Source organism: Chrysemys picta, chromosome 2 (assembly GCF_011386835.1).
Source record: "Chrysemys picta bellii isolate R12L10 chromosome 2, ASM1138683v2, whole genome shotgun sequence".
In the NCBI taxonomy this organism is placed as follows: Eukaryota; Metazoa; Chordata; order Testudines; family Emydidae; genus Chrysemys; species Chrysemys picta.
Window position 1 is genome coordinate 15,764,153 of NC_088792.1, and position 107,719 is coordinate 15,871,871.

The window sequence follows — 107,719 nt, forward strand, 5'->3', positions numbered from 1 at the left end:
TCAATATAGTTCTCAGACTCAGCACCATATATATTTTGCACTATTTTGCTAGTGGAAGGAGATGGAAAAATATTCAAATAATATGGAAGTATTTACAGTGAAAGTTTTTGCAATACAGACAGGGAGGAGAATCCACTACATGAAGAGAAGAGGTTGTAAAACAGATTTTGCCTTTGTATTTCCTATCTGCTTTGTTCAGATTCAGTGCAAACAATGTTTTTTTGTCAAAGATACTCTTATTTCTGCAGCAATAGAATAAAATTGTAAAGGAATACTCAGCTAGGAGCCTCCCCCATTCTTTGCTTACTCGAGTTACAGCCTTTCCCATGAGATCTTATAAAATCACATTAGTTACTTTCACATCTAAACAAACACATACTCCTCCTTCATTCCCTCCCTTCCCTCCATATACACACCCCACATACAAATAACACTGTCTCTGGAGTAAGAGCCTAGCCAGGGTGGAGAGAAATTGCTTAAGGGGGAGATACAGATGGTGATACATGGAGGAGAATTTTCTAACCCTTGGGAGATAACGGGCCTGAAACTTGTTTCTCTTTGAATTAATGAAATGAATTCTGGAGCCTTTCTTTAGAAGGAGTGGGAAAAAATGTAAGTTTTATGTACTTAATGAATTCTTTTTCTTCTTGGGAATAGGAATATTGTTGGGAACTTTTACTTGCTTCAGTGACGTATTACCTGCTTAAAAGACATTCAAGAAGCTAAGCAAACCCTTTCGTCTAGGTGAGTGGTTTGAACAGAACATTAAAATTGGGCAGGAGTTAAAGAAAATGTGAATGTTTATTTCTCTGAGAAGTGAAATGGAGTTTCTCTCACTCCAATTTTAGTATATTCTATCCCTATGATTTCAGATAGGGTCAAATAACATTTAAAAGACAGAGTATATGGTTCAGTAAAATTTGATCTGCTTTGATGTTGAGATGCCAGAGATAAGATTGTTTAGTTATAATTTTTTTCTTCAAAACCAAAAAGTCCCCTAGAATCTGGAATTATTTCAATAAAGTAAAGTTTAATACCTCATTATTTTATCAGAAAGTGAAAATGTTTATTTTATTTAAGAACACCACATGCTGACTGTGATTAACCTTTATATTCTGAAAACAAGAAAACAATAGATCTCCTTTTAAAGTGTTTTTTTTTAATCAGAGGCTTAATCAGGTCTCTGTTTTGTATCTGAAACCAAAATAATTCAGTAGGAAACTTGGAAGATGATATTTGGTGATCATGGTTTTATCAAGACCAGGGCAATGACTCCAATGAGAGAGAGTTGGTGGGAAAATAAATTAAAGAATGATGTAGCCAGTGGAAAAGTGTCTGAGATTAAATATTTGATGGGCATTTGGCTGGGGGAAATGAAGATAAACTTTTTAAAGACACCTAAATGGCAGTCAGAGGTCTGTTTGTTTTGACCAGTTAGGACGGTGAAAGGTCCTAAAGATTGCATTTGGGGTAAATCTCTGGAAAGATGGTATAAAATGAAATAGAAGCCATACAGAGACTTTGTCAACCCTCACAAGTAAACCTGTAGATGTACCCAGCTCTGAGCGTTTTTGAAGCTCAGTCCATGGTCCTGGTATGTATTCCAGTAGCTTGTTTTGTAGGTTTAAGTGTTTAGTACTGTTGAATTTTCTTTTGAAATTGTAGGATTTGAACAGAAACTATTTTATGAGTTAAAATGCTTATTTTTTTTTATCTTGGCTTCTTGCTAGGATAAACAGGGCAGGTGAAGATGCAGATTATGGCAAACTGGGAACTTTTATTGTCTAGATAGCCTTTTCAGATTACTTTAATGCAAAATGGGACCTTCAGAGCTGCATTCTGTGCATATGAGGGTACGTTTACACTACCCGCAGGATCGGCAGGTAGCGATCGCTCTATCGGAGATCAGTTTATCACGTGTAGTAGACGCGATAAATCGATCCCCGATTGCTCTCCCGTCGACTGCTGAACTCCAGCTCAGCGAGAGGCAGAAACAAAGTAGACGGGGGAGCGGCGGCCGTCGATCCCGCGCCGCGAGAACCTGAAGTAAGTGATTCTAAGTTGATCTAAGATACGTTGACTTCAGCTATGCTATTCTTGTAGCTGAAGTTGCGTATCTTAGATCGATCCCCTCCTCCCCCCATGTAGACCAGGCCTGAATTTTAGCTTCTTTCTGTGAATAAATACTTTTAGGCTAGAATTTGATACAAGTTGTGATTTTTTTTTTTTAGATTTGGAGGTCAAAATTTTCAGCCTTTGGATGATTTTCAATAATCCTTTGATAAGTGTCGAAAGTTAATGCTAAGATTATTTATTTGAGACCAAGGCATTGAACTCCTATATGCTTAAAATTTTCTCATGTTTTATTGAGGTTTTTACTTTTTACATTTATCCTAAGAAATGTATGAATCATTTTTAGAAATAACAATTAAGATTTTGTTGGCAGTGAGAAAAATGTTTTCCTTTAAGTTATACATAAAGTTTGTTACTCCTAAACATTGTACTCTGGGTGTGAACTCCTTTTCTATGTAGGAAGAGACCATCTGCAAGCAACTTTCTGCATTTCAAAAGTGACAAATTTGTGGTATTTTCAGTATGTATCTTATTAAAAAAAAACTCATCTTAAATTTTTGTTTCAGTGGGATTTTTATCCAGTTTTATTAGTTTTAACCAAAACTTCTAAATAGACAGTAGAAATATAACCAGCTTCTAATTTACAATGTTGCTAATTTTTGGGCTAGAAACATACATACATTCATATTTATCTTAGTTATAATTTTAAATACACTATTCTGTCTAAATATACTGCTTATAAATTGAATCAGAATTTTTAGGAAAAATCTTAGGAGCAGTTTGTGATTTTCTAATTAAGCTAGAAAGATGGTTACATTTTAGCTTGATAATATTTATCCTATTTTGTTCAGACTGAAACAAAATTAAAGTAAATAAATGCATATGCAAATTTACTGCATCCCTAAGGTTTCTGGTCATTTGCCAGTGTGGCCTTTAATATTGCAAAGATTGCTCCTCACTGTCTTCTGCAATTTATGATTTTAACCACTTTGTCTAGTCCAAAGGATTTGTGTATCCTTAAACAATGAAAAATAATAATTGTGTGATTAAATAATTGAGAGTGCCAGAGACTGAAGTCCTGTCCTCATTAAAATTACAGCATAGGCATTGAGGCATTGGAGGTTTAAGCATCCTCATACCAACCTGCCAGTGTTCTTGAAACCCGTCTCAAAGGGAGCACAGCTAGTAGCAAGAGTGTAATTTGCTTCCATACACATTTAGTCCTTAGTCTCTCTGCTAAGACCATCAACAGTGGTCCCAGTTGTGATGGTGTCTTTGTGATTTAGGCAGCAGTCCACTTGGAATTGGACTCAGACCACCAATGAATTTCAAATAAGGCACTGAACAACCATCAGGTGGTAATAACTTTTAGTCACTCCTAACCAGGACTGTATTAAAACTGCTTTGCTAGATCCAAAATGTTCCAAATACTATTCCCAACCCTCTTACTCATCCAGTGCCTTCAATGGAATATTCTTTGAACCACTGTGGTGTCACTTCAAGTGGTTATATCTGAAAGATTCTGAACATCCAAGGAGTGCTTGGCAGAGCTCAGCTCGGAAGGGGGATCATAGAATCCTAGAATATCAGGGTTGGAAGGGACCTCAGGAGTCCAAGGGACCTCAGGAGACCTCATCTAGTCCAACCCCATGCTCAAACTAAATCCCCAACAAAATCATCCCAACCAGGGCTTTGTCAAACCTGTCCTTAAAAACATCTAAGGAAGGAGATTCCACCACCTCCCTAGGTAACCCATTCCAGTGCTTCACCACCCTCCTAGTGAAAAAGTTTTTCCTAATATCCAACCTAAACCTCCCCCACTGCAACTTGAGACCATTACTCCTTGTTCTGTCATCTGCTACCTCTGAGAACAGTCTAGATCCATCCTCTTTGGAAACTTCTTTCAGGTAGTTGAAAGCAGCTATCAAATCCCCCCTCATTCTTCTCTTCTGCAGACTAAATAACCCCAGTTCCCTCAGCCTCTCCTCATAAGTCATGTGCTCCAGTCCCCTAATAATTTTTGTTGCCCTCCACTGGACTCTTTCCAATTATTCCACATCCTTCTTGTAGTGTGGGGTCCAAAACTGGACACACTACTCCAGATGAGGCCTCACCAGTGTCGAATAGAGGGGAATTATCACGTCCCTCAATCTGCTGACAATGCCCCTACTTATACAGCCCAAAATGCTGTTAACCTTCTTGGCAACAAGGACACACTGTTGACTCATATCCAGCTTCTCATCCACTGTAACCCGTAGGTCCTTTTCTGCAGAATTGCTGCCTAGCCATTCGGTCCCTAGTCTGTAGCAGTGCATGGGATTCTTCCATCCTAAGTGCAGGACTCTGCACTTGTCCTTGTTGAACCTCATCAGATTTCTTTTGGCCCAATCCTCTAATTATCATGATGGTGATGGGATGGTGATGCAAAGGTGGCTTTAAACCACCTTTTCACTTTCCTGATATTAAGCCAATATGCAATGGGTACCTCCCTTTGCACAGAGTAGCATCAGGGCTAAGGACAGTGAGAAATTTTTCACACATAAAAAAGCACACTAGTGTAAATCCAGAGTAAATCCATAGAGAATACAATAGAGTTACACTGGATTTATACTTTAGTACAAATAAGATCAGAAGCAAGCTTCTTGTAAACTGCTACAAATAGGCAAAATGAGGTGAGTATGATATTTTCAACTCTTAGTTTCTTTGTTTTTTCATCTTACTTTATACCTTTCAAATTATTATAAAATGTTTTTGCATTCAACTTTCATTTTTTAAGAAACGGGAGTACAAAATATGTCTTCTTAAAATTCACCAATATCATAATGTCTGTTTGATATGTTCATTTAAAATGATCAGAGTTCATGGAATATAACAACACATTTGATAAAACAAAAGGCCTGATCTGCAGCAGCTTTGAACTGTTCTACCAGCCCCAATGCTGTCTTACCCAGGTCCAAAAAAATTCCTGTCAGATGGCTTAGACCTACCATAGTGACTCTCCTGAAGCTAGAGCAAAGGGCATGACTAGGGTGATCCCCAGCTATCCTGGCTGCTAGAATGGCCCCTTGGGGCCTAGGCAGCCAATGCAACTTAGAGCAGCCACCTTTGCAGTTGGTTTTCTCCATGGGCTGGATAAAATCAATATGTCTAGGAGAAAACAAGAGTGAAATCCTGGTCCCATTGAAGTCAGTGATAAAACTAAAATGGACTTCAGTGGGGCTAGGATTTTCACTTCAAATCTTTAAACAACATTTAATTCCAGTTACTTACAATATAACATATGAACGTATTATACAAAAGTCCTTAACTGATCAGAAGAAAAGTTGAAAAGGGTCAGGAGAAAATTACCCAAGAATTAAGAAATGTAATTTACTAGTGGCAAAATTGGTCACTAACACTAATTATCTACCCTGTCCCTCTCCCTCACCCTGGAATCAGCCTAATGGGTCTCAAACCACAGTTCTGACCTCTGTTAAATGGATGTACTTCCACTGATTCAATGGCAGACAGAATTCAGACCATAGTCACTACAAGAAAAAGAGAGAGAAAATCTCTTCTACAATAATTTAGTTTATACATCAGAAGTAACATCCCTGAAAAAGAAAAATTGGGAGGAAAACACCTTTACTGTAATAGTTTAAGTACACATTTGGGTAATCATTTGATAGGTAATAATTTACAAAAAGTATATCAAAAAGCTAAAATCTCAGCTCATCAATCATATATTTGGTTGTTTGTTCATTATTTTGACTCTTGATCTCAGCTTGAGCGTTCAGGACTTGAAACTGTCTCCAACAAGAAAACTCTTCATTTTAAATACCCCCAAAGTATTCCATGAAAGGCCATAATATTTTCTATGTGCGGTTGTTGCCTCCATAACATCGGGTGGGGGGAATCTCTTAATGGCCTTGGATTAACAATTTAATCCACTGATGGTCAAATTGCTAAATCTAGCCTTGATCCAATACAAATTCAAAAATAACCACAAGTACACTTTTTAGGTAACATAAATGACTTCATGGGATACTATTGAAGATTTCTGAATAAAGAAGGAACATTTTTTTTTAATCCTATATGTTATATAACGATAAACTTTAATTAGCAAAAGTTTAGGTACTTCACAACTCTCTGTGGTTGAAGTGTATTTTAGAAATACTTCTGTTCCCATTTAAGTCAATGGGAATTTTGCCATTGACATCTGTGACAGCAGGATCAAGCCTTTATTTCCTGTGTAACACCTAACCATTGTCCACTGGTCAAGACATTTGCACAAATATTTGGACCAGAAAATACACTCTGGCTCTGAATCCCAGCTCTGGCCAAGGAGTGCTTGGTAAAGTCACCATCAGAAGGGATTCTAGAGTGACTTGTGTACCCTGCCGCCAAATTTGGGCCAGCCAGGCTCCACCCCAGTTCCTGCCTATATATTAGAGTAACTTTGGCACTGGCTACTAATAATCCTCAGGAGAGGATGACATTGCTAAATCTAGCCTTGATTGGATACAAATGCAAAAATAATCACGAGTGCACCTTTTAGGTAACATAAATGACTTCATGGGATATTATTGAAGAGTTTTGAATAAACAAGGAACATTTCATTTAAATTTGAAGAAATTTTATATTTTGAAGGATTTTTTTTGATGCAGGAGAAGAGAGAAATCTGTAACAAAGTCTTCAACAAAACAACATGAATGGTGAGGTCAGGGGAGGAAGCGTTTTAAATGATTATTTTAATATCTTGAGTTTTTGAGGCTGGTAGACTTCTACGGAAGCATTTTTGCTGATGAGCACCCGTGTAACATTTGGCAGATAGCACAGCAAAGCAATTATTGTATTCCCTCTGTGCACTGCACAGAAATGGTATCATTTCATCCATCATTCACAGCTCTCATTATCAATACCACAACATCTGAATGATTCCAAACAACAAAAAACAAATATTTGTTTGGACTTTAATACATTAGAGCAGGTTTCATTTTAATTGCACTACAATATTTTGAGCTGCACTGATTTCAAAATCACATATATGTAATATAAAGTTGCAAAGAATGAAATATTGCAAAGATATAGTGGCCCTGATTCAGGAAAGCACAGAAGGACATGTTTTCCAGAATAGGGATGTATTGAAGCATGTACTCAAGTGTTTTCCTAAACTGGGGTCAAAAGCACAAAACACATCCCTTTCTACTAGTAAAAAGCTATATCAACTACCAAACAAATTTTACTTCCCAGAATTCATTATTTTTGCCTTTTTTTGTTTTGTTTTTTGTTTTGTTTTGTTTTTGGTATTGTGACTCACTCTGAGCAGTCTCCTCTTCCTAGCCTGGTGTTACAGGCTCCAGTTTTAGAGCACAACTCAGTCAAAATTCAAAGACATTGAAAAGAAGAAATGGGAAGTTAAGAATGACCATGAGCATTATTCTGCATTCCGCCCTCCTAGCCTCTGAAGTTTCTTCACCAAAGCAATCTGGCAACACCATGAGGAGTGTCTTGGTGAATATTGCCACCTTACACTTAATAACAGTAAGGCAAGTGGCAAGTCTTGACTACTTCTCATTTTGCTACAATATGTTTTGTCATGTCTTCTGAGTAAAAGCTCTTTTTAATTGTTCCCATATTCCTGTGAGCCAGAATGCAAGCCTACAGCAAGGGTTAAGAAAAGTAATAAGCAGGTAAGAAAACTACCTTTCTCCCTCATTAACATGTTGACCAGTCTGGAGATACAGTAAACTGTAGGAGTACAAAACTCCCTTCTGTCCATTTCATACATTTCATATGACTTGAATCACATTCCTCCAAATATTTCTATACTTCTCTGAGCTTAAAATATGTGCAGTCATTGTGGGTAAAATTTTTGAAAGCACCTAAGTCCCATTTTCAGATATAATTTAGATATTTAGGAGCCCAAGAATAATTTAAAGTCAATGGCAATTAGGTTCCTAGGTGCCTAAGTCCCTTTAAAAACCCGGGAATTAGGCTCCTAAATCACTTAGGTACTGTCAAAAAAATTCCTTCTGTGTATAGTAGATCGATTGATTCTTTGCTCACATAACCTAATTAAGCAAAAAGCCATAAAATATGTGTATAAGCAGAGGCTGGATGAGCTCTCCCCTGACGTCTAGTGGTGAGCTGTGGAAAAAGACTTCAGAAGCTGATCTGGCTTGCATGGACACACCCACCCTGCCTAGGTGCTCAACATGATGGGACTGCTTGCCCAAATGATCACTTATGGCTGGTGCTGGATTCCCAGTCTCCTTGTTATTGGGGCAGGAATAATAAAGGGTTGTTATCCTTCTTGTGTGAACCGAGGGCAGCAGAACTGTACCTGGCATACCCCAATGGAGGGACTCACTCTCAACATAGCAGCACTTGCTAGGCAGGGGACATGGGTTCCAAAACCTAATGGGTTGAGAGAGGGTGGGGACAGGTACTTGTACTTGGTGGTGTGGGCCCTGTTTAAGGGTCCTAGACACCATTTGACCCTTCCTCTCTCCATGGTATAAGAAAAGAGTTAATATAGACTCAATTGAGAGTCTTGTTACACGCTGCAGAGCTGAAATCACTGATACCTAGGCCTAAGTATTAGCCCAACTTTGGGACAGTGTCTCTATTGCAAGAGACTGCCCAATGTGCACCAGCAGTGAGGTTCCCCCACTAACAGCTGAAATCACTGAGAGCTGAGTTAAGAGTGTGTGTGTGTGTGGGGGGGGGAGCTGATGACATCGTGGTGAGTGAGCAGCTGGTGGAGAGGTGCAGCAAGTGGCTAGCAAGACGGCTGGTGGAGAGGTGTGGCAAGGGGCTAGCAGGGTGGCTGGCAGAGAGGCATGGCAAGTGGCTTGCAGGGCAGCTGGCGGAGAGGTGTGGCAAGCGGCTAGCAGGGCGGCTGGTGGAGAGGGCCAGAGGTGTGCCCGAGCAGTGCAGTGTGTAGGGTGCTTCCTTACCCCCCCACCCCCCGCCTTCCATACAGGGTGGGGGGTAAACTCTGTGGATGAACCTCTGAACTCTGGGACTGAACTGGCCAAGGACAGCAACTATGAGTGAGATACAGAGAAGAGATGGGCACATTAAAGGGACTTTTGGGTTGCTTGACTTAAGACCCTGAGGGGAAAAGGATGCCCCAACTTACTTGGGGGTGGGTCTTTTGCTCATGGTTTGTATTTATGAACCCTAGTTGTGGTGTTTTCCCAAATTAATGCTTAAACTCATAAACTCATAAATTGTTTGCCTTATGTAACACTGATAGAGAGAGATGCACAGCTGTTTGCCCCTCCCCCCAGGTATTAATACTTACTCTGGGTTAATTAATAAGTAAAAACTGATTTTATTAAATAAAAAAGTAGGATTTAAGTGGTTTCAAGTAATAACAGACAGAACAAAGTAAATTAACAAACAAAATAAAATAAAACATGCAAGTCTAAGTCTAATACAGTAAGAAAACTAAATGCAGGTATAAATCACCCTCAAAGATGTTCCATTAAGCTTCTTTGACAGACTAGCCTCCTTCTAGTCTGGGTCTAGCAATCACTCACATCCCTGTAGTTACTGTCCTTTGTTCCAGTTTCTTTCAGGCATCCTTTGGGGTGGAGAGGCTCTCTTGAGAAAGCTGAGGGCAACGTGGAGGGGTTTCCCCAGGGGCTTATATACTCTCGCTCTCTTGTGGGTGGAAACCTCTTCCCCTCTCCTATGCAGGATCCAGCTCCAAGATGGAGTTTTGGAGTCACATGGGCAAGTCCCATGGCCATGCATGACTCAGTTTCTTACAGGCTGGTGCCACATTCCCTGGAAAGCTGAGATGTGGATTGGCATCTCTCGAAGTTGATTGTCAGCTTAAGTGTTTCTTGATTGGGCACTTACTGAGAGTAGGCTTTTCTCAAGAAGCTGACCAAATGCTTCACTGAGGCTACTTAAAATCAAACAGGTACATAACCAATATTCATAACTTCTAATACAAAAATGATACATGCATACAAATAGGATGAGTATATCCAGTAGATCATAATCTTTGCAGAGATATGTTACATGGCATATCTAGCATAAAACATATTCCAGTTATGTCATATTTACACTCATAAGCATATTTCTATAAAGCATTATGGGGTGCAATGTTACAGCCATGTCTGGAGATTAGCTGCCCTCATGTCTGATATGCCCCCTTCTTCCCACTGCTCAGACTGCATCCCTTCTCATTCTCTGGACATACAGTGTTCCCTTTTTGTGATTCAGCTGTTCCTTCTTCATGTCTTGGCCCTCTGGCCAGATCATTATGTTTTCCCCTTCCTTTGGTGACAAAATCCCACAGGATAAACCATCCCAGGCAGTCTTCATGTCGACTGCCCTAACTGTGCCACTTTCCCAGTCGCTGGGAGGGTAACCTAGGCCAACCCCCTACTCTGGTTTCCAGCCCAGGGATCCTCTAATCATTGGCCCAGGTCCGCAATGTCCCACTTCGCTGCTGTTCGCTTGAATCTTTTCCTACACCCTCTCTCAGGCTTCCACCCCACCACCTTCTGGGTAAACGCTTTCTTCAGGGCTTGGATCCCTGGGGTTTCTACTCTCCTCCAGTAGGTTTCCTCCTTTCTCTATCTAATGCCTAGAGAGTGACTGCAGCCTTGCTCACTGTAGCCCTTTTTTGCTGTCATCTTCCTGGCTTTATACTAGCCCCTCCTGTTCCTTTTCAGCTGGGCTCCATTTTCAATCAGGGGTTACTTAGGCCACCTAATTCCCCTCAGATGTAGCCCATCTACTTAATTGGCTCTTCTCATCCTCATTAACACTTTCCAGTCTAATGTGGTGTGAACACCCCATCACATTCCCCTTTTTGAAGTTAAATGCTACTGTGATGGGGTTCTTTGGTATTTTTCTTCCTACAAGGATGTTAAATTAAATTACATTATGGTCACGATGACCAAATGGTTCAGCTATATTCACCTCTTGGACCTGATTCTGTGCGCCACTTAGGACTAAATCAAGAATTGCCTCTCCCCTTGAGGGTTCCAGGACTAGCTGCTCCAAGAAGCAGCCATCCAGCAGGGCTCCTATTCTTGGCCAGCAGCTTAAGATGCTTTTACGTTTTTGCTTTGTATGCCCCTTTTACAGGAGATGGAGATAGAACACTGGTAGCAACTGGTTCCATGGCAGTTGGAGTTTGGCAGTTGGGTTCCAACACTTAGTTCATAGAATGGTGGACCCCTGCTGTCCATCCATTTGGGGGCAAGGGGGAATCTTATTGATTGGAGGGAGGCGACAGCAAGGGGGAACTTCCAGGCTTCAAGGAAGGAATCTGTTATCTCCTTTTTCAAGAAAGCAAATTTGCTACTCTTTGATGGAATTAATGAAGAGAAAGAAACAAATGTGGCAGGGCACCTCCTCCATCTTGCTGGGCTTAGCACTTCCTCCTCTTGCAATGGGAGGGGGGTGCTGGAGTAAATCACCCCGACTTCGCAGAGTGTTTGTTTTCTCATGCCGGATTTATCTAGCTATATTTTCAAGGTCCAAGGAGTACTCTTCTATCAAACAAAAGAAACAAATTCACAACACAAAATAAAAGGGATATCTTTTCCTACCCCCCACTTTGGGGGAGGATGCTGTCTTGTTATTGGCTCTGGTGTGCCAGTCTGTCCCCTAAACAGGGAGGAGAGCAGCCTCTCACTCTGGAGAAGCCTATCTCCCTCTGCCATTAACCTGCAGCAGCTTGCGTCCCCTCCTCTTTCACCAGAAGAGGGGTTTGTAAAGGTCTCGGGCAGCCCTTAATTGGTCTCCAGAAACCCCCGATTGACCCGAGATAAACTCTTGTTAGTTTACATGGAAAAAGGCTAAAATATCTGACATCCACCACTCTCTTACAGCTGTCCAGCCTGACTTTGTCACATAAGACATCTCATTTAATAAGTAATGCATGTTCTGGTCTGTTGTGGTTGTTTTGTTTTGTTTGCCTAGGAGATTGACAGCTACCAAAGCAGGTGCAGTTATAAGACAACTGCAAAGCTAACTGTGGTTGGTTGTATTTGCCAGGTTTTTGGTAGTCACTTACGTTGATACCTCTTGTTAGCTGTTTTCACTACTAGGGATACAATCTGTAACAGGAGGAAAAGGATGAAAAGATGGCTGACTTCTCACTACCATGTTCTAACAATTTCTGCAAGTTCACGCGTGAATCCTTGGCTGCTATTGAGAAGCGAATCGCTGCCAAGAAGGAATGCGTAGGTCAGAAGCCTGAAGAGAAACCTCGGCCCCAGCTTGACTTGAAGGCTTTCCAGAAACTGCCTGCTCTCTATGGAAATCCCCCTCAGGAGCTCATTGGGGAACCACTGGAGGATCTTGACCCTTACTACAGTGACCACAAGGTTAGAGCCATCCAAAAAGTTTGTTGTTTTAAACTTTGCTTTATTAAGATGTGCAGAGAAGAAATGCTTATGCTGAGGGCTATGATTTTTATGCCTCCTTGACCAGTTATTAGTAAAGAGCCTTTTCTGGTTTCGGGGTCAGAAAGCTAAATTTGGCAGTGCTTCCATTGAATGATTATATTAAGACAGCTGTATTAAATCAGGTTATAATAAAATAGGTACCTAACATACTTGGAGTACTAAGTGATAATGTAATAAAACCTTAACTGTACAATCTACTAATCAAACAGAATGAAATTAATCAGCACGAGGCATATGCACCACTTACTTTCTGCTTAAGCTATCCAAATAGGGCTCAAGTGGGACTTTGGTGGTGTATGTTAGCCCTCTCCACAAAGATGAATTTCACCCACACTGAATATAACATTGGACACAATATAAAAATCTGTTACTACATGATGACAGAAAACAGAGTTATTGGTTTATCTAAAGTATCTTCCAGCCTACTAGACCTATGTGTAGGCTGATCAAAGACACTACATTACATGTAGCCTCTCTCTAAAGGCTGCTGACAGTCAGAATCACTTAATACAGTCTATTTCCTATGTTACAAATTTTAATAAGGAAATACAGAATATATATATATATATATATATATATATATATATATTTACAGAACCACCAGTTCTTCAACAATGTTTTCTATAGAATATATTTTAGTCTTTAAAATATACCTGAGATTCTGAGACTTGAACCCATGTCTCCCACACTCTGATTCAAGCCCTATTCCCCAGGCTAATGGGATGGGTTTTTCCAAGTCTTTCCTGTTGCAGTTGTTACATCTTGTATAAATAATTCAATATTCATTGGCACAGGGACTTAAACCCAGGTCTCCCATATGCCCAGGTGAGTTCCAAAACAACTGAGCAATAGAGTCGCTCTCTCTCTGGTCCAAAGAATATATAATTATTTATTCAAAGTGGAAGAGCTCCAACTAGAGAAATTGAGAAAGGGAAGAAGAAGGACTGACTGTATATCCCAGTTGTTAGGACACTCCCCTTTTCCAGTTTTTAGCGGAAATTCCAGGGTCCCTGGTTTTTCAGAAATTCTACCCTGGACCTGAGAAACCTTCCCAGTTAAAATGTCAGCATTTTGTGGGAAAAGTTTCAGGTCTGACAAATCAGTATTTTTTGATGAAAAACTTTTATTGAAAAATTCTGGACTAGTTGTAATGTCGATATTAGTGAATTCTGAGAAAGTGGTTCAGTAAATAAAGGCCCTGATCCTGCAAATGCTTACAGATGTATGTAAATTGACTCTCACATGAGTTGTCCCATTTACGTTAATGGGAATACTGACATGAGTAAAATGACTTCTTTGCAAATTCTTTTTGAGATCAGGGCTAAAGAAGGAAGTTTCCTACTGAGAACTTCCAACTGATTAATTAATAGCCTAAATTTTCCTTGGGAAAAAAAGGACATGTAATGTGTTCTCCATAGTACACAATATTTCTTATTGATTCATTGAAAATTGTGTGGTATAAATATATAATAAATCAAAAGGAATAGACCAGAATTACCAAAAAAAAGTCTTTCCGTTTAAACAAAGTGCAAGTCCAGACATCAAACTTTTACCTATAATCTGCAGCTCTGGCCACAAATACAAACCATTAACATCCTCAATTCAATTTCTGTAAAAGTTTAATATATTTCATATTATCTCTCATGTTTTGTTTTCTTTAAAGACATTTATGGTACTGAACAAAGGAAAAACAATCTTCCGATTTACTGCCACACATGCCTTGTGTATACTTAGCCCTTTTCATCCGATCAGAAGAGCAGTGATTAAAATTTTGGTACACAAATATCCTTTCAGTTGGCTTTACTCATTCTATTTTTTAATAATAATACAAGATAATGGGTGTCATACTGTGCTTATTATATTTTGGACCATATGCTAGCTCTAGCCTTTTTATAAAACAATAATACATGTGCTCCGGATAGCTCACGGATAATTTTGAATGATTTTAGAAATGACTATTATTAGTATATGAAACTGGAAAGTACAGGGATAGATCTGTACAGAGGAAGGATGGCCTTGGAAACCAGGTAACCGAGGGCCCAATTCTGATCTCACTACACCTGTGTAAGTTGGGAGTAATGTCATTAAAGTCAATGTGCTTGGTTCACTAGAGTGTTTCATCAGTTTTACACTGTGAAGTTACACTGGAGTACCACAGTGATACTTAGACCCAAGAGAGGGCATGATCCTGCCACTGTACGGATCTCAGAGTGCCACCAATCACATGGAGCCCTGCAAAGGTGTTATGAGCACCCTGAGGTGAAGTACGTTCTGTAATCCAAAGTCCATCTTAGTAGCAGGGGACAGGCTCTGATGGAGAGGTGCTGCATATGGCTCTGCAACAGTACAGGGAGGGAGATTTTTGTCTAGGATCACCTCTCCACCATGCTGAAGTGTGGTCGCATGGGCTGGCAAGCCTAGTTCAGACATGCCCCTTCTCCAGCAGGGCTGTCCATGTTCAGGCCCATGGTGCTTTTGGTGCAGCTGTTGGGTCTCTGGAGGTCCCTGTCTGAAAGGATGGCTCCTAAACTTGCAACTGGTAGGCATAGAGGAATTTGAGGAGGGAAGATCTTCTGCATGCAACCCTGCTTCCTGAATTGCATGTCCACAGGGAGTGTGGAGTCCCACCTCTTCTGCCCTCTGCACACTCCTCCAGAGCTGGGTGCACATGGATCACATCTGTGATGTGGTGACTGTATCTGCTTAGCTTTCTGCGCCAGTTGCAAGAGGGGATCTGCACCAGTGATGCCACTGAGCTGTGCTCAGTGCTTTTGTAGATCCTGTGTATGTGGGAGTGCAAACCACTGGCACCGCTTTCAGGCTTACACCCATAGTTACTATACTATAAAATCAGTGTCAGTGATATCAGGATCAGTTCCCTGGATTATGTTCCTGGCTCTTTCTTTGTGATCTTGGATGAGTGACTTAACCGCTCTGTTTCTTCATCTGTAAAAAGGGCATAATGCAATACATGCCTCAGAGTTTCATGAGGAAGTCATTGTTATTACCTTTACTTTTATTGCATTAGTGCCCAAGGGCACCAGCCAGATGCAGTACAGACACATACAAAGTCCTGGTTCCTGCCCTAGAGAGCTTATAATACAATTTAAGATGGAGACTCCACAAAATGAGCATAACAAATTATATGAGAGAAGAGGAAGGGTAGAAGGAGAGTAGTGCCAAGCAGTGATATATTTTCCACACGTATCTTTTTGAACAAATGGTTTTTGTGTGAGGCAGGATGGTCTTGTGGCTAAGGCACTGACCTGGGACATTGACATCTGGATTCAATTCCCACCTGTCACAACTATCTGTGTCACCCTGGGCAAGTCATTTTGGCCCAGTTCCACAAAGTTACTTAGGCTCCTAACTTCCATTGAAATCTAAATACCTTTGTGGATCTGGGGTCTTTATCTCTTTGCACTTCAGTTTCTCATTTGTAAAATGAGGATAAAAATACATCCCTTTCCCCACTCATTGTCATTCTTTTCTATTTAGACACGGAGCCCTTTGAGGCAGGATCTGTTTTTTATTAAGTTTTACATGCAATGCCTAGTGCAACGAAGTCCCAATCTTTGTTGCTTAGATGCGACTGTATTATAAATAATGTTAATAATAGTGTATTATGAAGTGACATTAATTAAAATGAATAACATCAAAATAAAATTAAGCATGTCATAGAATTTGAATAAAATATTAAATCCACAACTGTTAAAACACTTTGTGTATTAGTGATATTTTCTGAGTATACAATAATGTTCTTTACCTTAACTCCTGTTACTTACATGGTTCACTATGTTTATTATGTGCACTATTTTAACCAATTGTGTCTTCATGGCTATATTTGATTCTCCTCGGAAGCCTAAGTCACCTGCAGCTCCTGAATGGAACATCTATGTTGAGTAAGTATTTCTGTAGGAATTTATTTTTCCTAATTCTCTAGTTCTAATCAATTAGCCTAATCTTGTAGTCCTCTCACAAGGTAATGTCATAGAATCATAGAATATCAGGGTTGGAAAGGGCCTCAGGAGGTCATCTAGTCCAATCCCCAGACAGATTTTTACCTCAGTTCCCTAAATGCCCCCCTCAAGGATCGAACTCACAACCCCGGCAAATGCTCAAACCACTGAGCTATCCCTCCACCCCATATTGGAGTCAGTAGGATTTTTGCTTCGGTTAGAACTTCAGGATTATTACTTTGTGGAAATAGGGCCATCATCTATTTTCATTTGCTCCATTGTAAATCCAGAGTAACTCATTGGAGAGCAGGATCTGAGCCATGAAAGAGAAAAAAAAGTGCTAAATTTCTTTTATTGTTTATCTTTCTTCCACCTTTCATTGCTCTAAGCCCTGAAGTCCTTCCTCAGTTTTTACTCATTGCTTATCCAGACAAGTCTCCCACCAATGTCAATATTGAATAAGGATTTTAAAATGTGATCCTTTGTCTTTTTAATTTTCTTTCAGTGATGTTGAGTTGTGCACTATTTGCTCTAGTAAAATATTCTGTCAGATGCTTTTTGCTTGTGGGAACTCTGTCTTCTACATTGCCAGTTCTTGCAATGTTATCACTTTCACTAAATATCACAATATTTAGTATTTGTCTTAAAGCCCTAGCTCCTGGAGTCATGTTAAAACCTGAAAATCTCAGATTTAAAAAAAAAGGTACAATTCTAGCCCTCCTAGTTGTAGAGGAAAACTTGAAAATGTGAACCCTAATGGCCTCAACAACAGAAGGCAAAGAAAAAGAACCCCAAATGTATTATTTCTAAAATGTCATTATTTTTAGGCCAATCGTGTGACTTTTTCAGGCCTCACTCATGAGTTTTGAACACTTGCTGCTGGCAATCCTGTAATGAACTCTATGTAGCTGGCTCCCTGCACCTGCACAAATCCCATTAACATCACTGCATCTCCTCTTCTTTTGGAGCACATTGCAGGATCAGCATCTAAATTAACAACTTTCAGTCTATCAGCTCATCCACTTTGCTAACTGTAATATCTGAATAAAACTGTGTCATGATTTTAATATACATCTCCATTTGTAATGGTGCGCTGCCCTAAGTTTCTATGTAAGGGAGTCAGAATTTAGACAGAATATTATATGCTGTGAGAATTGAAAATCTGTTTGAATGAACTCAGACAGTATTTTCAGAATATTTTTTCTCAGTGTAAAGGGCAACATTGCTGTTAAATAATTTCTGAACATATTTTCTGAGTATCAGATGCTTTTAGAATTCCCGCAGGAGACCTCGGTCTTGCTGAAGTGACAAGTGCACTCAGAAAAGCCAGCAGAGCATTTACTGACAATTTCCATTTAAAACAATGCTGCCTTTAAAATGAAGATCCCGTAAGTTTGTATTTCTGTAGGTTTTTCAATGTTCTTTAAAGAAATGGCTCCCAGATTCACAAACTGATCAACATACAGCTATTTTGGCACATTGCCAGGTGACGATATGAATTATCTTCAAAAATTTTAAAACTCGCCTGTGATTTTGGATACCTCAAATTTAGAGTGCCCAATCTGAGACACCTTAAAATTTTAGCAAAGAAAATTGTCAGAGGCAAGTGAATATGCTGCAGACACAGATGTTGGTAACTGCATCCAGACTGCTGTCAGCTAATATCTCAAATTGCCTATGAGTTAGATCCTGATCCAACACCCGTAGAAATCGATGGAGCCTCTCCATTATCTTCAACGGGGCCATTGGACTAGCTCCTGGGGGCTCTAAGGCAGCTCACAGAGTGAGTACGCTGAATGTGCCTCTTCCACTAATTGCTAATGTTCTCGCATTTCTTGGACACTTTACTCCCCAGGTACACTTTCACTGGCATTTACACTTTTGAAGTATTGATAAAAATATTGGCAAGAGGATTCTGTCTGAATGAATTCACTTTCCTTCGAGATCCATGGAATTGGTTGGATTCCAGTGTCATTGCTATGGCGTAAGTAAGGGTGTATATGTATATTAAGGGTTATCATGCAGCTAAAGTATTTTTGCTTGTTTTGATTTTTTCTCTAACTTTTCACTGAAGTGTCTAAATTGTTGTACTTTGCACCCAAGATACAAAATCATTTTTAAGGAGCAATAACTGTATTTGGAAAAGCTATCTAGTGCTCCTGTATCCCCTTCATTGTAGGGTGTAGAGGATAGCAACAGTATGCCAGTCCCTCAAAAGAGGATAAAAGGGACTGCATAGAGAGCAAAGACAGCAATAAGATATACTGTATTCCATTACATAGAAACCAGCAGCCCCTTTATTTGAAATAGGAAAAGGATCTGACCTGACAGGCAGTGAGATTTAATATCTGTAGTGTCATGAAGTGTGTGTGCGTGCATGCATGTGTATGAAGGCACTTTGGCGACGTACGTACAGACACCATTGTAGTCAGTGAATCAATCTGGGATTTCGTCACCAGAAACACAAGTTGAGCTTGAACTACTGAAATTAGAAAGCTATTACAGTGGCAGCCACAAGAGGGAAATAAAATCAAACCCATTAAGCCACTGTATTATAGACTCTTCCTATTATTACACAAGCATGTCAAGAATATTTGCAATCCGCAGCTCAGGACTCATAGGGGATGTCCATTTTTATGTTAGTTTCCTTTCAAATATAAATACCAACAAGAGGCAGAACCTATTAGTCCAGGTTTTATTTGATTACTCCAAACATTCCAGAGTGTTGTGAGTTCCAAAGGCACTGGGTCTTTTAGTTCCTTCTGTCTTGGTTTCTTCTTATCACAGTAAGGCAATAAACAGGCAATACTATCATCCATAGCGATTCCAATTATTTCATTGTAGTAGATGGTATGGAGTACACTCCATACCAACAGTGGCTGGAGCTACTCCCTACAGAGTTCCTCTGAGCTGTCTGCATACACAGCTTCTCACTCACTGTGCTCCCAGTGACAGCACACTGACTGCAGCCCAGTCAACAAAGAGGAGACGAGGAACTTCCTATCACACACACAAATACAGCCATGGACTGTAGAGTTCGATTATATCCATAGGTCCCTTTTTGTTACTAGTTCACTTGGCACTATTGGCTATTGTTCTAAGGGAAAGAATATCAAAATGATACTTTAAGGGAAAAGAGAAATGTGGAGTTACACATGCCAATGTTAGTGTGTGTAAGTGAAGCTTTGCTGTGGTCTTCCCCATCTTTGCTCCAAACAAACCAGATTGTGTATAAAATAAACTAGGAGAAACATTCTGAGTCACCTCATTAATATCTCTGCCTGTGAAGTCATGACTCACTCAAAGTCTCAAGCTTGACCTCCTGCTTCGCCAAAAGAACTGTGCGTGTGTGTGTGTGTGTGTGTGTGTGTGTGTGTGTATGCGTGCGTGTGGAGGGTGGGGAGGAAGGGGTAATATCAGATAGAGCTGAGAAGCAGAGAAGAGCAAAGACTGTAGTTGATAGCTATTGAGGACTTTGTGTTATGGGAGGATGTTAGGCGTCTTTTGTGGAATGGGGCTATTTGGGGGGAGAACGGATTGCTTTGCATTATGGGAATATGGGACACAGTTCTAAAGGAGAGATTTAATTCATTTTGTTTTAGGGAGGAAAATAGATGGATTTTTTTTTAGGAGCTAGGCCTGTGATGCAGGGGAATTAATAGCTTTATTGTGGGTCTAGGGAGGAGGCATACTTTGAAGTTTTACTTGAGGATCTGGTCAAAAAGAAATTATTCTCTTCTTCCTCTGCTTTAAATACATAATTTTGAATAATTTCTGTGTTATTTTAGTTTAAATTTAAAAGTGTATTGTAGGAAGTTGGCAACATGCGTAATCAAGCACTGCCATGTAAATAGACTCTATTTGAAGTAACCAAGAAATAGATTTATAATACTTAGGATGAGCCCTTGACATGTGGTTTGTTAATGCACAAGATATTATATATATACTCAGAAAGGTTAGCAGTTAGGAAAAGGCATATAAAATAGTTGCTTTGTTCATTCAATAGCATATTGTGTCATGTCTTGATTTTACAGATATGTATCGATATTTAGTAGTCTACGCAGTGTTTCAGTCCTTCGCACATTCAGGGTTCTGAGAGCTTTAAAAACCATTTCAATAGTCCCAGGTAAGAAGCCCAGATCTTTGAATATTTTCTGCCAACTACAAGTGATTTTCTCCTCCAACTTTATTATTGGTTGTTTTTTTGCAGGTCTTCTGTTTTTTTTTATCTGTATAACTTTCAGCTGTTACAGATACCACTGAATTTGTGGACATGGATGGTGTCTCAGGATTGTTGACCCAGTCAGAATGATTTAAGCATTGGAAATAATTTGCCATCTAATTTATTTTGTTTATTTATGTCTGAGGATTTTGTTTGATCTTTATAATGTCTATTACACAGAAAGCCCTTCTAATTGTTCTTGTTTATCATTTTTTTTGACTGTGCAATGTCAATACCTCAACAGACTTGTGCTTTATAATTATTTATTATTATTGGGTCAGATCCTATTCAGTTTTTACTTATTCCTTAATCAGGAAAGTCAATTAGGTATTGCCTGATTAAGGAAGGGCTGTATAAAACTTGAATAAGGTCAATGAATCTGGTCCATTGGTCTCTGTCTGGTCCGTCTGTATTATTTTCTGTATGTCTCTAGTGTTCACAGGTCCTCCCTAGGTAGCATCACTGTAAATTTTATTAGCATGATGCTTATTCCCCTTTCTAGATTATGAAAGACAGACTATCCTGATCCTTGCATGGAGGAGGGTGCAATACGTGGGGGAAGAACATAAGAAGTCTTCTGCCCTCCATACAGCCTGCTTTCCCCGCAAAAGTGCTAGGGATAAATGTGTGTACATTTCTCATGTTGATCACTTCTAGCTCATCTGGACTATGCTCGTATTGCAAAGATGCATGTAACACTGGCCCAGTAAATATGAAACGGTGGCTGCTATATCTTGTTTTAAATCTCAAAAAGAATGGTATACCGTATGTGTATCAGTTTCTCAGTCCATACACTGTTGAATTTCATCTCTCTAGGACTGAAGGTCATTGTAGGTGCACTGATCCAGTCTGTTAAGAAACTTACTGATGTGATGATCCTGACCCTTTTCTGCTTGAGTGTCTTTGCCCTCGTAGGCCTCCAGCTCTTTAAGGGCAATTTGAGACATAAGTGTGTCAGGCGTTTTAACTACACCAATGGAACTATTACTTCAGATGATAAGACATGGGACTCCTTTGACTTGTTTACTAAAGATTCAGGTAAACTGCCCTCTTATTTCTTTTTAAAATTGTAGTATTTTATATATATATATATATAGAGAGAGAGAGAGAGAGAGACTCCTGCACTGCAAATGATATTGAAAATACCAATGAACTGCTACCACAACACATTAGTCATCAAAATGCCAGAGTGGTTTGCAAATGTCCTGGGATAATTTCTGCTCTTGGTGATACAATTCTGTCCCTCTCTCTCTTCCCCCTCTCCCCCCTCATCAAAAGTATTGGAAATAGTGTTCCCAAAGTTTCCGATAATATTCATCTATGTTTCCCAGTATGATACCATAGTAACTGAAATGCACATTAGCTCATTCTCTGATGTAATTCCCAGAAGTTCTGCCCTGTACAGTGTGCTGAACAGTTATAACTGTACAGAAAACTGTATGTTTAAGTAGGCTACATATTTATGTGTTTTGATGTGGCCTGTGAACACTTTTATTAAAGATTCAGCTAAATTGCTTGATTTTTTTCCTTGAAATACGTTCTATATCTCTTTATTCCATATGTATGTCATGACCACAGTTAGTGCTGAAAGTATGGATGAGAACAGAGGTATGTGAAAACACACCAAAGCATTCTCAGAGGACAGGCACTAGTTAGATGCACCAAGGGAAGAAAGAGCTTTATGCAGAAGAAATATCTCAAAATACACCAGAGGAACCACACCAGAAAAAGTATTTGCATGTGTGACGGGTTGCCACCTGGAGCTGGGATACCACTGAGCCCTCTGACCCACCAGCCTGGGCTCCCTCACACTGTGCTGCTGTGACAAGCTGCAGAGCCCTCCAAGGTTGCACTTTCACCAGCATTCACACAGGTAGGGACACACCCAACTGCAGTTACATGCAGGCTTTCTAACCACCAGCCTCCCAGCCTAGGATCCCAGAGGAGTACCATCCTGCCCTGGTCAAATCTGGCTAGTATATGGGTTTAATACCCAGTCCACCTCCCCCTCAATGTGAAGAAGACCATACACACTTGTGGTGACCAAGCTGAGATTTTCCCCTGACACTTTAGTCAAACACACACTGGTTTGGATTAAAACATAAAATAAGTTTATGAACTACAAAAGGATCGATTTTAAGTGATTATAAGTGATAGCAAAGAGATCAACGCAGATTACCTAGTAAATAAACAAAACTGCTAACTTAGCTTAACATAGGATATGAATTAGCAAATTCTCACCCTGAGTGATAAATAAACAAGCTGGCAGATTCTTAATGTACAAACTGTCTTTGCTTTGCAACTTGGGTTTCCCAGGTTTTCATACACAGGCTAGAAATACCTTTAGCCTGGGACCATCACTTCCCCCAGTTCAGTCTTTGTTCCTCAGGTGTTTCCAGGTGTGTTGTTTTAGGGAGAGGTGAGGTACCATCATGATGTCATTTCCCTCTTTTATATCTTCTTCCCACTTGCTGGAAAGCTCTTTTGCTGTGACCTGGGTCAAACAGTTCCCATTGTGTAGTGCTAGCTCTGAGAGGTTTCTATTGTACACAGTTCCTGGGGTAAGCCTTGTACTTGTGTGCTTTTCCTCAATGAGCCATTAACATTGTTTTGCCTTTTTACTGTTGTACCTGAAAGGCTGCTTGTGTGTATTTTCAACCTCACATCATTTTTCAGTAACACATACATAGCCAAACTTCATAACTTCACATAGGATGATAGCACATACAATCCAAGGAGATATTAATGTCTAGCACAGGGGTGGGCAAACTTTTTGGCCTGAGGGCCACATCTGGGTGGGGAAATTGCATGCAGTGCCATGAATGTAGGGCTGAGGAAGGGGGTTGGGGTGTGGGAGGGAGTGCGGGGTGTGGGAGGGGGTGTGGTGTGCAGGAAGGGGCTCAGGGCAATGCCTCAGATGGTGTCACATGATCCTCAACCAATAGAGGAAATTTATGAGGAGGAGAAACATCCTCAGACTGAAGATTTACAAGTGCCTATAGCTATTTAATCCTCATCTTCAGACGAGGCAGTGATTTCCTCTACATTGTCTCATCCAGATGACTGTAAGAGCTTCCAAGAACTGCTAAAGCAGATAGCAGAGTTCCTCCAGAGTCCATTAGTGGAGATGCAGGAGTCCCCACAGAAACTGCTAAACATTCTCCATGCCATAATGCCACGGTGTGTGACACTCCCCATTAATGATGGTTTATTGGGCCATGTAAAAATATTTGGCAAACACCTGTGATAATCACCCTACATCCTACCCTGGATCTATGAGTAAGCAATCATTTTGACAGGTTGGTCAGGATTTGCACCACCACCATTCTGATAGATCTAGACCCTTTTCCCCCTCTATTTGGAAACCATCTACACTTCTTCCAGGAGCCATGGGTCTCTATAACAACAGACTGCTAAGTACTGGAGATTGTCTCAGTACGTTACTCCATACGATTCCATTGTACACCTACCCCTCACCCCCTTTCCCCATCTCTTTTCAGGAATCTCTCTCATGAAAGCAGAGAGAGAGTTTGGGAGTTATCAAGAGTACACTATATATATATATATAGAGAGAGAGAGAGAGGGAACAACTCAAAGACAGAAAAATTACTTACCTACACAGTAACTGGAATTCTTCAAGATGTGTTGTCCATATATATGTATTTCAGGACCTGCCCTTGTTCCCAACTACTACAGAGTCCTATTATGTATGGATTCTACAGTGGCAAGGGAACTGAGTGGCAGTTGGGCATGCACCATGTTTTTATGCCCTTGGTATGGAAGCATAAGGACATTTAAGGTACATGCAGGGACACAATGGACACTGCTCACTAAAATACTCTAATCTCTAGTGCATGGGGTGCAACGAGTGGAATGAACAGCACATCTTAAAGAACTCCAGCTACTCTACACATGAGTAACTTTTTTAAATCGTCAAATGCCTATTTTACCTGTGTGTGTGTGTGTATTACAATTCATATTAATCTAGCGGGTTGATGTTAAAAAGTATTCTTGATTTACTATGCTTCCATTTTTATTGTAGAAAATGTTCTCAAGAAGGACACCACTGATAGCTTGTTGTGTGGCAATGGCTCAGATGCTGGGTAACTGCAATCTACAATCTTTCTTGATTCTTTTCTTTCTTTGCTTCATATTCTTTGGCTTAACTCAGTCCACCAGTGATTAATGTGAAAAACAGATTTCATGTTCCTAACAACAACAGTAATGGGAACAAGGATATATACAAATAATAAGACAATTTAATGAAGGATAGGGGATAAAGCTCAAACCTGTGGTTTCCTTACTCAGGTCTAAATTATTTCCAGGCCTCCTGGCAGATGTTCTTGCAATTACTTTGACTTTCTTCTCAGGAATGCATTTAATACACATTTCCATTTAGTGAATTATATTTTAAAAGAATGATATGTGGAGAAGGAAGTAGGATTAACTTCAGTGTTTCTAATAAGAATGGGTGCATCATTTCAGAGAGAAAAAAATCTAATCCAAACTTTTCCCCTCCCCAGTGATGTAGGAAGAGAAGATTGAGAAAAAGGCTGGGGAGTTTCAGATGGGGATGGGCTTGTGGAGCCAAAGCTCTGCCTACTCCCTGCCTGCTTTCAAGGCCTGAGTGTGGCAGGGGGAAAGTACCAAGCATGTAACCCTAGCTTTCTTTTCTACCCAGTGCCCTGTCCCTGCAGTTGAGATACAGGGAGGCTGTGTGGGAGAGTTTCGGGAGGGAGGGTCTTAATTCCCCTTATGTTTTTGTGTGGCTGAGTAAGCCTGGGCCACAATCTGGCAAGTGCTCTGCTCTGCACAAGGTACAGAAAAGTCAGCCTCTGCCTTGAAGGTCTTATAATTCACAATCTAAAAATCATCTTAGCTCACAGTGCCAAAAATAGATCATAGAATCATAGAATATCAGGGTTGGAAGGGACCTCAGGAGGTCATCTAGTCCAAGTGCCAAAAATAGATCATAGAATCATAAAATATCAGGGATGGAAGGGACCTCAGGAGTTCATCTAGTCCAACCCTCTGCTCAAAGCAGGACCAATTCCCAACTAAATCATCCCAGCCAGGGCTTTGTCACGCCTGATCTTAAAAACCTCTAAGGAAGGAGATTCCACCACCTCCCTAGATGTAGAGATCAATCTTCTAAACAGTTACTCTTGTACCCATATTCCCTGTGATTTCAGTCAGACTATGTGTTAAGACAAGATACACTGGAAGACTCAGAGGAAATGTTAACTTAGAATAAGAAATATTATATAGAATACACAAACAGATATATACATATATATCATTAAAAATGCAATTGTGTGCATCTGTTTTTGTATTACTGTCTCTACCCTTCCACTCTATGTCCCTCTTCCCCACCAAACTATCACAGAGGTGTGGAGGACATTTGAATAGCATGGGATACTGTTTGCAGGTCTCACAAAAGAAGTGAGTCCCTATATTTGAGTTTCAATATAGTTGAATATATTCTAAACTTACACATGAATTGAAGCTGCTTCCCTTTAAATTTGCACATTTGAAGCTTTCATCACTTTTCTGTTCTCATCTGTAGCTCCTGTCCAGATAAATATATATGTCTCAAAGTTGGGGAAAATCCTGATTTTGGCTACACAAGTTTTGATACATTTGGCTGGGCCTTTCTTTCCTTGTTCCGCCTGATGACACAGGATTACTGGGAGCGTCTCTATCAACAGGTATCAAATGTACTTATTTCAAATACAGTAACTCCTCATTTAAAGTCGTTCTGGTTAACGTTGTTTCGTTGTTACATTGCTGATCAATTAGCATGCTCATTTAAAGTTGAGCAATGCTCCCTTATAACGTTTGGCAGCCACCTGCTTTGTCCACGGCTTGCAGAAAGAGCAGCCTATTGGAGCTAGCTGGTGGGGACTTGGAACCAGGGTGGACCGGCAGCCCCCCTATCAGCTCCCTGCTCCCCTAAATTCCCTGTGCGGCAGCAGCCCAGCAGACTATCAATTGCTGGGCAGTTCAGCTGCCCTGCCCCCCACTGCTGTGTGCTGTTCCTGCCCTCTGCTTTGGAGCTGCTCCCAGGAGCCTCCTGCTTGCTGTGCAGAGGTGGGGGGAAGAGGGGTGCTAATGTCAGGGTGTCCCCCTCCCCTCCTGCTTCTGTACCTTAGCTCCACAGAGCAGGAGGCTCGCAGGAGCTGCACACGGCAGGGGTAGGGGGTGGCAGCTGAACTGCCCATCATTTAGCAGTAAGGCATTCCCTGGGAAATATCCCACCCTCTTCCACCCTCTGACTTCACCACCTTAACCAAGCTTCACAGTCATCATAGCTGTGTACAGTATTAAATTGTTTATTTAAAACATATACTGTGTGTGTGTATATGTATGTGTATATACACACACACACACACACACACACAAAATACAGTCTTTTGTCTGGCAGAAAAAATGTCCATGGAATCTAACCCTCCTTTTACATTAATTCTTATGGGGAAATTGGATTAATTTAACATTGTTTAGCTTAAAGTAGCATTTTTCAGGAACATAACTACAATGTTAAGCGAGGAGTTACTGTACTAAGTAAAGCAGTAACCTAACTGGCTAAATGTATAAATTATTTAAAATTTAAAGAGAGAAAAAGAAGTTCTCCTTCAAATGATTGTGCACATATACATGCCACTGTAGGTGTGTGTGCGCCCAGTGCCCTCAAGTCAGAGACTTTTGTCAGTACTACCATTAGGTGGCACATAAACCCCTGCTCCCCTCATGCTGTCAGGTAGGGCATAAAGGGCATGACCGATGCGTCTCTCTCAGTTCCTTTTAACTGCCCATGGTGACAGTTGGAGCTCCCCATTGCTCTGCTTCAGTTAACCAGCTTTCTGAGTCTTTGTATATATAGTTAGTTAGTGTCTTAATAGTTTAATAGTTTAGTTAGTTAGTCATTGTAGTTTTACAAGTTCCTGGGAGATTTATTATAAAAATCCCCCAGAACTTAAACAGTGTGCAAAGTGTAGGGCTGTTTTTCCTGTCATGGATAGGCACGCCAGTTGTCTGATCTGTTTAGGTGAGGGACATATGAATGACAAATGGCTCCATTTGTAAGTCCTTCCCCACCAGGTCTAAAAAAAACAAAGAGTAGTTTGAAGATTCACCTCATGAAGGAGGTAATGCAGCGTGCATCTGAACTGGGCCCTGACCATGAAACAGTGGATTTTGATTAAACCTGAAGTACCCCTCCAGCCATTTCTCACCTAAGCACAAGTTGGACGAGAAACCTCATGCTTTGTCTTCTTTATCAGACTGGAAGCATTCCAGACTCTGACTCTGTCAAAAACTCTTCTAAGTCCTCTGATACATTTTCTTGACCATACAAATCTAAGCGTTCCCCAATAGTGTCTGAGGAGGCACCCTTGACTCTGGTTCTGATATGGCTGCCAAAACTGGTGTTTTCACCTGTGCTGGATCCTTCTTCCTCTCCTTCATTAGTTTAGTCTGTTTCAGCACCATCCTTGGTTTTTCCTTACCTGACACCCCTTTGGTGCAGCTGAATCCTCAGCTTGCACCATCAATGCAACAGGTGCTGTCAATGCACTCTGTGGCTATCTCAGCTCTGCCAACTCCCTTGATGCCCTCTGTAGTCATGCCAGCTCTGTTTATGCTCTCACTGATTATACTGCTCTACAGCCAAAATGCTTCTGAAATAAATGTAGTCAAACTTTACTAATTCTGGGTCACTGAGAACGAAAATGATGCTTAAAATTGTTGATTGGCTCTAGTTTTCAAGATATGCTATTGGGTCAGTATATACGACCCTTGACTTGGGAATGGCGGAGGATAAGTGAGTTATAAAGGGAAGGGATCTCAATTTAAACCAGAAATGACTAAAATACATCTTTGACTGGATCTATGAATAAATCTATGACTGGGTTTGGACAGTACTTGCTTTTTAGGCAAAACAATGAATGATGCAATCTGGAGCTGGTATTGTGTCATACATGATATGAATTGCATCATGTTATTCCTAGAAGTCATGGATGATGCAATCATAACGAAGCTTAAATCACTCTGCTGAACAAATTGCCCTATATCAGCTCTAGAAATCATACAGTGTCATGCTCTCTTATTTGTCAGTGTTTGATTTTGCAAAGGGACACATTTCTGTTTCGCCAAAGGGAGCAGAGATGCCTCATACTTGTGTGAACAGTGCAGATCATTTCTGCTATGTTTGTGGTGAAGTGACTTTTGCATCACAAAAGCGCAGTATAACCACTATGGTTAAGAAAGCCTATCACCTTTATTTTGGCTGCAAAATTGGAGATCAGGACAAGAGGTGGGCCCCACACATATGCTGCAACACTCGTGCAACAAATCTTCGCCAATGGTTGAACAGGAAAAGGAAATCTATGCCTTTTGCAGTGCCAATGATTTGGAGAGAGCCAACAGATCATACCAGCAATTGTTACTTCTGCATGGTGCCTCCAGTTGGGAAAGGTGTGTCAAAGAAGAAAAAGTGGACTGTGCATTATCCAAACATTCCATCAGCTATATGCCCAGTACCCCACGGAGAAGGACTGCCGGTTCCTGATGCACCAGAATCATTCTCACTTGAGTCAGACGAGGAAGAGGAAGAGGATGAAACTTCTGGTCCTGAACCATCAATGTCACAGGACCCACATTTTCTCCCATCTTCCTCCTCTGAACCACACCTCATAACACAAGGTGAACTGAATGACCTTGTCAGGGATTTGGAACTACCCAAGAGTAAGGCAGAACTGTTGGGCTCCAGACTACAACAGTGGAAACTCCTGGCAGATGATGTTAGGGTTTCCATGTTCCGTGACCATCAAAAGGATCTTGTCCCATTCTTCTTCATGGAAAGTGATCTTGTAGCCTGCAACAACATCGATGGTGTGATGGCAGCCCTCAACATCGTTCACGATCCAGATGAGTGGACACTGTTCATTGATTCATCGAAGACGAATCTTAATGCTGTTTTACTGCATAATGGCAATGTTTTGCCATCAATTCCAGTTGGTCATGCAGTCCATATGAAGGAAACCTATGACAACATGAAACAACTTTTGAGGTGCATAAACTATGACCAACATCAGTGGCAGCTTTGTGGCGATTTGAAGATTGTTGCTCTCTTGCTTGGTCTGCAGACTAGATACACAAAGTACTGCTGTTTTCTCTGCGAATGGGATAGTCGTGCAAGAGATTCCCACTACATCAAGAAAGATTGGCCACTCCGACAGTCATTGGAGCCTGGGAGGAAAAGTGTTCAGCATCCACCACTTGTTGAATCAAGGAAGATTTTGTTACCACCCTTACACATCAAGCTGGGTTTGATGAAGAACTTTGTCAAGGCCATTGACAAAACACAAGCAGCTTTCAAGTACCTCCGTGGAAAATTTCCAAGGTTAAGTGAAGCTAAGATAAAGGAAGGTGTCTTTGTTGGTCCTCAGATTCATGAACTTCTTCGAGATGATGCATTTGACCATGCACTGCATGGCAAGGAAAAGACGGCATGGAAAGCCTTCCAGTTAGTGGCAATAAATTTTCTCGGAAACAACAAGGCAGACAACTACAGGTTGTTGGTGGCAAACCTCCTCAAGGCATACAAAAACCTTGGTTGCAACATGTCAATAAAGATACATTTTTTGCACTCTCATCTAGATTTTTTTCCACCGAACTGCGGAGCAGTGAGCGACGAGCACGGCGAGCGATTTCACCAGGACATTGCAACAATGGAGAAACGCTATCAGGGCAAATGGAGCCCATCAATGCTTGCAGACTATTGCTGGACAGTGACAAGAGATGCTCCATTTAATGAATACAAGAGACAAGCCAAGAAGCGCCGAGTAGACACTGAATAGGACTAAACTATGTACATAATAGTTTTTTGCCTTTTGTTTCATAATACATTTTATTTATATAACCCTTTTGCTAATTTTTAAAGTGTTACATAAACAAGACAGGTGAAATATTATCATGTAAAGCAACCATAAAGACATGAAAAGACCTAGGTTTACAATTTATGATTAAAACTCTACTATCTACACAATATACATAGACATAAAATGTAAAAACTTAAATATCTTGGAAACAGTAGCCAATCAGTTTTTTTAATTGCCATATTTGAATTCAGCATATCAAAATACATAATAAATAGTACATTTTATTTCTGAAGCAGACGACTTCTCAAAAATTGTAGACCAGTGTTATGCCAGCCCCAGCCATGCATCCAGCACTACTGATGCATTCTGCAGCTATGCTGGCTCCACTGACAATGATGATGCACGTGGCACTGTTGATGCACTCTGTGGATTTACTGGCACCACCAGCGCTGACAAGTTTATCTGCCTCTTGCTGCCCCAACCATTGTCTGCTTTTGAACCTCATCTGTCTCCAATACCCTGATGGGAACTGCTCCTCCCTATCCTGAGGATGTTTTATGTTTCTTCTTTGGGCTCTGAGAGAGAGGACTCTGTTTCTTCCTCCAGATCTTTTAGATTACCCTAGGTCTTCAAATACCAGACCAAAAAACTAGGGTTGGATTCCCTACAGAGGAGTTTCAGCTTGGGGTCCCTCACCATAGATGTCTCAGGCCATGCCTTTTCCTTCTTGGCCTTTGGATGCCCCAAAAGATTCTCGACCCCCATCTCATGCACCTTCTAGGAGAAAGTCTCCTCCTTCTGTAGTGCAGGAATCTTCTTCTATGGAGGAGGGGGAATAATTGGAGGGGTCACCAGATGTTCCTCCTCACATTTCTTCATGTTTTCCAGATGAAGCGGTAACTCTGGAGTCAACTTCTCTCTCCGCACGATCCAGAAGATTTCAGTGTTTTTCAGGACCTCATGAGGAGCATGGGTACCTCTGTAGAGGTCCAGGTGGAGATTGTGCAGATTCTCCTGCACACTCTCCTGGACAATTTATAGACTCCTGGTGTAGGAAGGGTCACCCTTTCTATCAGCAACATCTACTAAACCCAGAGAAGACTCTTTGGCAGACTCCAGTCTATATACCTCCTTTGGCTAAGAGAGTAGACAGAAGAGATCAATTTGCTCAACAAGATTTTGATTATTTCTTCACCCACACATCTCCTTATTCCTTGGTGGTCGCAACTGTTAATGAATGATTTTGCCAATCCCAATCTAAGGCCACTCCCATGGATAAGAAATGAAAGAGACTTGAGCTATATGGTTGTAAGGCGTATTCCACTGCCATGCTTCAAATGAGAGTTGCCAATTATCTCACTCTTTTATCTAAATATAATTTGGTTAACTGATAAATTGCTGGAGGAATATAGGGAACAATTTCTAGCCTTAGTTTCCAATGGTCAATATACATCTCAGACATCTCTTCATGCAGCAGTAGATGCTGCTGACACCACCTTGTTTTCTGTGGCAACTGCTGTCTCTATGAAATATTCTTCCTGGCTGTAGTCTTCCAGTATTCCAAAAGAGGTGCAAATTACAACTGACAATTTACACTTTGAGAACTCTAAATTGTGTTCCGCCAAAACAAATGCTGCTACAAGCACATTGAAAGACTCTCATGCAACACTTTGATCATTAGGAGTCTACATTCTGGTTACTAAAAGGAAACAATTTAAACCACAACCCTGTTCTAGGCCTTCTTTCCATCAGCGGCCTCCATATGCCTCTAAGAGAAGGACAAGATTTTTCTCAAAGACACTAGCCATCTTCAACTGTGGTGGATCCTTCTCACTAGATGACTGCATCCTTGAAGCAATCGTTTTGATCCTTCCCTTGAAAAGAGTGCACTAATGATATTGCCTCCTTTCAGATAATGCCTATCCCTCTTTTACTGTGCTTGATTACCTTTGACAAATGGGTACTCAGCACAGTAAAGGAGGAATCTGTCATCCAATTTACATCTTTCCCTTTTCCCAACCCACCTTCCCCATCCATTTTTGAGGACTCCTCTCACAAGACCATGTTACTTCAAGAGCTGTGGTCCCTTCTAGAATTGGGAGTGATAGATGAAATTCATTACCAGCACAGAGGAAAAGGCTTCTATTCCCAGTACTTCCTGGTCCTCGAGAAATCTGGTGGTCTCCGTTCCATTCTAGACCTAACAAACCTTAACTATTTCATCCAAAAGATCAGATTCAGGATGGTTACCCTCACTTCTATTATCCTTTCCTTGGAGATTGGTGTTACCCTTGATTTACGAGACACATACTTTCATATTGTGATACATCCTTGTCACAGGAAGAATCTTCAATTTGTGGTAAGCACCAACCACTACCAGTATGCAGTACTTCTCTTCAGTCTCTCATCAGCCCCGAGGATCTTTCCCAAATGCATGTCAGTGATAGCAGCCCATCTCCATCATACAGGCATTTAATATTCCTCTATCTGGATGACTGTCTAGTCTGGGCAGCATTAAGTGCTCAGGTCCAAAATGACACCCTAGTCATCAAACATTCTCTCATCTGGGCCTGAAATTAAATTTGGACAAATCTCAATTAAAACTGACTCAATGACTGACTTTCATAGGAGCAGATCTCGATGCCAGAACAGCCATTATCAGATTGTGGGTTCTAGGTGGTCAGGCCTCGTTGTTGGAGGAGTGCCCAAGAAGAAGTACCAGGGGTCAAACTTGGATGGACAGCCAGGAACAGGCTGAGGGCAGTGCTAAAACTGAAGTCTGGGGAAAGGCTTGGGGTCAGAACCAGGGCCAGAGTCCATAGAAAAGCCAAATCAGGATCATAATCAGAGTTTGAAAACAGGCTAAAGGCTGGAATCAGTCCAAGGGTCTGGGGGTCAGGAGGTGGGTGCATGGCTGAAGCAGGTCAGGAACAGGGCTGGAGTAGGGTCAGAATAGGGCACAGACAAGGTGGGAGTGGGCTGGAACAAGGCTTGGGCAAAACTGGGGCTGGAATAGGGACAAGATCAAGGGTAGTCTGAAAGCCTAGGAAATCTGAAACACAGCAAGGCAGCAGGAAGGTCCCTAGCTGAGTGATGCTATTGGATAGACAAACTTACAGTTTTGGCAGTTGGAGTGCCTGGGCTCATCTGACTTGGACCCTGCCCAAGGATAAGCTGCTGAAGCATGCCTGAGAGATATGTCACTGCAGGCTCTTCTGGAGGGGTGAGTCATAGCTGAGTGACCAGCCCTGGTCCAGCTGTGGGTTTGCCTCACTGCCATGGCTTAACTCCTAAAGGAGAGGCACCACGCTATAGCCTTCCTTTCCTAAAACCTCCAAATTCAATCCAGCAACAGCAGTGTGTGCCTGCCTTCAGCTCCTGGGTCACTTGGCTTTGTGTATGTACATAACTCTAGATGCCAGACATCACCTTTACTGTTTCCAGGCCTGGCTTCATTCAGTATATCACCCTTCCAGGCATCCTCAGGACATGCAGATTTCCATACCTGCTTGAATGTTCTAGTTTCTGGATTGATGGTTGGATCCACAAAATTAGTGCAAAGGAATTCTGTTTCTGGCCCCAGAACCTGGTAACAGATGGGGGAGGCATCTTAGTCAACTTCAGGCACAAGCTCTTTGGTCACCTCAGGAAGTTTCCCTCCACATAAATGTGCTGGAGCTCAGAGCTAGTTGGTGGGCCTGCCAGATATTTATGCCTACCATTCAGAATCAGATGGTACAAATCCTCGCAGACAACATCACTGCCATGTTTTACCTGAACAAGCTGGCCAGGTGCAAGACAGTCTCAACTGGGCCAGGAGGCTATCCTTCGATGGAATTTGTATGTTCATCACAAAGTTTTCCTGAAAGCCTTTCACCTTCCCGCTATGAGAAACATGCTGGCAGATTCCCTTAGAAGGGTTTGCAACTGAGAACATGTCACCTCAAGACAGAGTGCAGATATAAAATGTCTAGACATCATTAATGACCGCTTCTTGGAGCAGTTAGTCCTGGAACTCAGAAAGGGAGAGGCAATTCTTGATTTAGTCTTAAGTCGTGCAAAGGATCTGGTCCAAGAAGTGAATATAGCTGAAACACTCAGTAATAGCAACTATAATGTAAGTATTATTTACCCCTTCACATAACACAAGAAGAGGAGAGATTAAAAAGACTAGGACTGTTAGAAAGAGACTAAGGGTGATATGATGGAGATCTAAAAAAAATCATGAATGGTGTGGAGAAAATGAATAAGGAAGTGTTATATACCCCTTACATAATACAAGAACCAGGGGCCATCCAATGAAATTAATAGGCAGCACGTTTAAAATAAACGTAAGGAAGTACTTCTTCAAACAATGCACACTCAGCCAGTGGAACTTGCTGCCAGTGGATTTTGTGAAGGCCAAAAGTATAACTGGGTTCAAAATAGAATTAGATAAATTCATGGAGAATAGGTTCATCAATGGCTATTAGCCAGGATGGTCAGGGATGCAGCCCCATGCTTTGGGTGTTCTTAAACCTTTGACTGTCAGAAGCTGGGCCTGGATGACAGGGGATGATATCACTCGATAAATTGTCCTGTTCATTCTCTCTGAAGAATCTGACACCAGCCACTGTCAGAAGACAGGATACTGGGCTAGATGGACAATTGGTCTGACCCAGTATGTCCATTCTTATGTTCTTTTGAAAATCTGAATAACAAATGCATAAGATTTTGTTCCAGGGTGGGCTGCAGCCCGGGTTCCATCACAAACGCTTGTCTCCTTTCCTGATCCAGTCACCTAATATATTAATTCCCCCCAGTTCCTATCTCTCTGAGAGGAAGCTGAAATGAGACAAAGCATTATTAATCTGTATTGCACCGGTGTGGCCAAGTCAATATTAGTTCACTGATCTACATCGACTGTTCATCTGATTGCAATATCTTATAACTACTCAAGGATCTTCTGTCCCAGAACTAGGGCAAGTCCCTACATTCAAACCTTGAATTTCTCCACCTTACTGTGTGGATGATCTTTGGTTGAACACTCATGAGAAATTGTGCTTCCAAGAGAGGCCATCTTGGTGAGTGGCACAAAGGAGTCCATGAGAGCCACATATGCATCAAATTGGAAGAGGTTTTTCATTTGGGCTCATTCTCAGAGTTTATCACCCCATCACACATAAGTTACACATGTAGTGGACTATATTCTGCACCTGAAATCATCAGGCCTCTCAAATTGATCTGTGAGAGATCATGTGGCCTCTATTTTGGCATTACCTTCGACAGTACATGGTTTTTTCCAACTTTTCTTACCCTCTTGCATCTTGGTTTTGAAAGGCCTAACCAATCTGATAGCTTTCTTTGATAGGATAACGAGCCTTGTGGATAAGGGTGAAGCGGTGGATGTGGTATACCTAGACTTTAGTAAGGCATTTGATACGGTCTCGCATGATATTCTTATCGATAAACTAGGCAAATACAATTTAGATGGGGCTACTATAAGGTGGGTGCATAACTGGCTGGATAACCGTACTCAGAGAGTTGTTATTAATGGTTCCCAATCCTGCTGGAAAGGCATAACGAGTGGGGTACCGCAGGGGTCTGTTTTGGGACCGGCTCTGTTCAATATCTTCATCAACGACTTAGATATTGGCATAGAAAGTAAGCTTATTAAGTTTGCGGATGATACCAAACTGGGAGGGATTGCAACTACTTTGGAGGACAGGGTCATAATTCAAAATGATCTGGACAAATTGGAGAAATGGTCTGAGTTAAACAGGATGAAGTTTAACAAAGACAAATGCAAAGTGCTCCACTTAGGAAGGAAAAATCAATTTCACACATACAGAATGGGAAAAGACTGTCTTGGTAGGAGTACGGCAGAAAGGGATCTAGGGGTTATAGTGGACCACAAGCTAAATATGAGTCAACAGTGTGATGCTGTTGCAAAAAATGCAAACATGATTCTGGGATGTATTAACAGGTGTGTTGTGAGCAAGACACGAGAAGTCATTCTTCTGCTCTACTCTGCTCTGGTTAGGCCTCAGCTGGAGTATTGTGTCCAGTTCTGGGCGCCGCATTTTAAAAAAGATGTGGAGAAATTGGAAAGGGTCCAAAGAAGAGCAACAAGAATGATTAAAGGTCTTGAGAACATGACCTATGAAGGAAGGCTGAAAGAATTGGGTTTGTTTAGTTTGGAAAAGAGAAGACTGAGAGGGGACATGATAGCAGTTTACAGGTATCTAAAAGGGTGTCATAAGGAGGAGGGAGAGAACTTGTTCACCTTAGCCTCTAAGGATAGAACCAGAAACAATGGGTTTAAACTGCAGCAAGGGAGGTCTAGGTTGGACATTAGGAAAAAGTTCCTAACTGTCAGGGTGGTTAAACACTGGAACAAATTGCCTAGGGAGGTTGTGGAATCTCCGTCTCTGGAGATATTTAAGAGTAGGTTAGATAAATGTCTATCAGGGATGGTCTAGACAGTATTTGGTCCTGCCATGCGGGCAGGGGACTGGACTCGATGACCTCTCGAGGTCCCTTCCAGTCCTATAATCTATGAATCTATGAATCTATGAAACACATACACTCCTGTGCCACCTGCTATATCTGTATGGGATTTAAAGTCATGGGAGCCACTTTTGAGCCTATAGGAATGACAACCTATGTTGTCTATGAAGATGGCATTTTTGGTTGTAATCACTTTCTCAAGGAGGGTTTCAGAACATCAAGCTCTCCTAGCTGAACCGCCTTTCAGTCTTTCATAAGGAAGGTGTCCCTTAGGCCACTTCCTAAGTTTATGCCTAATGTAGTGCCAGCCTTCCATCTGAACCAAACCATTCTGGTGTTTTTCCCAAAACCTCATTTGACTGTGACTGAAGAAGCACTCCATATCTTGGAGGTTTGTAGAGTCCTGGCATTTTACTTGTACCACACTAGACCCTTCAGATCTTCCCCCAGACTCTTTGTGGACTATGCTGAAAGAACTTAGGGTCAATCAGTGTCATCTCAACAAATCCCCCATTAGTTTTCTGACTGTATCAAACTCTGAAGTCCCTCCTCCGTGAGAATAATGACTCACTCCACGACTTCAGCTTTTATGAGCAATTCTGCAATAGCTGATGTATGCAAGGCAGCAACATGCTTGTGCATGCATACCTTCTCTACTCATTACGCCATCACTCAGCCTCCTGTGATGATGCCACATGAAGACGGTGCCATAGTCGCTCTTCAAATGATCCAAAGTCCTGCCGCCTGTAAGGGAACTACTGATGTGTGGCCCATAGTGGAATGTATATGTACACAATCACTCAAAGGAGAAAAAATGGTTACTTACCACTACAGTAGTAGTTGTTCTTTGAGGTGTGTTTGACACACACACATTCCACGAACCTTCCACACTTTTCTTGTGACTTCGGATTTAACTTATGGCAGTACGAAGGAATAGAGAGGGAGGTAGCAGTCTTCCCCTTTTATGCCCTTGCCTGATAGCATGAGGAGAGAGGGGCGCACACACCACCTATTGGTACTGCTGGCAGAAGTCTCCAGCTCTGGCGCACTAGGTGGAATGTGCATGTCTCTGACTCTAGTAGACTATAGTAGAATGTGTATGTGCACAACAAACAACAACAGTTATTGTACAAGTTAGTAACTGTTGATTTTTTTTAATGAAATGATGGGTGCAAGTCACAGAATAAATGACTGTTGTGCACATCAGTATGTTGGGGAAACTACAGCTAATTCACTATACTGAGCTTTCAGTTAAGAATTTTGACAGGGAAATTAAACAGCTCACGAAAAACACTTCATAGATTGATATCTGATGGGTTAATAACTACAAAGCAGAAAATTTTACTAGCCCGGAGGAAAAATTCAAAATATGCGACATACATATCCATAAAAAGGGGGAGCACAAGAGGGATTGGCAATATAATACAGAGCCTTGCACCTCTGAGTCTGACTCACACCTCTTCCTATTTGCTGTTTGGCAAGAGCATAGCCTCTTTGTACTGTGGTGTTTGCCAGACTTCCTGCAAGGGGGCAACATAATGCTTCCACAGCCCTTTAAACTAACCCTAATGCGCTGCAGTCCCAGCAAGTGTAGTGCAGCAGAAAGGGACTGAGATGTCACCATGCACTGCTCCAGTAGCACAATAGAGCCTTCCCCTCAGAGGTGCACCTCCCTTTCTGTTCACTCAAACTAAGCTCTACTGGCCACCATCAGGAAGGTCATTCGTGCTCATTTGAGGTAGTATAGGAAGTAGGAGAGGGAGCGGAGGGCAGGGTTCTATTAAGGTTCTTTCCAAGCATTTTATTCAGGAATATGGATATGTGACCAAGCTTTTAAAAAATATTTTAGAATAATATTTACTACTTTCATATAGTGCTTTACATCTTCACTGTGCTTTTCAATATTAATTAATCTAATTAGACATGAAATGTCATTTCAGACTTCTTACTGTAGTGTGTACTTTGTGCTTACAGACTCTCAGAGCTTCTGGGAAGATCTACATGCTCTTTTTTATGGTGGTCATCTTTCTGGGCTCATTTTATCTGGTCAACTTGATCCTGGCTGTAGTAGCAATGGCATATCAAGAGCAGAACAAAGCTACTATTGCGGAAACTGAGGCAAAGGAAAGGAAGTTTCGGGAAGCCATGGAACTGTTAATAAAAGAACAAGAGGTCCATGAACTGTTCCGTTGTTAAAATTAGGCAATCTCCACCTACAGTATATAATATTGATAATGAAATTTATCAGTCACTCCTTATCTTTGAGTGTGTGTAAACAATGACTCCATGGTCACCCATGAGAAGAGGTGCCAACTACTATCTTATTCAAAGTTATCAGACTGCTGCCTAGAGTAATAGGAATGATTCCTTATTTGTTGGTAAATTGTAGCTGTGAGGAGTCAACAGCAGAACGTAACATTAGTCCATGGTACTGTAAGCAAATTGATATTATTAAGTATGTCTAAAATTCCACCAATCTATAGTTTCCACAGAGACACATGAACATTTTTGTATTCCTCTGCTGTGCTGTTATATGCTTGTGAGTAGGCTGGGTATTGAGAGATACAATAATTTTGTTCTTTGACTGCTTTAGAGTTAGATCCAAAGCCCATTGAAGTAAATGAAAAGACTCTAGTTGACTTTAATGGCTCAAGTGCCTAGAGAGCAGAATTCTTGTATAGAAAAATATCACTGAAAACTTAACACAAATTGTGATTTTCAGTGTTTAAACCCTCATATTGGGAAGTGGATAGATTATGCAGAATCAGGTTAAAAATTGAGTATTTTTACAGTAAGCAAAAATGTAGTGAGTATACAAAAATGGAAGTTGAACCACATGAATAGTCCAGACTGTTATATTTTGTCTCCGATAGGGACTATTACCTGTTTGCACATAAACACGCAGCATGTAACTACTTGTTCAGTATTCTATGTGGAGTGGGAAATCCTTCCTAATTCCTGCTGTGATCAGCTTGCACCAAACGCAAGGAGTGTTGGTATTTTAACCATCTATTTGAAATGATAATTGTTAACAAGAAAGAATTACAGAGCACAGCAATTTTTTCCCTTACGCAGATGCTAATTGTGCAACTATAATATCAGCTATGGTTTTGTTTGTTTAATTTTAGGCATTGTCTGATAAAGGAAATGATACAATGTCACTTTGCTCTTTTGAAATCTCGTCTTTACCCTCAAAAGAAGTCAAAGATAGAAGCAACTTGAGAAAGAAAAATAAGTCCTTAGGGATAGAAGATTATGAGGAAGATCAAAAAATTCCCAAATCACAGTCCAGTGACGATCAACGAAAGTCGGTAATTCATTGTGTAAATTCAAGAATTGCTCAAAAGTACAAATAAAACCCCATTAAGAAACAGTAGGCTGTATTTATAGATAAGCTAACATCCGCTTCTTCAATATTTAAAAAAAAAAATCTCTTTTGGGGTGGGAAGAAAGCATATAATGTTACAATGCAAAAGTTAAACGTTGAGAAAGTTGTGTGTGAAAGAGAAGGTATAATGAAAGTGAAATGTCAGCCTTCATTGCAGAATTTTTTGTAAGAGAAGTAGTTTCATGAACATTTAAAAATATACATAAAAAAAGCATTTCCTGCAGTATTAGGAAATAAAACAAAACTGCATTGGAACTAGAATTCAATTAACATTCCATAAACAGTCTTTTGCAAAAATAAAATCAATATTTAGTGAAATGAAGTTACATGGATTACCAGAGATTCCTGCTTCAGCTGATAGGATTTCAATAACTGTCATTTAAAATCTAAATTAAATCCTTTTTGAGTAACTTTAAAAAAGGGGGACTTATGGATCTTCTATGGTTGATGGGAGAACTCAAAATCTTTATCAATCCCCAGAAATGTATTGCTTGATGTGCCATTTCCCCCTTTTTCCTTTTTTGGGACTTTTAGGCTCTTCTTGGTCTTCCTTATGGTGCCAGTGCAAATCAAATGAAGCACAGGCTCAGCCATGGAAACATGTTCAATTTCCAGATATCTGGCAGAGACATTGGCTCCAAAGCTGATTTTCGTTGTGATGAGATCAGCAGTGCTGGGGAAAATGAAATCCAGCGTGGGTCACTGTTGGTTGCACGGACTGGAAGACTACCGAGTGTGCAAAGTCAAATGAGCCATAGTTCTTACCCTGCTACTCCTAACTGCATGCAGAATGGCAAGTGCAACAGCACAGATGGTTACAATGGCGTGGTTTCATTAATGGGAGGAGGAAGCACCAGGGCATACAGTCTAGAACCACCTGCTCCTGAAGGGTTATTGCTCCCTCCAGTTATGGAAAACCCTAGAATAGGTGATTTGGTAAGAAAAGTGCAATTTTAAAAACATGTACTTCATATTATGTTTTCCTCCAGAAGCATAAGGTTTTCTGTGGTTTCTTTACGTACTTTAACATATTGAACATCCACAAAAACACAGTAGGGCAGGACCTATTGAAGAAAATCTGCTCTCTGCTACGTTATTTTAAATCTGGAGTAACTCCAGTGAAGTTGAGAACAGAATCTGAACCAGTGTGAGCATCGTGGACCGAATTAATCACTTGAATAAGAAGATACAACTTCACTGATGTAAATAGATCTGCATTTGCTTACTCCGGCAGTTAAAGTGGCCACATGAGTTTAACACAGCTCTCATGCTGCTGACAAGTGTTGTTAAAGTGGTCGAAGTATTTCTATTCTAAACTGCCTTTTTCACCTGTTCAGAACTTTTGCAAACTTACTTTTCAGGCACCTGAAATTTTCTAGGTCTGTTCTCTGCCAAGTGGTGAAAAATTTGAGCAAAATGAGTTCAGCCATTTTTGAATATGAAAAATAATTATTGTGATCTTTTTTGAGCAGCTCTTGTGCTGAAATGGTTTGCAATAGAAAGATATAATTTGGCATGAAAATACTCCTTAGTGAAAATAAGTGATCCTTGGTATTCCGATGAAAATTCACTTTTGTTTGGAGAATTTATGATGGTTTGAAAATTGTACTCTGCCTGTAATATAACCATTTTAAATAATCTCTCAGTGCACTAAAGCAAAAAGCTGCACTGTACATGGATGTGTGTTAGATTTTGGATCTTTTTAAAAAGTTTTATGTGGGATTTCAGAAATTTTGGAGAGTGTGTGAAAATTTTCCCAGTGGGGATGAGATGACTAGGCAGGACACAGGGAGAAGCAATACAACAGGCTGAGGAGAGCTGGTGCTGTAAAAAGAAAATCATATGTGCACAATGGGAGATCTGCAACCTGTTGATCCTCCTCTAGGATAAAAGAGTTGAAAAGATAGGGAGTGGGAAAAAAGTGCAAAATTTTAGGATTTATGGGTTGTCATTGCATTTATCTAGCCCTGGTTGAAAGCATACAAACCCATTACATTTGTATATGATTCCAACCCAAATCCATGAAGAGAGGGGAGGAGAGGGAGGTCAGGATAACAAAATTAATAGAATATTATAGCATACACTATCTGCTTGGTCACATGTGTGTAACATGCCAGGTGTTTCATGATGTGCAGAAACACTACAGATAAATTCAGGATAGGAAATTCAGAAGGCTCAATAAAAGAGGAATTGTAGATAGGTAGAATCTCTTTAACCAAACTGAAATTTGTGCAGAAGTCTGGAATGCACATACCCTGGGAACTTGAACGGCCACAAGGGATTAGGGCCTTCTTTTTACATTTCATTCTAAATGGCTGAGGGAGGCCCATTTATTTCACAGCATGTCTTCATTCATATTAATCTCCACAACTACCCATCTGCTTGTTACTTCACTTTGTTTTGTGGTATGTTACTAACCACGTTTACTTCTTTAAGCAGAGCACTTTATGTGATGAGGCGAGCAAGATGTATTTGGCCCCTCGTCTGTCAGTGGATTATTTTAATGAGCCACTTCAAAGACAAAGGGCAGCAAGTGCAATCAGTATCATTACCAGTGTCCTGGAGGGTAAGTCATTTCTCATCATTTTTTTATTCAGACCTAAGCATATGTTGATGTGAAAGATCAGAATGTCATCAAAATGTCAACAGTAAAAAATTTAAAGTTGTTAATAGAGCCTTTGTAGATGCTATAGTTAGGAAATTCCAGAATTAATGTTGCCTATGCAGCCTTAATTTGGCTCCCTTGTGAATATGTGTTATAAAACAGTCTTTAATTACATGATTAGACTTTTTATTCTACAGGACTCTCACCTCATTCAGTGCACAGGATGGACAGTGAATGAGATAGGGGTAGCAGAAGGAGAAAGGTCGTTCTCTCGTGTTTAAGGCACTGGAGCTGGATACAAGAGAGCTGAGTTCTATTCTTGGCTTTGCCATAGTCTGTGATATTGGGAAAGACCATCATAGGCACATGATCAAGGGAACCAAATAAAGATTGCACAGGCAAAATTAATTCTGTCATTTCCAGACTTTTCAGTGCTTGACTTTGCCACCTTAAAATTCTTTTAATTTAGTTTTTATACATAATTATAGATGGATCTGCTAGTGTCACCTATTATTAAGGTTACCTGACACATCTCATTATAAGATTCTGTTCCAGCTGCTTATAACTTTGCCAAACATTAATCTTTTGGGCTGAAATTTTATATGCTGGGTGTCTACCTCAGACTGATCAATTTTGGAAAATTTCAGCTGTAACTTTTTAGCTGTTTCTGAAAAAAAAGGTTAGGGAAAAAACCTTTTGGTTTGCCCATGTTAAAAAATTCTGGTAACCTTTTATTTGAGAAGCTCTCGTTCCCCCCATTCTTTGAATAGAGATTTGAAATTTGGTAGGGGCTATGTAGGCTATATGAAAAAAACAGGTGTGGGGATAAGAAAGGTGGCCTGGAGTTTGGGAGTAATTTCCAACTGACTGGGCTGAGTGTATTTGTAACAATTTTGTACCGATTCTTTGTTAGTTGTCATACTGTAGCATTAGCAAGAGCTTGAAATATAGTGGCTCTCCCCCACTACATGAGGCATTATATTCCCTCCGTTGTTCTGCCAGTCTTTTAAATCACTTTTTGATAGGTTATCGGAAATAGTAAATAAATAACATTAACAAAAGCATTGGGAGAGGTGAAAATTTGAAGCAGTACCTGCAAAGCAACTGTCACGACCTGTCCCTTCCCTGGCATACTTTGTTCAACATCAGCGTCTCTAGGTTGGCCTTTCACCCAGGGGTGCTGGAACAATTTGTATAGTGGGCATGCTGAGAGCCATTCAACCAAACTGTAAACTCTAGTTCCCACACCTATGCTTTTATCCCTCTAATCTCCCTCTTAGACATTTGCCTGTAAATATCAGGTGATCCCTCTATTTCAGGGGACCTGCAGGTCTCTTCAGAATCCCCCAGTTGACTATACCTCCAACTTTTGGTTTTGAAAAACCACTACCCTTTTATTTCACCAGACTAAACATAACAAACATAACAATAACCTTCAAAATTGTCGTGTTTCTTACTCCACCAAGGAAAACCTAATCTTATAGGAGTCTGGCTGTGTGCTTCCTTGCCTGACCACAGTCTAGCTCTATGCCCTCACTGTGATCCTGCTCCTTCTGACCCCAGTAACCAAATGAACATCCTTCAAATTCAATCCCCCCACCCCAAAGTTCCAAATGATGGAACTTCCATCCAGGAGCCAAACCTCTATGTCTCTGTATATACAACAACATATGTGCTTTTTGGTCTTTGTCCCACCTGTAAATAGTGGATAATAATAGCTCCTCATCTTGTGAAAATCAATTGTTTGTGAAGCACTCAGATGCTTTAATAATGCTTTTTAAATATAGATTCATAGATTCATAGATTCTAGGACTGGAAGGGACCTCGAGAGGTCATCGAGTCCAGTCCCCTGCCTGCATGGCAGGACCAAATACTGTCTAGACCATCCCGGATAGACATTTATCTAACCTACTCTTAAATATCTCCAGAGATGGAGATTCCACAACCTCCCTAGGCAATTTATTCCAGTGTTTAACCACCCTGACAGTTAGGAACTTTTTCCTAATATCCAACCTAGACCTCCCTTGCTGCAGTTTAAACCCATTGCTTCTTGCTCTATCCTTAGAGGCTAAGGTGAACAAGTTTTCTCCCTCCTCCTTATGACACCCTTTTCAATACCTGAAAACTGCTATCATGTCCCCTCTCAGTCTTCTCTTTTCCAAACTAAACAAACCCAATTCTTTCAGTCTTCCTTCATAGGTCATGTTCTCAAGACCTTTAATCATTCTTGTTGCTCTTCTCTGGACCCTTTCCAATTTCTCCACATCTTTTTTAAAATGCGGTGCCCAGAACTGGACACAATACTCCAGCTGAGGCCTAACCAGCGCAGAGTAGAGCAGAAGAATGACTTCTCGTATCTTGCTCACAACACACCTGTTAATACATCCGAGAATCATGTTTGCTTTTTTTGCAACAGCATCACACTGTTGACTCATATTTAGCTTGTGGTCCACTATAACCCCTAGATCCCCTTCTGCCGTACTCCTTCCTAGACAGTCTCTTCCCATTCTATATGTGTGAAACTGATTTTTTCTTCCTAAGTGGAGCACTTTGCATTTGTCTTTGTTAAACTTCATCCTATTTAACTCAGACCATTTCTCCAATTTGTCCAGATCATTTTGAATTATGACCCTGTCCTCCAAAGCAGTTGCAATCCCTCCCAGTTTGGTATCATCCGCAAACTTAATAAGCGTACTTTCTATGCCAATATCTAAGTCGTTGATGAAGATATTGAACAGAGCTGGTCCCAAAACAGACCCCTGCGGTACCCCACTCGTTATGCCTTTCCAGCAGGATTGGGAACCATTAATAACAACTCTCTGAGTACGGTTATCCAGCCAGTTATGCACCCACCTTATAGTAGCCCCATCTAAATTGTATTTGCCTAGTTTATCTATAAGAATATCATGCGAGACCGTATCAAATACCTTACTAAAGTCTAGGTATACCACATCCACAGCTTCTCCCTTATCCACAAGGCTCATTATCCTATCAAAGAAAGCTATCAGATTGGTTTGACATGATTTGTTCTTCACAAATCCATGCTGGCTGTTCCCTATCACCTTACCACCTTCCAAGTGTTTGCAAATGATTTCCTTAATTACTTGGTCCATTATCTTCCCTGGCATAGAAGTTAAACTAACCGGTCTGTAGTTTCCTGGGTTGTTTTTATTTCCCTTTTTATAGATGGGCACTATATTTGCCCCTTTCCAGTCTTCTGGAATCTCTCCCGTCTCCCATGATTTTCCAAAGATAATAGCTAGAGGCTCAGATACCTCCTCTAGTAGCTCCTTGAGTATTCTAGGATGCATTTCATCAGGCCCTGGTGACTTGCAGGCATCTAACATTTCTAAGTGATTTTTAACTTGTTCTTTTTTATTTTATCTGATAAACCTACCCCCTTCCCATTAGCATTCACTATGTTAGGCATTCCTTCAGACTTCTCGGTGAAGACCGAAACAAAGAAGTCATTAAGCATCTCTGCCATTTCCAAGTTTCCTGTTACTGTTTCTCCCTCTTCACTAAGCAGTGGGCCTACCCTGTCTTTGATCTTCCTCTTGCTTTTAATGTATTGATAAAAAGTCTTCTTGCTTCCCTTTATTCCTGTAGCTAGTTTGAGCTCATTTTGTGCCTTTGCCTTTCTAATCTTGCCCCTGCATTCCTGTGTTGTTTGCCTATATTCATCCTTTGTAATCTGTCCTAGTTTCCATTTTTTATATGACTCCTTTTTATTTTTTAGATCACGCAAGATCTCGTGGTTAAGCCAAGGTGGTCTTTTGCCACATTTTCTATCTTTCCTAACCAGCGGAATAGCTTGCTTTTGGGCCCTTAACAGTGTCTCTTTGAAAAACTGCCAACTCTCCTCAGTAGTTTTTCCCCTCAGTCTTGATTCCCATGGGACCTTACCTATCAGCTCTCTGAGCTTACCAAAATCTGCCTTCCTGAAATCCATTGTCTCTATTTTGCGGTTCTCCCTTCTACCCTTCCTTAGAATTGCAAACTCTATGATTTCATGATTACTTTCACCCAGGCTGCCTTCTACTTTCAAATTCTCAATGAGTTCCTCCCTATTTGTTAAAATCAAGTCTAGAACAGCTTCCCCCCAGTAGCTTTTTCAACCTTCTGAAATAAAAAGTTGTCTGCAATGCAGTCCAAGAATTTGTTGGATAGTCTGTGCCCCGCTGTGTTATTTTCCCAACATATGTCCGGATTGTTGAAGTCCCCCATCAGCACCAAATCTTGGGCTTTGGATGATTTTGTTAGTTGCTTAAAAAAAGCCTCATCCACCTCTTCCACCTGGTTAGGTGGCCTGTAGTAGACTCCTAGCATGACATCAGCATGACATAGGGTTTTGTTGGTTATTGTTTTTGTTTGTTTTGTTGGTGTGTGTAATCTCTATAATAAAATCCCAAGAATGTCATTCTGTTTGTTACTCTGAAGCCTAGAATATCTATAAAGTCAGTGTGAGCATGGCTGAGAAGTCTTTTTTGTTCAGAATATCACCAGGTTGAATCATCACTGGGTTTTGCGGTCTCTTGCTATAAACTTTTGAAGTTTTCAATCATTTTGACTTTATGAATTATATCCATGCTTTGTTTGGCTACAGTATCTATGTATCTATGCCATGCCAAGAGTCCTAGACCATTGTGATATCAGAGGTAATTCAAACAATCACCCTTACTTTACAGCTAGTTTACATTCAATAATTTCATTGGTGCTATGAGGGAGATTGCACAGATGGCGGATTACTTGGCCCAGCTACCAAACCTGTGTGCCTAACTACCACCCACACAAATCCACAAAACTCTCCCAGCACAATACAGCACACACAGAGATGAACAGAACCACCCACCCAATAACACAACTAGCACACACAATAACCCCAAATGTGATTCTGAAGCCTAGAATGTCTGTGGAGTCAGTGTGGAACAATGGAAACAGCTACAAGCACGGTTGAGAACTCTTTTTGTTTGGAATACCACCAGGTTCAATCATCACTTGTCTAGTTTTTAAGTTCTCAGCCATTTTCATCTTTTTTTACATACATGATTTTACAAATTATACCTATGCAACAGCACAGGCTGTCAGCTACTACTATAAATGATATATGAGTATCCAGAATGATCATTTACTGCAGAGGTAATACACTTGCTGCCCAGTCTTCCCCAAAAAAATGTAAATTACATTATTTTAGTCAAATGAATGCTATACACCAGATGGAAGAATCACACCACTTTTTTCATCACTCTCAGATCCTTGAAAATAGCTGTTAACCTTACTTACAGTTTCAACCAGCATTGTCAAGATCCACTGACAATTTGGAACCTAATAAATGTTACCTATGTGTATGTACTGAGTTTTGCCTCTAGTGAGATTTGGCTTTAAGTGAATCTAAAACTTTCCTAAGATTCAGGTGTGATATCAGGTGAAGTGGATCTAATAAAATTTAAGTGTAGTACAGGCATTTCACTTCAGCATTAATCAATCTCAGAGCTATTTATTGCATGCAGCATGGTCATTGGTGATGTTGCACACAAGATTTATGACATGTAAGTGGGGGAGAAAGCACAAAAGTAGTTTAAAGTTTTATATTCCTTGGTGCATCTGGAGCAAGGTTTTACCCCAGTCATATTTTTCTAATGGTGTTGACAATAGGAGTGTATATCTGACGAATAAAGGCCTGATCCAAAGCCTACAGAAGTTCAGTGGGTTTTGAATCAGATCTTATCTGAAGAGAATGAGTTTAAATACTAATTCGCTGGTCTAGGAAGGGTATTTAAAATGACTGCAGAGTGAGGGAGTGCCTACTATAGAAAATGAGTGATATAATTTCAGAAAGTATCAAGAAGAGTTCCCTGATCACTTGTGAAGTGATGGAATTTGGGGTTTTTTCCTGTGCTTTCATTAGTTGCAGTTCTTCTTTTGCCACTTCTTCTCAGCACTGATTACTTGGTTATTGCTTTGTTTTTTGTTTGTCATTAAGAACTTGAAGAATCACAACAGAAATTCCCTCCATGCTTGAAAGATTTTGCCCTAAAGTATCTTGTATGGGACTGTTGTCCACTATGGTTGAGACTCAAGAACAAAGTGACAATTTTAGTAACGGATCCATTTACTGACCTCGCTATCACTGTTTGCATTGTGGTGAATACTATCTTCATGGCACTAGAGCACTCTAACATGACACGCCCATTTAAATTCATGCTTTGCGTAGGCAACATGGTAAGTGAATTCTCACATTCTATATCAAGAATGAATTTATGGATATTTCTACCCAGAATACAAAGAATGCTTATAAGAAAGAAAGCTTTTCTTTCTTTCTTTCTTTCTTTCTTTCTTTCTTTCTTTCTTTCTTTCTTTCTTTCTTTCTTTCTTTCTTTCTTTCTTTCGTTAACTTCACGGATATTGTTACTTTTGGTTTTCAGACATTCTAAACATCCTTTAGAATGCAGCAGAAAAGCTTAGAGTTTTTATTGACAATGCATTATATGAATACATGATAAACGTAGGATCTGCTGTTCAGATTTCATTGACCTATCTATAGCTATGCTACTATATTTAAAGGAAGGTAGTCTAAAGAGAAGATGTGCTTATGGTACCCTTTTAGCTGACATGACTTACTCTTTCTTTGTCACAGGTCTTTACTGGCATTTTTACTGCAGAAATGATCTTGAAAATCGTTGCTCTAGATCCTTATTACTATTTTCAGCAGCGCTGGAATATTTTTGACAGCTTAATTGTCACCATCAGCTTAATTGAATTAATTGACTTTCTACCTAAAAGCGGAAAAGGAAGAATGCTATCAATTTTACGTTCTTTCAGACTGGTAATGTCTCATACTGATTCAATCTCATAAAACCTTTTGCATGAATATAATAGAGAGGATGTCAGTGCCCCCCATTCAGTGCAAGGAAAATTAATTTGTAAAGCCTCAGTACTAGAAATAGGAAAGACATTTTGCCAGATTTCAAACCCATTTGGATTTGACTGAAACTAATACAGCATTTGTATTTCACTTGGAGATAGTTAAAAACGTTTGGAGTGAAGGAGGTAGAAAACCCCCCCAACATTAATATATAGTGAAAGCTGGAGCAGAGGATAGACAGAATGAAAAGCAAAAGCAGAGAGACTGAGAAAGAAGAAGCAGAGCTGGAGATGGAAAAAAATTGTAATAGGCATTATTTATATTATATAATTGCTAGGCACATTTACTAGCCTGAGTTTTAGAGAGGTGGCTGGTTTATCTAGCCATATAATATAGATCAGTCTTTTTTTTAGCTAGAAACTTTGGCATCAATAGGACTATTCACATGTTCAAAATTAAGCATATGCTTAAGGTGTTTTGCTGGTTATGTGCCTTGTATACTATGGTGATGGATGGCAAACAAAACTCAAGATAGGTACTTGGCCTGGTTTCTAGAGGTGCTGAACAACCATAACTCCTATTAACTTAGAGTTGTGGGTCTAAAATTTAGACCATTTGTATATAAAAGTTTGATTATTGTAAATGCAAATCAAGTACAAATGAGGTTAATCAGGAAGGTTATTAAAGTTTTGTTTCCAGGAGACATGGAAATTTTGGAAGAATGAAATCTGCCAATATGCTGTCCCCCAAGATTATTTCCTGAGACATTCAAATTACAAGTTGGTAATAAATTATTAGTAGGGGTAATAATAATCATTTATGTTATGGAAGTGTGCAAAGACAACAACCAGGATTGGGGCCTCATTGTGCTGGACTCTATAAAGCTATTAAGAAACAGTCATTACCCTGGAGCAAAAAGACACAAACAAAGAGCGGGGGATAGTGATATAACACATATACAAATCAGTATGTCTATATTGCATTGATCATATATAGACTTTAAAATACTCTACATTTCACAGTGTTTGAATAGTTTAAAATGTATATATAATGTTTTTAACTATTTTTTAAACAATGCAATCTGAGGAATATCTAATCTTCTGTTATCTAATGCTATGTTTTATTTTTTACACAGCTGAGAGTCTTCAAGCTGGCAAAGTCCTGGCCAACTTTAAATACCCTCATTAAAATCATTGGTAACTCAGTGGGTGCCCTGGGTAACCTCACCCTGGTTCTGGCGATCGTAGTCTTTATTTTTGCCGTGGTAGGAATGCAACTTTTTGGGGAAAAATATGCTGAAAAATGCTATGAAATATCTGAGGATTGCAAGCCACGTTGGCATTTTATGGATTTTTTCCACTCATTCCTTATTATATTCCGAATTTTGTGTGGAGAATGGATTGAGACCATGTGGGGTTGTATGGTGGTAGCTGATAAACCACTATGCCTTCTAGTCTTCTTGCTCGTCATGGTGATAGGAAACCTAGTGGTGAGTTTCCAGCTATTTTTCTGTTCTTATTGCATATATAGTATACGATATACTGACTTGTCTTTTTATCACTTAGTGGTAAGTCCCCAAAAGATTGGTAAAGATGTCACACTATGTTGTGCTCTAGAAAATCCCATTTGTCTTTCACCATTCATTGTGTTCATTCCAGGGAGGAATAATTTTCTAACAGGAAAAAAAAAATACTGGCAAGAATTTATTTTCTTATCAGGAGTTTGGTGTAAATTATCACTAAGCGTATGATTATCAAAACTTGTGTCTGCACCACGTTCTTTGCAACCAGCCCTTGGACCCATATGTAGCCACACTGAAATCAGAATTCTGCCAGTACATAGCTCAATGCAGGCTCATAATTCAGGTCTCTTTAGATGCCAGACATTGGCTCTACTTCTCCTCTCTTTTACACTAGGCTAAATCAGGAGTAACTACATGGAAATCAGTGTAATTACACTACTGTATAAGTAGCATAAATAAAAGGAAATGCTGGCCCATTAACTCTGAGATGACATTTTCATTGCCAACTTGCTTTCTGCATATCAGTGGAATCTTTTTTTTTTTTAAATTAAGATTTGATTATTTTTATTATTCCCACACAAAAATTAAGTTCATTTGGAGTTAAGGTTGAAAGCACATAAGAGTAGCTTAAGGGCACCAAACATTACAGGGATGTTTGTAATTACTCCTAAAACAAACATTACAAACCCAGGACATTCAGAGTTAATCAAAAACATCAGCTTGTGATGTTTACATGGCACCCCCCCCCCACAGTCTCATATTTCAAAACACAATGCAAAATTAACTATATACAGTGAAAGACTCATGGGGTACAAGATCCAATTCTTCTCTTGCTTACACCAGTATAAATCCGGAGTACCTCAATCTGAGTTAACAGAGTTACACTGGTGCAAATGATAAGTGTCCCAGGACCAAAGATTCTCATCATATGTGTTATTTTAAAATTGTAGGTTGGAGCTGGCAGTCATCTCTTATAGTAAGAAGCTTAGTGCAATAAAACAAAACAATTTAAAGCTTTCAAAAACTTTATGTGGCAGGAGAAGGGGTAGCCATCTGGAGATAACTGTCTTGTCCAATACGAAGCATCATAAATGATCATGGACTCCTACCACCTTGATCTTATGACAAAAGAACCGAACAGTCCACAAACAGTGAAGTAGTTGGACACTGGGACAACCACCCTAGGAGACTAGCTGCCAGTAGCTGGCCTGAACCTGCCAACCTCTTTGAAAGAGGGTTTATACCTGAATCCTGTTGCTCTTCCTCTGCTGCTGGGTTTCCTGAATCAAAGTTTCACCCAGAACTGGCACTTTATCAGGGGAGAGTTTGGGGAAAGTCACAGAAGTAGAGTCAGTGGACTTGTTTACAAGAACATTTAGTCTGTTTTAAAGCAGGTTAGATCAAAGCTCACTATGGACCTTTTAGTATGCAGTTACATGGTCCACAGGACACTTAGAGAGCAGCAACCTAATGTGGGGTAGATTTACACCCCAGCTTGATGTGAACTAACTGTTCGTGTATACAAGTCCAGTGATACTAAACCAAACTAGTCTTGCAGCATTCCCTGATGTTCCAATTATGGGTGTTCCCTTCTCACTGCACAAAACACAGAACCCTTCCATTGTGTCCCGGCCTGTCCCCCAGCATATCCTGCTACTCCAAATCCCTATACCACTGCCGTCACCCTACCCAACACATCTTGTGATTGTGATTTAGTAGTGAATGAAGGCAAGGAGGCAGGAGATTTGGATTCTATTTCTAGCTTAATCACTGATTCACACTGTATCTTGCCCAATGTCACCTAATCTCTATCTCCCTTGGTTTCCCTAACTGTAAAATGGGAATGATATTTACTGTCCCTGTAGCTCACTGGGATGTTGGAAGATGAATTAATGTTTCTCAAGAGCTTTGAGAGCCTGAGATGAAAGGTGCTATAGAAGGGCAGTACTATAATGAACAGGATGGTGTGTATTTACTGAATAAAATCAAGAACTCATCATCTGTGTGTCTTTGGTCCCTTACTGATTACAGAGATTCAGTTTTAACTTCAGTGGCATCTGTCATTGTAGAGTAAGAGGATCTGAGTTATATCACTGGAGTCGCTGTGAAATTTTAAGTTGGCATGGTTTTCAGTCTGCACATTTATAAAAAATCAGGCCCTATATACATATCACATTTAGCTTACAAAAGCTCAGCTGGGAATTCACTAACATCATAAACTAATCACTCTTTGTCCCTTCCTAGTCAATAGCATCTCACCTTCCACAACTTCTTACCTTTGCAGAGAAAGTTCCCCGCAGAGATGTTAGAATCAGGTGGACACAGTTCCCTAAGGAATTCTCTTCTAGTCCTTTCAGTGTCTGTCCTGACCTTGGGAAAATTTCTCAGTCTGGTCTTCTAGAGTCCCCATCCTCCCTTTGCTGAAGACATTTACTGGGGATGCACTGTTGGGGGCAGTTCCCTTTGAGGTCAAAATCTCATACAGTTTCACTAGGTAACCACCAGATCTAGCAGTGGGAAGGTGGTTGCCCTCCCCCACTCCCACATGTTGAATGTCTCCTGATCCTCTATTTTGTTCCTGACGTCTTACCTGTTTTACAAGTGATGTTTCACAGGATCATGTTGTTAGATTTTTGGGTTCTATTTTTTGCTCTCCCACTATCTCATTGTGGGACTTAACAAAGTCACTCCATCTCTGTGCCTCCCCATCTGTAAACAAACCCAAACAGAGTTTCCCCATCTGTAAAATGAGGATAACAATGTTCCTTTGGCCCACAGGATGAGTGCCTGGTTATGAAAAAATCCATATTTGTCTAAATAGGATGACAAATGTATAGATCCACCACTCCATTACCCCTCCACTCTGAGCCCCGCCCACATATTCCTGAGACATGAGGCCAAAGAAAATGTTTGTGGGAGCTTCTTAAAATATCGGTAGCACCAGATCTGCAGCAGGATTTTAACGCAATACATTCTGCCAGAGCTGTAATTCAAGGCTTACCAAATGACTTTAAAGGAATTTTACTTCTCTGTTCTCTCGATTTGCTCAGACTTCTCTAAAACCTGACCCAAACCTGAAATCAATGGAAAGACATCTGTTGAATTCAGTGAGCTTTTAGTCAGACCTTCATAAATGAAATTCCCTTTTGTTTCAACATCTTTTTTCAAGAATCTCATTTTAAAAAATCTCCCTTCAAACCCATACTGCAGCTTCCAGGGCTTGTCTGTATACATTCCGTTGACAGTGTACCCATGCCCTGTGCAGTCAAGTTCAGATTCTTTTGGCCAGCAGTGTCTGTTGGGACCATGCCTGCACCCTGAGTGTCTTTGTGCCTCCAAGCGAAGGGCATAAAGGGCAGAGTGACCCCAAGCACCACTCAGTTCCTTCTCACCACCCCTGGCTTAGAGTCAGAACCCTGCAATATCTGAGTCTTTTCACTCACTGTGTGGCTGTATCATTCTTTGTAAATAGTTAGACATTACCTTAATGATTAGAGACAAGATCAGAATAGTGTTTCCATTTTTTCCTCTCCCACCTTCCCTGCTACAACAGTCTTATAACATTAGGATTCTGTATTGGCAAAGGAATTGAGGGGCAGTTGGGGTCTCCCCACACTTTATGCCCTCATTTGGAGGCATGAGAACACTCAGAGCACAGGTGTGACCCCCAATGGGCACTGCAGGCCAAAAGAATCTAGACTTGAGTGCAAAGGGCATGTGCACACCATCCGTGGAATGTATATAGACAGCTCATCTCAAAAAAACACAGTTACTTTAAGGTAAGTACCCATTTCATCCCCCTTTTATCTTAAAATGAATATAGAAATAGGTTTTCCTCCCAAATTTCTGGCCCCCTCCTCTGGAAAACCCTGGAGGAAAAACCATGATTCTATAACTGCTGATTCAACCATCTCCACCACTATATTTGGAGCAATATATTCATCAGCTAACTGGATATACATTTTATAGTGCCGCCTGCAATCAAATTGACTCTGCCTAAGGGGAGTAAGTCCTAGAATATTCTTCATTACAATGCTACAAAGTTGATAGACACACTGAGCCTGATTCTGATCTCATATCCATGCAAATCAGAAGGAGCTCCACTCAGGTCTGGTGTAATTACACCTAGGTAAAATTGTTGTGAGACTAGTATCAAACCTTCATTATCCTGTACTAGGCCCAGACTGTGCCTTTACCCTACAATCCAGGCTGATAGCTCTATTGCACAAATCCCTCCAACACTGTTTTAACAATATTGTCCTGTTAAAGGAACAGCACCCCCGTAATTAGTGTATCTGTAATTTTATGTAATTGTCTCCTCCTTGTGGGATTGATGGAGTACTGTGATACACCAATTTTTTTATTACTCTTTTTCGGTTAAATTGTGTGATTTTTATACATATCCCTGTATTGGCAATAAGGTCATCATTTTATGCTACACAAAATCTACTTTTTTTTCTTTTGAGGATCATGGAAACATATACATTTGTGAGAGCCAAATATGCTGCATGAAAAATAATTTGCTAAACAATCATTTCATTTTGTCTTGTTAAGGTTGGTGCATTAAGAAAAAATTGTTTAGAAACTGGCTAATCTTCAAGCCATTATTTACATTTCAAAATTATATTGCCATGATTTTCTTTTTATTTCAATTATTTTCAGGTTCTCAACCTGTTCATTGCACTACTGCTGAACTCCTTCAGTGCTGACAACCTCCAAGCACCCGAAGATGATGGAGAGATGAACAATCTTAAGATTGCATTTGCTCGGATCCACAGGGGACTTTACCTGGTGAAACACGCAACATGGGATTACTGTTGTGGACAGTGCCAGCATCCAAAGAAAGCTGCCAAAAAGAAAAAGAAATTGGCTGCCAAGAACACATGTTTGAAGGCTCGGAAAGAAGGGAAAAATTGTAAAGAAAATCACAGTAACAATGGGACTGAGAAAAATGGGGACAAATGCTCAGTTAGCATTCTTGAAGATTTTATCACCAACCCTAACATGTTTGTCTGTGTCCCTATTGCTGAGGCAGATTCTGATAGTGAACATTATGAAGAAGATGATGATAAGCCAACCACATTCTCAGAAATTGAGTTCTCTAAACAGGTAAGAAGCATATACAGGGAGAATATGTTTGATACTAATGGGGTTTTTAATTTAGCAAAGCGTGATCCAGCTGCAGGAAGTTTAAGTTAAAAAAGTTCCAACTGGAAATAAGGTTTAGAATTTTTAAAGTTAGGGTGATCAACCGTTAGAAGAATTTACCAAGGATTAGGTAAATTCTCCATCACTTGGAGTCTTTAAATCAAGATTGGATCACAAGTTGCTGGGCTTGATGCAGGAATTACTGGGTGAAATTCTACTGCCTGAGTTATGGACGAATTTATACTAGCTGATCACATTGGTCCATTCTGACCTTGAAATCTATGTTTGGCATCAGTAACCAGGCAGAGAGGAAATAATGTCAAGGGCTCAAGCTGTGAACTCATAACAAGGAGATCTCTCTTTCTCTTCTGTCATCTCAGCAAAAAGATGGATGGGTTAAGAATGGAATGGAATCTTTCAAAGTTGGAAATCATGGAAATCAAGACTGAGGGGAAAAACAACTGAGGAGAGTTGGCAGTTTTTCAAAGGGACACTATTAAGGGCCCAAAAAGCAAGCTATTCCGCTTGTTAGGAAAGATAGAAAATGTGGCAAAAGTCCACCTTGGCTTAACCATGAGATCTTGCATGATCTAAAAAATAAAAAGGAGTCATAAAAAATGGAAACTAGGACAGATTACAAAGGAGGAATATAAGCAAACAACACAGGAATGCAGGGGCAAGATTAGAAAGGCAAAGGCACAAAATGAGCTCAAACTAGCTACAGGAATAAAGGGAAACAAGAAGACTTTTTATCAATACATTAGAAATAAGAGGAAGACCAAAGACAGGGTAGGCCAACTGCTCAGTGAAGAGGGAGAAATAGTAACAGGAAACTTGGAAATAGCAGAGATGCTCAATGACGTCTTTGTTTCCGTCTTCAGCGAGAAGTCTGAAGGAATGCCTAACATAGTGAATGCTAATGGGAAGGGGGTAGGTTTAGCAGATAAAATAAAAAAGAACAAGTTAAAAATCACTTAGAAAAGTTAGATGCCTGCAAGTCACCAGGGCCTGATGAAATGCATCCTAGAATACTCAAGGAGCTGCTAGAGGAGGTATCTGAGCCTCTAGCTATTATCTTTGGAAAATCATGGGAGAAGGGAGAGATTCCAGAAGACTGGAAAAGGGCAAATATAGTGCCCATCTATAAAAAGGGAAATAAAAACAACCCAGGAAACTACAGACCAGTTAGTTTAACTTCTGTGCCAGGGAAGATAATGGAGCAAGTAATTACGGAAATCATCTGCAAACACTTGGAAGGTGGTAAGGTGATAGGGAATAGCCAGCATGGATTTGTAAAGAACAAATCATGTCAAACCAATCTGATAGCTTTCTTTGATAGGATAACGAGTCTTGTGGATAAGGGAGAAGCTGTGGATGTGGTATACCTAGACTTTAGTAAGGCATTTGATACGGTCTCGCATGATATTCTTATCGATAAACTAGGCAAATACAATTTAGATGGGGCTACTATAAGGTGGGTGCATAACTGGCTGGATAACCATACTCAGAGAGTTGTTATCAATGGTTCCCAATCCTGCTGGAAAGGCATAACAAGTGGGGATCCGCAGGGGTCTGTTTTGGGACCGGCTCTGTTCAATATCTTCATTAACGACTTAGATATTGGCATAGAAAGTACGCTTATTAAGTTTGCAGATGATACCAAACTGGGAGGGATTGCAACTGCTTTGGAGGACAGGGTCATAATTCAAAATGATCTGGACAAATTGGAGAAATGGTCTGAGGTAAACAGGATGAAGTTTAACAAAGACAAATGCAAAGTGCTCCACTTAGGAAGGAACAATCAGTTTCACACATACAGAATGGGAAGAGACTGTCTAGGAAGGAGTACGGCAGAAAGGGATCTAGGGGTTATAGTGGACCACAAGCTAAATATGAGTCAACAGTGTGATGCTGTTGCAAAAATAGCAAACATGATTCTGGGATGTATTAACAGGTGTGTTGTGAGCAAGACATGAGAATTCATTCTTCCGCTCTACTCTGCGCTGGTTAGGCCTCAACTGGAGTATTGTGTCCAGTTCTGGGCACCGCATTTCAAGAAAGATGTGGAGAAATTGGAGAGGGTCCAGAGAAGAGCAACAAGAATGATTAAAGGTCTTGAGAACATGACCTATGAAGGAAGGCTGAAAGAATTGGGTTTGTTTAGTTTGGAAAAGAGAAGATCGAGAGGGGACATGATAGCAGTTTTCAGGTATCTAAAAGGGTGTCATAAGGAGGAGGGAGAAAACTTGTTCACCTTAGCCTCTAAGGATAGAACAGGAAGCAATGGGCTTAAACTGCAGCAAGGGAGGTTTAGGCTGGACATTAGGAAAAAGTTCCTAACTGCCAGGATGGTTAAACATTGGAATAGACTGCCTAGGTAGGTTGTGGAATCTCCATCTCTGGAGATATTTAAGAGTAGGTTAGATAAATGTCTATCAGGGATGGTCTAGACAGTATTTGGTCCTGCCATGAGGGCAGGGGACTGGACTCAATGATCTCTCAAGGTCCCTTCCAGTCCTAGAATTTATGAATCTATATTTATTATATTATGGTGCGTAGAAACACATTTTTAAGTTTGTCTGAATATTTGAAGTTCCCCTTTAAGTATGGAGTTGTGATCCATAGGGATGTCTGGATGCCAACCTGCAGAGGGTATGGGTGGCTCATAGAGTTTTACAGAGATCCCTTGGGTCAGTTATATGCATAATGATTCACTAAATGGTGGCATGTGAGGTTTCTAGACATCATAATCACTGGAAAATGTGTGCGCTGATAATAGTTAAGAAGTTATGTGTCTATACTGAAAATTAGGTTCCCAAGGCAGGTAACCCAGCGGTGACATACCTCAGGAATGTTTCTTTCACGCAGCAAGTAATGGCATTTATCTCTCTGTCTGGTCATGTGTGTATTGGGCATTGTATGTCTCACAATGGGTACCTGTTTCTATACTGAGTCAAATGCTAATGAAGAGATTACAAAAGCTTCAAAAGAGGAAATTTACAGGGAAAAATAAACGGTAGCAAGGAATCCTTTTCATGAGTAAAAAACAGTGGATGGTGGGATATATTTGGCGGTGCAGAGGTATACCCTGCATCTTTCCCTTCGGAGGCAATCTGACAGCAAGACTCGTCTCATGAACAGATCACAGCCATGTCTGGTGGTAAAACTCTGGAAGGATTTTGGGTAGGCATTGCTCTATAAGATATGAAAGTAACTAGTTCAGTAAGTCTAGGTTCTAGAACGCATGTAATGATTTTCTTTTATATGTAACCATTTGTTTCTAATACTTCAGCTTGCTATCACTTGAAGCTCTATACTTTGTTGAATAAACTTTTACTTGTTTTCACTATGAATGTATCTAAGTGCTGAGTGTTAAATGGAGTTGTGATCTGAGGTATAACTGGTAAATCTTGGGTGTAATGCATCTTTGGGAGCTGCAAATGTGAATACAGCAAGTGTACAGTGAAACAGGGCCTGGACACTCCAGGGAGATACTGGGAGGGTTTGGGGGTTGGAGGGTGCCTATTGCTAAGCCAGAGAGCGAGTGTGGGGCCTGCATAGATGTAGAGGGCAGTGCGTGTGTTGCCCATGGGCGGTGGACTTGGTGAGCTGACCCACAGCAGGGACTGACAAGGCTTTCTCTTGCTAAGGGCATGTGGTAGCGAAGTTCCTCAGAATCCTGGGTACCCGTGGGAACATCACAGGAATCATGACTGACTATGAATCTAAAATCTCCGCTTCAGATCCTGAGTTCTTCACTTGGTTCTGATGCAAAGATTCCCATTGATTTCAGTGGGCTTTGGATCAGGCCTTAATTTATTTTAGGTAACCAAGGCAAACTTTTCCCACTTTTCCCCAAGACTACAAGTGAGCAGTTCAAGGTGCTTTGTGTTCCATTTGGAGTGTTCTACTTTAAAATTAACTGTGCTATCCCTCTGCCACAAAAAAGAAAAGAGAAAATAAAATAAACCCATCTTAGATTATCTTCAGCAGGAAAACCACTTGAGGCAGAGGGGAGAGCAATGTAAAAGCCCAGGAGTTTGGAGTAAAGGATCTGAGGTTTTCTCCGAAGACTTAAGTGAGTTTAACGTATGTAAACAAAGGAAGGATGAATCTTCACAAAGACAAAAAGAGGTAACACCATGTTCTTACCTAACATGAAATCACCAACATTGGCCAATTCCTGTAGGTTCTGTTTCAGTTTTTTGGAATCTAATAAAGATAATGACTCAAAAATAATGTTGTACAATAAATGTTATCTTTATTATTCTATTTTGTGTTTAAAGCACAAGAACTCTTTCTTCGCGTATTGGGAAGGCCTCAGATATCTTAGCCATGCAGGTGTTCATCATAGTTCCATTTTTAATTAATATTTGCATCATAACATGACTGATAAATTTACTTGGCTCAGTTATAGTTAGCTTAAAGTATTCTGTCTCATTGGTTAAGGGTGGAATAGTTGGATCTCTATGAATGGAAATGACAAAATGCTGTATTTATAAATATTAATTAAAAACTTTATTAGGAAGAGAAACTGGGTTCTGAGTTGCCTTTGATTTAGAAACATTACCTATAAAATTAACATTGTCTACTTGACATCTGAATTACCAAAAATGTTTTGTCCCAGAAAATGGTTTCAGGGACCATTCTGGTGTTTCCAGTCTTTTTTCTGTATAATTTCAAAACACATTAAATTAATTTTGTATATGTAATCTTAAAAACAATTTTCCAAGCTGAATATCTAAGGGTTATACTCCTCTAGTCAGGAAGTGGACACATACAATGCTGTCTATATGTCCAATCAAAACAGCTCAGATTTCAAATACAGAATATTTTAAATGAACTGCTCACAAAAAGTAAAAAATTAAAACTCATGATTATTTACACAAGTCTTTGGAGAATAATTTTGAATAAGGAACATATTCAAGAAAATCACAAATTGTTCATCAGCAATTTGGAAACAGAAAAAGTGGCAGAATTCACTGAATAAATAATTTGTTATGAATTATTCATACATCTCTAGTGGTGTGAAGTGTGAAATATGCTGGAATACAAGGAAGTCTATGCCAGTGGAGAATACATTATGTTTTATGTGATTACATGTTCTAATTCGTGTAAATTATCGAGGGCATTTTACAGTACTTTCATTCTGAACAGAAATGTATAGAGCTCTACCAAATAGGACTCTGAATAAACTATACTGTATTTTCATTTCTCTGTCTGTCTCTCTCTCTCTCTCTTTTTCCCCAGGTGGAGTGCGCTGGTTTTAATTGTTTTCAGCTCTAACTAGTGAAATGTTTTAAAGCCTGTCTGTGTTTGAGAACTATATGCACTTAATTCAAGAAAAGTTGGAATCATTCCCATATGCAAGTTTTATTACAGTGATTAATCTAGTACCTTTAAATCTAGCTTTGGCTTTAAGTTGATGTGGAGATATTTCAGGGGAGAAAGTCCATTCCACCAGAATGTTGCCAACTTAGCTATTTTGTCACTAGATTTAGTGACTTTTTGGTTTCCCTAGCGAGAAAATAAGTGTCAAAGTGACCAGTGACAAATCTAGCAACTTTCACTGCCAATTACAGTGACTTTCAGAGAAAGAAGTCACCAATATGTATAGTCACAAAATCATTCACAAGCAGCTCAATAGTGTTAATAAAATCCATCCTATGCTCTTCTTATTCATTCTGTTGTATACCAAGTCAATGTCATTACGTCTCAATTGAGCATGTCCTCAGAAGGAATCGCATTCCAGGGCTTCTTGGGCTAAAATCACTATAATCTGCAGGTGAGGAAAAGAAGTTTGTGGAGGCTAATTAAATACTTTGCTAAAGCCTGGCGCACTTTAGAGAGAGCAGCACATTAACCAGGGCTTGTTTTTACCCAAATGTGTTCTTTCTCACCGTTCCATAGTAGGTAGCACACCCTGTGATGCAGGGAAAGATGGCTAATGAAGCGGGCTGGGCAGGGGAGGCAGGTTAGCCAGTGAGGAGAGCCGCAAGGATGGAAGGTGGGGTGGGATGAGACAGGGCCACGTGCCCCAATGCAGCAGGGAGGGGGGGCACTGTGCCTCCAGGGATGAAGCCCTTACTACAGGATCAAAGATGGAGCTAGCTTGACTTTGTTTCCCCTTTACTCCTTCCCCTGGCTTGGCCTGGGGTTACCTGCCCAGCTGTTTTCAGAAATGAAACCCTGGAAACGGGGGTGGGGGTGTCCGGCTAGCAGATTTTTGTTTTTAAATCTACTTTCTTGGCTCCCTGCAGTGCCAAGCTCAGGTCAGGTGAATGCTCTCTTCCCCCTGGTTCTGGGCTCTCCCTTTCACTAACCTGTCGGCTCAAATCCAGGCTGGCAAGACAGGCGAAGCTCAGCTGAAATTAACCAACCCCAGCCAACTGGGCTGCAGTGTTCAGAGCACCCTTACCAATGAGCAGGGGGCTGCAGTTTCCTTCACAACAACCAGAGGGCACCCTTCTGATGATGACTGTACTGTTGTAGTTGCTTCTGGTGTGCAACAGAATGTAGTAAGAAGAGCATTCAGTTTATTTGAAAGCACAGTGACTACTTTAAACAAAAAAATGATACATTATCTTCTCTTGCAAAGCACCTGGATGACATCAGCTGTTCTGAAGGCAGCACAGTGGATCTGACAAATCCTGAGGAGTTTCTGAAACAGATCTCTGAGCTGGCTGAATTCGTAAAAGAACCTGATAACTGTTTTCCAGAAGGTAAGGATCTGCTAATTTCACTATGACTAGGAAGTGAGACAAACAATCCAAAGCAGCCTGTTCTCCTAGGTAATGTTGAGACACTCAGGCACTCAACACCAAGGCACTCTGTCTGCTTGCAAAGTATTTAATAATAATATAATTACTGAGTAATTGCATAGAACTTTTCATCCATAGATCTGTGTAATAGTCAAACACACATGAAACAGGCGCAGAGAACTTGTTAGTATTCAGCTGAATTTCTGTAAGATGCAGAGTAGCAGCCGTGTTAGTCTGTATCCGCAAAAAGAACAGGGATACTTGTGGCACCTTAGAGACTAACAAATTTATTAGACCATAAGCTTCCGTGGGCTATGCATCCAAAGAAGTGGGCAGTAGCCCACGAAAGCTTATGCTCTAATAAATTTGTTAGTCTCTAAGGTGCCACAAGTACTCCTTTCTGTAAGATGGTAAGTCCAGAAGCACAATTTAAATTGCTGCAAAGCTTTACAAGTTTACTTCATGTCAAAATTTGTACTCAATGCTTATTTTAATTTTCACAGCTGGCTCCTTCTAGCCAAAACTAAGAATACTGTGGTTTTCACTAGAGAAAAAATTAAATTTATTAACATTTCATCCAAACCCCTACTTTATATCAGTTATTACTCAGAGCCAACAGTAGTCTCCCTGAACTGTCTGTAGTAGAAGTAACAGGGTAAAACATGTCAGTACTGGGCAAATTAGTCGAAACAATAGTAAAGAATAAAATTGTCAGACACATTGAAGAACACCTGGAGTTCCCAAAGGCTCCTGATAAGGGCCCTCATCAACAATTATCCAGGACAATGAGTCACGGGGGCAAAGGACAGAGTCTTGTGGGTCAGCAAGTCCTGATGTGATGGGACCCAGGGACAAGTAAATAGGAGGAGGCCGCGGGCTCGGCCCAGTGAAGAATGAGGGGGGATTTGATAGCAGCCTTCAACTACCTGAAGGGGGGTTCCAAAGAGGATGGAGCTCGGCTGTTCTCAGTGGTGGCAGATGACAGAACAAGAAGCAATGGTCTCAAGTTGCAGTGGTGGAGGTCCAGTTTGGATATTAGGAAACACTATTTCACTAGGAGGGTGGTGAAGCACTGGAATGGGTTCCCTAGGGAGGTGGTGGAGTCTCCTTCCTTGGAGGTTTTTAAGGCCCGGCTTGACAAAGCCCTGGCTGGGATGATTTATTTGGGGATTGGTCCTGCTTTGAGCAGGGGGTTGGACTAGATGACCTCCTGAGGTCCCTTCCAACCCTGATATTCTATGATTCTATAAATTGTTGAGCAATAGTCAACATGGTTTCTCTAAAGGGAAATAATGTCTTACTAATCTATTAGAGTTCTTTGAAGGGGTCAACAAACATGTGGACAAGGGGGATCCAGTGGACATAGTATACTTAGATTTCCAGAAAGCCTTTGACAAGGTCCCTCACCAAAGGCTCTTACGTAAATTAACCTTAACTTGGCCCCTTTGTGTATATGCATTATGATACATTCTTTAATTACATGATCACATACTATTTTTTTATAGCATCCCTGCCTCCTTCAGTGCACAGAATGGATGATTCTCACTTGATAAGCAGCTATTCAATATTTTGTTTTCTCTTTGTTGATCAGTATGTGGTCCCATGCCTTATTTACTGTACACTATTCAAAATCTCCTATGAAGACAGCATTATTAAATTCCTCATGGGCTTTTCTCTGGTGCTTATCACTATAGTACATGAGTGCTTCACAAACAGTAAAAAGCAACAGAGGGTCCTATGGCACCTTTAAGACTAACAGAAGTTTTGGGAGCATAAGCTTTCGTGGGTAAGAACCTCACTTCTTCAGATGCAAGACACTTGCATCTGAAGAAGTGAGGTTCTTACGCATGAAAGCTTATGCTCCCAATACTTCTGTTAGTCTTAAAGGTGCCACAGGACCCTCTGTTGCTTTTTACAGATTCAGACTAACATGGCTACCCCTCTGATACCTCACAAACAGTAGTTAATATGTCCCCACAACACCTCTGTAAGGTGAGGGGATGGCATTTTCCCCATTTTACAGATGGGAAACTGAGACTCAGGGAGATTAAGTTCAAAAATATCCACTAATTTTGGGTGCCCAATTGGAGACACCTACGACCTGATTTTTCAGAGTATTTAGCATTATATAGCACTTCCTATGTTCAAAGCACAGATCACATTAATTTCAGTTACTGGTTGTGTGTGCTCAGCACTTCTGCTCATGAGACCCCCCCATGGTCTTCTGTTAGGAACCCAGAGAATGAGGAGCATATAGTTAGTGACCACCTGTGAAAAGATTGGTTTAAGTGGCTTGACTAGCACCACATAAGAAGTCTGTGGCAGAGACAGAGGTATAGTCTAATTCCCCAGGCATCATTCACCTGCCTTAACCATGAGGCCATCCTTTCTCTTCCTGCAGTCCACTGCCTCATGCACTATACAACATTTGGCTTTTGGAATAAATGAGGCAAGGATCCTACAGATAACACTTTTCTTCATTACCACAACCCTTATTCATCCCCAGAGCAGGTCCATCCTTATGCACTGAATCAGACCAGGGTCCAGTGGGGGGGGGAAAAAGTATGTGATCATGTAATTAAAGACTGTATCATAGTCCATATGCACAAAGAGCCAAATTAAGGTTGCACAGGCTTGTGGTAGACACCCAACAAGGAAAATTTCAGCCCAAATGGTTAAAGTTTGGCAAAGTTATAAGGGAACTGAAAAGGGGGTTTTATAATGGGAAGTGTCAGGCAACCTTAATAATAGGCACTTCTACCTGCCACAGCTATAATTAAATAAGTACTAAAAAGTATATGAGTGTGAGGTGGGGCAGCTGCCCCACTCCTGCAGAACAGGGGCTAAAAGCAGCCAAGCTAGGTTGATTGGGGAAGCAGCCACAGGTGTGGCTGGTTTAATCAGGCCACAGCTGACCTGGATGAAAGGGCTGTTGGGCCAGGAGACAGGGGAGTCTCACTCTAGCCCTGGAGTGAGGTACCTGAGGCGGAGCAGTGCTGGGGAAGGGCAAAGGACACTGGGGAGCTCTAGCCTGGTAAACCCCCAGGCTGCAGGCTTTTTTTTTTTTTAATTAAATTAATGGAGATATCCCATCTCCTAGAACTGGAAGGGACCTTGAAAGGTCATCGAGTCCAGCCCCCTGCCTTCACTAGCAGGACCAAGTACTGATTTTGCCCCAGATCCCCAAGTGGCCCCCTCAAGGACTGAACTCACAACCCTGGGTTTAGCAGGCCAATGCTCAAACCACTGAGCTATCCCTCCTATGAAGTTACTGGGGCTGCAGAAGGGCAGCCTGGTGAAGGCAAAGGCAGCAGGTCCTATCCCTTTGCTGATGATGAGTGGCCATTACAGACTGCAGTCTGCCCCAGGGAAAGGTGGCTGGATGATGACTGGCAGTAGCCACTGAGGCAAGGGGGGTTTAGAAGGTTAGGGGTTCCCCTGGGAGGAAAGACCCACAGTGGGGGTACTGCAGGGGCAGAACCCTGAGGAAAGGGGCACCAGGGTCTGGGAGGGACATGGGGAGCCCTAAGGCAGGTGAGACACCTGCCTGCAGAGAGCGCTCTGGGCTGGACAAGAGCTAATTCCCAGGATGACCCGAAGGAGGTGCCACACTGGTGAGTCCTCGCCACTACAGAATGATGTGCTGAGATTGAAAGGAAACTTTTCCCAATATTCAACCTACATTTTCCTAAATTGTAAGATCAAACTAGACAGTTGACTAGTCATACAAGTTATATAGTAGAAACGCAGTCAGTTTGTACATTTGAACATAGAATGGATAAATGACTAGAAATGACAAGGTAGGAAACAATCCTGCAGTCAAGGGGGATGGACTAGATGACCCTACAGATTATCTTTATCTCTAATTTCTAAAATACAATGACTGCTTGTGCCAGTTGTGCTGTTCTTCCATCTCTCAATGCTAGTCATGGTGTTGAGATAGCTGGTAAATCTCCAATGCCATGAGGTCCATCCTGTTGTTTTGCTTTGTTCTGTAAACCCAGCCATCAGCATTCCGAGAGCATTCCCAGTGTTCTTACCGATTTCCAGTGAGCTGGAAGGTAGCTCACTAATGGGTGCAAGATATTCCTAATTGCTGAAAAATAATTTTGTAGTTTGCTTTCAAATAATAAAGGACTGAGAAAGAGGAGACAGACAAGTTTGAGGAACTAAAGACTTTCCCCTGAACCCAGAAATTTCCATGGCTGCCCTGGGTACTCATGTAACACGTGTCCCTCTTTCAGGCTGTGTTCGATATTTCCCTTGCTGTGTGGTGAATACCACAAAGTTTCCAGGCAAAATGTGGTGGAACCTGAGGAAAACCTGCTACAAAGTTGTTGAACATAGCTGGTTTGAAAGCTTTATCATATTCATGATCCTGCTGAGCAGCGGTGCCCTGGTAAATTTTTACTTAATCTCATCTCAGGTTGAATTATAATTGTATGCAGGGGTGTTACGTAGCTTTAATTTAATATCCAAGACATGACTTTTTTGCTTAGGGCAGAAAGGTGTATTTTCAGACTGGTTGGGAGAGGGAAAAATTACTTAGCATAGGGGTAACTTCTTTTTTATAATGACTGTAAAGTACTGTTAGTCACATGACAGATTTCCATTCTGCTCGTATATTGGTTTTGCTGTGACTTTTCTGTGGCAGTTGTTTCAAATGCATAGATTATCATTTTTAGGTGCTTCATTAAAATCAAGCATAAGAACAGCCATATTGGATCAGACCAAAGGTACATCTAGCCCAGTATCCTTCTTCCAACAGTGACCAATGCCAGGTGCCCCAGAGGGAATGAACAGAACAGGTAATCATCAAGTGATCCATCCCCTGTCGCCCATTCCCAGCTTCTGGCAAATGGAGGCTAGGGACACCATCCCTGTCCATCCTGGCTAATAGCCATTGTTGGTCCTATCCTCCATGAACTTATCTAGTTCTTTTTTTTATCCCTGTTATAGTATTGGCCTTCACAACATCCTCTGGCAAGTAGTTCCACAGGTTGATTGTGCATTGTGTGAAAAAATACGAACAGGGGATGAATCACTTGATGATTACCTGTTCTGTTCATTCCCTCTGGGGCACCTGGCATTGGCCACTGTGGAAAGACAGGATACTGGGCTAGATGGAACTTAGATCTGACCCAGTATGGCCGTTCTTATGTTCCAAGTGGGTCCAAAAGGGTTAACACTGCTCCTGGAACAATGCAGGAGGTGTGTGTGTGTGTGTGTGTCCCCTGGCTGTCTGCGGAGGAATGAATACAGTCATTAAAAAAACTGGCCCAAACTGACCCAAATCAACAGAGGGTCCAGCAAGACAAAGAGATGCCCCAGTGACTGAACAATCATCTCTAACAGAAGGAAACCCCAGGAAGCAGGACTTGTGAGCTGAGCTGGAGAACAATGTGTCAGGTGACTGGTAGAAAGGAGCTTTTTGCAGGGACTCGGGAGCCCAGATCTGCGGGACAAAGAGGAGAGAGAGCCAGAGATGGAGTCCATCACAACTTGGCTGGCTCATCAAGGCTTGGCCAGGAGGGACTATGGCTTAGCTGAACACTGAGAGGTAGAAGTTAAGGATTTTCAGAAACAGGTGACTAATAAATGGTTACCTTGTTTTGAAAAGACTGACTGTGTCACTGTAAATGCTCACTGAGAGCCTCACACAGGACTCTAGTTTGGCTGGATTCACTGCAGGAATCCATGGAGAGAGACAGGGGATGCTGGTGCCAAAGGCCAGTCTTAGAGACCATGGGCCTGCCTCTGTGGAATTGTGTAGGTCCTTGGGGCCTGGCACACAAAAGGGGTCACTCCCAGGAAACTGGTGACAGGCTGGGGGGATAGACCTGACTCTGTGACCGTCTCTTTCACCAACATAAGTTGGTCCAATAAAAGATATTACCTCATTCACCTTGTCTCTCTAATATCCTAAAACCAACATGGCTACAACAATACTGCAGAATTTTGTGCCTATATGAAAATATATTATTCCCCTAGAATCCACCAAAAATAAAATTCTTTGGGACAGAAGTGATGCATGTATGTGTGTGGGTGACTGTAAGCTACAAGTTGGTAAATTGGTGCAAGTCTGAGTTTAGTGTGAGTCTAAGTTTGTGTAACTTACATATTGAGGGGCCTTACCTAGGTTTAACTAACTTAGTTTCTCTCTAGGATTACATTTTCTTAGACTCACCTCAGAATTTGACTGTTTGTTTCACAGATTGTATCCAGGAAATTTCTAGGCCTGTAATGAAACTTTGTGATAGTCATCTAGGTCTGTAGTTGACTGAGTCTATGGGGTTGTCTTCACCTATGGGATACTTCAGTGTTGCTGTGAGTGATGCAGCAGGCATCAATTTAGCTGGTCTGATGCAGACGTGATAAGTCGATGCAAGAGCACTCTCCCGTCGACTTCAGTACTACATCTCCCCGAAAGGCAGGGCTGGTGGAAGGAAGTTTCGTGCCCCAGGCAAAACTTCCACCTTGCGCGCCCCCTTCCCCCCTTGGCAGCTCCCCCCTCTGCCCTGAGGCACCCCCCCCCCCAGGGCAGCTCCCCAGCCTCCACCCTGAGGCATCCCCCCACCCCAGCTCACCCCTGCCCCGCCTCCTCCCCGAGCACGCCATCACTGCTTCACTTCTCCCGCCTCCCAGGCTTGCGGTGCCTAAGCTGATTGGCGCCACAAGCCTGGGAGGCGGGAGAAGTGAAGCAGCCACGGCATGCTCGGGGAGGAGGCGGGGCAGGGGTGAGCTGGGGCGGGGAGTTCCCCTGCGTGCTGCCCCCCCCCCTGCTGCAGGCAGCCCTCTGCGCGCTCCACTGCCCCAGCTCCCTCCGCCTAAATGCCGGCGGCGACCGGGGCGGCCGAAGATCGGGCTGCCTCAGTCCCTGCCGAAGAAAATGCACCCAAATCCTAGCACTCTAGGTGAGCCTAGGTCACCTAAATGGTTGCACCAGCCCTGCCGAAAGGTTGAAGCTATGTCGATGGGAGAGCTATGTTGACTTAAATTATGTTTCTTACATAACTTAACTAGCATAATTTAGATCAACTTACCGTGTTAGTGCAGAACAGGCCTATATTTGTAACAGGGACACCTGTTTATACTTGTATTAGGATTTTCAGAGACAGGTGATGGAACTCCCAAACGTCCACATGTAACATGTGATGTTCCTCAGCTGCTTTACATCTGCTGCTGATCTCTCTCAAAATTCTGCTTCCAAGATCCTGATTTCTTTGATGTTCTTCCCTAAGTGAAGAATCATGTCAGCTCTCCAGGAAGGTTCCTAGAGCTGAAATGCATACACAATTCTAAATAAGAACCTGCTGTTCCCTTCTTGAAACAAACAACAATTTGTAAGATTATTTCATCATTAAAACAATGACCACATACCAAGTCCTTTCAGCTTTGATACTTAGAGGACTTATTTATGCTGATGCAGGATTTGAGGAAGCATAAGAGATATCAGAGTTGGCATTTCCACCACCCATCTTTACATTTTTCTCATCCCCCATCTCACCGCTTGTAACCACTTTGTCTGCCACAAACAGATTTTTGTGTCACAAAATACAACTTTAATGAAGATTGACTATATATATATGGAGCCAGGATTGTTCCTTGCATATGATAATATTTTGTAGCTCTTCCATAGTATCTAATATGTTCTTTTCATTATTGTCACTAGACCTGGTTGAAAAAATGTTTGGCAAAACTTGTTTTCTCCAAAAAAAAATAATTTTAGGGAACCCAAAATTTTTTACAACATTGTGCTGAGAATCAGGGCGGTGGCCTCAGCCTGCACTCAAATGAACTCCTCCCTCTGCTCCTCCAGCTGAGCCTGGTGGTGTCCTCAGGCCTCGATTGGTAGCTCCTGTGCTGAAAGTGCATGTTCCCAGTCTCCCTGCAACTGCTGTTTCTTCTGAGTACTGCTCACAGGCATACTATGCCTGGTCCCACTCCTCCAAAGTAGGAGCTGGTTAATGTGGTGTAAGCTGCACTTGCAAGAGAGTGAGTACTAGGTTGCTAGCCCGATGTTGGGAAGAGCAGCAACTCTGGATGCTGCCATCTCAAGTGGGACCACAAAGGTGGCCCCCAACTCCCTCTCTCGCTTCTAGGGAGTCACTGTCACAGTGGTGATAGGGAGCTACATCCAGTCGCTGTGCCACCACAATGAAGTACTCCAGTATGACAGAGGTTGGCAGCAACTTAGGGAATGCTGAAGGGATCCCTTCTCTCCTCCACTCACCCTCCCCATCTTACCTGCCTCACCTCCATCCCTGAATGATGCAGTGAAAATATGAATAAACATGAACAGTAGGACATTTGCTGTTCTAGATCAAAAAATGTCTAAACAAAGCATTTTGGCATTTTCTCAAATGAAACTTTTTCTGGATTCTATTCTGTGAAACAAAAAAACTTTTCCAAAATCATGGAAAACAAATTCTGTATTTTTAGCCAACTGTAATGATCACCTTCATTGGGACTATTCTTATGTGCAAAGTTAACTGTTTGCAGGATGAGCCTCCAAGTTTCATGTGGTTTGGCGTTTCATAATGAAAAGTGCATACATCTGTCATCTCAGCACATTAAATATAATCCCAATCTACAGAGTTTCAGTGGAATATTTTAATCTTCATTATTCCAGGCATTTGAAGATATTCATCTTCAAAACAGAAAAAACATTAAAACCATGTTGGAATTTCTTGATCAAGTCTTCACTTATATCTTTGTCTTGGAAATGTTTCTGAAATGGCTGGCTTATGGCTTCAGGAAGTATTTCACCAATGCCTGGTGTTGGCTTGATTTCCTTATTGTAGATGTAAGTATTGCATTTGAACAATTCTGTGAACTGGATACAGCAACAAAATGTTCACTCTTCTTTTTTGGATGTACCTTGAAGGGGAACTGATTTTTAGAAAGTGCTGAGCACCTATCATCTGAAAATCAGGACTCTTCAAGCTGTCTGAATTTGGGCAATGAAAATCGCTGTTTAAAATGTTGGATTCAAAATTCCTCCATCTTTAATAATCTCAGGTAGCGTTAATAACTCAGATAAATGCATTTGTTTTGTTAAAATGTATTGGGTGAAATCTTGGCACCACTAAAGAGAATGGGTATTTTACTATTAATTTCAATGGGACCAAGATTTCACCTGTTATTTTTTAATTGTCAGTGTCCATTTAAGATGCATTTCTACTTGTGCTATACAGGCTGTTTATTCACACTTCCACTAGTAAGATTTATTTTTTAAACAAGAGTTAAAACAAAAGAAGAGGAGAGGAGGACGGTAGGATTGCGCTAACATTTTGGACTTTTACTTTGTGTCTTCATTCAGGTCTCTTTAGTAACCCTCATAGATAAGTTCCTTGGAAATTCCAAAATAGGAGCCATGAAATCTCTTAGGACTCTCCGAGCTTTGAGACCATTAAGAGCATTGTCACGGTTTGAAGGGATGAGGGTAAGAGTAAATAAAGCAACCATCTATTGTGAATATCAACTATTGTGAATATCAAGGATGTAAGGTGACAATATTTTATATGGTTTTGTTTTCATTATGTTGCACAGCACCATAGTTAAGGTTACATTTAAGAATTCAGTTTTAACAGGAGCTTTAACTACCTATTTTGTAAAAGTCTCATTGAAATGGCACCAAATGAAACATAGAATATAAACTATGAGCACAGTTTGAATTTTTTGTGGTGGATTGGTGAAAAATGGGTCGATACAGAGAATAATACATTTTTTTAAAAATCATTCCTTTTGGCAATTTTTCACTAGATTCTCACTTTTTTCTTTGTACTCCTTATAGCAAGAACTCTACTACAATCTGGGTCCTTTCTTTTGCTTACATTGTTGCTCTTCATGTGCTGATCATTAAAATACCAATTGTACATTAGGAGTGTTTGTCAAGAGAGCACTTTATAACTTTTTAGCCATAATGGCAAATTTAAGCGCACTTATCTATGTTTTAAACTTGGGTAGCTCAATCTCTTGTAAAGAGTGGTGTGTGTGTATTTTTTTTTTTTTTTTTTTGTCAATTCGCTTTAGAGTAGGTCTTTTGTTACTACTTCTAGTATTAGTTTTAACATTCAGTTAGGTATTGGTACTGGATGATAAGCAGCTATGTTGGCTCCTAAATCTCCCTGTTTCAAAACATGACGTTCATGTATTGTTGCTATACCAGCCACATGAAAAGTGTCTTTACTGTCTAGATAAGTGGCATATTCCTAGTAAATGTGCAATCTGCTGTTCTTTTGGCCAGTGGTTTCAAATGACCTGGGAGATTAAACTCCGGATGTATCTCCTGGGCAGATCCATGAGACCTGATTCCGATCCTGGTCATTCGGACCAGTTTGTCTCCAGTATTCCCTCAACAAGAAATGCTCCTGTGGTTGTTAGAAGATATTTGGCTGAAAAGAGCTACAGATTTCATTCTCCCGGTCCTTCAAGGAAAAAGAAGGCAAGATCACCTTAAGCTTCAAAAGGGACTTCAAGGCATAGAAAAGTGCCCTTAGAAGCCCTGAATCATATGACTAAGAGCTCAGAACTGTTAAAGAGAGAATCTTCTGATGGTACTGAAGCCTCAAAACTACCTCGGAATGTTATGGTACCATCTACTGTACATGGTCCATCAGGGCGCATGGGTTCAGTACCAAGTGCCCAGGTGCCATTTAAGGTCAAGGATGCTGCCTCCAGGTCTCTTTTCTCTTTAATGCTGCATGTACTGATAAGTTCTACCGCTCCAGCTTCGGTACCAGTTATTTCAGGTCCTTCATTCACCATACAATCAGATTTAGTTGTATCTGATCATCCAAAATCACCTCTAGTGGCTTATGCTGAAAATCCATTATTGGAACTGTATATAAGTGAATCATAAATACCGTCTATTGAACTTCTAACTTTTGGGTCTGAAACTCACTTAATGAAGACTCCTCAAAGTCCTTATTCAGAAAAATATGTATTTTCTTCAGCTTCTGGGGCAAGTTTGGAGGGATCTCCTTCTTCCTCACCTGCCTATCTCTCATCAGAGGTTCATTCTCAAATCAGACTGCAGCAGTCAACTTGTAATTATTATGAACCTTCCTCTGCTCCTGGTTTCCTTCTCCTTGGGCAGCCATGCAATTTCCTTATGGGCAAAGATGTGGCTGTACTGGCACCCTTGGACTCTCTTCATCAGAGCTATAGGACCCCATCTTCATCTAATTCAAGGCAAAGGTCAACATCACCTGAGCAGTCAGAGTGTCACCCTGATGATCAACCTCATACATCTCCTATGATACAGCAGCAGGTTTCCTCTGATACATTTCTCTGAAACCAGAGACCCATCAAACCCCGGAGAAAGAAGCATAGGTTCCAGTGGAAGAGAAACACACACCCATATGGTTCAAGTACACAACCAGCTTCAAAATCAAAATATCAGTTTTGAAGGGACGGTTGCGGGTTTGAAGCCTCCCCATTCTTTAGCCTGCCAGCTACAACCGTTTTCCTATCTCCCCATTCTGACACACATGGGAGTGAATTATCACAGACAAATGAGTTTTGGAGATTCACATACACCCCCCGCCCCCTTTCTTTAGGAACCTTTCTCATGAGCTCATACTAAGAGTGGACATAAACTACCTCCTTTGTTTAGGAGTAACGGAGCCTGTCCCAGCTCTACACGGGGAAGGGTTTCTACTCAAGTTACTTCCTCTGTCCAAAGAGAAATGGAGGGTGGATACTGATTTTTAGATCCAAAACTCCTAAACAAATTTGTGAAGTGCCAAAAATTCAGGATGGTGACTCTGGCAGCAATAATTCCTTCATTAGACTGAGGGGATTGATTTTCAGCCCTTGACTTACAAGACACATTTCCATACACCCAGCTCACAGACAATACTTGCATTTTGTGATAGGTCAGGATTACTTCCAATATCATATACTTCTTTTTGGTCTCTCCTCAGCTACAAGAGTGTTCTCAAAGGTTCTGGAGATGGTGGCTACTCACCCTTATCAAGAGGCAATTGTGGTACTGCCATACCTCAGCAACTGGCTGTTCGGTGAAGTGCTGTTGGCCTCCCAGAGGGCGCTCTCACTGTTCTTGCAGTTAGGCTTCCAGCCTAATGTCAGGAAGTCTGTGTTGACTCTTATTCAGAAAATACACTTAGTTGGGGCATCTTTGGATTCGCTGACTGCCAGGGCCTATCTTCCCATAACCTTAACAAACCTAATCAAGACTATTTGAGCCTTCAGTCCTCAGTGAGATTTTGTTTGCAGCTCCCTGGATCACATGGTGGCTTGCATTTTCATCACAGATCATGCAAGATTATACCTTTTGCTGCTTTCAGGGGTGGCTCAGGACAGTGTATTCACCACACAGACACAGCTTAGCAATACAAGTTTCTGTTCCATGCCAGATGAAAGATGCCCTAGACTGGTGGAAGGATCACCACAATGTTGGGGTTGGCATTGCCTTTCTTCGGTCAATGCCGATGGTCACCATAATGACAGATGCATTGCTACTCAAATCAGGGAGGGAAATATCAATGTTCATACAGTCCAGGGCAGATGATCACCTCAGGAGACCAGTCTCCACAACCACCTTCTGGAACTAAGGCAGTCAGAAATGTCTGTCTTTCTTCTTCTGATCAGAGGGAAGTCAATGAAGGACATAAATCCACACCGTGTAGAGGTCAAGCATAGGAGTTTATTACACACCGCGCTGGCGGAGTGTCACCTGGCTTATCAGTCTCAGAGATACTGTCAATCAATTGATTACAATAGAATATATAGATTTTTCCATGGGTGGGGGAAAGTGACGGGTAGGCAATTCCACACCCCAGGATAGGTTTTGCAGCAAGACAAGATAGCACATTAGCCAATGGTTAAAGGTTACATAATGTCTCCGCTCATGGTCTCAAGTTAGCAGTTAACATTTTATCAAAGTATTAATTAAATGTTATTAGTATAAAATATATATGTTGAATTCTGATTTGGGGTCCATAGGAATGCAGCAACTCCTTTGATTGTCCAACAGGTACATTCCTAGGGGTTAAAGCAAAGAAACAGTGAAAGTATATGACAATACAGATTGTCTTCTTTATGTCTTAAAGCAGGACATTGGTCCCTGGGAAGGAAGGTGGAAGGATGCCATATCTTTATACTGACGTGCCAATTTTCATAAACTCAAGGTTGGATCTGTGGGAAGAACGTTCCCTACAGAAGAAACACAATAGGAACAGGGATCCTTTGTTCAGTTTGAAACATTGGATGAAACATCATTATTCAGTTATTGCTTCAACATCTGGCATTTCTACTGACCAAGCATATCTTAGCAAAGGCAATGTTATCTTGTTTACCCCAGCTTTCTCTTAGATGATCACTATTTGCTAGGCCTCTGGTCTCCAGGCCAAACTCTGGACTTTGGGTATGAAAAAGAGATGTTATATAAAATGCACATGGATTTTAACCCTTCAGTCAAGATCTTGACAAACAAAGTAGCCTGCATGTTTTATATCAACTGACAGGGTGGCATAAGATCCCCTGTTTGTGTGTTGAAGCAATTACGCTATGAACCAATTTCATAATTTATATTCACATTTCGGCAATGTACACATTTTCCCCCCAACATGTCTGATTCTAAAAGTGATGAAAAAGATCAGGCAGGACAAGGATAAGGTAATCATGATAATCCCTACGTGACTGAGACAAGCATGGTAGCCTTACTTGATTTGACTGTTTCCTTGTCTGATGATCAATCCCCATGCTTCCCTCATCTTCTCTCTCAAGATGTGGGATAAGTGCTTCATCTCAACCTAAAGATTCTCCACCTCAGGGCATGGTTCCTCAATGGTTCATGGGCATAGAGTCTACCTGTTCAGTAGAGGTACAGCAGGAAAGAACCTACCTATAGTACTTCAGAACTGGAACAGATTTAGCTGTTGGTGTGAATATAGCAAATTGCACCTGAATCTTCCTCACCTTCACTTATCCTAGATTGCCTGCTACAACTGAAGAAAGAAAACAGGCTTAATAAATAATTTGATTAAGATTCATCTAGCTGCAATATCAGTCTTCCATTCTCTAGTGGAAGGGTTCTCAATATTTTCTCACTCCACAACTATAAGGTTCATTAAAGGACTGAGGAACTTCTTCCCTCAAAGCCCCTGCTCCAGTCTGGGATCTTAATCTAGCTCTCAGAGGTCTCACAGGGCGTCCTTTTGAACCTATGGTGACCTGCTCATTCCTATACTTATCCATGAAGATGGCCTTTTTAATAGCCATTGAATTGGCATGAAGAGTTGGGGAAATCAGGGCCTTAATGGCAGATGCTCTCTTTACAATATTCTTCAAGGATAAAGTTTCCCTATGTCCACATCCCAAATTCCTTCCTAAAGTACCATCTGGGAATGAACGACAGGGGATGGATCATTTGGTGATTACCTGTTCTGTTCATTCCCTCTGAAGCACTCGGCATTAGCCATGTCAGAAGACAGGATATTGGGCTAGATGGACCTTTGGTCTGACCCAGTATGGCCGTTCTTATGCTCTTATCTGAGTTTAATATGAACTAGACCAGTGGCTCTCAAATTTTTGTACTGGTGACCCCTTTCACATAGCAAGCCTCTGAGTGTGCCCCCCCCTATAAATTAAAAACACTTAATATATTTAACACCATTATAAATGCAGGAGGCAAAGTGGGGTTTGGGGTGGAGGTTGACAGCTTATGAACCCCCCTCCCATGTAATAACCTCGTGACCCCCTGATGGGTCCTGACCCCCAGTTTGAGAACCCCTGAACTAGACCATACATTTACCATTTTGCCCCAAAACCACATAGCTCGGGTCAGGAAGCTTCTTTCCATACCTTAGATGTCAGAAGAGCACTGACTTTCTATCTTGATAGGACCAAATGATTCCTGAAGTCTCCTAGACCAGTAGTTCTTAACCAAGGGTGCAAATACCCGTGGGATACTCAGAGGTCTTCCAGAGATCTATTCATCTAGATATTTGCCAAGTTTTACAACAGGCTACATAAAAGACACTAGTAAAGTCAGTACAAACTAAAATTTCATACAGACAATGACTTGTTTGTACTGCTCTATATACTATACACTGAAATGTAAGTACAATATTTATATGCCAATTGATTTATTTTGTAATTATATGGTAAAAATTAGAACGTAAGCAATTTCTCAGTACTAGTGTGCTGTGACACTTTTGTATTTTATGTCTGAGTTTGTAAGCAAGTAGTTTTTAAGTGAGGTGACGCTTGGGGGTACACAAGACAAATCAGACTCCTGAAAGGGTTACAGTAGTCTGGAAAAGTTGAGTCACTATTTGTCTCCACTGAAGACAGATCTAAGGGTTTCACTGTTTCTACCCAAATACTATCAAGATGGATTTGGGGATATATCATCACTTGCTATGAGGTTGCCGATTCTTAGTCTCCTGCTTGGGTTCTGGTCCACACTACTAAGTCACAATCAACATCTGTGACCTTACTTAAGAATGTTCTAGTACTTGAAATTTGCAAGGCCACTACGTGATCTTCAGTACATACTTTCTCCAAACACTATATCATGCCTTTAGATCTGATGTGGCAGTGGGCAGCTCAATTCTTTCATCTGTACTAGACTCTATTCCAAAACTGCCTCTTCCTGGGGATACTGCTTGGAAATCACCTGAAGTGGAGCGCACACAGGGATATTACTCAAAGAAGAAGGAACCCTCCCTGTGCAGTAACTGTAGTTCTTCAAGAAGTGTATCCCTATTGGGTGCCCCACTATATGCCCTCCTTCCCCTCTGCTTTGGAGTTTTCTTGGTGGGACTTCATGGTAGAGAAGGAATTCAGGGCGGTTCACCTGTGCAGCTTTGTATAACCTCGGTATGGGCCACAAAGATGTGTAGGGCATAAGAGCAGGTTGAATGGAAACTGCTAATGAAAATCTCCAGTTGAAGGTACATGGGACTCTTGCACACCTGAACTGGAGAACCCATAGGAACACACATCTTGAAGAACTACAGTTGCTGCACTGGGTGAGTAACCTTTCCTTCTAGACTTGTGGATCTTTACACAAAGCATAGATATGATTGAGTTCTGATGTCCCTTTTCTTGATGGTTAAACCCTTCTGAGGCTTGCAAGGGCCTTTCGTTTGTATCTCTTCAACCAACTCTGAAGATAATGGATGCCTCCAAACTGGGTTGAGGTGTGAACTTCCTACATCAGACTCAAGCATTATGGTCTCAGAAAGAGTCTCTTCTACATATAAACATGTTGGAACTGTGAGCAATTTGTCTTGTCTTGTCTTGATCTGACAGGACAAGGTTGTTAAAGTCATCAACAATATCTCCACCATTTTTTTACATAGAATCATAGGACTGGACAGGACCTCAAGAGGTCATCTAGTCCAGTCCCCTGCATTCATAGCACGACTAAGTATTATCTAGACCATCCCTGACAGGTGTTTGTCTAACCTGCTCATAAAAATCTCCAATGATGGAGATTCCACAGCCTCCCTGGGCAATTTATTCCAGTGCTTAACCAACCTGACAGGAAGTTTTTCCTAATGTCCAACCTAAACCACCCTTGCTGCAATTTAAGCTCATTGCCTCTTGTCCTATCCTCAGAGGTCAATGAGAACTATCATGTCCCCCCTCAATCTTCTCTTCTCCAGACTAAAAAAACCCCAATGTTTTCTATCTTCCCTCGTAGGTCATGTTTTCTAGACATTCAATCATTTTTGTTGCTCTTCTCTGGACTTTCTCCAATTTGTCCACATCTTTCCTGAAATGTTGCCACCAGAATTGGATACACTACTCCCAGTAGAGAACTAATCAGCATGGAGTATAGTAGAAGAAATACTTTTTGTGTCTTGCTTACAACACTCCTACTAATACATCCCAGAATGTTTGCTTTTTTTGCAACAGTATTATAGTTGACTCATATTTGGCTTATGATCCACTGTGACCCCTAGATCACTTTCTGCAGTACTCCTTCCTAAGCAGTCATTTCCCATTTTGTCTGTGTGCAGCTGATTGTTCCTTCCTAAGTGGAGTACTTTTCATTTATCCTTATTGAATTTCATGCTATCTCCTTCACTCCATTTCTCCAGGTTGTCCAGATCATTTTGAATTTTAATCCCATCCTCCAAAATTCTTGCAACCCCTCCCAACTTGGCATTGTCCACAACTTTATAAGTGTACTCTCTATGCCATTATCTAAATAATTGATGAAGATATTGAACAGAACTAGACCCAGAACTGATTCCTGTGGCACCTCACTCAATATGCCCTTCCAGCTTGACTGTGAACTACTGATGGTTACTCTCTGGGAATGGTTTTCCAACCAGTTATGCACCCACCTTATAATAGCTCCATCTAGGTTGTATTTCCCTAGTTTTTTTTTTATTGGAAGGCTATGTGAGACTGTATCAAAAGCCTTACTCAAGTCAAGGTATACAACATCTACTGCTTCCCCCCCATCATTTCAATTTATATTCTGGTTATTTAACAGAATTTGGGTTGAATTTGGGGAGAAGCTGCTAACTGAAAGAAAGTTATGGGGTAAGAAATTTCTCACTTAATTCACTAATTAATAATCATAATGAATAATGAAATTTTACCTTCACTCACAATATGGTATTGTACACATTAGTGACAGAAAAAGCCTCTGAGGATTCAGCTTACTTCCCAAATTCAAACTTTGCCCCCTGCTTCTCATATGTTGACCTAACGAATATAATCCGTGCACTCGGCACATCTAGATTACATTGCTATAACTCACACTACCTGAAGCTAGTTGTGAAGGCCATACTACACTGACTTATAATAGCTCAGGATTTGGTTTTCCTCATGGCCTTCACAATTATCTATTGCAAATATGTAAAGTCACTTTTCCATGCGGCCTTTGGAACCTGTAGACAAATATAAAAGAAACAGAGAAATACAATATTAGTAGCTTGGAAGAAAATGAAAATACTGTGCTCTGGCGGAGAATAAGAATAGGCATTTCCACAATCAGAGTCAAAACTAGATAAATTTTCATTTTTGTGAATCAATATCACTTTATCTCAGACTCCGAATTTGAGAGAGAGTAAAGGCTTGTGTCGGCAAAGATCCTAATTCTGAATGCATGAAAGCATTGAGAAGCAAACACATTCAAATATAGACTCAAGTCAGTAGACAAACTGTTAGATCATTATATATGAGTATTAATGTGAGTTATTGACACTTAGTAGTGGATTTGAAAGAAAAAGCTAGTAATGTAGTGGGGAAATAATTACTTCTTGTGACTTACAGTGGGTATAAATGCATTTTAAATGTCTTTTCTATTGTTTGATATACATTGTATTTTATGTGGTAGAAAGAACTTGAATCCTGGATGACTGGTCTAAATCTGCCCTCAAATAAAACTGTGCAACCCCTCTTGAATTCCATGGGAGTTGCACAGATGTAGCTGAGGCAGATTTGTGACTAACATATCTACTGCTTTCCTCTATTCTGTTAAGCATTATCCCAAACTATCACCTATGTGGGAAACTCTACATGGGGAATTTGCCACAGTTCCTCCTGTGGAAGAAGCAGGGATCAGTTTCAGATCTTGCAAGATCCAATAAAGGTAGTGTCTGTCCACAAGGGGCTCCTGTGCCTCTAGATGGATTCTGAGGCTTCTTTCTTCCCATCCCAACCCAGTGGCAGCACAGCATCAGTGGGAGAGGCTTTCACAAGATAAGGGGAAAGTAAGGAAAAAATGTTGCAGAAGTGGCATTCCACATACTATTACATGTATATGGCAAGTAAGGTTTGTATAGTAAGCTGTACTCTCTGTCTATTACAAATCAGATGTAATATCCTTGTGCTCTATTGACCATAGAGAAAAATTGATACGAGGGATGGTCAACTATCTGAACTGTCTATGGAGAATATGAAGTAAGATGTTGCTGTCTTTGATCATAGGACTGGAAGAGACCTCAAGAGGTCTTCTAGTCCAGTCCCCTGCACTCAAAGCAGGACCAAGCATTACCTAGACCATCCCTGACAGGTGTCTGACCTGCTCTTAAAAATATCCAATGACAGAGATTCCACAACCACCCTCGACAATTTATTCCAGTGTTTAACCACTCTGATAGGAAATTTGTCCTAATGTCTAGCCTATACCACCCTTGCTGCAATTTAAGCCTATAGTCTTTTTGTCCTATCCTCGGAGGTTACTGAGAACAATTTTTCTCCCTCTTGAAAACTGTTATGTCCCCCCTCAGACTTCTTCTCTAGACTGAAAACACTGGGTTTGTTTAATCTTCCCTCATAGGTCATGTTTTCCTAGACCTTTAATCATTTTTGTTGCTCTTCTCTGAAATTTATCCAATTTGTCCACATCTTTCCTGAAATGTGGTTCCCAGAATTGAGGCCTAATCCGCACAGAGTACAGTGGAAGAATTACTTCTCTGTCTTGATTAAAATACTCTTGCTAATACATCCCAGAATAATGTTTGCTTTTTTTGCAACAGTATTACAATTGTAACCCATTAAGACTCCCAGATCCCTTTTTGCAGTACTCCTTCCTAGGCAGTCTTTTTCCATTTTGCATATGTGCAATTGAACTGAACTCCAGCTTGTGGGTGGGATAGCGAGTTTCACTATCAGACAGTCCTCGGCTGGCAAAGGCTACAGGTTTACGTCTTCCTTCCACTTCCTGGTACAGTACTGCTCCCAGACCCTCCAAACTGGCATCAGTATGCAGGATAAATGGCTTGCTTGGGTCAGCAAAGACTAGGACCGGAGCATGAGTTAGGCATGTAATGATTTCTCGAAAAGCCCTTTCACATCTCTCATCCCACCGTGGCCCAAATGGTTCGAAGGGGCCATAGTGTCTCTGCACAGGATGCTTTGGGGACCTCCCCTTATTCTTGGTCTTAGATTTGTTCCTGCTGGACTGGTATCCCCTGGTAAGATCATTCAGAGGTTTTACAATCGTAGCATAGTTCTTCACAAATCTGCGGTAGTAGCCACTAAACCCAAGAAAGGTCTTGAGTTCTCTGTAGTTACTTGGACATGGCCATGTAGTGAGGGCTTCTATTTTATCGGGATCAGTACTCACACCCTCTTGGGACACGATGTGACCCACATACTTCACTGAGGTCCTGCAGAACTGGCATTTGTCAATTGAAAGCTTCAAACCATAATCCTCTAACCTATCAAGCACTTTAAGAAGTCTTTCTTCATGCTCCTCCAAGGTTCTTCCAAACACAATCAGGTCATCCAAATAAACTAACACTTGCAGTAAATTCATGTCTCCCATAAGACATTGAAATGTGGCAGGTGCTCCAGAAATCCCTTGGGGCATGCGTTCAAATTGATAAAACCCTAATGGGCAGATGAAGGCTGTCTTCTCCTTATCTTCTTCTCCCAGAGGGATCTGGTAGTATCCACTCCGAAGATCCAACACAGAGAACCACTGGCTTCCCAGCAAACAGTCTAAGGCATCTTGGACTTGGGGCATTGTGTACTGGTCAACCACAGTACGGCGGTTTAGGGTGCGGTAGTCAATACACATCCGGATTTTCCCATTCTTTTTACGGACCACCACAATGGGTGAGGCGTATGGGCTGCGGGACTCTGTAATGATGCCATTCGCAGCCAGCTCCTGAAGATGTTGTCGCACATCTTCCATCCCGGACGAGCCCCCAAAAATGTAACCCTTCTGCCCATCTAAGTTGGCAGCAACACGGGCCGGGTTCTGTATCTAGGGGTTCCGTTTCAATAACGCAATGCAAAACCGGCTCGAGCCCCCACCCAGTGACCTGGGACAATTACATACCACCCACTGGGTGCCTCTAAGAGGCAATACTTCCCCTCTCGCAAGCACGGAGTCTGAGTGTAACAGAAAATGTTTAATAACATGAGGTAAACGACATCAGCATTAAACTGGAAAAACACCACAAACAGGATTCCTAACACAAACCATGAGCAAAAAACCCACCCCAGCAAGTTGGGCTATGTCATTTCCCTTGGGTTCTTGAAACCAGCAACCCAAGGATCACCAAAGTCCCAAAAGTCCAACAACCCCCCGAAGTCTCTGTCCCTGGTCAGTGCAGCCCCAGAGTTCAGGGGTGGGGCACGCAGGGTGTTAAGGAGCACCTTATGTGATCCGAGGCCGACGGGGTTCCGCCACAGCCTTCACCACGAGCCGCTCCACTCCACCAGCTGCCCCGTGAGCTGCTCCCGCCGTCCCACGAACTGCTCTGGCAGCTGCTCCACTCTGCTCACCGACCTGTGAGCCGCTCAGCTCTGCTCCACTTCAGCCGTCCCTTGGGCCGCTCCCACAAGGCTCCGCTCTGCTCTGCTAGCTGCTCCGCTCCGCTCACCGACCTGTGAGTCGCTCAGCTCCACTCCAACCATCCCCGCAAGGCTCCACTCTGCTAGCTGCTCCACCAGCCACTTAGCAATATAGCTTCAGGCTCCCCCACTAGTTAACACAGCCTCAGTGATCTCAGCTCTTAATAACTTTAGCTCTTTTGTGATTTCAGCTCTTAGCAATTTCAGCTCATAGTAGGGGAGCCCCACTGCTAGTGCACCATTGGCCCAAAGTGAATTCAGCTCAGCAGCCTGTAACTAGACTTCTAATGGAATCAAAGTTAGCTCTGATATTCAACAGTGGAGAGAGGAGGTAGTGCAATTGGTGTTTCAACCCCTCAGAGAGGGCCCATACCATCAGGTACAAATACCTGTCCCCATCCTCTCTCTATTCACTGGGTTTTGTAACCCATGCCCCTTGTCAAGCAAGTGCTACTTAGGTGATGGTGAAGGACTCACTCAGTCCTTCTGTCATACAACAGTTTCACTGGCCTTGATTCACAGAATCAGGGTAACAAAACTTTATTCTTCCTGTCCCAATAACAGAGAAAACTGGGGATCCCACACCAGCCAAAGTAACCACTTTGAGTTGCTGTTGTTTCATGCCAGGCGAGTGGGTGTGCCTATGCAAACAAGATCAGCCCCTGGAGTTCTTTTCCACACTCGCCATAATTCACCACCAGATGTCAGGGTAGAGCTCATCCTGACTCTGCTTACATCAGTAGAGATTACGCTTTGAAGCACCTAGCCAGATGTAATAAGATCCACAGTGGAAGTTAAAAATCTCCATTAAGCATGAGTCAGAACATGTTATGGTGTTTTTATCTTTTATCATTTTCTTGTGTGAGTTCATTGGAGAGCATAGTAATTGTCTGGTTTCACCCATACAGTTGTTGTTGGGGCATTTCCATATTGAAGCAGGTTCTCTTGGGGATTTGGGTGGCCCATTCCATGATGCAATCTTCTCCTCTGCCACAATGATCAACACTCCCTGCCCCCTCTCCCCCCACTCCCCCGCAACACACCTTTCAAGGTCCATGGGTCCTACCCAGGCCTGTCATAACATGTGGTGTACCTCACAAATACCCACATAGTTGATATTTGGACAATACTAGACAATTACTACACTCTCAAATGAACTCATACAGGAAAATGATAAAAGACAAAAACCCTATCACCTGTGGGTGAACACTTTTCACAAAGTGATCACTTTATTTCTGACCTATCAGTCCTCATCCTCAAAGGAAATCTGTACAACACTTTCAAAAGAGAGACCTGGGAGCTTAAATTCATAACTTTGTTAGACATTTATAATCATGGACTGACTAGAGACACTGGATTTATGCTTATTACAACAATCTATAACCCACTAAGAACCCCCACCCTAGCTGCTTCCCCCCACCTTCCTTTGTCCCCTGTGGATGGAGGGATGTTAATGGGTCACTTCACCTTGAATGGTCCACTGAAATATATGTTAATTACTTATGCTAAACACTCTGTTACACCTTGTATTTAGCTGTGACATTCTGAGTAGGTTTCCCAGACCTGAAGAAGAGCTCTGTATTGGCTCAAAAGCTTCTCTCTCTCTCACCAGCTGAAGTTGATTCAATAAAATATATTACCTTGTCTAATAAAACCTATTAGCTTGTCTCTTAATATCCTGGGACTGTAATGAATAAAACAAAAATGCATACAAGGGATTGCTTAGTTTTTTCAAAACAGTTGAATGTAGTGAATAGCTATTTAGGGCCATGCTCATGTCTATAATGCCTATAATAACTGTATGCTTTTCTTTCATTTCACTTTTAAGGTGGTTGTAAATGCATTGATAGGTGCCATCCCTTCCATCATGAACGTTCTGCTTGTCTGCCTCATTTTCTGGCTCATTTTTAGTATCATGGGAGTGAACCTATTTGCAGGACAATTTGGAAAATGCGTTAACATGACTGAAGAAAAATCAGTATTAAATAAAAGTATTAAGAACAAACAGAATTGCACAGCCTATAATGAGACACAAAAAATATATTGGACGAATGGTAAAGTCAACTTTGATAACGTTGGTTCTGGTTATCTGGCTCTTCTTCAGGTGGTAAGTTCTGTTTTCTTTTGCTGGTTGGCACAATGGGGTGGTGTCATGGTGCTGATTTCTTACCCACCACTGTGCAAGGTGGTAATAGTGGCCCTACAGAGCCTTCTCTCCCCCTCCAGCCCATGTTCAGACTGGCAATATGGTTAGGCCATGTGGGGCCTCTTACTCTAGTGTACAGACATGTAGGGCCTAGGGGTGATCTACAAACTGATGATGTAGCTGAACATATGTTACTCTGATTTGCAGCTCCTGGGAAGATGGTACGTTTGTTTTAATTTCATGAAACTCAAGGCAAAACTCTCTCCCTGCCGGGAAGGGGGAAGACAGCATTAGTGGGCTAGTTCCAATTCCCTGAATCTTGGGCTCAACCCCTGCTCAACACAATTTAAACCTGTTCTCAGGCAGCTTTGGTCTGCCACTGAATTAAGGTCCTTAATGGGTCATATACAAGTGGAGGACTGCTATGGCAGAATATCACTGCAGTCTGCATCCTCCCTCTCCTGACATGCCCTCTATGCAAGAAGATGGTGGGCTGCAGAGGCCTAAGGCCCATCTGTGTCATAGACATGTCATCAGGGAGACCCCCCCCCCGCCCCACACACACACACCAGAAGTAAATCTACTGGGCATTTATGGACAGACTGTAGTCCCTTTGCACCAACTCAGTGCCAAAAATATGTTGTAAACAGGCTACAATATCTGTCCCTGAAAGTTGAATATAATTTTAATTATTTGTCTTTTATTCTAGGCGACATTTAAAGGTTGGATGGACATTATGTATGCAGCAGTAGATTCACGAGGGGTAGGTCACAAATATTAAATATTCTCCCTGGTGACCATCTCTCCAGTTTTTAGTTGTTTGATCTTTTTCATACTTGTTAGTTTTAAGTGATACAATGTTATGTCTTTTCTGTTCACTGTTTTCTTGGTGTTGTCCACTTATGATAAGACTCCCTGATCTATATTTCCAACATCTGATATGCACATTTCACTTGCAATACCATAATTATAGTTAACTGCTACAGTGAATGTTTTAGAGGGAAGCTGCTTTGTCAAATTCAATGCCTATGAAATTATAACTAGGAGCAATTCAGGGTTGAACTAAAGTGGATGACAACCATTTGAAATAAATTGTCAAATATTATTTTATTTAATATTTATATTTCTGTAACATCCAGAGGCCCGAATCAGGGCTCTATTGTATTAGGTGCTATATGAACATAGAAGTCTTGTGATCACAGAGAGTGGGAGGGCAGTTCATGCACAATGAATTTTTGTACACTGAGTGGTGCATATTATATAGTACACACTGGCATACAGACTGTAAATTGCTTTCTGATTCAATATGTATCCATGTGTGAATAGCTAGGACTTTCTGTGGAGTAAGCGGTCAGCATTCGGAGTGGGTATCCAATGGTGCTTTGCTTCACTGCTGGGCTCTGTACATTCTGGGGCTTTTCTAGCAGAAGTCAGTCAGAGGTGACTGGAATTCTGGTACTTGGGGTAGGGTTGCCAAATTTCTATTTGCAGAAAACCGAATATCTTTGCCCCACCTCTCCCCCAAGGTCATGCCCCTGCCATGCCCCCCGCTCACTCCATTCCCCCTCCCTCTGTTGTTTGCTCTCCCCCCCCTTAATTACTCATTTTCACTGGGTGGGGGTAGGAGGTTGGGGTGCAGGCTCTGAGATGAAACCGGGGATGAAGGGTTTGGGATGCAGGAGGGGGCTCTGGGGTGGGGCAGGGGATTTGGGTGTGGCAGGGGGTATAGGTTCTGAGCTGGGGTGCAGGCTCTGGGGTAGGGTCAGAAATTATGGGTTCAGGGTATGGGAGGGGGCTCCGGACTGGGTCAGGGGGTGGGGATGTGGGAGGAAGTTTGGGTGCGGGATACATGCACTCAGACATTAGTCCTCTCTAAGGCCTTGGCTACACTTGCAGATGTATAGCGCTGTGAGTTAAACCTGACTTCGTGCAGCTGAGTAGGGAAAGCACTGCAGTCTGTCCACACTGACAGCTGCCCAGTGCACTGTCGTGGCCACATTTGCCGCAATTGCAGTGCCATTGTGAGTGGTGTATTATGGGCAGCTATCCCACAGAGCACCTTTTCCCATTCTGGCGCCGTGGGTTGTGGGAATGGGGCGTGGGTGTGGGGGATTCTGGGTCCTATTCCAATGCCCCGGGATGCATCACTTCGCATCCCAGAAATCCCTTTGTTTCTGTCCACCTTTGGCGCCATCTTTCAACGGTTTCTGTGCAACACGATCTGTCTGCGGGAAATGGAGCCCAAACTGCTGAGGCGTATGCTGACGAGTCTCGCCAGCACGTCACGTTTGGCTGTCGAAATATTCCTTAAGATCCAAAGTGAAAGTGAGAGTGAGGAGTCCGACAATGCTATCGAGCCACGTAACGCATACGACACGAAATTGCTTGTGGCATTCACGGACATGCTCAGCACCGTGAAACGCCGCTTTTGGGCTCGGGAAACAAGCACCGAGTTGTGGGATCACGTCGTCATGGAAGTCTGGGATGACGAGCAGTGGCTGCAGAAATTTTGGATGAGAAAAGCCACTTTCATGGGACTGTGTGAGGAGCTTGCCCCCACCCTGCGGCGCAAAGACACGAGATTGAGAGCTGCCCTGGCAGTGGAAAAGCGTGTGGCTATTGCAATCTGGAAGCTGGCAACTCCAGACAGCTACCGGTCGGTCGCAAACCAGTTTGGAGTGGGAAAGTCGACTGTTGGAATCGTGTTGATACAAGTTTGCAAGGCCATTAATCGCATCCTACTCAGAAGAACCGTGACTCTGGGTAACTTGCAGGAAGTAGTGGATGGCTTTGCACAAATGGGGTTCCCTAACTGTGGAGGGGCGATAGATGGGGTGAACATTCCTATTCTGGCACCACCCCACCTAGGATCCGAGTACGTTAATCGGAAGGGGTATTTCTCTATGGTTCTCCAGGCGCTTGTGGATCACAGTGGGCATTTCATTGACATTAACACAGGCTGGCCCAGAAAGGTGCATGATGCACGCATCTTTTGGAACACTTGGCTGTTCAGGAAGATGCAGGGCGGGACTTTTTTCCAAGAGTGGAAGATCATGGTAGGGGAAGTTGAAATGCCCATTGTGATCCTTGGAGATCCCGCTTACCCATTAATGCTGTGGCTCATGAAACCCTACACAGGGAGCCTTGACAGCAGCAAGGAACAGTTCAACTACAGGCTGAGCCGGTGCCGAATGACTGTGGAGTGTGCCTTTGGCCGTTTAAAGGCCCGCTGGCGATCTCTGTATGGGAAGCTGGACTTGGCCGAAAACAGCATCCCCACGGTTATATCCGCATGCTGTGCGCTCCATAATATTTGTGAAGGGAAGGGTGAAAGCTTCACTCAGGCATGGACCTCTGAGGTTCAACACCTGGAGGCTGAATTTGCACAGCCAGAGAGCAGGGCTATTACAGGGGCCCAGCGTGGGGCTGCAAGGATTAGGGATGCCTTGAGGGAGCAATTTGAGGCTGAAAACCGGCAGTGATATCTGGTGCCCTGCATGGGAGTGAAGTGCAGTAGTTCCAATCTTTAGGAATCAGTGTTTGCTAAGCAGACAAGCAGACTTGCAGTGCCTGTTTATTTCCTGGGCTAAGGAGTCTTTTACTTTATGTAATAATAAAGAATGTTTTCAAAGCCAAAAAATCGATTTATTGAAAAGAAACAAGGAGGTGGAGTGGGGAACAGTACAATCACAGATTCGCGTATGTCCTGTCTGGTGTGCTGTGCAGTGAGTGTTGCACTTCAGGACAGCTATACTGCATGGTGATGGGGATTGAGTGCAGAGGGTAAGGGTCGTGGTTTTCGGGGCTGGGTGGTGAAGATACTGTTTTTTGGAGGCAGCGGGTGGTATGAAGAACACGGAAGTTGGGGAAAGTGGGTTGGAGGTGACAGTGGGGCACAACGGAAAGAGTTTTGGGACAAGGGCTGTAGGGGGGGATGGCGTTTGTGTTTCCGGTACTGATACTCTTTCTGCATGGCTACCAGCTCCTGGATAATGTCTGCTTGGCACTCCAGGATGCTTATGAGCCTATCAGTGCTTTGCTGTCGGTGCGCGGTGCTTTGCCGCTGGTGCGCTGCATTTTCCTGGCGGATCCTGCTTTCTCTCTCCCTCCAGTTCTGTGCTTTCTCATTCTCTTTAATAGATTGCCGCATGTCTTCTTTGCTTTTTTGCGGTCTCTTCCTGAGTCTTTGCAGTCTCTGAGCAGGTGATAAGAGGGACGGCTGAGGTCTCAAGGTTGATGCAGCTGTATAGGCAAAATGCAACATTTAACAGAGGCAGCATTGTTTATACCAGACAGAGTAATGATTCCCCCCCGCACTTAAGGAGTAGAAAACACACAGGGTCTACACAATAGCATAATTTTCCCGTCCGAAACAGAGTGCACACATCCCATGGGAGCCTCAAAATGGTGAGTAAGGGGGACTGATTGTTTCAGGGCTGCACTGTCCTCTGGGTTTCTGTGCCTCGGGGAGAGCCAACAGCTTCAGGGGGCACCTACACTGAACACTGTCCCAACATTTTCCATAGGAGTTTGTTCTGGACGATATCTCGCTGCTGAGGGTGACCTGGGAGGGTCTTCTACTGCAATGCGGCTTCCGCCCTGGCCCATATGCAGCTTGCCTGTGTGCAGCAATGGTCCCCTTGTGGCACAGTGGTGTGGACACGTTAGCCTGGCTGGGACAAGGACCACGGTGGCTCTCCAGATAAAACTGTGCAAGCACATTGCACACGTTCTGGATGAGACATTCGAGGAGATTACCGAGGCCGATTACCGCGATGTGATAAACCACATCAATGCACTATTCTGCATCTAGGCATGCATGCCTAACCCTCCTCTCTCAAAGAGCCCGCACCGAAAAAATTCCTTCCCGGTAAACGGTTTTTTTTTCAGGAACCTGCTCTTCTGTTTGTCCTCCACCAAGTACTGGCCACTGCGACTGGCTACCTTCCTCCTGGCTCGAGAAGAGCTCCTGGCTGCATGGCTCCAGGGATTCCGGGGTGTCTCCATCTGGCCCACCACCATCACTCCCGTTTTCCTCCTCCTCTTCCTCCTCCTCCTCCTCCCACCCCCCACCGGCTCTGAAGTGTCCATGGTGGTACTCGGAGTGGAGGTGGGGTAAACCCCAAGTATCGCATCCAGCTCTTTGTAGAATTGGCAGGTCTCAGGGGGAGCACCCGAGCGGCCATTTGCGTCGCGGGCTTTGCAGTAGGCACTCCGCAGCTCCTTCACTTTAATCCTGCACTGCAGGGCGTCCCGGTCATGGCCCCTTTCCATCATGTCCTTTGATACTTTCCCGAAGGTATCGTAATTCCTACAGCTGAAGCGCAGCTGGGACTGTACAGTTTCCTCCCCCCAAACACTGATGAGGTCCAGCAACTCGCCATTGCTCCATGCTGGGGCTCGCTTGGCGCGTGGAGGCATGGTCACCGGGAAAGATTCGCTGATAGCACTCCACACCACGCCGGGCTGAGCAAACAGGAAGGGGATTTTTAAAATTCCCGGGGAATGTAAAGGATGGGTCACATGGTTGGTTACCTGAGGCCAGGGCGGTAGAATTTGAAATGATGACCAGAGTGGCTAGAACAGGCATTGTGGGATACTGCCGAATAATTCTGGAGGCCATTCACAGTGCATTGGGCGGCCACACTGGCGCCGCAGCGCTGCAGCAGCAGTGCAATACTCGCTATTCCTCTCAGAGAGGTGGAGTACATGCAGCGCTACAACCACGGAGATACAGCGCTGCAAATGCCTTGCCAGTGTGGACAGGGAGTGAGTTACAGCGCAGGAGGAGCCTTTACAGCACTGTAACTCGCAAGTGTAGCCAAGGCCTAAGTCAATTCGCAATGAACTTAATATACTTTCAAAATGGATTATAGAATACATATCAACTGGCCAGATAGTACACATTAAGATTTTCATCATATTGACACAGGTGGTTAATGAGAAATATTCTTTTGCTTATTCCACACTGTATCATTTGTGTGTACGAAAACATCTAGGCCAAGATTTTCAAAAGCAGGAGAATTTGAAGTTAGGCTCCTCATTAAGTGGCCTGATTTTCAAGTATTGAGTACTCAACAGATCCTACTGACCTCCGTGAAAACTGTTGATTAACATAAGAACATAAGAATGGCTGTACTGGGTCAAACCAAAGGTCCATCCAGCCCAGTATCCTGTCTACCGACAGGGGCCAATGCCAGGTGCCCCAGAGGGAGTGAACCTAACAGATAATGATCTAACAGGTAAGTGGTCTCTCTCCTGCCGTCCATCACCACCCTCTGACAAACAGAGGCTAGGGACACCATTCCTTACCCATCCTGGCTAATAGCCATTAATGGACTTAACCTCCATGAATTTATCCAGTTCTCTTTTAAACCCTGTTATAGTCCTAGCCTTCACAACCTCATCAGGCAAGGAGTTCCACAAGTTGACTGTGCGCTGTGTGAAGAACTACTTCCTTTTATTTGTTTTAAACCTGCTGCCCACCTTTGAAAATCATGCCAAGAAAGTCTGATTCAATTCTCACTGTACTCAGTAATGACTCCATTGACCTCAATGAGAGTTGATTCAGGCATATATTTAGTTACGATGGATAATATTTTAAACAAATGCATAAAAAGAGAAACATTATCTTGTGTCCTTGTGTGAATACTGAAGTACAAAAAACCCTAAATTCAATCTTCTAATTTCTTAGTCTTCAATTAGTGGAATGGGAGATTTTGCCCTACAGGTTTCTGAGCATAATTTTAATCAATATCAATGCCAATTACAGGAATCTGTTCTGCACAGAATAATCTTAACAAAGATTGCAAAGGAAATCAAAACAACAAATAGTTATACTAGACCTTGAACCTAATTCTCTGCCCAATTACTTCAATGGAAACATGCCAACAGAGAATTTGGCATATTTTCAGAAGGTATTTTCAGCTTATCAGGAAGGATAATCAAGTTCTAGGCAAAACATTGTTCCTTGTTAAATTGTCATCCACATTGTCTGTGGCCTCCTTGGATTTAACTTTAATCACACTACAAATTTAGTCTCTGCTTCCCTTTCTCCCCCACCACCACAGAAATGCAAGACCTATGGCTTGTCTACAGTGAGTTAGTGCACAGCAAGCCAGGGTGTGAAACTAGAGTGTAACAGCTTACTGCACATAGTTCACCATGTGTTCACTGCTACAGCAGAGTGAAAGTCCCAGTGTGTGGCTTAGCTGCGGCAAGCAGGCGCACTGTAGATTCCCACCCTAGTTTGCTGTGTACTAACTCCTGGGTAGATAATTCCTTATTCTTGTGACAGACAGGTTTTTTTTCTGCATTTCTAGTGATGAAGCAAGTTGGATATTCTGCAAGGATCTCTGTGCGGGAGGACCCCTGCACCTATACAGAACTCATTCCAGGACCAGGGCCATACTATTCTCAGTCAATTTTCATCTTGCTTTTCATTTTTGCAGAAAGAAAAACAGCCACGAAAGGAGGCTGATATAAAGATGTACCTCTATTTTGTGGTTTTCATAATCTTTGGATCTTTCTTCACACTGAATCTCTTTGTCGGTGTCATTATTGACAATTTTAACCAACAAAAGAAAAAGATAAGTACACTGGATATGTTCCCAGGCCCCTGATATATTCCTTGTGTTGTCTTCAAACTAGAGCATGCCAGCAGTACATGGAAGCTCTGAAATATCTATATACATTTATTACATGAAGCAGCATCAGTACTGAATTTAATAGAGGCAGCATTACAAGTGAAATGCTTCCCCTTCTCCATACCATTCTAGCCATGTAACGCTTGGCTATTGGGCCTGCGCTGATTCATAAGAGTCTATGAAGCCAGCCACATGGTTCCATGAATACTACTTCCCCTGCACTGGAGCTGAGCACTGTGGGACAGGGTCTGAGAGCAGCTCTGGGATTGGGCAGTGGGCCTTAGATGGAGGAAGCAGCAAGATGAGTTGGAGGGGCAGGGAGAAAGTTGCTCCTTCCCTCAGATGCCTGGGCTCTTAGCAACCTAAACGTTTATCTGCTTTCTGAGCCACTAGAGTGTCACCACAGAACTGCTGCTCTGGGAGATCTTGTTAACTTGCTGCACTGTTTTGGGCCTAATAAGGTACTGGGAAAAGGGTTAGCAAGAGATGAAAGGATAGAAGAAAAAGAGAAATGTTGGATTCCAATAATTTAGATGCTTGCATGGCAGTAATGTTTCTTTCTCATCAAAAATAACAGTAGCATTGTCTCCATATACTTAGGTGGACAAGACATCTTTATGACAGAAGAACAGAGAAAATATTATAATGCAATGAAAAAACTGGGATCCAAGAAACCCCAAAAACCTATCCCAAGGCCATTGGTGAGACATCTGAGTTCTTCCAACTAAAATATCTCTAATCAGTGAAAATCCATAGTAAAATTCACTTAATCCACTGGAAAAAAACTACTATATATATACAATATACCTGTTTCTTTCCATTAGTGTACAGTGTTCATAGTCTTAACTCTGCACCAAGAAATTGTCATTGATTATAAAGATTATACAGACTAAATGTTTATGAAGGTCAATGCAGAAATACTGTTTTGTATATTTATCCTGAAACAGAGTATCCTTCAGGATTTGTATACTCTGATATAAATATATAATCTACCTATTATGAAATTAAATAACATTGTAACAGATAAAGATTGGAGCTATCCACTAGTGAGTATATACATTTATTTTACATGGTTACTAGGGATGATTGGGGAGCTGTGGGAAATAGGAGATGTGATTTATTGATTTTAGTAAGGCTTTTGATACAGTCCCACATGACGTTCTAATAAGCAAACTTGGGAAATGTGGAATTACTATAAAGTGGGTGCAAAACTGGTTGAAAAACCATACCCTAAGAGTGGTTATCAATGGTTCCCTGTCAAATTTGATGTATCTGGTGGGATCCCAGAAGGATCTGTCCTGTGTCTGGTACTAATCAACATTTTCATTAATGACTTGAATAATGGAGTGGAGAGCACTTATAAAATTTGCAGATGATAACAATCTGGGTGGGATTGCAAGTACTTTGGCGGACAGGAATAAAATTCAAAAATACCTTAATAAATTAGACAAGTGTTCTGAAATCAACACAGTGAAATTCAGTAAGTAAAAGTGCGAAGTACTACACCTAGGAAAGAAAAATGAAATGCACAAATACAAAATGGGGAATAACTGGCTAGGCAGTAGAGCTGCAGAAAAAGGTCTGGGGATGACAATGGATCACAAATTGAATATGAACCAATAGTGTGATGCTGTTTGTGAAAAAGGATAATATGTGGATTATATTGTTTTGCTTTGCTTGGCACTTGTGAGGCCTCAGCTGAAGTGTTGTGTCCAGGTATGGATGCCATACTTTAAGAAAGATGTGGACAAACTGGAGTCTGGAGGAGAGCAACAAAAATGATTAAAGGTTTCAAAAACTGACCTATGGGGAAAGGTTAAAAAAACTGGGCATGTTTAGTCTTGAGAAAAGAGTGAGGTGGGACCTGATAACAGTTTTCCAATATGGTAAGGGCTCTTATAAACAGGACTGTGATCAAATGTTCTCAATGTCCACAGTAGGCAGACAAGAAATAAACAACTTAATATGAAGCAAGAGAGATTTAGGTGCAATATTAGAAAAAACTTTCTAACTATCAGTCTAGTTAAGTTTTGGAATATGTTACCAAGGGAGGTTGTGGAATCCCTGTCACTGGAGATTTTTAATAACAGGTTAGACAAACACCTGTCAGGGATGGTCTAGGTATACTTGGTCCTGCCTCAGTGCAGGGGGATGGACTGGATGACTTCTTGAGGTCCCTTCCAGCCCTACATTTCTATTATTCTATGCATGCCTACATTCTCATAATGAATACTAAATACTCTTTTTTTTTTTTATCCTACAGAACAAATACCAAGGGTTTTTATTTGACATCGTAACAAGCCAAGCCTTTGATGTTATCATCATGATTCTCATCTGCCTTAACATGATCAGTATGATGATAGAAACTGATGATCAAAGTCCAGAGAAGACTTACATTCTTAACAAAATCAACATACTCTTTGTTGTCATCTTTACTGTAGAATGCATCATGAAATTATTGGCTCTAAGACACTACTACTTCGCCAATGGCTGGAACATTTTTGATTTAAGTGTTGTCATCGTGTCCATTGTTGGTAGGTAAAAATACACAAACATTTTCTTCAGTATCCCAAATTTAGTTTTCATAAAATAAAGTGAGTTGCAATTGGCTACTTGGCCACAAACTGTTGCTGAAATGGGACCCAGGATGTTAGAAACAAAGTGTTGGGGAAAGTAGTCAAAACAGATTTTTTTTAAAAAAGAGAGAAAGAAAAGAAAGGTGAGAAGAATAAATACCAACACATATATTCAAAGTAGCACAGAACAGGAATTTATAAACTTTTCCTATTGTTTTATCTTATCTTTTTTAAAAGGAACTACTTTTTATAGTGGAAGGATACATTGTATACAATCTCTAATAGTGTGTTTTCTCTTACTGTTTGAAAAGTTGTAAATGTAATGCACCAGGTTATAATAAGTATTATACTTTGGTCTCATAACACTGAAAAGAGAATTCAGATGATAAAATTAATAATTTTCTGTGTTAATTAGGGGTTATTTTAGGGATGTGAAACATTTTAATTTTTACTAAAATTCAGATTTTTTTTTCAGACTTCAGTGATTGTATAATCTTTTATCATATGATATCATGACCTGTAATTTTGGTTCATGAAGAAATATTTTGCCAATTTTTAAAGCATATACAATACATTCACATTGTAAAGGAGACTCAGTTTCAAAAATTGAAATTAAAATATAGCAACTTTAATTGATAAATCCTGAATAACAATAGATATGGGAATATCCAAAATACAAATATTTGTATATGTCATACAATTTTCCAACAGTTCTTGTGAACAAGCACATTATCTTTGACAATTCTCTTGTTAGAGCAATCTTTTTATATGGAAAAATCCTCATGTCGTCATCATCAAACTCATTGATTTTGTCCTCATGCCTGTAGTATATTGTTATTAGTGTGTCATTTTATTTGACAGTCTAATTTAGACTAAAGTTATCTTGATTCTCCTCTCACAGTGGTGGAAATCAGGAGTCACTCAACTGAAGTCAATGGATTAATACTAGAGCAGTGGTGGGCAACCTGCGGCCCGCGGAGCGCACATGGACCATCAGGGTAAGCCACTGGCGAGCCGCCAGACCATTTGTTTACACTTGCATGGTCGCCCGCAGCTCCCAGTGGCTGCGGTTCGCCATTCCTGGCTAATGGGATCTGTAGGCAGCTGTGCAAATGTAAACAAATGGTCTGGTGGCCCGCCAGTGGATTACCCTGATGGGCCGCATGTGCTCCGAGGGCCACAGGTTGCCCATCACTGTACTAGAGTAACAGAGAGGAGAATCAGGCCCATATATGTTGAGTTTAGTTTGAAGGGAGTTTAATGCAGAAATGGAGTGAAGAGCTGGAATAAAATTTCTGTTCTGCTAATTTAACTACTTCTAAAGCAAATACTATCAAATGTGATAGCAGAAGGTATATAGGGAAGGAAAATATCTGCTCTCCTCATAATTAGCCCCATTTAGTGTGGCAGTATGAGTATTGAGAGAAATGTATCCAAACCTCTTCCTGATTCCACTTTGATGACAGTGGTGAAAAACAGGGAGCAAAGAAGTGGGTCCCCATAAAGATTAGAGATTTAAGGAAAAATCTCCCTTAAAAGAGAAGTATTTCTCTATAGTGCTCCTTGCCACAAGGAGTTCCTAGAAAATAGCAAAAATAAATAGACCTAAAGGGAGAGCAAGAGTGAGAAATTAGCGGGGGGGTAAAAAAAGAGTATAAAAATTTACATCAAGCCTTGATCAGCTGATGTCTGGAAGATTACCTTTTTTTCTGTTGTCATATGAGTCTAGTTGGGGCTGCAATGGAATCAAGATTTTAAGAATCAAGATCCATCAGTGCTAGCACATTTTTACTGATACTATTATTTCTTTCGGTTAATAATTAGCAAAAATTAGAAATTCTAACTGATTATTCATTTCTGTTTTTTAGGCAGTGTGCTCTCTAACATTGTTAAAGTATTAGAATATCTTTTCCCACCTACACTCTTCAGAGTCATTCGCTTGGCTCGAATTGGACGAATACTAAGACTCATCCGAGCTGCAAAAGGAATTAGAACTCTCCTTTTTGCCTTAATGATGTCCCTTCCTGCTCTGTTCAACATTGGCCTCTTACTTTTTCTGGTCATGTTTATTTATGCCATTTTTGGCATGGCTAACTTTGCTTATGTTAAGTGGGAGAGTGGGATTGATGACATGTTCAACTTCCAAACCTTTGCTAACAGCATGCTCTGTCTCTTCCAAATCACAACATCTGCTGGCTGGGATGGTCTTCTCAGTCCTATTTTAAACACTGGACCTCCATTTTGTGATCCAAAGACAAAAGAAGTTGTGGGAGAATGTGGTAAACCTGTTGTGGGTATTATTTTCTTTGTAAGTTACATCATTATATCATTTCTCATTGTTGTAAACATGTATATAGCTGTTATTTTAGAGAACTTCAATGTTGCCACTGAGGAAAGTACAGATCCTCTAGGTGAAGATGACTTTGATATGTTTTATGAAGTCTGGGAGAAATTTGATCCTGAGGCAACTCAGTTTATTGGGTATTCGGCACTTTCAGACTTTGCAGATGCTTTGGCAGAACCTTTACGTGTAGCCAAACCAAACAAAATTGAGCTCATAGCAATGGATCTTCCCTTGGTCAGTGGAGATAGGATCCACTGCTTGGATATTTTGTTTGCTTTCACTAAACGGGTGCTAGGAGAATCTGGGGAGATGGATACTCTAAAAGTACAGATGGAGGAAAAGTTTATGGCTGCCAATCCATCCAAGCTTTCTTATGAACCAATCACAACCACAATCAGACACAAACAAGAGGAAGTTTCTGCCATTATTATCCAGAGGGTTTACAGGAGTCATTTGATGCAACGTTCCATGAAGCAGGCCTCTTTTTTATACTGTCATAGAACCTGTGATGGTGACATCCTTGAAGATGCTCCAGAGAAAGTGAATGAAAATTATGGTAGAAATTTAGACAAGTCAGAAACTGTGTCCTCAACATCTTTCCCTCCATCCTATGACAGTGTCACTGGGACCACTGATGAGCACCTTGAGGTGAAGATGGCAGACTCTCCGCAAAGTGTTGAACCTACCAATCGTCCACTATCTGCAGAGAGAGAAGAGGAATCCATTGTTTAAATTTTTAAGAATGCTTTAAAATATTGTTCCCAGCATGTAATGATGTAAATATACAGCAATTGAAGCAGCCTTCTTATTAAACATTAGTTGCAAAAGAAACAGTGGTGTTTTTACCCTTAACTGCAGAAGTTGGTAAGGTATTTTGACCCTGCTACATTCAACTTTGCTTAATGTTTATATTTATATATGAACAGGAATAATTTGTGTATGGTTATAGCCGTTATATCAGTGGCAGTACCAAGTTAAGGCAGAATCCTGAGTATGTGGTTACTGTGGCCCAGACATAGTGTTGATAGAGCAGTATTCCACTTACTTCTGCTAACCAGACGTTTCCTTCTTTAGATTGGTTTGCTTTGTTGGGGAGCAAGTTCAAGGAAGATAAATTTCATGGTGTCTGGAAATAAATATCTGCCTGGGGTAAAGGGTGGGCTGGGAGAAAGTTAAAAGTTTGGGGGTTTTGGAAGTAGGGAGGGGGTTGAAATGTAGTCTTAATTCATTCCTAATTAACATTTTGATTATAAACCCAGTAGATTTATGACTCACAATCTGTTCAATCCTGTGTTTCACATATCACAAGCATAATCATTGCATGACTCATGGATATGACACAGTGTACTGGAACTCCTCCAATATGATGAATTTAAACAGAATAGCCATGGTGTGTATACTATTGTAGTCATGTTACTGCAGTATAATGAAATAATAAATATAACATTTAACATTCCGAAACAGTAATGAACTGAGTAAGAACTTCCTTTTGTTTTTAAACAAACCTGAATCTTTTCCCTTTGTAGTTATGGCATTGGCCTTGTTATGTTCACCATGTTTTCTTTCTTAAGGTCTTTGCTACTCTTGTTGGCATCATGCTCTCCCAAAAATCCCACAAAGGCCTCTACTCCTGGACCTGGGTTCAGTCTCTTTTCCCATGCATGTAAATATTATTGGATATATATATGTGTCTTCAAACTCTCAGTGTGAACCATTTCATTTTTCAGTGGCTGATTTGTCTTCCTTTGGGTCATATTTTCAGGTAGTCATAGCCACAACATTGCCAAGCCCCTTATTTCCCCTCCATTTGTTTAAATATCACTCATTTTTATATGCAGGTCAGTTTTCAAGATAAGATTTTTTAAAAATTGCAAGATTTATGCGATTATCAAGGGTGGTTGGTCCATGGGAGACACAGCTTTCTTTTCTTCACCACAGTTATTTCAGACTGAGAGGAAGCTTGGCCTTATGGCTGAAGCACTAGACTAGGACTCTAATCTGGGTTTTCTTGCTTGGCTACAGACTTCCCACATGACCACATGCAAGTCACCTCTGATTGCAATGTAGACATACCCTTAATCTCTCTTTCACTCAGTGCCCCACCTAGGAAATGGGAATAATAATTATTATTATTCCTTTCTCCTCCTCCCTCACTTTTGTCTGTCTCTCTATTTAGATGGTGAACTCTCTGGCCAGGGACTGTCTTACTATGCATATCTATAGTGTCTTGCACAATGGGGCTGCGATCTGAGCTGGAGCTTCTAGGTACTATTTGAGTACAAGAAATAATAATTATAATGCCTTTTAACTTTCTTTCTCTGTGTTGTTTCTCCTGCTTCCCCTAATCCACAGGGTCTCTCACTATGGAGTTTTGGGCCCATACTATTATTTTCTTCCTATAATTTGAAGCTAGACACAATGGACGATATCCTTTGTTGGTATCAATCAGCATAGTGTCATTGATGTCAGTGATGCTGCACCATGGAAATCAATTAAGCTATGCTGATTTGCACCAGCTGAAGATCTGGAGAAATGACTAAAATACTTCCTTTTGATGTAGTTTTTGTTATTACACAATTTTAAAAAATCCTATTTGCGACCCAGCAAAAACCAGGTGGTGACACAAAATGAATTGCACTTGCCCATTTGTTGGGAATCATTCTGCTAGGCTATTCAACAGTAAACACGATGCATCTCCATCCATGGATAAAGCCTAATTTTATAGATTTAAAATCTTACTCATATTAGGGTGAAACCCATCTCTCCCTGCATAGAGACCAAGTAATTCATCTTTATACAGGGTACTAAAATGCAGGTAGGAAAGATGAATTCATCTTTCAATCACAAACAGGCCATGGAGCTACAGTACAGTCCCTTCATGGACACTATTCCAATCTAAGAGCTGGAAAATCAGTCACTGCACCTTCACTCACTGTGCAGGTGTTTGGGGACTGGATCTACACAACAGGTTCGTTCTTATGTGTCTTGCAAAATGATTTAGCTTGAGGAGTGTGCTAAAGAAATCACTGAATGATCACAATTACCTTTAAAACATTTGGGTGGTTGATGGAAAATTAAATCCAGATTTTCAAAGTTTTTAAATCATATGGGTCTGAGATTATCTTGTCTAAAGAGATTCAGCAATGAGACCTTTTTACAATGAAATTATCATGTGACTAATTTGTGTATACAAAATTGAGTTAAATATGTAAAAATAAAAATAGAACTATGTATATTTAATATATTCTCTTTATGAAGAGAGCACTGTTTCGGGCATCAAAATGTGGGCTTTGTATTTTCTGTCCCATTAGTCTTGTCTACAGGGCATAAACCATGGGCCCTTTCTTCTCAAGATTTTTCTATTGAGTAAAATTTTCTAGGCATGAGCAGGTATATCAGAAGCGACAAAGTTAATATATAGTACAATCAAGTATCCATCTAGGTTAGCCTTCTGTACTCTGTGTCCATTTAGTAGTAGTAGTAGTCACTGTTGATTTGGTAGTGGTTTGCCACATAGAATCATAGAACTGGAAGGGACCTCGAGAGGTCGTCTGGTCCAGTCCCCTGCACTCAAGAGAGGACTAAGTATTATCTAGATCATCTCTGGCAGGTGTTTGTCCAACCTGCTCTTAAAAAATCTCCAATGATGGAGATTCCACAACTTCCCTAGGCAATTTATTCCAGTTCTTAACCACTCTGACAGTTAAGAAGTTTTTCCTAAAGTCCATCCTAAACCGCACTTGCTGCAATTTAAGCCCATTGCTTCTTGTCCTATCCTCAGAGGTTAAGAACAACAATTTTCTCCCTCCTCCTTGTAGCAACCTTTTATGTACTTGAAAACGGTTATGTCCCCTCCCAGTCTTCTCTTCTCCAGACTAAACAAACCCAATTTTTTCAATCTTCCCTCATAGGTCATGTTTTCTAGATCTTTAATCATTTTTGTTGCTCTTCTCTGGACTTTCTCTAATTTGTCCACATCTTTCCTGAAATGTGGCTCCCAGAACAGGACACAATACTCCAGTTGAGGCCTATTCAGAGTGGAGTAGAGCAGAAGAATTACTTCTTGTGTCTTGCTTACAATACTCCTGCTAATACATCCCAGAATGATGTTTACTTTTTTTGCAAGTGTTACACTAACTCATATTTAGCTTGTGATCCACTATGACCCCCCCCCCCCCCAGATCCCTTTTCCACAGTACTCTTCCTAGGCAGGCATTTCCCATATTGTGAGGCTATTCCTCTTTCTTTGAATCTAATATAGTATTTGGTTCCAGCTAAAGGACACTACCTCAGGCATACTCCTCAGATTGGAAATGATATTTTTATCTAAATTTTACTTAAAACTTTTCAAACTAGGGATCTGTATGTATATTAACCAATCTACGGTATTGAGTTATATCCTGATTGTACATAAGCGGCCAGGTCGTCAGCTAGTAGTGTAAATATGCATTGACTTCAGTGGTGCTATGTTGATTTATATCACCTGAGAATGTTGCTGTGACTCTAAGAGGATCCCAATGCCAGCAGGCAAGGGGCTCCCTGATATGTAGCAGTAAGTCTCAGATGGCCTGACCAGTTCAGTGTACGCCACCTCACTGTTGTCATAATCTGTATCTAAAAGGTGTCATGTGAGGTATCATATGTGATTTGGTAACACACTGGTCGTTAATATTATTGTGTGGTGTACGTATGGGTGATGTGAAAAACTATAAATGTGCTGGAAATATGATAGTCACCCTGCCCTAGACAAAGGAATGTAGTCAAGCCCCCTTGAATGTGTCTCCAGTGTAAATTGAACAGAGACAATGAAAGTACATTTACATAAAAGATAAACAAAGCCATCAAACTAACAAGTTGGGAAGATAACCACTTAATTATCATGACAGGGGAGGAGATTACAAAAATTAATAAGGTGTCAGCTCCCTGGAGAGTAATTCTGACTTTGAAAAGAAAGATAAAATGTTAAAAGAGAAAAAGGCATTCTGGAATCCTTCATGTGAAAGGACAAAGAAACCAAGCACTTTGAGCTCTTTGTTGGATTCTCGCTAAGAACTGGCCAGCCATCCCAGGAAAAACTGTGTTGAGAAAACTACTTTGAACATAAGGCTCTAGTTTCCCAAATTAGGTTTTAATCTTAGGATAGTATTTTTACTTTTGTTTGTAACCATTTCTATCTCAAGACCTTCTACTTGGTATCACTTAAATATCTGTTCTTTATTAATAACCTTAATTTTGTTTTATTACACAGTCATCTTGGCACAGCATTTCATACTGAAGAGTAAAATCCTCAGCCAAACTAACAAGCTGGTTCTGTGTACTGCCTCTTTAAAGGAGAAGTGAATTTGATAAGGTTTGTGAGTGCTACAGTGAGAGGGGCTGAGCACTGCAGAGAAGATGGTTTTGAGAGATTGTGGGGCTGGAAGTGTTGTTGAGGTCCCACTGCAAAGCGTAATTGGGCAGTGGAAGCCAGTGAGACCTTGCTTGTGTGCTAGCTGTTGGTGTCAAGGCTGAGAGCAGCAACAGGATAGCATTTAGGGCACCCAGAGTTGCAAAGCAGGTATTGACTGAATCTCTTACTAGCCTGGGTGAACTCTAAAGCACACAGGCTTCTATGTTTGACAGAGCCATTGCCTCTGGATTGCAAGTGGCAAAATCCACTATGACCAAGATATAGCTTCCCTCTTTGGGTAGGATGTGGCTTTTAGGGCCCACAATGTCTAATGCGACCTTAAAAAATGCCTGCTTTATCACAGGCAAGTTGTATAGAGGAACTTTTGGGGGTCCTGCAGTTCTCTTTCTCTTCTGGCATAAGTCACAAGATCTGCAATAGTATTTCACATTATACTATATCCCTGGCCAGTAAAAAATCCTATTTAACCTAGCATAGGGGCTCTGTGCCTCTGACTGACCAGCAAAAAGGCAGTCATGGGCTAGCAACATTGAGTCCCCATAATGCTGGGCAGGCACAACTAGTTGCTTGGAAGGTTTCCCAACATTTTTATCTTTATCCACTGGAGCTTTCCTGTACAACATTCCTTCCTCTTCAAAAAAATCTTCCCCTATTCCCCCTCATTGAGGTTCCCTCCAGTCTAGGATGTGTCCCCTTATGCTTTCTAGCATAGGGTCTTCCCTATGCTCATCTGCAAAATGCTGGCAGCTGACAGCTGCTTCAGTTACAGGGGTTAATGCCTCCCAAGACCCAGGGGCATGCTAATTTCCTCTGCTACACAAAAGTTGGTATCAGCTCCTCCCACACCTGAAAGCACACTGCTTCCTTCTGCTGAGCTGGGAGAGTCTTCCTGATACCAGAGAAATTCCCCCAATTCCATTTTGTACCCCTGGCTTCCATTTTAAATAGGCAAGAGTCACTCCACCATTAGAAGTTGCAGGTCACATAGCATTAAAAATAAAATTGGCAGGAAAACTAAAGTAGGGGACAGATCAACAAATCATAACTCTGAGGTAAACAAGGGTTGCAGGCTAAAAATAGAACTGACAGTTTGGAATGACTGGAATGTGGGCAGTTGGCGTGCCTCCAAGAAAGATCTGACAGGAAGATATTAGCAGAAGGGTCTAGAAAGTTCTGACAGGACAGTATAAGTTTGTGTGTCAGTGGGCAGCCAAGGGGTTAGGAGCTGACAATAAAAAAGCAGCAGCAGGACAGCGGCAGAGGGTGTCCTGCCCTGCTACTGGAATGCAGACACACAGACTGGGACACAGAGGGAGAAAAGACCTGAGGAGAAGACAGCGAGGTCAGCCTGTCAGTCATAATTGTAGTATAGTGCAATGTTAGTGTGCATATGTGTGTGCTTGTATTAATAAAGATGTATGAATGTCTATTAACTGTAAAAGGAATGTATATATGTAACATTTTAAGAAAAATTTAAAAGCTGCTGTCAGTGTCCTGTGGAAGATTGGCCATCTTAAGCAGGGTGCAGCCACTTAGAAGCACAGAGGAATGTTATTGAGGTTTACGATGCTCTTTAATTTGCGAGAAATTGTGTTTTAGGTTATTGTATTAGGGATTGTTATTTGCACCAATAAAAAGATGGCTTGTTTTGGAAAGACCATTGTTTTGTGTTAATCATTTATCGGAAGGCTGTATCTGTGTCTTCCAGGTATTTCCGTAGCCATCCTGGAGACCCATACCTTAGGAGAACAGATTAGTTAATAAGTGGGCTGTTTTGAGGGAACCCTTGGTAAATGTGGGAGGGGGCAATAGGTGAGCTAATCTATGGGTACCCTAATTCTGTTTTCATGGTAACACTTCCATCCTCCAACAGCAGTTTCTTTTGCTTTACCATTTCCTTCTGGGATTACAGAACAATATTCCTTTTTCTATTGGTTACAATATTAACTACTTTGGACATGTTCAAAATATCATTTCCCACCCCCATTTCCATTGCAATACAGTTCAACTCCCCTACTTTTAAGGGGCCCTCAGAATATTCCTACTCCCAATACACTTTAGCTAAAGGTGGAGGAGTTTTATATTTTCCCAGTCCCAGGAGTTCTACCCCTTCACTCTGCAGCACATCAGACTCCTTGACCATAATTTCCCTGGCCAGATATATCTGGGCATGGTGTCTCTCCACCCTAGGCATTCTTTCTCATTTCCCTTGGCAACTTTGATAAATTCCATATCCACCTGTAATGGGTCAGACCTCACAAAATTAATCAGGGGTCCCCCTAGCTCCTCTGTGTTAATGACAGCAGCATTAACCTGGGCTGGATTGGGTGTGGACTTAGTTTCTTTTAGCTTAGGTCAAGTGTTTCTCATGCTCAGTTGAGTCACGCAGGTAGCACCTTCTTGCACCATTCTCTTGTACATGGGGCTCAGAGTGAGATTTCCCAAGATGAGATCTATTTTGGGGAGATGGGTGCCTAAGCTCCTAAACACCCTCCTTTTTACCAGGGGCAAAACAGGCTCCCCTCCTTACACTGGGTTTCTGCCCCTCTCTTTGAACTCACTGGATGCTCTAGCTGGCACATAGGCACCAGCAAGATCTGCTGATTTTTGGACAGAATCCAGTGGTTTATCCCAAATAGCTTGTCTGATCTCTTCAGAGCATAAGCATAGGAACTGTTCATGTGTGAAAATATCAGTCAACTAGTCATAATTGTCTGCCCCTTTCTCCTTGGCCCATTTTCTTATCAAATCACACAATTTATACACATTCATTTAATGTTTTCCCCAAGAGCTTAATAATTAGTGTTGGGACTTTCTTGTCCTCTGGAATTTTATTGTAATGGAGTGGAGGGTTTAAGCAGCCAGGTGGGCCCAATTAACTCCACAGTTTGCACCTGGAGGAGGAGCCAGGGAGCAGGGAATCGATTGGAAGCAGGCTCAGCTGGAGGGGCCTATATAAA

The 107,719-nt window shown here is 41.4% G+C and overlaps 1 protein-coding gene across 1 annotated transcript; it reads left to right on the plus strand.

Annotated features, from left to right (window-relative positions):
* Positions 1-439: 439 nt before the first annotated feature.
* Positions 440-101,667, plus strand: LOC101949928 (sodium channel protein type 5 subunit alpha-like). Its single transcript, XM_065582692.1, has 28 exons — positions 440-612; positions 12,122-12,416; positions 14,161-14,279; positions 16,283-16,399; positions 18,312-18,440; positions 20,491-20,582; positions 21,495-21,716; positions 24,721-24,781; positions 26,245-26,386; positions 39,020-39,217; positions 40,174-40,356; positions 40,968-41,369; positions 42,873-42,999; positions 49,022-49,260; positions 49,676-49,864; positions 51,039-51,392; positions 56,088-56,534; positions 60,567-60,707; positions 63,172-63,295; positions 67,579-67,733; positions 71,967-72,140; positions 72,657-72,779; positions 86,466-86,744; positions 87,493-87,546; positions 94,235-94,376; positions 95,030-95,130; positions 96,693-96,963; positions 98,874-101,667. Exons 2-28 carry the CDS (start codon positions 12,174-12,176, stop codon positions 100,079-100,081), a joined length of 6,036 nt encoding a protein of 2,011 aa, XP_065438764.1. The 5' UTR covers positions 440-612; positions 12,122-12,173; the 3' UTR covers positions 100,082-101,667.
* The last annotated feature ends 6,052 nt before the right edge of the window (positions 101,668-107,719 follow it).

What these genes read in the sequence shown, in the direction of transcription:
- LOC101949928 (XM_065582692.1), top strand. Translation starts at nt 12,174, where the DNA reads ATGGCTGACTTCTCACTACCATGTTCTAACAATTTCTGCAAGTTCACG. An exon ending in ATTAAAATTTTGGTACACAA is followed by an intron (nt 14,280 to 16,282) that starts ATATCCTTTCAG and finishes CCTGTTACTTAC; the next exon opens with ATGGTTCACTATGTTTATTA. An exon ending in TGATAACTGTTTTCCAGAAG is followed by an intron (nt 63,296 to 67,578) that starts GTAAGGATCTGC and finishes TCCCTCTTTCAG; the next exon opens with GCTGTGTTCGATATTTCCCT.